The sequence below is a fragment of the Lampetra fluviatilis genome, chromosome 42, assembly GCF_964198595.1.
Source record: "Lampetra fluviatilis chromosome 42, kcLamFluv1.1, whole genome shotgun sequence".
In the NCBI taxonomy this organism is placed as follows: Eukaryota; Metazoa; Chordata; class Hyperoartia; order Petromyzontiformes; family Petromyzontidae; genus Lampetra; species Lampetra fluviatilis.
Window position 1 is genome coordinate 260091 of NC_136316.1, and position 116679 is coordinate 376769.

Below are 116679 nucleotides of genomic sequence, written 5' to 3' on the forward strand. Positions count from 1 at the left end.
ACCAGCACCACGACCACCACCAGCACCACGACCACCACCAGCACCACGACACCACCACCACCACGACCACCACGACCACCACCACGACCACCACCACGACCACCACCACTACGACCACCACCACCACGACCACCACCAACACCACGACCACCACCAGCACCACGACCACCAGCACCACGACCACCACCACCACGACCACCACGACTACCACCACCACGACCACCACCACCACGACCACCACCACCCACTGTGCTGATGATGTCGTTACCACGTCACTGGGGTACTCGGCTCAGGCGAGGCCTCGTCAGTGGCTCGCTCTGACCCCCCCGGAGTGGAGGGGGGGGACGACTGACAATGGAAGCGGTGCCGCAAACCCCGAAGCCTGCAGGTGACAAGGGGTGACCCAGGCCGTACGTGCTTGATGCCCGTGGCTAGAACGCTGAGTCAAGGCTGGCTACCAGCGCTGGTTAAAACCAAACTAACTTTTTTCGTACCAGGTAAGGCCCACTGCGCTATACTGTGAAGCACTTTGTTTTTCAGAAGCGACTTGGCTCTCACAAATGATAGCGGTTCAACGAAGTGGGCTTATCATCACGTGTCTAGCAGTCAAACACTTTAAACGCGTGGTGATGTCGATTCTAAATGTGGAGGGGAAAACCCGGAGGACCCGGAGAAAAATCCACGCAACCACGGGGAGAGAGACACGCAAACTCCAAATATACATCAGCAGGCGTCAGTATCGGGATCGACCCCATGACCTCCTGTATACCAGGCGAGGTAGTTAACATCTCGCCACCGCGGTTAAAGGCACAGCCCTGCAATGTCCTGCCCGCGTCACTGCTGGCGGAAGGACTTCCACTGTAGGGAGCGTTAGAGATGTTGGCCTACCGCTCGTCCACATTGACAAGACGCCCTGGAATAGTTTGATTGCCCACACTTTACCCGACCATACACGGCCTGCCAATCGCCTGGCCGTGGTGCACCAATTTCTACTCCTGGGCGGACAGAGAGAAGTGGGATGGGGGGAGGGGGAACACAACAAAAACAGATGCCCACTGTTCCAGCTGCGGGGCCGGGAGATTAAACTGGCGACCTGTGGCTGACCGGCCCGGTGCTCGCCATCGCAGCACGGCAGCGTCCACGAGCTAACCACGAGCCCTGGAGGGGACTGCTTGTCTCTCGGCCAACTCTGAATGGCCATGTCAGGGCAACTAAGGCAGCACTGATGGGTTGCCGCATGGGTTCAAGCCCTGGGTACCGCCTCTCTCAGGAGGCTCGTCGCGTGGCTGTGTCGGGGCTATGGGTCAGCGCCTCTCAGGTGCCTCACTCCGCTTGCTCTCGAATGCACGATTAGCGCAAGCGCTCGCCTAGGTCGACTCAGCCTCAAATTAGCTCCCTGGTGCGATGTTGGCCACCCACCGGCCTCGTGTGCCGTGCCGGCCTTCATTTCGGTGCCGGTCGCTCAACGGCGCTTGCCCCCAAGCAGTCTGCTTAATGCAATGCGGAGCATCTCTGTCTGTTGTTGGATTTGAACGTGTGTCTGTTGAAATTCTTTCGCACTGGACGTACCAACCCGTGCTAATCGGAGGTGCGGGGAAAGGACAACAAACTAAACACAAAAATCAGTTCCAAAGAAATGAGTTGGTCAATCGAGATGATGCGTTAAAATTGCACAGCTCTAGTGGCGTCCGAATATCGGAGGGAAGAACGTTCCAGACGGCCCTAGAAGCGCGTCTGTAATCGGTGCGCGACGCAGCGGTGACCGCCGTCTTTGTTCGACGGTTCACAGCCAAAAGCCGCCACCACCACCGCTGCCGCTGCTGCTGCTGCGAGGACAATGAGTTGAGTCCCGTGACTGGTGGCTTATGGCTCCTTGGCGGCGATCAGCAAAGCTACGGACGGTATCGTGGTTCATTTGCGGGCGAGCACTTTGTATGCGCGTGTGTTGTGTGTGTTCTGTGTAGTGTGTTGTATGTGTAGTGTGTGTTGTCTGTGTGTAGTGTGTGTTGTGTGTGTAGCGTGTGTTGTGTGTGTTCTGTGTAGTGTGTTGTATGTGTAGTGTGTGTTGTCTGTGTGTTGTGTGTGTTGTGTGTGTAGCGTGTGTTGTGTGTGTTCTGTGTAGTGTGTTGTATGTGTAGTGTGTGTTGTCTGTGTGTTGTGTGTGTTGTGTGTGTAGCGTGTGTTGTGTGTGTTCTGTGTAGTGTGTTGTATGTGTAGTGTGTGTTGTCTGTGTGTTGTGTGTGTTGTGTGTGTAGCGTGTGTTCTGTGTGTTCTGTGTAGTATGTTGTATGTGTAGTGTGTGTTGTCTGTGTGTTGTGTGTGTTGTGTGTGTAGCGTGTGTTGTGTGTGTTCTGTGTAGTGTGTTGTATGTGTAGTGTGTGTTGTCTGTGTGTAGTGTGTGTTGTGTGTGTAGCGTGTGTTGTGTGTGTTCTGTGTAGTGTGTTGTATGTGTAGTGTGTGTTGTCTGTGTGTAGTGTGTGTTGTGTGTGTAGCGTGTGTTGTGTGTGTTCTGTGTAGTGTGTTGTATGTGTAGTGTGTGTTGTCTGTGTGTAGTGTGTGTTGTGTGTGTAGCGTGTGTTGTGTGTGTTCTGTGTAGCGTGTTGTATGTGTAGGGTGTGTTGTATGTGTAGTGTGTGTTGTCTCTGTGTAGTGTGTGTTGTGTGTGTGTTGTGTGTGTAGCGTGTGTTGTGTGTGTTGCGTGTGTTGTGTGTGTTCTGTGTAGCGTGTTGTATGTGTAGTGTGTGTTGTCTGTGTGTAGTGTGTGTTGTGTGTGGTGTGTGTGGTGTGTGTTGTGTGTGTGTTGCGTGTGTTGTGTGTGTGTTGCGTGTGTTGTGTGTGTGTGTGGAGCCATGGTGTAGCGGTTAGCGCTGGGTTCGAGCATTGGGGCTGGGTGATCTCCAGCAGTGCTGGTTTAATGGGGGGGGGGGGGGGTGGATGGGACAAATGGAATATTTGTTCCCAAGGCCCAAAGCTCCAGAGGGGACCACGTGATAAATGTGCGATACGTGTGTGTGTGGGTAAGAGTGGTATAGTGTAGCGGTTAGCGCACTGCGCTACGAACCCGGCGACCCGAGTTCGATTTCCTAATTATCTGAACCGGTCCTGGGACCCCCCTAGGTCGACTCAGCCTCCAATGAGTACCTAGTGCGGTGTGTAAACATCAGCGCTGGGGAGACAAAGGCGGCCGGGCGCGGTGCTGGCCACCCTACAAAGTACGACTTGTGTTTTGATTTCGCGTGCTTATCTTAAAGGTGCATTGAAAAATTATAATACTCCGATTGATGCTCTTGCTGTTGTGGAGTGACTCATGCAGCCAGCTATGGCTGCAGAGTTTGGTAGTACATGTTGTTTATGGCATTTATTGTGAAAATTCCGTCACAGTTCCTATGATCACTGTTTCATTGCTTTCATGACTTTATTTTGGTGATTTCGAAAAGTGTATTGGTTTAGCCATGTTTGTTTGTTGTAGTACAGAGTTAGACTGATGGCCTTAATCTAAGTTATCTTGTGGTTGTTGTTGGTTGTTTGACTTGCATCCCACTGGGATTTTTGCACACAGCGTTGGTGTGTAACGGTGTTTTTTCTGCAATATTTTGCAGTTTTTTCTTGGATTTTCTGTTTGCACTCAGTCACATATTCACTTTAAGATGTTTTTTGTTTTTTGTTTGTTGCGGTATAGGCACCCGATTCAAGAGCCGAATGGCTCACAGGGCTATACCTAATAAATGAACTTGAACTTCTCGCCCACCGTAATGCCCTCCCTACTCTACGCTTGCGAAACGTGGATCCTCCTAATTGAACATCTTCGCCATTTAGAAACATTTAGGTTGGCCTGCCTACGATCCATCCTGGGTTTAACCAGGCTAGATTGTTTGAGGAGCTCACAAATCCTTGAAATATCTGGACAAAGTCCCGTCGGTGAGCTCCTCCGGCAGGCAAAGCTGCGTTGCCTGGGTCATGTAGCTCGCATGCCCAGCCACCGCATGCCTAAACAGCTTTTGTTCGTACTAATAGGGGTTTTCCCCCTTTTTCTGGCAACAAAACTGACACCTTTTGTTGCCAGAAAAAGGGGGAAAAACACTATTAGTATATTTTGGTACTGGCAAAGGAGGTCCCATGATGTAGCTTTTGTTCGGCCGGATAGAGGGGGATAAACGGGCACGGCACGGGCTAGAGAAGAGATGGAGTGATGTGGTACAAGAGGATGTGGAGCTGAGTGGACTTGCCGATGACTGTACCAGCGGTGTCAAGATAGGCCTCAGTGGAGGAGGCTCGTGAAGGACGTTACTGGGCAGTTGGAGGCAGTCGCCGTCCAACAACAACGGAGGGCAGAGGAGCGACGCTCACAACAACGAGCGGAGCGCCGAGTGGCTAAAGCACAGCAAGTTGGCACAGTAGGGGGCACAGGTGGTGCATTGGCCAGTCATCTCAGTCAGTCGACCCGTGGCACCTGGGTCTGCCCCGTGACCTTCTGCCGGCAGGCATTCGACACTTCACGTGGCCTCAACGTCCACATTGCCTGGCACAAGCCACGAGGTGACGTCACCGCCACGTAGTGACGAACGGCGGTTGTTGTTGTTGTTGTGGAGGTGTGTGTGTGTAGCGCGAGGTGGTTGTCAGTGCGCTCCGCACGTGCAGACGCTGCGCTCCCCGGGCCACGTCTTCACGCCCTGCTCCAACAGCCGGTTGACCTGCTCCCCGAAGCGGAGGAGGCACGCGCCCATGCCGCGATAGACGCCCTCGCAGCCCGCGGGGGGGTCCGGCCCCATCTCTCCCAGCGACGCCGCTCCTAGAGAGAGAGACGGCAAACAACACCGCAGCACGGGGAGAAAGAGAGGGAGCAACCGTTCGCCCTGCACACACCCGCCACCACGTGTCGCCTGTCCGGGGCAGGTGCTGTGAGCGAGAACCTATTGAGGAGGAGAGGACGACGGCTTGGAGTGTGGCCAACGCAATGCGATGGTCACACAGCGATCTTAAGTGGGAGGTTTCATTTGCCCACCGTGGATTGAAGTGTACGAGTGGTTTCCAGATCTGGGCTGGCCCTCCCCGAGGTTTGCTCAGCGTAAAACGAGAACCCGGTGAAGGTGTCCGGCTACGGGTTCCAGAGGTCAGAGCGCTGAGCCGTCGCCGTTGAGATGTCCTGGGTTTGAATCGAGGGCAGGCGCCCCGCGATTACACGGTGCGAGTTCCCATGGATCTCGTGTGGCAGCGCGGGCGGCAGAGTGCCGCCCAACTGATGTGTGGGGTAGAGGTCACTCTGAGGAGGCGCGTCTCGCAGGCAGCTCTGCGACATCCACTTCCGTGGAACCGTCCTCTGCACGAGGAAGGGTCGCGCCGCTCCGCGAGACTTCAGAGAGAATTCTTCGCCTCGTGACGCGACACCGATACCACGATCGAGGTCAAATTGTGAGGGGTTGGGGGGTGAGGGTGGTGGGGGGCAGATGGAGGGTGGAAACGACAACAAAACATTGATTTGTAAGTTACAAGACATGAATGATAGTGCGGTGCCGAGTGCGAATATCGGCCCACGAGAGGGAGGGAGCAAGAGAGAGAGAGAGAGAATCAAACAGCGGGCGGGGTGCGGGTGATGGTGACCCGCCGTCTCCCCCGGGGGCCTGCGCAGGCGTTAACAGGAGCTCCCCTACAACAGTCGCCCGACACTCTGCAGGCTAAAAGGGGAAGAGGCGTCCGCGTGTTTGGGGAGGTCTAATTACGTTCCGAAGCGAGCGGCCCCGGGGTGATAATGGGACTCTCCGTTCCATCCCCGTTTCCCTCGTCAGCGCAGTCGTCAAGACGGTTCCAGAATAGGTTCCGTCGAATAAGATTTGTGAAATGTTCTTCGCGTGCGAGGAGGTGGCTCGGCGTGCCTGGGTCATATGAACTAAAACTAAAAACTGAGCTGTATAGTTCTTTTGTCAGAAGCGACCTGGCCACAAATGATAGCCCGATGAAGTGGCTTCTCGTGTGGAAATTTATAGCGGCCCCATAGCCGAAACGCACGTTGATTCTAAACGTGAAGGGAAAAACCAAAGGACCCAGAGAAAAATCCACGTGACCACGGGGAGAGAGACACGAAAACTCCAAATATACATGCGTCAGGGTCGGGATTGAACCCACGACCTGTATACCAGGCGAAGTAGTTAACATCTCGCCACCATGGCACCTATGTATAATTAAGCCAGCACCTCCGAGTTAACGGGTTCCATACCACGACCTACATATACACCGTACGTAGCCAACCGTGCTAATCGGAGGTTCGGGGGAAGGGCACCAAACTAAACTCAAAAAGCAGTTCTAAATTAATGAGTTTTCAATCTAGAGTTAAAAGTGCATAGCTCCAGTGGCTTCCGAATATCCGAAGGAAGAGCGTTCCAGACGGCCGCAGAAGTGCATCTGAAAGCGCGCGATGCAGTGACTGTCTGTTCCCGATGAGCCTGGTTAGCGCTCGGATGGAAGCCTGCCTGTAAACACCGCGTGTTTATAGGCTTGGGTTAGGAGCTGGATTGCAGATCACACAGCAGTGCATTCTGGAATCTATTTTTCATGCCATCTCCCGGTCACCTCGTAGCTCCGCACAAACTCGCTGGGATGCAAAGGGGCATCTGTGCAGAGTTTTGAGTTAGCCCTCATAGCCAAGGACATACATACATGTGGGATTCCACCCACGTGTATGGTGGCGGCAGTGGCGGTGGTGGCGGTGGTGGCGGCGGCGGTGGCCGCGGTGGCGGTGAGGGTGGCGGTGGTGGTGGCGGTGATGGTGGCGGTGGTGGTGGTGGTGGCGGTGGTGGCGGTGGTGGCGGCAGTGGCGGTGGTGGTGGCGGCGGTGGCCGCGGTGGCGGTGGTGGTGGCGGTGAGGGTGGCGGTGGTGGTGGCGGTGGTGGCGGTGGTGGCGGTGGCGGCAGTGGCAGTGGCGGTGGTGGCGGTGGTGGCGGTGGCGGCAGGGGCGGCGGTGGTGGTGGTGAAGGCTCTGGGCCGTGCGCTGGGGCCGCTTAGGGGCAGGGAACTCCTCCGCGACCCCCATCCACCCCACCGCCTTTCTCCACCCAGGAACGCCACAGTCGTTTTACAGGTCGCGTGTGGTGGGGCACAAATGTGGGTACTCTCGAATTCCTTAAAGACGTCTGCACGGCACGGAAGAGGAGCTCACAAATTACACCTCTGGATGGGGCTCATCAAGCCAGCAGTGGGGCTCGCGGGCAGTTTCAGGGCTGCACCTTTCGCTTTACCACCCCCCCACCCCCTCTCTCTGAACTGAAACAGGAAAGTTTGCGAGGAGGAAGGGAAAGGACGTGGGAGTCAGGGACACGAATGTTTCCCCACCGAGAGAGAAGAGCGATGATTGTTTACGCCACCTGGACTCTCAAAATAGGTTTGACTCCATGAAGCCACGCGCACAGCTAATCACAGGGACACAGACAAAGAGGCCCCAGATAGCCGTTGACAGACTGTTGGGGCACGTGCTGTTAGCGGGCACCTGGCACAGCACTTGAGGGGGGGGGTTAGCACAAACGCCCGGCCGCCTTTGTCTCCCCAATGCTGATGTGCACACACCACACAGGCTACTCACTTGAGGCCGAGTCATTGAAAGGCCCAGGACCGGTTCTGTTTTTGGTCATGACCGGGAACCGATCTCGAGTCGCCGGGAGCGTTGCACGGTGCACTGACCACTAGCCGACCGCTGCTCACCTGGGCGACCGGAGCTCTGATTTTGTTTGTTGGCTTCTACTGGACCCATATGAAGAAAGCTTTATAGCTCATCGGATTCCTCCAGTATAAACACACGCTGTGGCCGAGCGTGGAGGCACAGAGGCGCTTCCATCCGCGATGCTACGATACGCCGCACGAGATGGCATCCACGATGATCGTATCGGCTGTTTTTTAATTATAAAATAGCGATTATTGTGGGTCAAGTCAACTCTGTAAACAATTTAATAATATGGATTGATATCGCTGCCAAAACATTAATGAAATAACAAACTCCACAATTACGTACACGTAGGCTTTCGTAACCAATAGCAAAACAATCAGCAGCGGGGGAGACAAAGGCGGCCGGCAGGAGGGGCGCGGTGCTGGCCACCCACCACCCCTCGTGGTGCCGTGGTGCGGCCTTCAGAGGTGCCCAGCGGTCTGTTTGTTGAGGGCTATCGCGGGGCGATCTTTGCCTTCGCGTCACGTGGGTCTCGTTGTGCCTTGGAGACGAAGCCGCGCTCGCCCACGCGCACTGCGCTTTCCGCGTGCTCAGCGCGCGGTATATTTAGCAAATATTTGTTGTTGTTGTTGTTGTTGCTAATTAATGTTCTAATTGCGCTGTCAGCAGTTAAAACAAACGCACATTTGTTCGTGTTTACTCCATGCCACGGACGGCGGAGACGCATTAATACGTCGTTCTAATTGCACACGCGCACAGACACGGGATGGCCATGCTTGCCTTCATAGAAGGGCCAAGAGGCACGGCTCCAGCCCCTTCCTCTCGAACGGGGCCGGGCAGCGGGACTGTTGTGTGGTATTGTAGCGCAGTGCGCTAACCACTGCGCCACCGCTCCCCACACACACAAATCACCGCTGGCGTTGTTACCACCGCATTATAAGAGAGAACAACGAAAACATCCAAAGAAATGTGATGGACGTGGAGGCACCAGGGTGGAGGTGGAGAGGCCAGGGGTGGGCAGAGGCGGGTCGGAGCCACGAGCCAGCAGGGTGAGGGGGACCGTGGAGTGGTGGTGGAGGTGGCCCAGGGCAGGAGGAGTGGTGGTGGAGGTGGTGGTGGAGGTGGCCCAGGGCAGGAGGAGTGAGCGGAGGGAGAGGTGAGAGGCAGGGAGGGGGCGGGGGGCGGGGGTGGGGTGGGGGATCGCCAGCAGGGAGAAGAAGATTTCAAAACAGGTTGATGATGACCCTTCAGAAGCGAGACTGAGAATTGTAAATTACTTGAGAATTAAGCAAGAGATTAAAAATGTTCAAATAGGTAACAAAATAAATAAGCAAACGAGTGTGTCTGTCACCACCAGAAAATGAAATGAATTAACATTCAGGAGCGTCAGCCAAGAGGCTTTCTAGCCATTGATTTCTAAATATGTGAAATCGGTTTGGATTTTCACAACAAAGACAATAGTCCCTCGTTTAGCCTCGCCAGGCTCTTGGGGCAAGTCGCTGTGAAAGACTGGCCCCATGAAGACGCGGGACGGCACACGAGGGGGTGGTGTGGCTAGCACCATACGCGGCCGCCTTTGTCTCCCGAGTGGCGATATTTACATCTCACCAGGTACTCATTTGAGGCTGAGGTGACCTAGGGGAGGCCCAGACCCGGTTCAGACAGTCGTCACTGGTGTTGGCCGTGAGCAACAATCTAACTCGGGCAGCCAGGTTCGTAGCGCAGCGTGCTAACCACTGCACCACCGCTCCCCTTGAGTACTCGCAAACACACACACACGCACGTGCAAACACACCCAAATAACACAAACTGACCAAACATCCACAAGAAGGACCCTCCTACAAAGTAGTCTTGAGCCTCAGTGAGGCTCACCTGGGTGAACAATGAAGACGACCACACTCGCTGCATCGCACCCCTGTGGTTAGAGAAGGGCGTGGAGAGCCCATACGTCGATCCACTGCTGGATGGGGGCCTCCCTACCCCGTGAGGATAGTGAGTTTAGAGTATTTGGTTCTTGTACATTTCCACGTGATGATAGGCCACTTCGTTGAGCTATCATTTGTGATAGCGATGTCGCTTGTGAAAAACAGCGATATATCTCGGTGGGCCTTACCTGGTAAAATTAAAAGTTTAGTTTATATGACGATACTTCATTCAGCACGTTAGTCAGGGCGGGCTTGGTGGGGGGGGGGGCGGCGCGGGGGGGGGCAAGGAGGGTACAAACCAACACTACCCCCTACTGTCCACGACACGTGTTGTATGCACGGTGTTAGTCACACATCTACAATCACTCTCCAGGCTCAACACCCGCTGAGCTTCCGAGATTCGCTGGGACGGGCTGCATTGTGGGTGATGTTGGCCTCAGCTAGGGCGAGACCCACGTGGCATGACTTCGGACGGCTGCGATGCTCATATCCCGGCTTGCTGCGAATTGACTCAATAAAATAGATACCACTTGCTTTGGGGAAGTTATCCGAGGTTGTCCTATGGAGAGACTGAGCCCGCCACAGTAATGTGGAATTTCCAACACTGGCTCAGGGCTTTAAACAAAAGATGAGCGCCGTCGTCACGCGTGCACCTTTGAGTCAGAAGCCACTTTGAGTTTACCCAGCGTAAACAAAACAAAAGACAGGTTTAATGTAAACATAAACGCACCGTAATGGCATCGGGTTTACAAACGCCGACCATCACCAAGACGAAGGTGCTGGGGTTATTTGGCTTCTCGTGGATTACACTGTGCAACATATTTGTTTTGTTCCTGGGTAGTAGGAAGTGTTATTTCCTAATTGCTTATGCATCAAAAGGACATAAAATGGCTATTATTCCCCACAAACTTTGCTTTTGTGACCAGGACAGTGATACTTTGAAATTTACCTATTTTCCAGAACATTCCAGATAGATTCAGTGCTGAGTAAACTTGGAGTAACTTCTAGAACATTCTAGAACTTTCCAGTAATATAAATAGTAGTATAAATACAGGGGCCTTAGTTCCAGATGCCTAAGTGGCTACAAATCTGCATTTTTCTGAGAGGGCATCAAGAGGCTGCAAGCATCCGGCAGACGCATTTTGCGATGTCTGCGGCCAATTTATCAAGACAAGAACAAAAAGTACTCTGTGGAAGCATCTGCTAAGATGTGTGAGGCCTACAAGGAATATTTCGGCATGCATGTCGGGGATAAAGACAAACCCTGGGCACCTTATTTCACCTGCGAGAAATGCAAACAAACTCTGCAAGGTAAGATGGACAATTGTTGCTCGGAATTTTATGTTATAAAATTTGTTTAAAAAATAAATTGTAAAAATGTTTTTCTTTTAAAATAGTTTACAATTTTCAATGTTATTGAAAAAACTATATCACGTATGAAACATGTTGCGATAATCTATTGCACATTAGTCATGGGTGAAATAAATGTATTTTTGTAGGATGGTACAGAGGAGAAAAGAGAGCCATGAAGTTCGCTATCCCAAGAATTTTGTGAGAACCCACTGACCACTCAAGCAACTGCTACTTCTGGTGGACCCTTACAAACGTCGGACTGGCAAGAATGCACCTGCTATCACGTATCCGGACCTTCCTTCATCCATCGCCCCGGTGCCACACTGCCATGAGCTCCCCGTACCCACTCCTCCAGAGAGAGAGCAGCCGTCTTTAGAAGAGAACAGCAAGTCAGAGAGCGAGGAAGACGTTGTAGATCCAGATGACAATTTCAGAGGTGGAGCTGAGGAGAGAAACCCATAGTACCCCAACCAAAAAGACCTCAACGATTTGATCAGAGATATTGGTCTCACCAAGTCCAATGCCGAACTTTTGAGGTCTAGTCTCAAGCAGTGGAACTTGTTGGATGAAAATGTGCAAGTCGCAGATCAGAGGAAGCGTCACCAACCTTTTTGCAGCTTCTTCACACGTCAAGATGGGCTCTGCTTCTGCCACAATGTGACCAGTCGGTTCGAGGCAATCGAAATCGCTTGTAACCAGAATGAGTGGCACCTCTTCATTGACAGCTCATCCAGGAGCCTCAAAGCCGTGCTGCTCCATAATGGTAACAAGTACCCGTCTCTTCCCCTGGCTCACTCGGTGCACCTCAAAGAGGATTACAACAGCATCAAGACCTTGCTGGACGCCTTGAAGTATGATGAGTACGGCTGGGAGGTCATCGGAGACTTCAAAATGGTGGCATTCCTGATGGGTCTCCAAGGTGGTTTTACCAATTTTCACTGCTGTCTTTGCCTTTGGGACAGCAGGGACACCAAGGCGCACTACCACAGGCAGGACTGGACACAGCGGATCGAGTTCTCTGTGGGGAGGAACAACGTCAAGTGGGAGCCACTGGTGGACCCCCGGAAGGTGCTGATGCCACCACTGCACATCAAATTGGGCCTAATGAAACAATTTGTCGGAGCTCAAGATAAGGAGTCGGCAGCCTTCAAGTACCTTCAAGACTTTTTCCTTAAGCTGTCGGAGGCAAAGGTCAAAGCCGGTGTCTTCGTCAGACCACAGATAAAGAAGATCCTGGAGTGCAATGCATTCCCGAAGAAGCTCACTAGCAAGGAGAAAGTGGCCTGGAACAGCTTTGTCGCAGTGGTTCGTGGCTTCCTGGGCAATCACGAGGTCGAAGACTACGTGGAGCTGGTTGAGACTCTGGTGAAGAACTACGGCACAATGGGCTGTAGGATGTCCCTCAAAGTCCATATCCTTGATGGTCATCTGGATAAATAAAGATTATGATTCATTACGAGCCACGTGAACGTTCCAGCCACACCGGCTCAGTGTGTCGTGACGAGCAGAATCAGAATCTGTATTTATTACTGGAGGAGGAATCCGATGCTCTATAAAGCTCTTTTTCACAGATGTACAGTAGGGGCGGATCAGAACGTTACCACAACAAGCATCACAGAAACACGATAGCAGTGAAAAGTCCAGGACATTTTTAACAAATCACTTACAAATATAGACAAATAAAACGAAACATTTGTTTTATCTCACCAGGTAAAGCTCACTGAGGTATTACAATATTTTCAGAAGTGACCTGGCAATCACAAATGATAGCTCAACAAATTGGCTTATCACGTGGAAATGTATTGCAGCAAAATAATCTAAATAATCTAAAATGTACGTTTCTATATGTGGAGGGAAAACCCACAGGACCCGGAGAAAAAAGTCCACACGACCACGGGGAGCGAGAGAGACACGCAAACTCGGAACATACAGCAGCAGCAGCAGGCGTCAAGGTCGGGATCGAACCCCCGACCTCTTGCGTACCAGGCGAGGTGGTGAACATCTCCACCACCGTGCCGCTGCGCCTCTGCGAGTAAGAAGTACAGCAGTCCCACTTGTAAAGGGTTAAAGCTGAATTTGAGCAGCCAGCTCATGTGTTTATCCAATTAAATTAGATTTACACAAACGTATGAATAATCACATTAGAGAATTATGTAAAATGCACACACAGACACGCGTTTTCATATCCGCACTCACTTGCACGCACACGCAGGCAAAGATCCCCCCGTGGAGCATGAACAGACTGTTCGGGAAAGTGCGATAAGCGAGCACCGATAAAGGCCAGCACACAAGGGGGTGGTTGGCCAGCACCACGCCCGACCACCTTTGTCTTCCCAGTGACGATGTTTACCCACCATGGCACCAGGTACTCGTTTGAGGCTGAGTCAACCTAGGGGTGGCCCAGAACTGTTTTAGATAATCGTCAGTGATGTTGACCGTGAGCATAAATCGACCTCGGGTCGCTAGGTTTGTAGTGCAGCCTGCTAACCACTGCACCACCGCTCCCCCGCAGACACACGCATACACACGCATACACACGTACACACACGTACACAGAGACAAAGATCCCCCGTATATCCTTAACATACTGTTGGGGCAAGTGCTCCCAGCGAGCACCTATGAAGGCCGGCACGACACACGAGGTGGCCAGCACCACGCCCGGCCGCCTTTGTCTCCCCAGTGGCGATGTTTACACACCGCACCAGGTACTCGTTTGAAGTTGAGTCGACCCACACACGCGCACACGCGTACCGCGTGCATACAAAGGGAATTGAATATATATTTGGCAAGCGATAAACTTTTGATTAATTCGCAAGTATGGGGGGGAGGGAATTCTAAAAACGGCCTTGCGTATTGCTCGTGACCATAGGTAGAGGTGGATCTCAAACGACGTCCACTCGTCCGCAATCCCCACGCACGTGCACGCGCGCACACACACGCGCGCGTGCACGTGCGTTCCAGTCCGTGGATCTGCAGGGGCGTTTTCCAGTGAAGGGCCAATCCGCGTCAGAGTGTGGTCATCGTTCATTTTCAATTCGCCGAGATCAGACAAATCTCGCGCACGCATAATTCACCACATTAACTTTGTTTCGTGCCAAATCCCAAACAACCGAATTTCATTTTGAAGTCCGAGAAATAGACTGAATCGATTCTGCAGACTAATCCTGTTCACACGACGGGCTGCGTTTCGTGGGCCAGAGCGGTCAGCGCGCTGGACTTGCAATCCAAACGTCGCCTGACCGATCTCCCTGCGCGGCAGCTGAAAGAATGGGCGATACAATTTCTTAAACACCCCCCCACTCCTCCGGCACACGAGGGGGTGGGTGCCCTGTGACCCCCACCCCCCCACCAGCAGTATGAGATGTTGACACCGCAGTGAGTCGATCTGCAGCAGATCGTGCGTGGCGGGGTAAGGTGCGTGGCGGGGTAAGGTGTGTGGTGGGGTAAGGTGTGTGGTGGGGTAAGGTGCGTGGTGGGGCAAGGTGCGTGGTGGGGTAAGGTGCGTGGTGGGGTAAGGTGTTTGGTGGGGCAAGGTGCGTGGTGGGGTAAGGTGCGTGGTGGGGCAAGGTGCGTGGTGGGGTAAGGTGTTTGGTGGGGCAAGGTGCGTGGTGGGGTAAGGTGCGTGGTGGGGCAAGGTGCGTGGCGGGGTAAGGTGTGTGGTGGGGTAAGGTGCGTGGTGGGGCAAGGTGCGTGGTGGGGTAAGGTGCGTGGTGGGGTAAGGTGTTTGGTGGGGCAAGGTGCGTGGTGGGGTAAGATGCGTGGTGGGGCAAGGTGCGTGGTGGGGTAAGGTGCGTGGTGGGGCAAGGTGCGTGGTGGGGTAAGGTGTGTGGTGGGGTAAGGTGCGTGGTGGGGTAAGGTGCGTGGTGGTGCAAGGTGCGTGGTGGGGTAAGGTGTGTGGTGGGGTAAGGTGTGTGGTGGGGTAAGGTGCGTGGTGGGGTAAGGTGTGTGGTGGGGTAAGGTGCGTGGTGGGGCAAGGTGCGTGGTGGGGTAAGGTGCGTGGTGGGGTAAGGTGTGTGGTGGAGTAAGGTGTGTGGTGGGGTAAGGTGTGTGGTGGGGTAAGGTGTGTGGTGGGGTAAGGTGCGTGGTGGGGTAAGGTGCGTGGTGGTGCAAGGTGCGTGGTGGGGTAAGGTGTGTGGTGGGGTAAGGTGTGTGGTGGGGTAAGGTGAGTGGTGGGGTAAGGTGTGTGGTGGGGTAAGGTGTTTGGTGAGGCAAGGTGCGTGGTGGGGTAAGGTGCGTGGTGGGGTAAGGTGTGTGGTGGGGCAAGGTGCGTGGTGGGGTAAGGTGCGTGGTGGGGTAAGGTGTTTGGTGGGGCAAGGTGCGTGGTGGGGTAAGGTGCGTGGTGGGGCAAGGTGCGTGGTGGGGTAAGGTGCGTGGTGGGGCAAGGTGCGTGGTGGGGTAAGGTGTGTGGTGGGGTAAGGTGCGTGGTGGGGTAAGGTGCGTGGTGGTGCAAGGTGCGTGGTGGGGTAAGGTGTGTGGTGGGGTAAGGTGTGTGGTGGGGTAAGGTGCGTGGTGGGGTAAGGTGTGTGGTGGGGTAAGGTGCGTGGTGGGGCAAGGTGCGTGGTGGGGTAAGGTGCGTGGTGGGGTAAGGTGTGTGGTGGGGTAAGGTGTGTGGTGGGGTAAGGTGTGTGGTGGGGTAAGGTGTGTGGTGGGGTAAGGTGCGTGGTGGGGTAAGGTGCGTGGTGGTGCAAGGTGCGTGGTGGGGTAAGGTGTGTGGTGGGGTAAGGTGTGTGGTGGGGTAAGGTGAGTGGTGGGGTAAGGTGTGTGGTGGGGTAAGGTGCGTGGTGGGGCAAGGTGCGTGGTGGGGTAAGGTGCGTGGTGGGGTAAGGTGTGTGGTGGGGTAAGGTGTGTGGTGGGGTAAGGTGCGTGGTGGGGCAAGGTGCGTGGTGGGGTAAGGTGCGTGGTGGGGCAAGGTGCGTGGTGGGGTAAGGTGCGTGGTGGGGTAAGGTGTGTGGTGGGGCAAGGTGTGTGGTGGGGCAAGGTGCGTGGTGGGGCAAGGTGCGTGGTGGGGTAAGGTTCGTGGTGGGGCAAGGTGTGTGGTGGGGCAAGGTGTGTGGTGGGGTAAGGTGCGTGGTGGGGTAAGGTTCGTGGTGGGGCAAGGTGTGTGGTGGGGCAAGGTGCGTGGTGGGGTAAGGTGTGTGGTGGGGTAAGGTTCGTGGTGGGGCAAGGTGCGTGGTGGGGTAAGGTTCGTGGTGGGGCAAGGTGCGTGGTGGGGTAAGGTGTGTGGTGGGGTAAGGTGCGTGGTGGGGTAAGGTTCGTGGTGGGGCAAGGTGCGTGGTGGGGCAAGGTGCGTGGTGGGGTAAGGTTCGTGGTGGGGCAAGGTGTGTGGTGGGGCAAGGTGCGTGGTGGGGTAAGGTGTGTGGTGGGGTAAGGTGCGTGGTGGGGTAAGGTGCGTGGTGGGGTAAGGTGCGTGGTGGGGCAAGGTGCGTGGTGGGGTAAGGTGCGTGGTGGGGTAAGGTGCGTGGTGGGGTAAGGTGCGTGGTGGGGTAAGGTGTGTGGTGGGGTAAGGTGCGTGGTGGGGTAAGGTGCGTGGTGGGGTAAGGTGCGTGGTGGGGTAAGGTGCGTGGTGGGGTAAGGTGTGTGGTGGGGTAAGGTGCGTGGTGGGGTAAGTTGCGTGGTGGGGTAAGGTGCGTGGTGGGGTAAGGTGCGTGGTGGGGTAAGGTGTGTGGTGGGGTAAGGTGTGTGGTGGGGTAAGGTGTGTGGTGGGGTAAGGTGCGTGGTGGGGTAAGGTGCGTGGTGGGGTAAGGTGCGTGGTGGGGTAAGGTGTGTGGTGGGGTAAGGTGCGTGGTGGGGTAAGGTGCGTGGTGGGGTAAGGTGCGTGGTGGGGTAAGGTGCGTGATGGGGTAAGGTGCGTGGTGGGGTAAGGTGCGTGGTGGGGTAAGGTGCGTGGTGGGGTAAGGTGTGTGGTGGGGTAAGGTGCGTGATGGGGTAAGGTGCGTGGTGGGGTAAGGTGCGTGGTGGGGTAAGGTGCGTGGTGGGGTAAGGTGCGTGGTGGGGTAAGGTGCGTGGTGGGGTAAGGTGTGTGGTGGGGTAAGGTGTGTGGTGGGGCAAGGTGTGTGGTGGGGCAAGGTGCGTGGTGGGTTAAGGTGCGTGGTGGGGTAAGGTGCGTGGTGGGGCAAGGGGCGTGGTGGGGTAAGGTGCGTGGTGGGGTAAGGTGCGTGGTGGGGTAAGGTGTGTGGTGGGGCAAGGTGTGTGGTGGGGCAAGGTGCGTGGTGGGGTAAGGTGCGTGGTGGGGTAAGGTGTGTGGTGGGGCAAGGTGTGTGGTGGGGCAAGGTGCGTGGTGGGGTAAGGTGCGTGGTGGGGTAAGGTGCGTGGTGGGGCAAGGGGCGTGGTGGGGTAAGGTGCGTGGTGGGGTAAGGTGCGTGGTGGGGTAAGGTGTGTGGTGGGGCAAGGTGTGTGGTGGGGCAAGGTGCGTGGTGGGGTAAGGTGCGTGGTGGGGTAAGGTGTGTGGTGGGGCAAGGTGTGTGGTGGGGCAAGGTGTGTGGTGGGGTAAGGTGCGTGGTGGGGTAAGGTGCGTGGTGGGGCAAGGGGCGTGGTGGGGTAAGGTGCGTGGTGGGGTAAGGTGTGTGGTGGGGTAAGGTGTGTGGTGGGGCAAGGTGTGTGGTGGGGCAAGGTGTGTGGTGGGGTAAGGTGCGTGGTGGGGCAAGGGGCGTGGTGGGGTAAGGTGCGTGGTGGGGTAAAGTGTGTGGTGGGGTAAGGTGTGTGGTGGGGCAAGGTGTGTGGTGGGGTAAGGTGTGTGGTGGGGTAAGGTGTGTAGTGGGGTAAGGTGCGTGGTGGGGTAAGGTGTGTGGTGGGGTAAGGTGTGTGGTGGGGTAAGGTGCGTGGTGGGGTAAGGTGCGTGGTGGGGTAAGGTGTGTGGTGGGGTAAGGTGCGTGGTGGGGTAAGGTGTGTGGTGGGGTAAGGTGCGTGGTGGGGTAAGGTGCGTGGTGGGGTAAGGTGTGTGGTGGGGTAAGGTGCGTGGTGGGGTAAGGTGTGTGGTGGGGTAAGGTGCGTGGTGGGGTAAGGTGTGTGGTGGGGTAAGGTGTGTGGTGGGGTAAGGTGTTGGGCACTTCCGCCTCTTACGAGACGCACTGAGCCAGCGTGACAGATTCGGCCAAAAGTAACCTCCAGGGAGCTCTCAAGAGCCCCCTGCAGGGGGCTCTCTGCAGGGAGCTCTCGAGAGGTCCCCTGCAGGGGGCTCTCAAGAGCTCCCTGCAGAGGGGATCTCGAGGGCTTCGTCTAGTGGAGTCCATTCTGCCAGCAGTGCCATAAGCAAGCTATTCACACTGCTGGGGAGACAGAGGCACGGGAGATTTAAGAAACTTACCCCCATTGTTCCAACCGCGTCTCCCCGTGGTTCGGCTCCATATGGATTCACAGAGACCACACGGAGTCGAACCGGCCAAGTCCGTGATGCCAGCCATTCCACCAGCACACACAACAACCCTCGTACACAAAGAGAAGACGATCCACACCGATGACAGCCTACTTGTTGTACTGCTTCCTCACACTGACAGAGTTAGAATCCCACACCAATATAATTGTATCACATACCGATAGACTTTGAATCCCACACCGACAGAGGTAGAATCCCACACTCGTCAATGCCAGGTGATTGCTGACGTTTCCCTACGCGTGCCTCCTAATTAATGCGCTAATTAATATGTCTAATTAATATGTCTAATTAATATCCTCATCGACTGGGCAAATCGATTGATGGACGCCTCCATCAGCTGAGCTCGCGTCCACGCGACGCCGCGATCATCGGGCGCCGTTACCTCCCACGTGGACCCTGCCACGTGGACCCTGCCACGTGCACCTGCCGCGTGAACCCTGTCACTAGAACCTGCCACGTGGACCCTGCCACGTGAACCCTGCCACGTGAACCCTGCAGTGTGAACCCTGCCACGTGGGCGACGTGAACCCTGCCACGTGAACCCTGTCACTAGAACCTGCCACGTGGACCCTGCCACGTGAACCCTGCCACGTGAACCCTGCAGTGTGAACCCTGCCACGTGGGCGACGTGAACCCTGCCACGTGAACCCTGTCACTAGAACCTGCCACGTGAACCCTGCCACGTGAACCCTGCCACGTGAACCCTGCAGTGTGAACCCTGCCACGTGGGCGACGTGAACCCTGCCACGTGAACCCTGTCACTAGAACCTGCCACGTGAACCCTGCGGCGTGAACCCTGCCGCGTGAACCCTGCCACGTGAACCCTGTCGCGTGGACGACGTGAACCCCCCCTCCCCCCCCCCACATCCGTTCATCGCGCAGCGACTTTGCACGCACTCGGCTCACGCGTGGGTGACGCGTGCATTGTGCCGCGCGAGCGATGACAGCCCACGGGACACGCAACGACTCAGTGCCCGATTCACACGCACGGAGGTGCAGCAGGCATCATCATCGTCATCATCACGGCAGCGATGACGATTCACCACCCCGCTCCTCCTGACGCAAATGATCTGTCTCGTCGACCACCTCGATGTAAAAGCACAGCCACTGCTCTCCATCGATATCAGCTACATACAGAGATCTACAGATTCACACATAGACCCATAGACTCACATAGAGACCCATCGACTCATACAGAGATCTACAGATTCACACATAGACCCATAGACTCACATAGAGACCCATCGACTCATACAGAGATCTACAGATTCACACATAGACCCATAGACTCACGTAGAGACCCATAAACTCACACAGAGATCAGTAGATTCACATACAGAACCATGGACGCACATAAAGACACATTAACTCACACAGAGATCTATATGAAGAAGGCATAATTACCAAAGCGATGCACTGCGCCTACGCGTAAAACACAAATTATCCTGACCCATTGACCAACTCCATGTGAAAGTATCGCCGCTGTTCTACATCAGCGTGGGCCATACGAACAGGATTACAGCCGTGTACGGGTCCGTGCGGGGGATGCTGGGAATGACGCGCACAGAGGATCGGCTCGGCAACTTGGAAGCTGGACTTTGTTATTGTGGAGCGTGGCAGGGAATTGTTGTGGGTTTCGTGTGGTGGAACGAGGTGGTCGGGATGGGGGTGCGGCAGATGCTCTGGACGGAGCAGCAGGAGTAGAAGGCCAGGGAAAGCAACGTGGAGGTGTGTGAGTTGGAACATGCCAGGATATTGTTGTAGATGGAACGGGGGGATACGAGTCGGTTGCTCTGGGTGGGGACACGCGTGAAGGATGGTGGATGGCGGTGAGTGCGCCGCGCTTTGAAGCCGGCCGCACGAGTTCCATTCCCGCCCACTGACCCCCCACCACCTCCGATTAGCACGTTTGACTACGTACGGTGCGAAAGAAGTTAAACATGCATACGGTCAACAACAATGACAGTGATCTGAACCGGTCCTGGGCCTCCCATAGGTCGACTCAGCCTCAAATTACCTAGTGCGATATGTGAACATCGCCACTGGGGAGACAAAGGCGGCCCGGCCTGATGATGGCCACCCACCCCCTCGTGTGCCATTCCGGCCTTCATAGGTACAACGCGCAAACAGCACTTTCCCCAACAGTCTGTTGAGGCTATATGGCGGGGGGGTCCTTTGTCTTTATCTTTGGAAGGAGTAGGGCACGTGCCTTGACAACGGCGTTGAGACCGTGGGAGCGCTCCTGGAAGCGCGTGGCGTCAGCGGTGTGAGTACAGCGAGGACAGCTCAGAGACAGTGGGGAGGTTCCGTGGGGGCATTGACAACGACTGCGAGTTCGGGCAGAAGGAAGGGAGCGATGGCGAGGTGCGGTGGAATCCACGACATTAACCACGATCCAATCTTGACCTTGTGTGTCTTTACCCCGAGGGCTGGACATGCTGAATCCAGTAGGGGGACGCGCTGGGATCACATAGCCCTTGTTGATTCAACCCCCATCAGTAGCGAAACTCCTATGGGTAGACCAGCCACCATCACAATAACGTGGAATGGCCACCACTGGCAAAAGGTTGCCAAGGGTTATACAAAGTGATCCACACTCTCGTACGCACGCGCATCTGATTTAAAAAAAAATCTATTTTACCAGGTAAGGTCCACTGAGCGATACAGCTCCTTATCAGAAGTGCCCTGACCACAACTGATAGCCCAACAAGGTGGCTTATTATCTGGAAAGTCAAAGCAGCCAAATGCTCGAAGCGCATGACGTTGATTCTAAATGTGGAGGGAAAACCCGGAGGACCCGAAGAGAAATCAACGCGAGCACTGGGAGAGAGACACTCCAAACTGCAAACTCCAAACATATTCAGCAGCCGTCAGGGTCAGGATCGAACCCACGACTTCTTGTATACTAGGCGACTGAGGCTGCACCCGGTCAGTCTATTGCCTCTCTTCATTAATCGTTTCCAAAAGTTGCCCAAACAACGGAGTGACCAAACAGTTGAAGGGATGTTTGGGCGGATTCATCACCGTGCGAAACGCCCAGACACCAACTTCCCTTGTGCTCGTAAAATGAAACAAACTTCTTGGCGATGCGGCACAGTCACGATCAACATCATCAACTCACACATTCGTCGAGAACAACACGTGTGTTTGTGTGTGTGGCCGTAAAATAAATATATACGTAACAGGCGACGTTTCGGGCAATGGGCCCTCTCCCCATAGCACACGTGCTATGCTCGCACAGCCAGAGGCGTGTGATGGGCGGCAGCAGCAGCTACAGCAGCAGCAGCTACAGCAGCAGCAGCTACAGCAGCAGCAGCTACAGCAGCAGCAGCTACAGCAGCAGCAGCTACAGCAGCAGCAGCTACAGCAGCAGCAGCTACAGCAGCAGCAGCTACAGCAGCAGCAGCTACAGCAGCAGCAGCTACAGCAGCAGCAGCTACAGCAGCAGCAGCTACAGCAGCAGCAGCTACAGCAGCAGCAGCTACAGCAGCAGCAGCTACAGCAGCAGCAGCTACAGCAGCAGCAGCTACAGCAGCAAGAGCAGCTACAGCAACAGGAGCAGCTACAGCAGCCTGTTCAGGAGCGAGATGCCCAAGTGTCGAGCGAGGTGCTGCTGCTGCTGGTGGCCACGGCGAGAGGGCTTCTTCAGCAGAGAGCTCGCGTCGTTGCAGCTGTCGACTCAGCCTCACACACTTCCCTTGTGCGATATGGTCAACGTCGCTACTAGAGAGACAAAGGCGGCCCGGTGTGGTGCTGCCCACCCACTCCCCTCGTGTGCCACAGTGCCGGTAGCCTTCACAGGTGCCGTTACTCGCTCACAGCACTCGCCCCAACAGTCTGTTCCAGGCGACACGGTGGGGGTCTTTGTAAGAGCGAAGTGTGTGGGAGTGTCAGTGTCGCGTCTCACCCACGCACTGCAGGATGAGAGGGATCCACATCAGCCACGAGCAGGTGCTGGGACCCATGGCGAGACGGCGAGAGACGGGGACAGACGAGGTGAGTCGGGAGCTGGAGGGAGACGGGGAGAGACGGGAAGGGGCGAGAGCCGGAGTGATCGTTGGTGAGGCGGGCTGGGGGAGACGCGGGGAGACGCGGGAGGCAGGGGGAGGCAGGGGGAGCGACGGGACCCCAGGGTGAGGCGGGGTGAGACGTGAGGTGAGACGAGATGACACGACGGCTGTGCAGGGGAGACGCTGGGAGGAGTCGCGCAACTTGGAGTGAGACGGAGCGAGGCGAGGTGAAGAGACAAGAGAGGTGGAAGAGACGGGACCAGGGGAAGGAACGGGACGGGAGATGGGTGACCAGGTGAGAGCGCTCTTCTCGGGCGCTTCTAAAGCCACGGGGATTCCTTTCATCGTTACCGCCTCGGGCTCCAAGGAGAACTCCGCCACCAATAGTGGCACCAGCAGCCGGACTCGATCGCTCCGGTACCACCACCGCCTCCTTCTCCTCCTCTCCCTGCGCCACCCGCGCAGATCCCACCCCCCACGCAACTCAGAGCGCGCAGCGCGCACGTGCGTATGGCGCGCGTGTGTGTAGCACGTGTGTGTGTGTAGCACGTGTGTGTGTGTAGCGTGTGCGTGTAGCGTGTGTGTGTGTGTGTATAGCGTGTGTGTAGTGTGTGTAGCGTGTGTGTGTGTGTAGTGTGTGTGTGTAGCACGTGTGTGTGTGTAGCGTGTGCGTGTAGCGTGTGTGTGTGTGTGTATAGCGTGTGTGTAGTGTGTGTAGCGTGTGTGTGTGTAGTGTGTGTGTGTAGCACGTGTGTGTGTGTAGCGTGTGCGTGTAGCGTGTGTGTGTGTGTGTATAGCGTGTGTGTAGTGTGTGTAGCGTGTGTGTGTAGCGTGTGTGTGTAGTGTGAGAGACAAAGGCGGTCGGGCGTGGTGCTCGCCACCCACCCCTCGTGTGCCGTGCCGGCGTTCATTGGTGCTCGCCAACAGGACTTGCCCCGACAGTCTGTCCCATGTTGCATGGGGGGGGAATCTTTGTGTTTGAGCGTGGTGTGTGGTGTGTGGGTGTGTGGCGTGTGTGGTGTGTAAGTGCAAGTCTCGTGTATGGGCGTGTTGTGTATGACGAGGCGTGTATTGTGTGCGCATGCGACGTGCGGTGTGTACTTGCTGTGACATTGGGTGTTAATGACACTTGCCCCAACGGTCTGTTAAGTCTATACAGGGGATCTTTGTCTTTGTCGTGGTACCAGTAACCATACGTGGATTGACTAAGATCGTCACGTTCGACCGATGTGCATCGGCGTGTTAGATTAAAATAGGTTCGCTTCATGCGCTGCTGTGTAACGGATGTGATTATTGGACACTAAAGTTATCGCCATGAATGCAATACTGCGATACATCGTGCAATATTATTTCCACAATCATCGTATCGTCCGTGTTTCAACATTTCGTTATATCGTGGCTCCCGTTGCTCATGCTGTTTCTTAAGTATTGCATTGTGTTTTACTTGCTCTACTGACAATCATAATAACGAACAAGAAACTCACTCGTCAAGAGCACAACGGAATTTTATATTGTGCTATCAAGAAGGGCCATTGCCCGAAACGTCGCCTATATTTTTTTACAGGCCACAATATTGTTGAAGAAGATTTTGAGTTGAATTTTGTGCGTGTGCACCACTGCCAGCGCAGCAGCAGCGGCGGCATCACCAAATAATTCATCGCAATAATACAAGTTGTGCAGACACAAACGTTACCCATGAAATCGGCGCTTCGCACAAGTGTAAGTGATGACACGGCGAGTAAACAACATTCGTGCTTCAACGACCCGTTCGATGAGCATCGCCTGTAACCGGCAGCACCGTGCGAGGCTGTCGCCACGTGCGGCAGGTTGGTGTTGAAGCCACCGCGCCTCCTGAACGAGAGGTACTGCACAGCACAGCGCAATACCACGCGACATACTCCGACAAGGGGAACTGATATCGCGGTGATTGCCATATCGCGATATGCAATATCGTGTCGCATTGTGAAAACATATAAATATCGTGCGCGACCCCTGGGATAATTCATCTAATCGTGAAGTCGCTGGTTCAGGGTGCCCAACGAGGCCCATGTGTGCATGGCTGTTGTCTGTGTTCATGGCTGCTATCTGTGTGCATGGCTGTTGTCTGTGTTCATGGCTGCCAAGTGGAAGCCCAGACTTACTTTGCAAGACGTTCAGTCAAACGTGGGGAGCGGGAGTGCAGCGTTGAGCGCGCTGCGCTACGAACCCGCGATTCACGCTCACGGCCCAACACCACTGACAATTATCTGAACCGGTCTTGGGCCTCCCCTAGGTCAACTCCGCGTCAAATGAGTAACTGGTGCGGTGTGTAATCATCGCCACTGGGGAGACAAAGGCGGCCGGGCGTGGTGCTGGCCACCCACGCCCTCGTGCGCCGTGCCGGCCTTCATAGGTGCCACTCGCTAGCAGCCCCTTCCCCCAACTCTCTGCTCGGGCTTCGTGTCACCGAAATTGTGTCTGGGTCGCCAGTGGACTGTCGTACAAAGTAAACTTCGTAGCCACGGGGGGAGAGGCGCGTGCTGGGTGTGCTGTGCCAGGTGCCGCACACCATTCACTGCGCCAAGCAGGAGCGGATTAAGCTTGTCGGGGCCGTAACTCTAAAATCATTCCAATGGAGGGACCCCTCTGTTTGCCAGAGACGAGCTGTGCTAAGTGACAGCCGAGACTTACTTTGCAAGGCGTGTTCAGTGGAAACTCAGTGGAACAACTTTTAAACATTCTATTCGTAGTAACGCTGCAGCAAAGCGCAACAAAAAGACAACAACGCTGTGAAATACGGAATCAGAATCCTGATTAGAATCTGTAGACTGGAGGAATCCGATGCGCTCTATGAAGCTTTTTCACAGATGTCCAGACAGCAAATTTACGGGAAACTGATATCGTGATCATCTTTGTATTGTGAAACAGGATGACCATATTGTCGCGTGAAGATTGCCAGACGGGGATTGGGCCCCGTGCGCTCCCGCCCTCTGCCGCCCTCTGCCGCCCTCTGCCGCCCTCTGCCGCCCTCTGCCGCCCTCTGCCGCCCTCTGCCGCCCTCTGCCGCCCTCTGCCGCCCTCTGCCGCCCTCTGCCGCCCTCTGCCGCCCTCTGCCGCCCTCTGCCGCCCTCTGCCGCCCTCTGCCGCCCTCTGCCGCCCTCTGCCGCCCTCTGCCGCCCTCTGCTGGTGGACGTGGGGAGAGGCGCGAGTCTCGTAGCCAACGCGGGACGGGGCCCCACGGGGAGGGGGGGGGAGACCATCACAACAAATGCATTCGTCGAATACGCGGCAGAAAAAGGGACATTTCCTGAAACGTCACCCCCCCCCCATCACGCGTGTCTGTTATTTGTGCTCGTGCACCACTGCCATCGCAGAAGTATCTATACACAGAAAGACCTTCATCTGCATTTCTCAAACACCTCTGTGGTACTTTCCGACAAGGTAGCAAGGTGAAATTGAGTGCATACGGTGGCGTTATGGACACAAACAACTGATAATCCGACATTTTTCATTTCAAAGCCCCCAAATCTCGATTTTAAGTGCTCCATAAACATATTTTTGCGTGTCGTTCATACACCGTGCACAATATGATTGTGGGTGTTTTCGTTTGATAAGCGTAAAACTGGAAATAAAATGTAAGCGATAACCATTGTTCTATCCTTAATGTTTTTTAGATGTTTCGGATTCAAGCGGTTTTGAACGAAAAAAATACGAATTTTATGTTCATATCTGAATAATTATAAAACGGTTAAAGATAGGAGCTTCCCTCAGAATATTACGTTAATTATGTTTTATTTTTTCGAATAAAAAAGAACGGAATCTTAAAATAGGGCGGTTTCTGATGGGTACGTCTTTAAATAGAAGTTAAATCAAGTGAAGTTTTCTTTGTGGAAAAAAATACTTTTTTGGAGTAGTTAGTGACTGATCATAGATTTAAAAAAAATCTTATCCGGTTAATTCTAAAATGTATTTAAACCTTTTGCGAAGACAGCCTTGATGAGCTCGTCACAAAACGAATGTGTATCCATGCTGTGAATGAGAAATGTCTCACGCCGTGGCACCAACGCCCACTCCTGGTCGCCCACGGCATCGCACGCGGAGAACTGAGATGGTACGAACGCGGGTGGCGACGTTTCGCAGCACCCCCCTTCCCCGTGATTGCCACACTTCGTTTTGATGCTCGTGGTGGCTCAGCAGCTGCTCGTACACGCATTCGTGGGTTCGTGTACCGGTCTGTTTTAACATGAGTGTTATTCCCTCCTCCGCATGATGGGGTTGTCTCCGGGTACAAATATTTCCTCCCAACCGCAAAAAAACACCTTTAAAAGATTGTTGTTTGTTCAAACATGCAACTGCAGCACTCGGATGGAAAGTCTTGAGATTCAGCGAGGCTTTCCTGGGGTAAAGGCTCGCAGTTATTATTACTCCACACTGATAACTAACCTGTATATATCATGAATCGCAACACACAGCGCCCTCTGCTGATCATCGGTGGCAAGTCCGCTTTTCCTACTCACCAAGAACTTTCAAACGCACCGCAACAACCAGAGAATGAAACATCAACTTGAGAGATTTACCACCTTGTCAACACCAATAGCACACTGGCATAACGACTGGATAACACAACACTATTTCACATCACAATATTCAATACTGGTCAGCGACCAAGTGAATGTCGAGATCGAGACAGCGATAAGCTAAGAACAAGTTGCAGAATCTCAGCACTCGTCCATTATTTGGCATGTGTACAGCCCTCCTGTCAATACACTGCTGGATGAGGCCATCCCCGCGCTGTGCGGGGCAAGGTGATGATTTGCTCACTTCACCACGCTGGCCCGTGCGGGTTGAAGGCAAGGGACCAGGCGCGTGGTAGCAGACGGAGATCGTGCACTGCCCTCTGGTGCAGCCCACAATGCAGCCCCGAGCTCTTCATGGCAAGGCCCGCGGGCCACTGGAGGCCCTTTGGTGGCCTTCAGTGGGGACCCCGACAATACACAAATAGTGAGAACACCTCCCCAGCATCGTGCTGTTAAGCCCCAATGGTTTCGGTTCCAAATGTGCGGAGGCCCTCACAGCGATATCTTATTGGCGAAACTGACCCCCCCCCCCCTTCTGAAAATCAGTGAAGAATACCTGGTGACATACGAGAATCGTCCACTTGCATCTGGTGCCCACAATGCAGCCCCATCGCAAAACTGAAGACATATGGGATAAAAAAAAATGAATGCATGACAATCTAGTTTACGTTACTGCAACTTTATTCAATAATTTCGCTGTTTTAAGCGAGAAGCACTGCGAACACTTTTCATCTAAAAAAAGAAAATTTTTGATCTACTAGTCTATTATAATATACTGTACATAAGGTGGGAATTAGGGGTGGAGTATGGAGGTGGGGTGTAAGGGACGAGAGGAATCAGATATAGGTCACCAACGTTCGTCCACCAACTGTTGAGATTAGCAAAATAGCGTGGGCATGAGCGACTGCTTTGTCTCTATATCATTGTGCTTCACACACGTCGGGGGTATCGGGTGAGGCGACAACAGTGGCTAACACAACATTATACCAGCTTCACTGAATGTCCTGTCATGCGCCGTCTTCATATAAGACTCCATACACGCACGAGTCCGCTTGCATAAAACACCTTCAGTTCCGTGTTTTCTTCTTCTTAATGTATCCACTGCTGCATGTGACGATCAATCTCAACAAAGATATGCTGACAGCTGTTCTGGAGGTTGGCAGCACAGCGAACCCAACTTGACCCGTCTCGGGTTACCTGTCCTTTTTCTCGGCATTTATTCCTCCCCGCAAATACCCACCCATCCATCTAGAGTTGTAGGTCAATAGGATTATGGGCTTAAGTAAACGTCAACTTTTTCGCACCAACTGTATTAAAGTTGTTTTGTCATCACTGCACCCACATACGATTTAAAAATCGTCTGCACATCAGACTTCTCGGCAGTTTGCGGCAGTTGGCGCTGTAGGAGCCATATATGGATACGCTGACTGCAAATAATGGGATCGATGCCGGCACCGACAAACATGAAGGCAATAAGTAGTGTTTTAATAAGGTGTTTTATGCAACTGGCCATATACTACTTGGAACGAGACTGTCCCATCTCTTACAGGTCGATTCACATGGAGCCAGTTCTTCCACCACTTGTGACCAATTTCCCACCTCACACCCGGCCAAACATTGGTCTGAGGGGCTCTGTAAGCATGCACGGGGACATCCTTGGTCCTGCCACCTTGCGAGTTCACCCTTGCACAACTTTACATTCTCCTTACCAAACCTACATTTGCACCAAGCTCAATGCTTGACATTCAGAAAGTCAAAATTCCCGTTAAACCAAGAGGCAGGATGGATTGCCGGGAAATAATTTAGGCATTTTTTTGTTAAAAGACCCTAACAATTTTTTAAATACCAAATTTGATGTAAACTGCTTTTTTGGCAATGCATAAATCATGCTCCATATTTTCCTTGCTCAAGAGACTTTTGTGAATGGGTTCTCACGTGGTGAACAAAGTAAACTAATGACAAACGTAACAGTATCAATTTAGCTGCTATGTAAATCCATGGTTCAACATTGTGCCATATCCAATTCAGTCAAAAAATGTAGGCACAATGCACGAATTCAGGCGCTTGTCCAACTGTGAAAGCGAGCGGCGTATGAGAGGCGGTCTTGAGGACTGAAGCCTGCAAGACCCCGGAAACAATCTGCTCCTCACAGGCCGCTGCTTAGATGCAATGCGACAACTGGCAACGTCCGCACGCACTCACAAACGCATCGGGTCCTGCATTACATCGATCCGCCTTGGGTACTCCCAGCACATGGGGCACTTGGGTCGCAAGGATTTCACTGCTCTTTTCACACAACAGTTCTTGACTCGGGAGAGGCGTAAAAAGTACAATGTCATGAACAGCACGCAAGGTGACGTCTTGCTTCAGGTATGGCCACTACAACTATGAAGGGGGGTTTATCTACGTATATGCATCTGTGGGGGTACTCTTAAAATAATTCAAGAGTTCCCAACCAGTGTTTTGGGTGTTCTCTGAAAACGCCAGAGACCCTCCATTAGTGAGCAGTGTTATTTGCGGAAGAGTGGCCAGCATAGATGTTAAGCGACGCGTGCACTATGACGTGCCGTGTACAGCGGACTCCAGGTGGCTGTTCTACTCGGCCACCTGGCATTCCATGAGCCTGACAGGTCGGCGACAACTTGTTATAGAACGCTTGGTGCCATTTACACCTCAATCGTCATCGTCGTCGTCGTCTCCAAGCCTGGGAGGGTGCAGAATGTTGTTTACAGATAAACATTTTTTTAGTTTTGGCACGAGAGAATATTATTATCAAGTTCTTGTAAATTGTGTAAATGTCAAAAAGAGTTAAGTCAAAGACAAGCTCGGATAATTGAGAGAAACAAAAATAAAGACAAAAATGTCGTAAAAAACATCAAAACATTAAAAGATTGAGACACGTTCAAATACCGATATCATATGAAAGTACACGTACTAAAATATGCTTAATCTTAGAATATCCACTATTGTCATAAAAAAAGATAAAACAATGAAATTACTTTATAAATTAAATATGTTCTTTCAATGCTGGTCCAGCCAATCTTTTTGCTTTGGAACTCAATTGTTAATTTGTTTTAGTTTGTTTCAGACTTTTTTTTAAACAAACCTACAAACAACATGAACTAAGCATTAAAATTGAAAACTACCAAAAAACAGCTCGACTCTACTATGCACCAAAATATTTGTACACGTGTGTAACATCCGAGGCGGTTGAAAGTTTTATAAGTGTAAACCATTGCCCTACTGAGTCTTCATCGCACAACACAGTTCACTGCCTTCTAACAGCGTTACTTACGAGGTCAATGATAGCAACTGCTCTTCAACATGCTGGGTATTACATCAAGTATCTCTGTTTGAATATAGAAAATTATTTTGTTTTAGAGGGAAGCATGTGAATCTAATTACAGTATTCTGAAATCAAACAAGATAATATTTCCACTCCCCTTTTGAATCTCAGTTGAGTGTAATGGTAGGAGGCAAGGGTTGGGTTGTCGCAAATGAATTTGCCAGTGGGGTACACAAAATAATTGTTCACCAGCCAGGTGGTGTCGTGCCAATGCCCGGCTCGCATCTGAAAATCTGAAAATTCAACAACAAATCGGGCGGTCAAGTTAGCCCATCATGCGCCTGGGGGTCAATAAAATTAATACCACTTTGTGGAAGTGCAAGCAATGTAAGGTTTTCACCACCACCAACACAGGTTTGCCTCAATGCTCATTTAAATATGGAGACACTTTGACAGCGCATGACAAGGAGCAGTAATTTCACGGTAAACAGATTGGTTTCCATTGTAAAAATATATTTTCAAAACCTGCAGGACCACGCTCAGGTTTAAAAAGTAAACATCATCATGCCCACGATGGTAGTAGGCTCCTGTGCAGAGGCACTCGTTTTGAATTTCAGGGAAAAAATACACCTCATGGGGCACATTTAGATTTGTTTTTCTTTGGAGATGTTTCGTCTTTGACAATTGTTATGAAACTTGCAGCTATACTGGGCTGATTTTCTCATGAATCGGTGTTGAGGCCTGGCATCAAGTAATCACTGGTCTACACTGAACACGGGCGTGGTTACACTCATGGAGGAGTGACATCAGACGCCCACGTGCGGTGGCGTCGTTTTTTTTTCTGCAGGGCTGCTTGAATGTGATTCTGAGCAACCAATAACGACTTGATATTGGCAAAACGGCATCTGTGGCATTGGGTGTGGGAGGGTTGAATCACCATTTAGCTTAACCTGTCGCTTTCTCACTGTCAGAGCTCACTGTTCGCGCGTAAACTGCGGAATGCACGTATAAACGCTGTTATAGTATTTTGATTGGTAAACAAGAAAAACCTGCAACTGACTTCTGGTCACAGTTAGAGTCAATATATAATTAGTTATCTTTAATAAAAACAAAAGCTGAACCTGACAAGCTGCTCAAGTACATAAATGTCTATCCGTGACAAAATCACCCACTAATGCTCACAACATTTGACTTGTTGGTAACTGCACCGTGCGGGCTGAAAGGCCTTCTCTCTACGTGACCACCGACAACATACACGTTCAGATCTCCAGGAGACACATCAGCTGACTTTGGGGCCTCAGGTACGCTTCATTTCCTACACGATGAACCAGAGGAGTTCATTTTAGTCTTGCTTGGAATAAAGCCGTTGCAGTCATATAGTTCAAATGATTATATTCAAAACATCCGTGAAAATATCCCTTCAGATGCAATTCTTTTGCCGTTACAAATTTGTGATCCTCTCAAACCAAATGGGCTTAACAGTGGCCAGGAGATGGTCGAGTTTTATTAACGAGTTTTATTGTCCTTGGAGACTTATCCCCCCCTCGTGCGTGGGGGATTCTTTGGGTACTCCAGTGTCCCCCCCTCACAGCCACAGTCATTAAAATGATCGGATAAATATTCCAATTCGGGACCCAAATGAAGAAGAGTACAGACTTGGTGAGCCTTTCCAGAATAATTGATCTTTCACAGAAGAGCGAATGCCCCTTTTTATTGGCCTAGTTCAGTGCAATATTCGCAGCCCATTCTGTTTGGGCTCGTGCGTATACACAAACTCCGCAATTACAGCTCGCGTGAATCGTAATGCTCTGAAGCCTCTAGAATGCAACTACGGTATATGCTGTTTTCGATGACCCCCCCCAGCGCCCCCCAAAGGGAGCTGTCATTTCCAGTTAGGAAGCAAGAATGTCAGGTTACTTGTAAATGATGTTGATTAAAGAGAACGAGCATTTGACCGTTAAAGCCTTAGGTAAACATGCCGCAGGAAAATCCGTGAGTGCAATTAAAAGCACCGGGAGGCTTACGATGTGACCTACTTAGTGGACCAACTGTGTAACTTGTTGTAAAAAACATTGCCAGGCGAGAAACAGCTGTGATATGGGCATGACTGAACAATAACAGTGAGGCTGGATTGGGAGTGACCTTTGTCGCGAAGGAAGAAAACCTCATGAAAGCGCTTCAGAACATAGCCACTGGGAAAGCCCGTCGCTTGCAGCGATGTCTGAAAAGCATCATATTGTTGTTATTGACCACGGCTGCATAATCACATCGTGAGCCCGGGGGCTTTGGTTGAAAAGCAAATATAAAGGAACCGGAAAATAACCCCACGTATACAAACAGGACGTTGTGAAACTTGCACACACCGTGTCAGTTTCGTTTGTGCACTAATTAACTAAAAATGCACTCAACGGCAACTTCAAGAATTTTTGAATTGGTGTAAGGCTTATATTTGCCACTGGACTGGTTTGTGCTCAGCACCTGGGGAGGCTCGCTCAGAGAGAACGAGTGCAATTCATTAACAGTCACATCAATGCTGCGCGAGCGATGCTCATTGCAGCATCTCCACCACGGTAAAAGTACAGAATAAGGTGGCAGCGCTCCATCTGGAGTTTGGGAGAGGGCGTTTTGACCAAGCGGTGGTTGAAATTAAATCCGGAATTCAATCGAAGCCTGCACATTAGCACCACCGCGGTGCGCACACTGTGCGACTTTCACGCATGTTTACGGTAGGTGAACATGCATAGCGTGCACTGTGCTCCAAATATCTCCAAAATGGGGGACAAATCTTTCAAAGCATCAGCCACCCCTCGGCTCCGGGCTCCTCCCATTCTCCTAGATCCAGGCTGGAGTGTGATTGAACAGACAAGTCAGCTGAACGTGGCACATTTTGAACAGCAGTAAGCCTCAGTGAATACACAGACCCAGCCTCTCCCGTCTTTCCCAAATAAGCTGCTATTAAGAGGCCTGGAATTGCCGACACAAAAAACACGTGTACTTGAATGGGAAATGAAAATCATTACACTCGCTTGAAATCTGCCCTTCGACTGGCAACGCCTTGCTCGGTGCTGCACAGTACCGTGCCTCACCTTGGCCCACCTCTGCCAGGTACCATACAAGTTAAGGCAGTGTGAAATGGCAAAGCAATAGCAGCAGCAGCAAGCGCCAGGGGCTTTCGTGCTGTGACCGTTGACCACATTCTAAACGCGCAATGCGCTCTGCACTTGTGAACGAGCAAATTTGTGTTGTCTTCCAAAACGCCCAGCGCAAACGTAGAGAAAGGAACCATTATACATGATGCAACTACTTAAAGTTAGTCGATATTACAGTATTAATTATACACACGTCCTCTATGCTATGAACAAAAACATGCAAGCATTACTCAACGCGAAAAAACCCCAAAACAAATGAACAAGCAAAGAAACTGACGTAAATATGAAGCAACGTTGTTTTACCCCACCCGTACATACATGCGCGCACGTGTAAGTGCTTATAATTCATGTTTTGGTGCTCAGCACAGTCAGTAGAGACATCGACAAACACACTGGGATGTGTCGACCGTCGGCTCCAAGAAAATCACAAAACACGAGGACAGGCGCCGCGTCGAGTGGTTGCAACAAGTTGCTTGCTCTAGTTTCTGACGGCTATTTGTTGCCATCACTATCAATGTATATATTTTTTCCCTTAATCCGAAGCCGGTCGGACAGTGGTGGAAAATAAATCAGCTAAAGAACAGAACGGAATGGGATCGGGGTCGGGGGGGTGGAGGGCGGTGATCCACGCTCAAAACCTCGGAGCCGAGCGGTCATTGGTTGAGGTTTTGCGCAGACGCACGCCTCGCCGGATTGCCGTCAGCATGTCCTGTGCCTGCGCCGGGTAGTGCGGCGTGGTCTGCTTGCGTGCGTCCTCGTGCGCGCCGACAGCGACCGTGACGGCGCCGCTGCCCGCTGTTGACGTCGTTGCCGAGACGGCCCCGGCACCGGTGGCGTTGGCGTTGGTGTTGGCGAACGGGGAGAAGGGCGAGTGCGACTGGGCGTGCGCGTGCGCCGCCACCACCACGGCGCCCAGCCGCTCCGTCATGCTGCGCCGCGTCGCCGCTATATGCAGCCGCTCCTCGGGAGACACGAGCTCGGGGGGCGCCATGCGGTGGGGCGACGCCTCGTCAGCCATGACCAGGACACCCGGACAGCTCACGTCCACCCTGCCCACGCCATGGGGAGGATAGACGAAGGCGGAGGGGACAGGAGTGGGCCAAGGGGAATTGAGGGACAAAGGAAACATTGAGATTGTCACGACGTGACGCGGGCCGTAAAGTTGGATTGAATTAGGGTAACGCAGTGTGCGTGAGGTGCCGAGTTATTATACGGATGTATCCGAGTGTAGTTAAGGCAGCTGTGTATAACGGTGGTAATGTATTGGGACATTGAAGTGCTTCTGTTATCAAGTTGTGTTAGTGAAGTGTCTGTGTTGTTACACGACAGAATCTATGTTAAGCCAAGGTGCCATCGTAAAACTGAAAAACATCATGACTGTCAATCGCAATTGGTTTTGGAGCTCACAGAGCACTGTGAAGGGAATATTAATTTGCAAGCATACCCATGCATGGGAATGAATGACAGGGTTCAGGGGCTCCCGATTCACTGCAGCAACTATTATTTCACAGCATCGGTATTTTGCACCGCGGTACCACACACGTTCGCCATCCTCAAAGGGCCTCGTACCTTAGAGCCGTGCGTCGCACGGGCACGCTGGGCGGGCGGATGGGCCGCGGGCCGCCCGTGGGCCTCGGCGCCGTTTTAGCGGACGGCACGCGGCGGATCGTGGCCACGCCGTGCGAAGAGGGCGGCGACGACGGCGAGGGCCCCGTGCCGCTGGCGCACGGCAGCCCGGCCGTCGAAACGGGCCTCTTCACCTGCAACATTCGGCGGTACGACTGCGCCAACTCGCTTCCTCGTGGAACCGTGCAGCACTTGTCCGCATCCGATTGCTGCTGATGGTGCTGCTGCTGGTGGTGGTGCAGGTGCTGTGGCGGCGGGGGCAGAAGGTGCTGCTGGCCGCAAGCGTCGGCCTCGTCTGCATCGCCGTTCACCGAGAAATAGTCTTGGTCTGAAGCTGCAACACCGGCAGTGTTAACGCCAGCTAGCTGGCCACGGGGCCGCTACAGGTTTAGGGCCTCGGAACACTGGGCTGCGTTCGAGTCAGGGGGGCATTCATTACCTTCTTGCACGGTGTTGCTAAGATTGTATCGTCACTAAAGCCATGTTTTTATTTTCTGTTTTTATAGCAAGAAACACACTTTTAGGTGCAAAGCAGCCAAATGTTCTGAGGCCTTCACAGATGTGTATAATTCTGGTGGTTGGTGGACATCGAACCAAGCACTATCCAGACTCCAGCCTGCTTAGCTTCCATATCGGGTGCATTCTAGTTGATGTGGTCATGGGTCAGGCATGTATCAAGATGAGAGATATTTATGGATTGCATCTTCACTGCTGAAGCATACAACCCGCTATGTCTGTGCGAGTCTTGGTTGGAGTATGGAAGGTTACAGACGGTGTTAATTCCGTTAAGACATTAGTGATGACAATATTCACCAGGTTTTTTTTGTATTTAATGATGACTATGAGTGTATGAAATCATCAAGTGTGATAATGACGATGATTGCCTACCAAAGAATGGCCATGGCATAACAAAGTTAACGAGCCTGAACGAAGACACAGACTGATATAATTTAGTCACGATATCAGAGACTGCAGTGCAAACCAAAATGGTAATTGTCGATGTATCTTACCTATAAACGTATTTTTTTGTCTTTCTCTCTGTCCGTCTCTCTGTCTGTCCGTCTCTCTGTCTGTCCATCTCTGTCTGTCCGTCTCTCTGTCTGTCCGTCTCTCTGTCTGTCCGTCTCTCTGTCTGTCCGTCTCTCTGTCTGTCTGTCTCTCTGTCTGTCTCTCTGTCTGTCTCTCTGTCTGTCTGTCTCTGTCTATTCATGCCTTGAAATACTTTTCACTGACAAACTGTTCGGTTTACGTTACAACAAAGTACACATACAACGCGCTAAAGCCCCCAGACGAAAAGCGTTATTTGTTTTTCCCCTCGTCAAATGTAAACTAATTGAAGCAAACATTATAACAATCTATTATTATGCTGATCGACGTGAGGGAGCTTCTCCTTCGCGTTAATAAAGCAAAAATAAACACAGAAGCACAACACTGAGGTAATCCTGAACAGTGTGACGTCCTCTTCTCTCCCCCACCCCAATGTGTGCAGTTATGACTATAGAGTTAGTAGATACTCCTGTAGAGTCAGTAAATAATACTGTAGAGTCGGTAGATGCTACTGTAGAATCAGTAGTTACTATTAAAGAGTCGGTAGATACTACTGTAGAGTCGGTAGATACTACTGTAGAGTCGGTAGATACTACTGTAGAGTCGGTAGATACCACTGTAGAGTCAGGAGTTACTACTACAGAGTCGTAAGATACTATTAGAGTCAGTAGATACTACTAGAGTCAGAAGTTACTACTATAGAGTCGTAAGATACTACTACTAGTCAGTAGATTCTACTAGAGTCAGTAGATACTACTAGAGTCAGTAGATACTACTAGAGTCAGTAGATACAACTAGTCAGTAGATACAAATGGAGAGCACCACACCTGGCCACCTTGTCTCCCCTGTGGCGAAGTTTACAACACACCGGACCAGGTACTCATTTTAGGCCGAGTTGACCTCGGTGAGGCCCGGGACCGGTTCAGATATTCGTCACTGGTGTTGGTCGTGAGTGGAAATCGAACTCGGGTAGCCAAGTTCGTAGCACAGCGCTAACCGCTAAACTACCACTCCCCAAAACATACCTACATATACTCTTTGGGTCTTTCGGTAAAGTCACGTAGGTAGAAAAATAATAGATCACGACATTTCGGACGCAACACAAGAGTCTGTCATCAGGCGAAAAATGATGAGAAAGCTGCTACAAGCAAGGGGTTATATAAGTAAATGTAAGGCTAGCAAAGAGAAGGCTAGCAAGCGTCAGCTAATCCGAGGGGGGGAGGGGCTGCCATAACGAGCGAGTGGGTGGAGATGCAATTTACAGAGGGATCGGCGGCAGGAGGAGAGAGAGGGGGTGGGGGGCAGAGCAAGACAGGGGGCGTGAGGTAATAGGGAGAGAGGAGGGGGGGGCAGAGATAGGGAACAGAGCTGCGCGAGCGCTAGGGGGAGAGAGAGGGTATGGGGCATATATAGAGAGAAGCTGTGTTAGTGAATGTGACTCAGAGAGCCGAGAGAAGCTGCTAACATAGCCAGGCACGAAGGGGACATCACAGCCAGTGATGACCTAAACTGGTTAATAATGTCCTTCCAATGATTGCTCGGTTTGTACCCATCTTCTCGGTTGAAATTGTGTCTGTGTTTATATATCTGGATGGCTTCATGGACAAATTTTTGATGGTAGCCCGAAAGGTTTGCAGAGTACATTGGACTCAGAAAAAACAATATCATGTGAGCCCACCGCGTTAAAACAGTCATTAGCCACGGCAGAGAGAGTATGGATTCCTGCAGTCACAAAAGCTTCAAATCAAGATGCATACATATACACACGTAGATCACAGGCTGCAGCACTTGGAGTGCCAGGCGATCGTCACCTTGAGAGGAGATGGTGTCTTCGGAGCAGGTGGGCGTCGTGGTCTGCGTGCTGTAGCCGCTGGAGCACTGCAGCGAGTCGCGGCTGCTCTTCTGGCTCTCCAGCTGCAGCCCCTGCACCAGCGCCTTGCTCAGCTCCCCTGGCACCAGCACGTCCACCTGCCATCGCCGCCGCCACACGGGGAATGCGTCGCCACCTCGTTAGCAACGCGTGCATGGCCTGTGCCTGCTGCTGCTGCTTGAGATATTGAGCTGTAATTCGCGTAGATAAACTTAAGTTGTTTTAATATTATTTTTGTGTGCGTTTTGTGAAAAACTGTAGTTGAAATGGTAGTTGAAATGGTATTACCACGAATTACAAAAATTACTAGAAGGGAACTTGTCCCCATGTAGGGTCCCCTCTTTCTCTACTGGGCTTTGTACGCTGTATCCTTGTGCTTTGATTTCCACAGATGTCCCTCTTCAAACACCTGCAGCTTGATTCACGCATTTGCTATAAACTTCTACAATGAGCCACTTTGCTGAGCTATTATTTGTGGCCAGATCACTTCTGAAGAATAAGTTAATACCTCAGTGGGCTTTGTCTGGTAGGATGGAGAGATGGTTTAGGGTTTTATTTGTTTGTGTTTGGGTGACTTGTTTACCTTGCTTGTACTTTGCACTCCTATCGTGTTTGTGTATTGTTTGATTGTCGTAAAGTTTTTACCCAGTGCCCCTACTGGACATCTGTAAAACAAGAGCTTTATAGCTCATCGATTCCTCCAGGAAAAATAAATATTCCGATTCTGATTCAATGGCCACACACTCCAAAAGTAAATGCTATTAAGCCATTTCACCACCACGCACGTTGGCAAAACAAACCGCACATTTTCTGCCACGAGACAGTTCAGACGGCGAAGTGTGTATGCCGTGCTGAGAGAGCACCTTGCCGCCGTGTAGGAAGGCGACGCTCTGTGGCCGCGGCGTGTCGGGGCCCTGCCGTCCGGGCTGCGGCACCGTGGGTGGCGCCGGCATCACCGCGCAGCGCAAATCCGTCTCGGTCTCCGCAATCGTTCGTGGCAGCGTGGCAGAGGACGACGGCTGCTCGTAGGGGCTCGGCTGTTTGCTCCACTCCTGGGGCGACGACGGCGACACAAACCCACGAGCGAGATGAGAACAAAGCAAGCATCAAAATAATAAAGGTGTGGTTAGGCCACATCGCTCAGAACGCGCCACATGGAGGAGACAAACGTGACGGGAAGATGGTAGGGTTGTAATGATTCACCCCCCCACCAGGAATCGACAAATTATTTTGATTCGAGGTCGCGAATCAAATCACAAACTTATTATTTAATGGTCATTTTGGTGTGAAAAAAATCTCTAGTCCATGCAGGATTTTCTTTTTTCATGAACCAATCCCATGAAGGACTAGAGATTTCAAATAATCAAATTGTTTATAGTCAAATTAATGCACATATGTTGAGTCTAAGAATTACAATTAATATACACATGATGTATTATTACATACCTAGTAGATGGATGGTAAAGGCAGACAATTGAATAGTTATACTGAAAGGACAACAGACTTGCAAAGCAGACGAGACAAACATGAAAGGGAGGCGGATGGTGAGTACAGGCGAAACGAGTGAAACAGTAAAGACAAGACGTGATTTCAGCGGGACAAGAGATGTGTCAAGTACAGAGCAGAGGGGCACATGGGCAACACAGGTAAATGAACAAGCTCAGGTTCATGGAGTAGGGAGATGGGAAAGCAAGAATGACATAACTGTAAAAGTCAGTCATGCCAAGTGCCTGCTACGGTTTCTGCCATCGTGTGTAAATTATGAGTGTAACTCTACGGCTCATGAAACGCACAATAAATAAATGAGCAACTCTCTTTTAAAGATAACTTTTAGACAGGATGCAGAGATGTAACATGCACTGCACGCGGACGGCACGGCTCCACCTCATTTCACCTCAGCCTCTTAGACAGAAACAATAACCAATGTTCTTTGGAGTAAAATTGGAACATGTGCCACAGCATAGACACTGCTTCACTGAGGTCCTTACAACACTGTCTTCTAACCAGGCCCAAAGACTCAGAACCCATAGCTGCCAACAATTCCTCAACAAGTTGTGTGCTTTCACTTGCTGTAAATTTCGTCAGAGCAAATTTGGATGTTTTTGTAAGAAAAAGGGAGCAAAACACCAAAAGTTTAGGGTTTAACTACAAACCCTAATAATCCAAATGATACCTTCGTCTGGCTGAAAGAGCCTTGAAAATGTATATGAAACATAACAATCCTAAGGCTGCCTTAAGCTCTGAATTGAGCTTGCACATGAAGATTGAATATGGTGTATTATAGGTTTCAAAGCCACTATTACAGTTTTTCTCCTCGATAGAGCACAGTAAAAATTATTGGCGCTCACAGCGTTTATCTAAAACACGAAGGCGGCCCCACTAATTAAAAACAATTGTCGGCTATGTGAAGCAAGACTTGCTTAGCAAGAACAGACTGAGGCGTCACAAGGTGCAGTTGCTCTCCTGCTGGTAGAGTGTAGTTTCTCCCCACGCTTGATGACTTTCGGTGAGAAAGATCGCATTGTGTGGACGCGAAATGTATGCATGCTGAACTTCTTTCGCACCGTACGTAGCCAAGCGTGCTAATCGAAGGTGCGGAAATGCCACGCGACGGCGATGGCCAGAGGAAGCGGTGTCTGCCAAGTGCTAATGAAGTGGTGCTCTTCACCACGGTCAAGCCAATCAGCAGCCAATCAGCAGCCACATTTAACAATTTGGGGTTTGACGATTTTCTCGGAAAATATATCGTAGGTAGAATATATTAAAAAGGGCCATTGTCCAAACTGTAACCTATATTTTTCTTCTTTTAGGGGATGAAAAGGCTCCCACACTCACTTGATTAAAGGCACCAAGTTTTGACTTCGACTTATTTATACTTTGGGCATAAGTCAATAAAAATACATAATTCTAATGAAAAAAAATATAATAATCAAGAACTGCGTTGGTGCCAATGCTCTGGAAAAGAACAACATCTCACCACCTTTGTCATAATATATGCCTTACGATAGAAAAATATATAGGAGTCTAACATTTTGATCAACGACTGATCCTGCAAAAGGGGTCATTGCCCAAAACCGCTAGCCTGTCATTTTTCTGTCGCAAGGCAGTGTTGACGTAGAATATGGTGAGTCGTTGGCATTTGTTAATATTTATGTACTTAACATTCTATTCAGCCGTCCCAACGCAGTGTTGCAGTGTTTTCTGGCTGTAGTGCCGTCACGTTGCGTCTCATCTTGCTCGTCGCACATCGCGCCGCCACGACGCGGGGGGGGTATCCAAACCTTGCACGCAATGCGCTGGTGGTATGAGGCACGTGGGCTGCGGGCGGCGTGCTGGTGATGGTAGGGAGGGAAGGCGAGCGAGGCGGGCCGGTGGGCAAGCGAGCGGGGGTGGTGGAGCATGGGCATGATGGATGGCGCGGGCTCCGCGGGAGGCGGAGGTACCGCGGGCTCAAACTCACGGCCACGGTCACAGCCACACAGCGACTGTCGGTGGGGAGGGGGCGACAACGTCAGCGTCACCATCACGTCGCTAACATCGCCGCTGCGGTGTGCCCAACGCTGCGGTTGAAAGGGGCCATTGGAAATCTGCACTTAACCTCACGTTTTAAATGTTTCACGTTGTCATGATGATAATAATAGTCATCCTGTGGGTTGCTGCTGTGTCAGAGTGCTTACAACTAACACTGCACACTTTTAATGTGAATTGCTCCACTGCAGTTAATTAAATTGTTCTAGATGTAACTCAGATCACTCTTGAAAAAGAGGCAATGTTTCATGGATGTATTTCATCTCCCTGTTAAATAAATAATACAAATAATATAAGAAGGCTCTCACATCTTGTGATCGCTCGTGTCTCTTTTTTGTTATTTTAAATTCAGATTAATTCAAGAAGCGTATTAATTATTGTCTATTACACCTTTAAAAGTGCTTTGTGTTGCTGGCTACTTGGTGTTTTGGGCTTTTGCACATTATACCAGAAGCTGAGGAACAAGCAGACGATGATGCCGCAATAATATTTTCCACACGGACAGCACTTCGATTAGACTGTGAAAGTCAAATGCATAAGTCTTGACTTAAAACTTTCGTGACTGCAGGAATTCATATTCTTTGGGCCTTTCGGTAAAGTCACGTAGATTGGTTCAAACTAATAAAATAAACAATAACTACGACGTTTCGATCGCAACGCAAGCGGTCGTCATCAGGAGGAAAAAAGAGAGGAAAGCTGCTGAGGCAGACTGTTTTAAAGGTTTGAAATCGGCGTAGCCCAAGGGTCATAAACGAAGTGGGCGGGGCTATTGATGTTAATGTAAGAAATCAAATGTATGAGGTTGCGCATTGAATTCTCACCTATGATAATCTCAAGGGCTTCTCGGTGCGGGCTCAATGAAACGAGTAGCACTTTGTGGGAAGTCAACAGTGGCTGTACAATTGAGACTGGCCCCCATAAGAGCAACGTGAAAATGCGGGAACGAGCTATGAATGGAAATGAACACCACCTCATGCTCATTTGAGCATGGGGAAACTGACTTTATTTGACAATACTCTTTGTAATGCATGGCAAAATCTTTAATTCTGAATAAAGCCTCCTTGCCCCTATTTGCTCTACTACCTCATAGAGATACCTCATTCCCTTTCAGGTAAGTGAACATAATGGTTTAGTCTCCGAGAGCCACACCACCACTGCTTCCAAAACACTGGATTATCGGTAAGTGTCCACACCATTGTTGGTGTGTGGAATGCAATGTGTGTAGTAATCGGAATGAGAATTAAGTGAGATGATGGTAATTGAATTAATGTGTGCATCAGGGTTCATGTGCAGATTTACAAGACTCCATTAACCATGTTTCAAACACAGAGCACGGGGCTTGTGGGCGAGTTGTTCACGAGTGCTTTATCACCTTCACACGAGATAGCGCTGTCAAGCTTACGTAGCTTTCTTACAAATTAGCCCTCGAGTTTGTTTTAAACCAATAATTCATCCCTATATCCTGATAAGTGTTGAGTCTAAAGGCTCTTTGGCTATTGACTCAATTCTTTCTCGAGTTTATTTTGCACGATTTCCCAGAAGCAACCCACACATTTGAGGAATCGTGCTCGCACTGTGCCCATGGCACAGCCTATTATACGTATGTTCCTGCCCCCAGTCTCATTGCAAACTGCAAACCTCTCGTGCAAGTTGCTGGATTACAGGCGTGCGCCACCAGACCCAGCTTTTATTTCAGGGAACGGCACGAGAAAAAACAGGACCTACGACACGCACGAGTGCAATTTAGAAAACACTCCACGGCGCTATTAACTAACCTGTAAGTTGTTAAAAACCAATTCAGTGTTGTATTTCAGATTGAACACTATAAAAAAAATGATCAAATATTTCTTACATATATAATTAAACAAATGGGAATTAGTCATTCACTGTACTAACTTTCATGTAACATTATAGCTCGCAGCTTGACAGCACTTCCCGTAAAACAAAGCAAATTAAATCGATAAACAAACCACCCTGGCACTCGGCTCAGCTTTCACAACAACAACAACATCAATGGCCAGAACTGATAGACAAACATGGTATGGACAGGCAAAATGGGTGCCATAATGGCACAAGGTAGCACCCCAGGGAGAGCAGAGTGCTTTTGCCATGCTACAGGTGGCAGGAGGTCTGTGGTGTAAAAAGCCTCGATTGTGACGGCCCGTGGTGTCTCTGCCGCAGAACCGCCACAACTTGTGTGCCTCATGGAGCTTTGCTTATGGCACAAAACACACCACCACCACCGACCCCCTTCTGCTACCTGTGGCACACTGAAAACACCCACAGTGCCTGGGGAGGTAACGTTGAGCGCCACTGTGGATCTGTGTTGCCGGCAGAACAGATGACATGTCAATGGCCCGATGCATGCAGCCGTGCTGATGGTGACCACACCCCCGAGCGCATCCAGGGCTCTGTCTCGATGTAAATGCTCACCACACCTGGGCTCCTCCACGTGCCCGGAATTCCTTTTTAATTTACATTGGCCGATAGTGTTACACAGAGAGGGCATCTGAGCACCCAAATGCAGTCTGAATTGTTCTGCACAACAGTTTTATCTTTTTAGACTTAATTTAGCTGGTGTAAGACAGTGAATTAGAATGAAAAAAAATCAAAGCAGAGACTGAAAATAAATGTCGGCTTTTTTAAATTTGGAGTATGTTCTGTTTGTAATATTTAACCACAAAAATTAGCTAAGCCTGCTAATTTCTCAAGCAACCCCCTCATTTACTGCAAATTAGCAGAAGATTGTGCCGCTAATTACCGTAAAAAAAATGTTCTTGTCCAATTTTCTTGCAATCCTGCAGCTACGTTCTCTGCCGCTGATTTTTCCCGCGGTGGCGTTTATGCACTTGAGTGACAGGAGCATCCCACGATGCCAAGGAAGTGAATGGAGCGAGTGATGCCAGAATGGGAAGCCCTGGCAGGCCCGGATCGGCCTGCGGCAGCCGCCACCATTCACCGCCCCCCCCGTTCCCTCTTGTTGTTCTTTCCGATGCCGACACGGAGCGCACACCTTGTCTGCCTTGAGTGCGGCGCCCTGCGTGGAGCCAGTGCTAGTGGAGGATGGCGAGCTACAGTCGCTGGTGGAGAGGCAAGCCTCCGAGGTGTCGGACGACGCCGGGCTAGGCACTTTTGTCTGCGTCGCGTCGCACAGGCGTTTGCGTGGGACAGGCGGAGAAGAGTGTGGGCATCAGTGGGTGCGTATCGGCTCTTCGTAATGTTGGGCAATTATCTTTGATCGGAGTGGAGGCTTAGAGATGTAAGGGCAGGGATGGGGAACCTTTTTCTTCGCGAGGGCAGATTAGTAATTTCAAAAAGCTGTGGCGGGCCACACATTGACACACACATACACAACTCGGTAACTTCTGTGAATGCATGAGGACCTTGCAGAGACAGAAGTGACTGAGTGGGTTATAATTACAACACAGTGTTGTTAAAAGTTAAAAAGATATTATCCTCTAGTACCAAATTAGTATGGCGAAGATGATTGCAGCGATGGATTGATATTGTTTGCAGGTCATTTGAAAGTGGTAGGCCGAGTAGAACAAATGCAATGAAGAAGAGTGCCGAATAGAACCTGTGGATCATAGGTTACCCACCCCTGACAAAGGGGGGAACAGATAAGCAGACAATATCTCCTTCATATATCTGGATCTCCATTCCAAACATTTAAAGTATCTTTTACACAACCCATCAGTCCCGTGGGCTTTCTGGAAGTGCACAATTCCTGCAGCATTGACTCAGTACATGCAAATTCTGGACCAGTTTTGACATACAGTGTCTCATAAGCAGAGTCAGACTTGCCAGATTCTAGAAGCAAAGACCTTTTATTTAATATATGGGTCCTAGTTTGAAGCAAAATTATATAACATTTACACAAAATAATAATTTGTGTCATTGAAGATATAAATAACCAAATAGATGACCAATTTCTCCTTCATATTTCTATAGCGCGACATAAAAAATTAAGTATTTCTTACACAACCCATCTGCCCCACAGCCTTCTGGGAGTGCATACTTTGGACATGGGGGAATTTACTGTAAAAAGGAAAGTGCCTAAGTAGAACCACAGGTGGCGACTGCTACTAATAGTCAAGCCACCATTCACTGGAGTGGAGCTCAATATGAACTCGGGTTTACATGTCTCAGAAAATATCCAATTTTCCTTTTTATATATATGTAGAGACATTCAATGTTTGTTCCCAATTATATTCCAACTGTGCTACCACAATTATATAATGGGATGAAGATATTTCCATTTGAAATGCACACGATGAGCCGTGTAACATCACATTGTGTCAAGGAACAGTCACAGCATTATTATCCAATTTGAATTACTTCTAAAATGACACGATTAGACCTCTTCTCTACTCTACAGGTACAATTGTTTAATAGACGTGGTAAAGGTTATTTGTCACATAGCACTGAAACAAAAACCTGGAATATATCAAACTGACAAAATGACACTTGCCAGGTGTGTGCATTCATAGCCCACCAGGCTGAGACCATTGACTCGTTTCACTCGCAAACCTAGTTTAATTCACAGCAAGCTTTTTGGATCCAACCTCAGAATCTCAGCATTGCTGGCTGAGCGGTACTAAGATGGTCATTATGAGCACCCTCAGCCAGCCTGCCGTAGTGGTGAGATGTTAACTACCTCGCCTGGTATTCAGGAAGGCGTGATTTCCATCCCAACCCTGATGCCTGTATATTTGGAGTTTGCGTGTCTCTCTCCCCGTGGTCACGTCGATTTTCCTTTGGATCCTCCAGTTTTTCCCTCCACAATTAGAAACATGTGTTTAAGAGTACTTGGCTGCTATACATTTCCATATGATAAACCACTTCATTGAGCTATCATTTTTGGCCAGGTTGCTTCTGAAAAAGCTATATAGCTCAGTGGGCCTTACCTGGTAAAAACAAGTTCAGTTTATAGTTTAGTTCATATGTGGAAGCAAATATTTAAAACAAATAAGTGTTTGGATTACTTGCAGAAGTACCACCCAGGTGCTTTTCATAATTTGATGGCAAGCAGTTGTCCTGAAACCCCAAGAGCTGCTACGTTGTGTACCTGGGTAACACAAGTATTGGTGCCTGTGCCACCAGGTCAGTTTGTAAGTGCTGCTGCCTGGTAATATCTTCTGGGAATTACAGTCTGCAGCAAAGTAAATTCTAAGATAGGTTAAGGTGCAACCCTTAACGTGGCTTGCTCACACGGTACAGTAGAGAGAGCACTCAGGAGTTCTTCTAAAATATATTTGGCGTACTCTTCCACTCTGGCCAGACTTTCAGTATTGTGGGAATAAACACATTTCACGCTATGTACCTATTTATACTGCTGGGTTGACAAGAGGGATTTAAGAAACCTGTCGACTGTTTCAACTGCTGCGTAGAGAGATAGAACAGAGTTGATGACCTTTGGATTGCAAGTCCAGTGTGCCAATTATTAACACCACAGCAGCATCCTGGCAAAACAGTATTTGTAAAAGATGTGCTGCTGCCTGAAGTATGTTACACATTTATTAAATCAGTGTTATTACAGTGGTGTTACAATATTTTTTTGGTAATATGCTATGTTAGAAAATTACTGGCAGTAAAAAAATGTAAGAATAGCTGCCAATATACAATTATGGTCTCCAAGATTTTTGCAATAACAAAGGAAATAGAGAAACCAAGACGGCTACCATCTGTTTAGGTAAAGAATACATAGCACTCCATTATACAGGACAAGTGACATGCTTCCTACACACTGTCATTAGCAAGTACAGCTGTGAATTTATGAATTTACACCAACTCAGGGTTTTATGACTCGTAAGAGGCCAATTATCCACATCAGTGGGAGTCAACTGCATTAATATGCAGCGTAAGTAAGCACTACTCTACATTGCATCGGATAATTCACAGCCTGATTGTTTGACATTTTCTCTACTTTTTAAAGCCATATTTTGTTTCACAATCACATAGTGGACTAGGCCTGCCCTCGATAACTTCTCAGCCAATAATGTGTTGCTGCTGTACGAAACTTCAAAGGGTACTACATTTATAGTACAAGCTTCGACTAAATGTAATGTTGGGATAGATATACGTTGCGAACCATTGCAGTCAATATATTTCCAGGCACTGTTAAATTTAAATGCCCAAATTGCACTGAACATTTAGAGTTCAACTCTAAAGCAGTAAAATTCTGTCTGCAATCATCCACTAGGTTGTGCTGTACCAGCTGTACCAGCTGTGATTCATTCAGTACGTAGCTGCTATATATCCTGGACCAAATTGTGAACTATTTTTTCCAAAGTAATATTTTCTAAGGGCAAAACCAGAGAAAGATGCAAACATATAAACACACTTTCAAACAAATTGTGTCAGTCTAATTATAAGATATAAATGGAGATTGCGTGTACAAAGTTCGATTTAAGAGTCATAATAATAATACCTTTGTATATTTTTGAGTCACTTTTGGCTGTGATAAAATAATCAGACTCCCGACATTTAAGTGGCGCACTTCCCCCTTCGTTGATCCCTTCCACCAGGTTTTGGCACGAGAGGAGGCTAAGGAGTTGGCCACCAGCACTGTGGCTGCATCAGACTGACCGTTACTGTTGAGACTTGGTGATAGGAAAGGGAACTCGCTGGGAACTTGGCCAGGAGGAACCTCTCTCAGTATTTGGTACAACACCTTGACTTATCTGCTCTTAAGAAATTGTTCCTTTCAGTGGCGACTCAGCACTGGCTCCGTTCCCTGGCATGGACACAAGTCAGCTAAGAGAGAGGCAGCCCTCTTGCTTAAACCCCTGAAACTTAGCGGTACTGGCTCAATACGGCGACACACATAACAGCCTCCCCTCAGAGAAACAAACCCCTCAGGGCTTGAATCCAGACTCTCAAAAGGTGCTCAAGGGCTCTTTCACAGACAATGAATGACCTCCTGAGAGACATTGAACCTCAAGGCTTTGGACTTAAGATCTTGGTCATACACTGCCCTTCTCAATCTGCGGAATCCCCAAATCTGTGGGTTCCGTTAAGCGACACACATATGCGTGTGCGTGCCTACCTGAGTGTCGGGGGGCGTGAGGGAGGCGGCGTCAGCGGCTGGGAATCCAGAGTCACGGGACGACACGCTGTAGAAACGGCTGCTCAGGTGCGTTGGAGGGGCCACACTGCAGAACACGCCCACACAACAGCTGCATGTCATTTGATCGTTTAATTCTTCTTCTTTTTTTTAATCTTTTCCCCATTTTTTTCCCTATTGTACCATCAGCGTCAAATCATGAAACAAATTAGCCATTTACACCTCTTACAGAGCAGGGTAACCGGTCAAGGAAACAGATATCAGAGAACCACTTCTGAGACCCCTTCAACTAGCCTCTGATCCACACAGCATGGAGCAGCCCTTTCCCACAACGCTGTAACAGAGAGTAATTTTCATTGCATGCAAATCAAACTGATATATTAAAATTCCCAGAGCTGATTTTAGCCAAATTAAATGCCAAACCCAACGTAATGCAAGTAAAATCTTGACTTAACGCTTTCGTGACTGCAGGAATTCATATTCTTTGGGTCTTTTGGTAAAGTCACATAGATCTGTTCAAAGAAAATAACAAAAAACTACGACGTTTCGATCGCAACACAAGCGGTCGTCATCAGGAAAAGTTTAAACCACATGCAGTTGCCCAGATTTGAACCCAGGATTCACAGCGGTGCAAAAGCTCAGCGTTTTTAACTTCTGAATCACCTGGGCACCTCTTTGTGACTTGTACACACGGGGCTGCCACTGCCGCGGGTGGCGTTCTTCTTACCTGCTGACGCTAGAGCGGCGGGAGGAAGCTGTGAGGCTCGGCGAGGCGGGCGGGGTGTGGATTTTCCAGCTGAAATCCGAGCCCTTCAAGTCTAAAATTACCTGCAATAAAAATCCAAGCAACACAACACAAAACCAACTGTTAACCCCTGCTGCCAGCTGCTCGCTCCCTGTACTTGGCTTTGGGGGCACGAAGCAATAAAAGCATGCAGCCTCATGCCCAAGTGTCTTCATGAAAAATATGTAATTTGGCACTTACACTTTAAAGCTGTCTCGCATACACGAGAAGAACTGAATCACTTGTGAGAAAAGGCAACTGATATATTGATATCAGTGTGTTGTAAGAATGGTACGGATACCGATTGTACTAAATAATAGTTTTTACAGTCACATATCCGAACATTACATATCCACCCTGACTAAATATTTGTGCACGGTCTAAGTTTCATTTTCTATTGGTGTTCACAAATCTGACTTTTACACTTTTTTTACAGATATTTACATGGCCCACTTTTTCACATCTGCCTATACCTCAGTCCCCATTGAATTGGATACGCAGCAACACACTGTATTATAATTAAAAGCATGCACAGCCCTGCGTGCATTTCTCATGCCGGTCATCCTTCAATGCAGTCAACTCGACGTCGTACTTTACTAACAAATGTAAAGTTGAGAGTTTAAATTTCTGGTCGAGATTCAACTCAATTAATCATCCGTCCAGGGTTGATAAAATTAGGTCTATTTTTGAGAAGTCAACAGTGGTTGCCCTATAGAAACTAGACCATGTAATGGGAATGTGGAGTGTCCACCACTGGCTCAAAGCTGACAATGGACCTCACCAGTGCTTGTTTTAAGCAAGATGTAATACAACAGCTAGTTTCTCATATACATGTAATTATGATTGCCAAATATAAGTTGGAAGCTTTGTATATATGAGAAAAAAAACACGTCAGGCATGTCATTTTAGCAGTGTGGTGAAGCCACTTCTATATATTTTAATAGCAACATCACTAGAGTACTAGGACATTGTGCTCAACTGGGATTTCTGAATATTTCTCCCCCTCATAAACGATGCTGCAAGCTTGTGTCAAACAGCCTGGAACACCCAGTCTGGGTACATATCTACAAAACGATATCTTTTTTTGGGATGCATCTTCCTTTGCTATATGGGCACTGACTTTACTCCGCACATCAGTGCACCTATACTACAACTAGTACATCAATGCAGGGGTTTTAAATCAAACTAATTTAATGTTGGTGCTACTTTCATCTGGGTGATTGTTTCTCAATATTGTTTTATCAACCTTGTATGTAAAAACACTGCACAATCGTCATGTGTACACAAGTGAAACACATTATGAATACATTGTCGGCAGAAGTCAGTGCAGAAAAATATATTCTTGTATTGTACTGCGCACCGTCATTGCTCCCTGCCTACACCAACCCGCACTGATCAGCGTAGTGAATGGTGATCAAATAACTCCCACAACCTACATGGCATGGTGAGACCTTCACCCATCAGTGGCTTTACAAAAGGGCGATGGAAGTAGATTGTCCATATGGAATTTATGTCTCCACATTTGATTTGTTTCAGTGTACAATTCCCCCCCCTGCAGATTGTGACCTATACGTATTAACTATAAACTGCTGAGGCAAGCCGCTTTCAGAAAAAAGCCATGATGACCAGCATGGCACGAAAGGGAATTGTACGACGAGCACCACACATGCCCAGCCACCTTTGTCTCTGCAATGCCAAGGTCCTCCACCTGAAATACTCATTGTCATGAGTGTTGCACATGGCCAGCAATCAAAGCAAGCCGATAGCACTTTGCAGTAAGTACCACACTGCAGTTCTTATTTACAGACCCGCGATAAACACTGTTGTGACTTTGGCAGGATTTTTTTTTTAAAATACTACAAATAGACCTAATGTGTTCATGCATCCATGCCATTTAATTTCACTCAATGTATTCATGTATTTACTTGGTTTCTTTGTGAATTTACGTCATGACTCTTTTTCTATTACATTCATCTAGCTGACTAAAACAAAACAAATATTTTCTACACAGGCAACCTCTTTATTCTTCTAAGGCTAAAACGTGACCACAAAATGCCCACGTAATTCTGCAAATGCTGTTGCCAAAGAGAAGTGTTTTATATGAACATAATTAACATTCGTGCGGAAGGTAGTGGAACGGAGGAAACGATACATTTTCTGAGTGCCATGGTTAATTTATCACTTGTCCCATACTACGAGTGCACACGGCTACACACACACATGCATGCGTTGACAGTATAATGTTTTATAAAGGTCTAAAAAACTCAAAGACACAAGAAGAGGTAAATGCAAGAGGGCCCCCCTACCAGGCTGTGCCTATGTTTTTCTTTTGACTTTGCACATCGCTTCATAAAGCTGTGACACCCCTGATCACAACACAAATAAAAAGGAGTAGCCAGGACACTGCCTTTCACGGATATAAAATCATGGTGCTTAAGTGGGGAGTGAAGCACGAAGACATGGGCAGCTTTACACACAAATGCATGATTGCATACAGAATTAAACAAAAACAGAGGTATGTAGACTAACGCAAGGTTTAAATGAATTATTCATATGGGGATAGGCAACGAATGGCTCTTCAGCCTACATTTGAAACGTGCAAGGAGTTACGAGGTCAGGTAATGAGCAGAATGTTTGTAGAGGTCAAAAGCAGGGATACAGAACCAGCCTCATGAACTATTGGTGCGCTGATGCAATGAGACACAAGATTCAGTCTGAAGTACAGCTGCAATAATTAGTTGATTAGTCATCAACGGAAGTATTTTAAAAACTTGATTATTAATGATAGCTAAGCACTGTGTTAGCAGATTGAAGGTATTCAATTAAACATGCAAGATATCTGTATTGTGTCTAGGATCATGTGTAAGTAAAGAAAACACGTGACCAGTTTCAAATTCGAGTCTCATATGCAGCAAACGGACAACCATTGTCAACTTCCCACAAAGTAGTATTAATTTTAGTAACCTTGACTGGACAGAATGCCGAGTTGACCCCTTTCCTTCGCCCGCACCTCCGATTTTCATTCCCCCGCACCTCCAATTTTTTTTTCCGCGCCTCCAACTAGCACGGTTGGCTATGTACGGTGGCAAAAGAAATTCAACATACATATGCCCAGGCTTTGTCCTTCTGAGTGTGCAGTGGACATTCTGCCAGTCGTACCTGTTGTTGATTGTAATTTGAAGCAATAATGTCGAGCTACAGCCACAAGAGCAAATTCTGTGCAGTTAAATCACAGCAACGCATTCATGCTATGCTGCACCAGCGGTGTAAAGACCTTGACAGTATTACCTGCTCACTGGCTGGGGGCAGCCTGTGAGGATCGGAGGTCATGTTGGTCAGGTCCTGCACTATGGTCTGCAGATGAGTGACTTCCTCCAACATGGAAATCTCCTGGTCCTGAAAATATACGAGGAAAGCAACAATGAATGATGAACAACACAGAAAGGTACCAATACATGCAAACAAACCATTACTTTTCTACACACAGTTTTATCCCTATAGAGCTATCAGTGTCTTGTTATGATATGAAGTATTGCTTCAGATATCATGCAGAGCAGTGGAACCCTTTATGTTGGACAATTGCCCATGAGAACATATATCACTGAAATATTTATGAGATCCATTCAAATGACCTCGAGTCCACACAGTTATGGTCAGTACTTTTCCACCCCTCTCAGAATAATGCTCGGTGAATGACTGTCAAACCAAAATGTGTAATGATCAAAGCTGGAATATGACCAAATTAAGTGCAGAATCACATTTAATGTCATGGCTTTTTGTAGTCAGTGGTGACCAGGCTGAGAACCATTAAATCACTACACAGAACTCAGTTTAATCAGAGGCAGCTGCCTTGGATTGGAAACCAGAATTCCAGCAGTGTCAACTCGGCACTTTGACCTTTGAGCGAGATGGCCTCCTTGCCTCAGATTTTATTGAGAAAACGATGCATCACATTTAGTTTTTTTCGGTATTAATTATCTTTGTTCCAAGTGTTATGCAGCAGCAGAATAGCAAATGGGGAATATTTATAGCACAGCAGAGTTGTTTCATGCCCCGGCAAGACAACTATCAATAAAATTCACTTCTAACTGGAGTAGGGTTCGAATGGGCAAAAACTATGTTTTTAAAGAGTACAAAGGCATGCTCTTGCAACATTTTTCACTGATAATGTTCACATTAGAGACTTTACTGGGACAAAACTAATTTAAAATGCCAAGTTGCAATGTTGTTGAAGGGAGCTAAACCATGCAACATGATTTGATAAGGATAAAAAAGCAGATCGATGGGGAAATATTTATAAATAATTCCCTGAAATATCTGCAGCGCATAGGTTGTTAAACTATTTCCAAATCCTAGAAATATTTTCTGTAAACACATTTTGTTACAGCAGATTATGTTTCATCCAATAAAACCTCTTTTCTAATTTCTGATGAAAATACGTTGTAAACAATACAAGTACATCTATATTTTCTTTGCCTATTGTTAAATGAACACAACAATAAACTGACAACCATCCTACCTCCTGTATTTTCTAACAATAACAAATGTGCTCAAACAATTTCAGCACAAAGCAAGTGTTGTTTGTATAATTAATTTAAACAATTAACATATTTTCCAATGCAAGCTTCAGAGTCTGAACATATGCTTTCAGATGGGCCCTGCTTTGGCATTTTGCCCATTTGCTGTCATACTTTTTTTTGTACAAGGGATGAAACCCCACAAATGAGAAGAGATGCTCAAATTGGCAGAGGTATTCCACCTATAATCTATAGTTGATCATCGATTATCCGGGGTGAGATTATCAGGCTTCTAACATTATCCGGTGGTCCCAAACCGATCCAGCAAAACTGGCAAAACTACTCCAAAGGCTGTACCAGTCCAGAGATCGGCACCATGTCCGTGACAAAAAAAGTAGCTATGCTTGATTTCAGTGTCAAATATTATAAACAGTACACTATACACTACATACAACTTAAACAATGACAATACTGCACGTATATATACATCCACCCAGGCAGTCTTCGAGATTGGAGTGGTAAGTACGGTACAGTAAATACGGTAACTTTTAAAGTAGGATGTTTATTTTGTCTATTTGTATGTTTATTTATGCCAATTCCACGTAAACAAATTTTAAACACTCAAAAATATACCGAAGAGCTAAAAACACGATGTCACACAAGAATGTGCAAAAATAAGCTATTCTAAATAATAACTTAGAGATTACCTGGCATTTTAGAAATTCCTGCACCTCCTCACCCCCCTGGAGCTGCCAGATAAACGATGATCTACTGTACACCACAAACTGCCTCTTACAAGGGGTTCACCTCTGCCCTGCCAAGGGGGTGTTTCACGCAGGCTCCCATCTCTGCATGATCCACCAACCAGGTTTCCACGATCACTGCTACATGCACTCATCACTGCCACAGAAATAACTCATTGCTACATGCACACAATGCCAAAGAGTGCATCTTTACAACAGTCACACATCACCACCAGAGGCACTCATCACTGCCACAAGCATACCTCACTGCCACAGGTGCGAACCAGTAATTTACGCCTCTGCGATGCGTGTCCATTGTTGCCACGGATCTCTTGCATTCTTTGAGCATCAGCATCACAACTGTTGCCGGCATGGCCGCCAAAAGTTGTTGGTGGCAAAATGCCAGACAAGGCCCCCTCTGAGCACTTCCCTCAGATCTGAGCCCCGCGACAGACAGCCCCACCTGATCACCCCACTTCTAACTCCCTGGTTACCAGCACGGGCCGCAGGTGGTACACGAAGGTGCAGAAGCGGCCACGCTCCTCGATAAGCGCACGGCGCACGGCGCCTTTCTCTGTCTCCTCCAACAACAGATACGAGTCGTTGACGTCCTGCAGAGCCAGCTCCAGTTGGGGTTGCACATCCACACCTTTGCCTGCGCACGCACGCAGGCACCGACGGCACGCAAGCGCACACGTGCATGTCGAGTTGCGGGCCAGTGCACAGCAAAAGTGCGTCGCGCGATGAGGAAACCGTGTTAACGTGGATTAACGCAACAAAACCTCTCGTGACTATGCAGCACATGGGAAAAGTTATAATTCACTGGATGAATGTCAAGGCGTGGTACTGTACGTGAAAAGTAATGGAATTAACGTTCATATACATAAAAGTACAATAATTAATAAAAGTGTGAAAATTAATGTCAATGAGCAATCGATAGTCATGGTGTAGTACATGCCATGTAATGGGATTCATGTCTGTAAAGAAGTACATAAAAGTAAGAAAATTAATGTGAATATGTGTTTTATGATGAGCACTAATATCAGTGTCAATGTGCAGTACATGGTAACCAATGCAAAATGTATTTCAGGGTGTAGTACATGCCGAAGGACTGGAATCAATGTTGATGTTCAGGACTTCACAAGCACCGAAAGATGGGCATTGGAGTCGTACATGACAAGGCATAGAATACATGTCAAAGTGAAATGCACCACAAACACCCGAAGGTACATCAAGGTATAGTACATTACAAGCACGGAAGAACGCAGGTCAGGATACAAACGCCATTCATCACAAGCACTGGATAATTTGTAACAACGTGCTGTACATCACATGGACTAGAATGAATGACGTGTGGTGCATGACAAGCCCTGGTTAATGCATGCCACTGTGCAGTACATGACAAGCAATGATAGTGTGCACATCACTGCACGGCACAGGCATCACCAACGCTGCAGGACTCATGCCAGTTGTGTAGCATCACAAGTAGGCATGTTATTACAATTCACCGTTCCACCAAGATTGGACTGTCATTATTCTAGGTTACAACTAAATTGAAGAATGAGTTCAGTTTTAGCTTGTTGGTCTTGTCTCTGCCATCTTAGTTGTTTAGTTCATTCCAAAACATTACCCTGAATTTGCATACAATTATAGGAATATGAAATAAACTATTCTTATTTCATCTATTTGATGCATGCATTGAGTGTGAAATCCATTTGAATCGATAGTTACGTGACAAATCACAACCAGTGAAGAATGCACATCAGCATCTCATTTACCGCAGTTAAGAGTTTCCCTATGCGTGTAATGAACTGTAATATATCGTTGCTTGCTGTGTACTGTGCAGTGCCTGTCAAATGATGCACATCATTGCAGTGTACATCACAAGCTCCAGAATGCATGACAAGTGCAGTGCATGTCAATAACTGGGAATTTATGAGAGAATGCAGCACCTAGGGATTCAAACATAGGTCCCAGCATAGATGATGCACTAAGGAATGTAAGAAACAACACAAGAGTATACACTGCAGTGTTTTGTAAGCATTCCACAAAGTAAATGATAAGCAAATCACCATAACACTGGGGAAAGACACGTCAATAAATGAGTATGCATCCGTGTGCTATAAAGTACATGAAAACCACATCAAAATGCAGTACAAGCACTCAGAACAAATACTTGTGCAAAACATGCCAAAGACAAACACACTAATCAGTGTGTACAACACAGCAACAAGAGCACACAAATTGGTATGCAAAACACGACACACACTAGTGTACACAAGTCAGCGTGCGGTGTAAACATTACAGGCACTTGTGAACGGAGGCAAGCCACGCCTCGGGCAATGTTGCACATTCGGCAGTGTACATCGCATACACGCCAGGATGCGCACGTCAATGTGCATCACCTCGATGGGCATTGCGTGGAGCGTGCTCCCGCACGTCCGTCGATGTACATCACATCTCGTGTGCAAGCCAGCGTGCCTCACGGCAAATGCCAGCGTGCCCACGTATGTGAATATACACTGCTAAGTCAGTGCGTATAAATTGGTACGTGCAAATTGCATGCTGCACGAAGCGGTACATGCCATGGCAGCGCACACTACACAGTGGCGCATGCGGATTATCGTACCCCACATAATAAGCACTCGCAAGTCCATGTGGAAAATAACGGTCCGATTTAATTACGCTTACCAAAATCTCAAATCGGCTTTCACCTGGATAAGAGTTTTTCACTTAACCAAGACAGGCCATTGAATAAAGGCACTCTCCGACAAGGAACATCTGGGAGAGAAGCAAAACTTTTGGACCAGCTATTATTATCTGGTCTACATTTCATTTGATCTTTGAGCCGAGGATGGACACACTAAGTGCACACGCCAATTATTATTCAAAATCTTTTTCCTTTCCGTTATTATTTTGTGCAGTCATCTGCGAAGGGATGAAAAGCTTCGAGTTTTCTGTTCGCGAGAAGCCATCTAGTCAGGGGAGGCAATGTTTGTTTTTCGCTTGCCTGCTCCAGTAATTGAATCCAAAACTTCAAAAGCCGCTGGCTCTCTACACAGGACGCGACAATTCTTCTTTAATACTCAAATGTAATGGTTTCTTCAATCGTGATATCCGTTCAGTCTCGTGAAAGACCACAGGGTTTTGTGTTGTTACCATTGTTGCAGGGTAGCTGCACGTTAAAGTCTGACCTTACCAGACCTCACAAGAAAGGAGGAGTGGACCCAGTCAGTGGTTGGAAAGGGTGACCTCTGTTGATAACAAAAACCTGTTGCTGTATAACGTGACATTCATGGACCAAATGGCAGCAATCCCCCCCCCGCCCCCAAAATGTGGAGTACATGCTATGACCAGCAAAGTGCTGGGATGTGTACTATGTTGTTGGAAGTAACCATTTTCTAGAAGATACTTCAAACTAAGTTCCTGTACATGTTGTGGCCATAACAAGACTACCATAGCCTTCCAAAATAACGGAAAAGATGACAATCTCTCTACCTTTCCACTCAACGGAGCGGATCAAAGAGAAAACTTTGATTAATGAATAAATGGGTGCAAATTTAATTTTAAAAGCTCTCATGACTGATTAAATGAAATTGAGGTAAGACGTAACAGGGGCTTGGTAATTCACCTACTGCAGGGTGTGGTGGCAAAAGGCTGCAATTTTGAGTTGGAGTCAATGGATCATGCAGAGATCAAGATGTGTGCAAGCCATCTTCTTGAAGTATTACAAAGTAACATATGATAGCAGCAGAGCAAGTAGGTTCCAAAATCTACGTCTAATTTTGACTAATTATCTGAATTATGGATATTTTTCTGAGTACTCTGGTGTCCTCCCACACATAAATAACAAAGTACAATAAAATACTGAAGAGTATAACCCTCTTGAAAAGTGTTGAGAACCAGCCAGTTGTAGCTCTCCTGAGTGAATCGGGGGTAATGGTAATTATGGCTGTGCTTAATCTGTCACTCTAACCTTAGACTCGAGTTTAGCTTCTCTTAGAACTGATCAATCAGTCTTACACTGGGCTTGGTTTACTTGTAGGTAATTGCTTCATCGCAGAGACATGGGAGAATGTGCCTCATGGTGAAACAGAACTCTTGCGCTGAAAGGTGTTATATATTGAGTACATTTGTTGCTATTTTTTGTACAAGCCCAATGACTGCCAAGGTATGGCGCAGTGGAATTAATATAGAAACTGCAATATTTATTGTGTTACAGCCGAGTACTTAAGCCCTGTGGCACTGCCTCCCAGCTTATCTAAGCATGGGTGTTAGGAGGAAGAGAATGACTCAGCCCCCTAACAGATCACATCACCTCTCCCCCACCACCCTCATCAGACACCTCCTTGTGTGAAAGTTACACCGCATTACAAAACCCAGTGGCTCCACTTGCAAGTGCTCAGGAATGCAACGATGCATGAAGCAGACTCCCGCTGCAGAGACTTTAATGATGCCGGTTCATTTAGGGAGCTTGCGGCATTAAAAGGAAACAATCAAAGAACACAAATCGATTTTGCTGCCGGTGAAGGTTGATGGTCCTTGAGAATAGAATTTGAATGCATGTATCGCTACTCTTGGCAGTGGGAAGGCATCATCGTGGGAGTAAGCATCAATGTGAAGTCGACAGCGATGGTATGTTAAAGGCAAAGTTATATTTGAACCACATAATCAGATTCTCCTTTTCTTATCCAGGGAAGCATCAGCCAAGTGTCAAGGCTATTTTTGCAAGATAAATCTGTACTGGGACGTTTCAACAGTTCCTTAATCAGGAATACAAAATGAGGAAAGTACGTTTTTTTTGCTATTTTTTATTTTACCAGCTAAGACCCACTGAGCTATATTGCTCTATTTTTTCAGAAGACACCTGGCCACAAATGATTGCTCAACGAAGTAGCTTATCACGTGGAAATATATAGCAGCTAAATACTCTAAATGAAACAGAGTACTCCAGAAAAATCCACAGACAAGAAGGTGAATGTATATTTTACAAAAATTCTACTAATAGGTCAGCAGTCCACTTGTTTAACTGCAAGCAATATATCTAAAGATATTGCCAAAGAAGGTTGCTATATATGTGACCGAGCTCCCATGTCCCCAATAGTGGCAAGGTCACAAGCTTAAGCAGACTGAGAAGAGGAATTTAAAATATTTAAGATACTGTCTGCTCCTTGTTGCTTTATATTACATCCAAATTGTACAAGTTTCCCTTGTAAAACAGATACTGGATATTATCAAGTTTCAGCCTGATTTTAAATCACCTTAGGTGCTATATATGCAAGTTCTCAATAAATTAACATAATGTTATGGGGGGGGGGAAATATGCCTTTAAGATAACCTGATTATAATGAAATGAGTTAGGCAACATTAATGTATAAAACATGCAGATCAGTAAATATTAACATTTTATAAATGTTATTCCCTCTGCCAGCAGACAAATTACCTGTGAAGCGTAAGGTGAACTACTGAAATTCCTCTGCACAAATTGTCCAAGGTTGTATTTGTAGTCCATGGAAACTTTTTCATATAGAATAGAAGTTGTATTTTGATAAAGAATTGTAAGCATACATGGAGATAGGTAGCTCATTGGTTAAAATGCACACTATTGCACCCTAATGCAAATCTATTTGCGACAATTAAATGACAATAACCATTGAAGCTGATAACCATGACAGTGTTAATTTGAACACTGTAACATAATTAATTAAATATTTTTCATTCGTCATTCTTATTCTTTGGGTCTTTCGGTAAAGCCACGTAGATAAAAAAAATTATTTAGAAAAATAATTGATTATTTTTCTATCTACGTGGCTTTACCGAAAGACCCAAAGAATATGAATTCCTGCAGTCATGAAACCATTAGCATGTGGGTGCCATGGTCTCAGGTATACATTTGACCCAATTATGTCTGTCACTTCTCCTTTGTGGATTGTATGCTTCCTTTGCCTTCTCTTCTGTACTGTTACAAGTTGTCTTCAGCATGTCATCTCTTTTCTAGTCCCAGTTGATGTTTTTGTAACAATTCATACATCTTCTGCTTTTGTTGTTTTGTAGTTCTGCTCCACATGGGCGTTCCCCTATGTCTTCAAGTGATCGTGAGTTCACATTTGCCCTCACTGCTTTGTGCGGACAAGATATTGTTTAACTATACGACTGCCATGTGGTACCATGGAAGAGCGCTTGATTTTCACTCGTCAAAGTCAAGAATTCCAATACTATTGGTCTGCTAGATCAATCATCCTTATAAGACAGAGCTCGTCCCATGAAGAGAAAACCCCACAACAGGAATGTAAAATATCTGCCACTAGCTCAAGACCTCCAATGCAGATGAATACAAACACAGCTAATTTAAGGATGGTACTTCAGTTTTCAAACTGACAATTGTAGAGGAGGTGATGGTGCAGCCCAGTGTGAGATTTTACCTCAGCAGCTGGATCTATAACCCTGCCCTGTACTCATTTTCTGTTTCACTTTTTTTACTTGGAGTGCTCCTCGTCACGATCAGCAGACATTCCCTGTCGCAGAAACAAGATGTAGTATTTTGTGGACTCTTCCTTCCTGGCTGGAAGTTCAAAAACATGATAATAACCTAACAGATGGCAGAATTATTTGACAACATCCCCACGGTGATAATGAGTGGAGGATGCAGTGAGGGGTGGGGGAAGACGGGCGTCCACAGAGACTGCGCTCCCGCTCACATACGCACGCCCTTCTCGGGGGGACGGGCGCCAATTCATTCATCCAGCACTGCTCACCGGGGAATATGAGCAAACGCAGGCCTGGGGCCAAGGGGGACTGCATGCATCATGTAGAGCCCACTCAACCTCCTGAACCCGTGAATTATGCAGCTCCTGCTGGCAACAGCTGCTACCTCTTTTCTGCCGTTATTTCTGAAAACCACTGCTGCGATTTCGAGTGTTTGGGTGACGGCGTTTCAAGAACAAGTGCAATAACAAAAATTATTCTCTTTAGGAATTGTCTGGGCAGGGTGGGTGTTTCAACACCATCAGATAAAACCGCCCCTCTTCTTATAAAGCAGGGGTCGGCAACCAAAATAACAAGAAGAGCCATTTCTTTCCAATTCGGTACAAAATTCAGTATTTCAAGAGCCGCAATGCATCTATGTACATACGTACATATCGTCAAGAAGCAGCCCGTAAAGAGCCGCATGCGGCTCCGGAGCCGTAGGTTGCCGACCCCTGTTATAAAGCCACCGTAAACAATTTTCCAAATACCATCGGTGGACACCTGAATAGTCTACGGGCGAGGCTGCCGGAGCAGAGTTCACTCAAGATGTGACGTCACAAGGGGGGCAGTGCTCTAGGTGTGTGGGTTTTAGCCTCATTATTTGATGGCAAAAGTTCACTGGACAGGGTTAGAGGTCGTCAAGCCTGGTGACAGCTGAAGAACCGATAGTGAAATAAATAACTTTCCCATTGTTGGCGATTGCACAGCTCTGCTGCAACCACAATGACTTCTGTTCTTCTTAATATTATTATGGTGATGTCTTCTGGCACTTTGGCCCACAGGGGGGGCTTGTGGCAGCTCAACATAAATGTATTTATCCCTGCCAAGTGATGTTAATGACATCACTGCATCGACTGAGATCCATGTTCCTGTACGTCATCACTCCACAGCAGCATATCTATGATAATGCTGCGATACTGCAGCAATGACACTGATAAACATTACTGTGAAAATAAGCACGTTTTAGTGTTCAGATTGTTGAATTGTGTCTCAGAGCATCTGCTTTGGAGTGGTTTAAACAACCAACAAACTAAGATACAAAGGCATTCCTCCGAAAAGCAGTGAAGATCTCCACATCTCGTGATGAGGATCGTGAACCTCGACCTTAACGTTCCTTTGCAGAGGCCTGTCTGCATTTGTGTTTCCACATGCAGCAGTTGCTTTGTGCAAAAAAATACATGCAGTGTGTGTGAATACTAAATGTGAATGCTGAAACTGGTGTGCAAAAGTAGAAGAGATACAGTTTAACACCGAGTCTTTCGTGACAAATAACATCCATAAAACAGGTTGTTTTTTTGGGTTAGATCGCGTATTATGGATAGATACACACATACTTACTTTATTGCGCATTTAACACAACAATAAACCTCTAGGGATTCATCTTAAACAGAATGTTTATAACACAGCACACCAGTGCATACACAAAACACATGTAAACCGACAATCATCTACCAACTCAATTAGGTATGGCCTTTAGCAAGGGTCCCTGTATCAACATGAGATACAATTTAAGAAAGATATTGATTAATTTCAGATTTTAATTATTTTTTCGAACATTAATTAGTTGAGATTATTGACTGAAATTAAATAATGAATCATGGTCAAATTAACATTTCATAACGTTGGATGTAAAGACAATCCAGCAAAATGTTGGTATATTTCTGCATGTGTTTGCAAATGCTTCATTTAGAAGTTACATATTTTTAAATGCAACATCACTTTTTTTATCACAATGACATGACACAAGAAGGCGTGATGGTTCGAAAGTAGAAATGCATTACGCCCACATTAAAACAGAAACAATTAAAAAAAACCTTTCAAACAACAAGCACCAAGCACGCAGCTTCATGGGATCGCACATCCACGACGCATCAGCAACTGTGACACCGAGAGCACCGTGGAGGCGGCGGACACGGTGATGAGTGAGAGATGAGCGGGTTCCACTGGCTCAATGCGTGGCATGCAGTGTTGTGAGCTCACGACACTGGGGTAGGCGCCAGCAAGGGGGTACACAGGGGAGGGGGCACGTGCCATGATGAGCAATGGAGTCGGTGAATTGGCGTGACACAGTAATTGGACTTACCCTGAGCGTCTACTTGGACGCAGATTAAAGGAAAGAGCAGAATACAGAAGAGAGCTAAAAAAAATGCACACTGCTTTCAAACAGGGTTCAATCGATGGCGGACTTAACCTCCTGCAGTAGTTGGAGTGATAGCGAGGGAATACACAGTCTCGTCTTGTTAGTGGCATGCCGCTGATATTTCTGAATACAGCAGCAATGTTTAATACAAAACGTTTTTTGTTCATCTTGCAAAGACTACTCTGGGAATAAGGCTGTTAGTGTTTTGTCACCACACGTGGCCATGTACGTGTGCACCCGTCCACGTTTTAATCCAACTGTGGCACCACAATTACCATGTGTGTTCACGTGTACACACACACACAATTGCGAAAAATAGATATCATAAATAGTCTTCTTCATATGGCAGGAGGTAAAAACAAGTTTTGAAACGTGTTAAAGTTTAATGCTAATTTTTTTCTCAACCAATCCAAGAAGGCTGCAGTGAACCCCACGCTGGCTGGATGTCGCAGTTAGCCCAACTAGGTGGGTTAAACAATGAATGAATTCAGCACTGCCTGCGATACTCTCGTTAGAGCATTCGTTGAAGTAGTCCCTGCCCCGAACACATGTTTTCGCTCCCTTAACAGCTCCGTGTTATTGATGGGGTGAGAATTAAAAACTTGTTTTTATTTCCCTCACGAACTACTGTGTAGCATTTTCTAACATTAGTGTTGTTGTTTTTCTTGCTACGTTTTGTGGGGGTTTTAAAATCTATTTTCCCCCACTGTCTTCAGCCTTGTTTTAATTTTCCTCCCTGTGTTTATGAAGGCCGGGCGGTGCACGAGGGGGTGGTATCGCTAATACTCTACCTGGCTGCCCTTGGTCTCACTAGTGCTGTTTATACACCGCATCACGTACCCATTTAAGGCTGAATGAACCTAGGGAAGGGCCCAGGACCGATTCAGATATTTGGCATTGATGCTGGTCGAAGTGGGAATTGAACTCGGCTCACCAGGTTCATAGTGCAATGCGCTAACCACTACACACACAAGGGTACAGTCCTGCACACCCACGCCTGTATATTTATATACTTAAACACACCGTTGCACAACGTGAAGACAAGGATAACGAAGGAGGACAGCAGAACACACTTTGATCTGCTTCCTAAGCAAAGCATTAAGTGGCCCTGACCAGTCACAGTTTCTTAATTCATCAGACCCCAACTCTTGAGCACAGTGGCTGTTGCCTGGCGACGTGATGTCATGCAGCACGTGCCAATAAAGCAGGCACCCCCTGAGCGCACTAACAGGAACAGCCAGCTGGCGCGGCAAGGCCTTTGTCTGAGGACTTTCTGTATCCAACAGCTACGGACGCCACAAACCCACTGCACTTTGACCTCCTGAAAAGAGACTCGCGATTTCCATTAAAGCACCCACTGGCAATTACTGCGACTGCTGGTGGTGCTAAGCGCTTTATTTGATAAGAATAAGAAATAATAATGTATGCATGGAACTTACGTTTTGGGTAAAGGGCCATTGCTAGAATTCACAGTCAATGTGAAAAATATCAATGTCTTAAATACGTGTTATTTAATAATGCAGTGTTTGACCACAGTTTATAAGATAAAGGAAGCTCAGGATTCATGCTGTAAATAAATGTGAAGTTACATATGTCATTTGGATAAGTAATATTTTACAAAAGAATGAATAGATTCATATGTAGTGCTAAAAGGGAAAAGTACTGTGTTTATGGGAAGAGTTTTGTGAAAGTTCTTCTTTTAAAAAGGATACCTATCCGATTTACAGGCACCCTCTGTTGACTTTTTAGGCCATTTGCAGAAAGGGCATTAAAGAAGACAAAAGTAAACTCTGCCGTACAATGGCCAACGACTAGTGCTGCAATAAACAAGTTTATTGAGATTACAAAAAGAATGGAGAATAATGAGCTGCTGTAACCCCCACTGATCTTATCAGCCGAGTTATGAAATGTACCTATTATGTTTAAAGCGCTCAAGGTTGGGTAGTAGTGAGCACAAAATTTAGCGACCGAGCTGATCGCAGCTGTGCTCACTGTGCTCACTGTGATGAAAGATTGTGAAGCGGGAGGAGAGATGAACAGAGTGCGATTGCTGGTGTCATCAGGAGCAATGCGCCGATTATGTCCCAATTCAAAACACTGTCACTGCTCGCTTAGGCCTGCATACAATTCCGCAGGGTTTATATTTGTGCACATTTATTGTGAAATAAGTGTGGGGTTCAAGGGATTATTAAACAAACACTCACTGGAGGGAGAAACACAACTCCATACCTGGGACGGGAAAGTGGATGTAATGGCATATCAAGGATTAATTAAACTGGGGTGGGTGGGGGCACTAATGGGGATGCTAAGCTGATTGTCGGAGGCACCTGAGGGGGCATTCAAGGGCTCTTCAACAGAAAAGCAGAGCGCGTACTGCAATTCCTCATGAGAGAGTGAGGGTATACCTATAGATGGACACAGGGATTTATTCGTGTTATGCACCCAGAGCTAATTAAACAAGAGAGGGGCACAACAGCAGTCAAGCAGCTCCTAGGGGTAGGTGTGATGGCACCAATAACAATGCTCGAGATTGCTTAAGAAGGGGCAGGCGAGGGGTGACCCGTCACTGGGGGGAGAGCTGGCAAGGGAGTATAAGGTGCGGGCATGCACTGCAAACCGTGCGTGTACACATCTAGCGGGCGTCATAGGGATCACTGCGTGAAAGATTAAGTTTTATATGCACCAGCATACTGCAGTGGCTCACATGTACACTTTGTTATCAGTGGCTTTATATGCCGTAACATACTGCAGTACAGTACCTTCTACGTTGGCATCACTGTAGGCAATACGGATTGTTCGTCATCAAGTCAGGTGACCATTTTTATTTTAAATTCGTTCCACGTATTTGTGCTGTATAAGAAGATTTGCTCGAAAGAATTGTATAAAGGCCATACATAAGGAGCATGCTCAATGTAATCTCTAATGGTAAAAGGATGACACCAGCACACAAGGGCGTGCTTTGTATATTATGTCAAAAGGGTGCATGTCGGTTTTCAGTAGGTTAGAAAGTCTGCGTTTGGGAGGTGAATAATCAGTGCTCTAGAACAAGAAAATTTGGTTAATAATTACTTTCGTTTAGACTTAATTTCTATCCCATTATAACTCAATGTTACACAAGAAAATGCAAATGAAGCTTGGCCCTCCTGTGCAAATGTGCACAATATAGTTGGCTCGTATCAAGACAGATGGCATGAGGGTTCCCTCCAAGTGTACAAAAAAAAGTCCTACAACAAATTTAGAAAATAACCTGCTCCTCCTAAAATTGATTAGGAGCACACACAAGTTGTAAACGAGCTGTGTAAACAGAGTTTAGCCGTAGGGCATATCACACGAGGAAGGCGCAGTGCTTTTGCCGAGCACAGGGAAGAGAAGGAGCTTGAAAAAATGCACCTCCTCCCCCACAGGCTCCTAGCACCCCTCCCCCATCCTGCCACATGTGCTCAGACAGATGGGCCCAGAGCTCCCCATTGATCGCACTGCGTTAACGTCACATGGTCGGCACATGCACGCATCCACACACACACAGCCCGGCTGCCGGCCGGCCCCGTAGAATTTGCATCGCCATTATTTGAGCATGGGCCATTTTTTTGACAGCCCATTCAAGCAGCTGCATGTCCGACACTTAGGGGACACGCTTTTGCCAGGTTCGAACAAAGGGCCCGGGGAGCCAAGAGCCCGTTAGCATTACAACGCCTCGCGCACCATTTTGGCTTCGCTGCACAGACAAATACAAGGAGGCAGTGACAGTTACAAGTGGACTTTCTCTCCCCTTTTGATGAAAATGTTTTTTGTATGATATTAAGTATTGCCCTTATCCATGTCCCCTGTTCGATGTTGTAGATGTGTGTGTACCAGCTGGTAAAGTGCATGAACTTGAGGGGTCGAGTGATATATATTTTTTAAAGCCAGAGCAGCGGCAACATTTCTGCAGCTACTGTATCCTGCGCCTGTGGTGTGATTCGCTGGTCAACAGAAAGGCATTTTCCACGAGTTGGCAAATAAGAGCAAAATACATAGAAAACAGCAGTTTGAACATTTCTCCACTAAATATTGGCGGAAACCGCCTGTCTGCCGATATATGAATCAGACCCTCTATCTGTCCGCATAATCAAATTACAGAGTACATTATTTCAGTCCACAAGATATTAGCACACTAATCATCTATGAATATAAAACATTAAGCACACACACTCGACAGCAGGCCAAAAGAAAGCATTAGCGACTTCACAATATAAGCCATTGGCATTACCAACTAACCTAAATCGGTCTGACAAGACACTGCTGACCCAAAATTCAATTAGAATTGGGGTATATTGGAACGACCTTAAAATAATCTGCCTTAATTCTCACTGCCAGAAACAAATTAATAGGAAAAGGTAATAACCAATTTGTAGGGCAAGGAATTCATCTTACAATATTTTCTGTATCCCTTTATAATCCCTTGACTCAACGATCCAGGATTCTTTCCTTGGTTGTGATAAAATATGAGCTTGTTGCTTGCTAACGCACGTTACTGTTAACATGAATCAGCTGAGAAAAATTAACCCCGCAGGCACAACAAATGCCAATGTGCAACGGTAATACTAATAGAGCTTAAATACAAGACATATTTACTTACTAATAACTAGCAAAAATCTGCTTTTTTATTAAATGTTTTCTACAAGTTTAGCTGGGTGTGGTGGTATATGTCTGTAATCCACCAACATTGAGCAGGGCGGAAGATTAACGCAGGGATGGTGCAGGACCACACGCAGCAGGGAAATGAGGGCCTGCATGAGGCAGCAGGTGTTTGACAAGCTATCCTCACGCAGTTGATTTCTCCCACACATTAGTCTCCCTGAAGAACCTCAAAGCAGATACTCCACTCTACTGATTGAAAGATATTGTTTACAAAGCTCGTGTAACTTCATGGCTGTTAAGATGACGAACTTTGATGAATATTAATCGTAGTGATCTTAATATTTATTTCTATTAATGTCCATGTTTCATTGAATGATTGAGATTATGAACGTTATTTTTCCGACTTCTTGAGTGCATTCGTGAGCACTTAAATTGTTGGCCTTTCTGTAGTTTTTCATTTTCTTAATTGTTTGAACTGTGCCAATTCATGTACCCTATAAAAGATCACCATCATATGTATTACCAAAGTTTATAATGCATTGTTATGGTGGATTTTGAATAAATTAAGACAAGAGGTCTGCCTTACCACGTAAAACGAAGTCACATTTCAGTCGCCACCCTATGGGCCTTATGGACATAATCTATACTCAAAGTCAAAGCAGGTGCACAGTTGCCAGCTCAAACCAAATATTATGCTGGGAAATATTTATCCAGTATCCATTAGCAGAGGAACCAAAATGTTATTGATTTTTACATGCTAAAACAAATCCACGTGTGTTTATTTATTATAGTTATGGTAATTACATACTTTTCTCAACCTGCAAGTAATCATGGTTACTCAAGACAATTAACCCTTTCTTTTTCCAGACACTGGCTGTAATGTCAGCTGCACATGCCAATGCCATCGGCTCGGCTCCTCCTGTGGCCCTCCCAAGCAGACGGCCCCACACGTGTACAAGCATGAACAGCAGGACCGAGACATCCCTCTGGGTGTTTAACCATTACAACGCATCTTACAGAAAAACAACTGTTTACATGGGATTAATTTGTGCACTGTGGGAGGCTAAAAGGTGCTGTTAACTGCATTTGTGAAGAAGCCTGGGCTTGTAATCTTGCTCAATGGAACCTATGGACCATGAACCCCATTGGTCCCTTAGCATTTATTATTACTTCAGTCACCTCCAGGGTGGTCAGAGCACCTCTTCAAGCAATGTTTAATGACTCCTTTTGTAGCACGTTATAAACATTAAAATGAGCTCTAAAACTCGCAAATCTCATTGACACAACAGAAAAACCTCAACCTTCATCAGTAACATTGCCTTCTAACAGTGCTAGATAAAATAGGGTAACCTTTAAGGCAAAAGTCCTTCTTTGGTTAATAAATAATATGGAAAGTTTGACTGACGAATACTTGCAGATTGCAATTACACATTATGGTGCCTTGAGGAAATAAGACATTTTCATAAAGTTGGCGAATTAACAGTTTTCCTTCATAATTCAAGTGGAGTGCTCTGCTCAGCTTAGCAACCTTCACTTGGTTAAAGTAAATAACATCCAGTTTGAAATCTTATCGGCTCATTTCACAAAAGCCTGTTATGAAACAATGCCTTAGTGTGTCTGGAAGGGCAATGCTGGAGTGTGACGGAAAAATGCTAAAGATTTTAAATTCAAGGTAGGGGTAAACTCAGCCCTTCAATTCTCCAGGGTTTATAAAACCATGTTGTGGGCAGTCAATCAAACAAAATCATAAGTTAATATGGTATTCGTGCCATTCTTATCATGTAAGGCTATCAGGAAAAAAAAGTCTGCAGTAGTTTCTCCCAATTTCAACAATTGTGGGTAATTTTTCTAATTTGGAAAGTTTGGACTATGACACCAGCATAAATGGTCTACTATTTTTTTGTAACAAATAGGCATCTTTAATGTTAGCTGTGAAACATAAGGCACTTCTGTATGCATAATACATCCACACTATCATAAATACACCCGCAGTATTAATCATGGCAGCAATGGGGCTCGAACCATGAATCTCTGCAAACAGGGGTAAATTCCGCCATGTCACTTATGGAGATGATGTCGCCAACTTTGGGAATGTGGAATTTATATCAATGGCTCAGAGCTGCCATCAGAGATAATTGCTCCCCCATTGCTCATTTGAGGGGAAACGTTGTGTGAATGTGTAAACGTAGCTGACACGTGCCACCTGAATTTCACACTTCTCGCACCACGCCCTGGGCACTCCTACCTCTCACTTCTCCCCGTTTCACAACTTCCTGGCTCGATGTGACCACATAAAATCAAAACTAATTAATTATCAGAGCCCCCCCCTAATTATATCCACACTGTAGCATATTTGGCAATTTCAGGGCAAGGAATGCTTTTTATGACACTTTATAACTGTGGCTCAGGACATTTTATTTTAGGAGTACAGATGCTTTAAGCTTTCGAAGAGGAGCCCAATAAACCTGTACTCCTACGAAATAGTCTTTTGCAGATCGTGTACCTGCAACGCCAAACCGGTTATTTCACAAAACGGCAGTGTCTGCTGTCAATGCCAATGTTATAACAACACAGGTGCCGGTCGTTTGGCTGAGCAGAAGAAAACGCCAGTGATAATTGCAAGGAGGTGCTTTACAGGAGCCTGGGTATAGGAGGGGTTAATGTTCTGTGTAGTTATTCTCCCTTTGGTCTTTGAAAAGTTTTCCTACACAACAGGACAGTCATAAATTAAGAGTCAACATTGTACAACGTGTATACATTTGTGTCTTGTAGTGGCGTTACAATCAATTGCTGTTATTTATTGGCTGTGGCAAATTCCATATTTATTTGCAGGGCTAATATTTGTGGCCATTTTATCTCATCCACCTCCTCCTTCCAGTGTCACACAGCTTGTTTCTATTACTTGAAAGGCATCTCATCTCCTTCCGACTGAAGTCACGCACCCATATGTTGTTTTCAAGCAACAGTCGTGGCTTAAATAAGTAAACCAGCGAAATGCAACTTAAAAATCCAGTGCCGCCCATGTACCATACACGTTTAAAAAGTAGCAAACTGTGCTCAGTGTACAGTTACTCTGATTTCAACCTCACATTTGTCCCTGCATGTCCTTTTTTTGGAAGGATGACACCACAAATCTTTTAAGACAGATTGATGAGTGAATTTTGACTGTAAACTCTCTCAAGCCATTCTCTGTAATGTTTAGTAGCGCTGCAATGATGGCAGTAATGATAACAGGAATTCAGTGATAGTGCAGGAAGTTTAAAAATACACTGCATACTCCAGTATTGGAATTAACAAGTTACTGTAGTGGATAATATTTAGATTTTTTAGGTTCATATGCTCCTCATTAACAACTCTTTAAAGTGAATTTCACCCATGATCAATTCACTGAAGCATGAAGGCTTCCCAAAGCTGTTGCCATCCTGCGATGCAACAATCCACCGTTGTCTGCGCACGGGCTGATTTGTCACTACAACTCCTCAGTGGACATCCTCAGGCACATTTTATCCCTTGGTTGTCACTCCATCGTTACGCTTCATTGTCAATGTAACCCTAAAAGTATTACCTTTTTAAAAGTTAGTTCTTTCCTGCTCAAATGTGAACAAATAAGTTATCTCTTGACTTAAAGCTTTCGTGACTGCAGGAATTCACATTCGTTGGGTCTTTCGGTAAAGTCACGTAGATAGATTGAAAGAAAACAACAAAAAACTACGACGTTTCGATCACAACACAAGCGATCGTCATCAGGAGAAAAGAAAACGATCGCTTGTGTTGTGATCGAAACGTCGTAGTTTTTGGTATTTTCTTTCAACCTATCTATGCGACTTTATCGAAAGACCCAAAGAATATAAATAAGTTATCCTTTTATTCTTAAAGCATTAGCCAGTGATGTAAATAACATGATCAGCACCAGAAGAATGAAGCACTAATTAAACTGCCAACCAGAATATAAACTCGCCACCATTCAATTTGTATGCTATAACCACGGTGCCAAAATGCTGAAATAGGTATCCATGAAGCTATTATAAAACATCATTAAACCATGGCAATTATCATGGCAATACATACTTCGTATTCATTGATGATTTATAGACTAGACAAAACACTGCCCACAGGGAATTGAGAAAACATACAACATACCTGTGATAATAGGGTTGCACAGTGCAAGCTTGTCAGCCTTGCAACAATACACCCTTCTACAGACAATGCCTCGCAGCTCTCCAAAACAAGTCATGCAGAGCACACCTAAACGTGATGTTATCAGGTTTTGTAAAGGTGGGGAGTGCTCCTATGTGTCTAAGCTTTAGAAAGGTTGGTCTGGAGAATGAATAAAGAAAAAAAAACAGGAATTACCATTCTCACCTTTCCTCACTTTCTTTTGCAGCTTAAGAGTGTCTGAAGACTTCTTCTTAATCTCTTGTCGTACGCGCTTGTACTCTGATCAGGGATAAAACGTAAAAGTCAAGGGAGGCACGATTTATTTGTTATCATCAATTAAAAATGTCCAAACTTAATTTAAAGATAGAATAACACATTAATGTTCAATAATGCAAGTGCATTGCAGATAGTTAATGCAAACAACTCATACGGACTTTCTCAAGTTGTTCCGATGGTGAGGCTGTAAATGGACTTTTTTAATGAAGCCGAGTAAGGCGGTGATGCCATGGATGGTTCTGCAGTTGACCCATACACAGTGGACTTGCATTCTCACCCAACCTTGTGGGCTCTGCAGTTTCCAGTCATTCTATGAAGCGATGGTCTATGAAGCGATGGTCTATGAAGCGATGGGCTTTCTCTAAAAATTGTGGGACCACGCAGGCCCAGAAAAAGCTCAAACACAATATGGGTCCAGACTACGTTAAATGGTTGAGTCATGAGCAAGCTCACCGCTGGGACATGTGTATTGTTATCACAACTAAATTGGCCTCTCATATTAACAATGGTTTATAAGCAGATTCAGTCGAGTTCCGAGTTCCGTGTATCCTCTTGGATTACGAGTTGCAAGCTGCTCAGACTATCCCATTTCTAAACAAGCTGGAAAGTAAGCTGAGTAAAGAAACCTCCACATTGTTAAGAAATTTAAATGTGAAAAAACCTTTCCCATATACGAACACTCACTAATCACATTGGTACACAACATAACACACTTGTGGTAGCAAGTTGGGGCATGCCAGCCATTTTATTTAACAAGTGAAACATGTCGAATTGAGCACATTTCTGTATTCGTTAAGTCTCGCTTGCTGAATTGAAAGGCTGGTGTGCCCCAATTTGTTATCACAAGTGTTCACATAAAGTGATATAAGCTTCATATATATAAAAAATCTCTTAAGAAAGTATTTCATTGTCCATCTTCACAAAAACAATAAAGATCTGGTCATTCGTATTTGTAAGCCGAGTGGTAAACTTTATTTCAATTAGTTTATCGTTTTGTGGTTTTCGTGCATATGTGAAATGCTATTGAAAGCATTGATGTACACATAAGACATATTTCTGGGCTCCCTTAAAAAATTCTAAAATAATAACTGAATGATTCCTATAATAATGTTCTGCATATATAATGGCAATGACTGTGGTTGGGCCTGAAAGAGCTCATTCTCCATGCACCCCTTGAGCACACAGCAATCACGCAATTAAGGAATTAAATGAGCACACTGCACGCTCACGTGCCACATCAAAGCTAAAGCCCAAATAAAATACTGAAAGCGCTGCACCAAGATGAGATTTGATTCCCTGTGGCACTGGGCTGCGAAATATGTGAGCTGCCAATGCAGAGGACGTCAGTAAATCTCCAGCTCTTGGGGATGGGCAGGACCATTCCACAGATCAGTGGAAAGACGTTAACTCCTTCGTCTAGTATGCAGGAGGTTGTGGGTTCGATCCCGATCCTGACACCAATATATTTGGAGATGTTCTTCCCATTGTTGCGTGGATTTTTCTGCGGGCCCTCTGGTTTGTATTTCCACATTGAGAAACATGCGTTTAGAGTATTTGGCTGCTATACATTTCCACGTGATAAGCCACTTTGTAGAGCTATAAATTGTGGCCAGGTGGCTTCGTAAAAATAGCTATATAGCTCAGTGGGCCTTACCTGGTAAAATAAAAAATATTATTTGGTTCTTTCGGTAAAGTCACGTAGATAGAAAATAATACAAAATAAAGTGAATAAAAATAATAAAATTTAAATAATAAAAACACTGATGTAGACTGTAGCCTGGTTATTAATCGTAGTGAGTGTACTGGCAGTCTATAATGTAGACTGTAGCCTGGTTCTTAAGCTGGTGAGCGTATTGGCAGTCTATGATGTAGACTTATTCTGGTTCTTTCAGTAATAAAAATACAATTTCTAATAAAAATGAAAACAAAAACCACATGTTTTTTTTTACGGGAATTTACCGAAAGAACCAAAGAATAAGAATTCCTGCAGTCACGAAAGTTTTAAGTAAAAAAATTAAAATAGTTTAGTTTATAGTTTTTACAACCACATGCTCTCCTCTCTGAACAACGCGTCGCACAAGGACACCGATTATAACGCAGCTGCATTCATGAATGGAGGCCGTGACCACTTCCAGCTACCATCTGGGACCCCCCCTCTGACAACCACGCCCAGTGGCAGCACCATCAAATAAAGTCCACTGGCCTACGAGAGCGTATGTTGAACCATCGGATGAAGAGTAGAAGTAAAAGCACCTGTGTTATTTCTACCGAGTCGGCCAGTGCGTGTTGACGCAAGGCAAAGTTATCTGGAAAATATTTTCACAAAATGAAAAATCTGTCACTTTAATATATGCCGGGCAAGTATCAACCGATTTGGAGGTGGGCTTGGTGTGAAACACCCACCTGCAGAGCTATTAGATGGCTAGTATATGACAGTGCATAAAATATGTGGTTGACCTATTTCTACAAATTGAGCGTCACCCATAACACCGAGTTGTTGTTTTTTTGTCTGGTGTCTTCCAAAACTCGAAAAGGGATTCGATCAACCACCAAAGCCTGACCCTGTAGCACTCGGTTGAGACTTTAAAGGACTCTTACCAGAACAACAAAATAGGCATATAATTCATAAGCAAACGGTGTCAACGAGAGGAGGGTATTCACCTTTGGCATGGTCCTTATCCAGCTGGTTAGCACTCCTCTTCCAATCCTCAATTTTGTCTTGTAGCGGAGAGACCAGACTTTCCATTAGGGCTCTGAAAATGACAGCACAACAATGTCATGGCTTTCTGTGTAGGCAAATGCTCGACAGCAGCAATAGCCACTACCAACCAATATGCAGCAGTTATGTCACCACAGGGCCAAAGCCAGGATAGGTACACTTTGAAGCTACCCATATGTATGTAAAACGTCTTTCGCACAGCACATAGCTAACCATGCTAAATGAAGTTGTGGGTAATAAAGTATTAAAAGCTCACTAGCAGGCCATTATAGGATGAACCCATATGTAAAGGATTTGACAAATAGAATAGTGATACTCTAACACAGTCATCACAAACTCCAAATGCTACTCAGTGTAGTTAAGAGTTAGCCAAGATTTAGCAGTGTTGCTTTCAGCATTATACTTGACAGTACACCAACCAATCCTCTAACACAGTTGGGTGGCCAATTTAGAGTACATCAAACAGGATCAAATCAGTGCTTGTGAAGCACATGTACATATGAAGCACTTGAAACACTCACACCGAATAAACTCGCATGACTGACTACGAGGCATGTGACGATTCACAAATTCAGCTATTTTTTAATTATCTTTATGCTCAAGGTACACGCATTGAAGTGTGTTTAAGAATATTTAAATTATAATCAATCCAAATTGTGTATTAATGTTAAATTACTCTAATGTAACTAAAAGACAGGCATAACAAGAGACTGACATTGCACATCAAAAAAAATATGAGAAAAATAATAGATTAATGAATCAAATATTGACCAAGAATCATGACAATCCATTGAATTAAGCGGGGATGAATCATGATGTGCCTATTAGCTATGAACTCCTTGCCTGCGTCAACAGATATTGAGACACAACCTAAACAAACTCGACGCTCATCTCAACAACATTTTCTAAGGGCGTATGTGAGGAATACATGCAACTATTCCAAGCATAACACAGACCCTAGCCTTTTATTTTACAATAGCTCATCCCACCACTATGACTCAACCGAGTGCAAAAGGGTTCTCCTGTTTAAGGATTGCGTGACGACACTTTGAAGTAGGACACGGCACCATGTCACCTTAAGTGACACAATGCTTTTTTATATTTAATGTGTACATTATTGTTCATTTTATGAACAATAATGTTCGTCCTTTATAATGTTAATAAGGTTATGGAAGGCATCAGAAGGATGTCTAAGAGCTTCTGGAGCACACGGTTGCACCAATTGTGTAGTGTAGCCTTCTTTCCCACCACACACTCAGATAACCCCAGTGCCAACCCCCCACTTAAACACCCAGCACTCCCTGTGCAGAAGCGACATGAATATGGTTCATGGATGATTATTACTTATTGGATTAATGTCATTATGATTATGTTTTACAAGCACTTGTAGAGAACCCGTTGCTCGGCAACAGAAATTAAGACGCCTGTCATTTTCACTCTTCTCACAATCCTGTAGTCTGAAAAATAAGTATTGTGAAGATGTTTTATTATATTTTTTAGGAGTTAAAGTATATTCTCCCAAACTAATTCAATTAATATCACAAATATAACGTTTAGAGCAATTTTAAATGAACCGTGTCAGTATTCTGTATTCGTCACTCCCACCTATCCGATGTCACTATATATCGTCGTCTTCAGCTGTTTTAGCTGAATTCAATGTTTATTTGTGACACGGACATCCCGTTTAGCCAGTTACCCAGCTAGTTTTGGTGGCAACGGCTCACAGACACCAATAAGAGCCATTATTGAGGTGGAGAAGAGCCCAGCCAGCAGCCAGCCAAGAGACTGGAGGCATAGATTATTTTAATGGTATAATGTGAGGCAGCACTCAATAAAATTCGGGTGATTTTAGACAGCTTTAAATAAGTATAACCCGTAAAAACTAAGTTTTTCACTATAATACCTTTATATGCGTGGCAGCGAACTTAATATAAAGGATTTAAAAATATATTCGCCTGTGGAGGACGCGGGGATCGATCCCGCGACCTTTGGCATGGGAAGCGAGGGCGCTACCAACTGCGCTACTCCACCACGGCCTGTGGAGGGGTTACGCTCTAGGCTCTTACACTGTGACGTTCAGCCAAAGCCATGAATGAGTTCTATTTGAATATATGTAAAATAAAAAAATTTTGCCTAAAAAGTGTAAAATTTTGGGAATTTTTTTTCACGAACATTAATTGACTCGCACAAAGAGTCTGTGTGGAAAATGTCAGCTCGATTGGATCACGGGAAGTGGGTTAAAAAACGACCGAAAGATTTGCATGGTCGTAAGCAAACAAGCAAGCACGCAAGCAAGCATGCAAGCAAGCAAGCAAGCGAACTTAATATAAAGAATTTAAAAAAGGGTAAATTAACAAAGAAACGTTTTGTTTAAATGCATATATAATTATAACACGAATTCCATTAAACAATGTCTTCCTGATGAAATCAGCAGTTGCTTTCACAAGGAAAATACTGAACTGGTTTCAACTTTACCGAATCTCATAAGTAGGGTGTGGTCTACTCAGTAAATATTATTTATTAACCTGATTTTATGGGATAGAGCCACCCACAAATACTGTGGGACCTTAAATATAGCTACAGCCAACAGCAAAAAAACACTCTTAAAACAACTCTCTCTCTCTCTCTGAGGCAAGACTCAATAACAAGAAGGACAAATATTGGGAAGGGATGGGTGCAGAACAGCTGGAGAGCTGCTCCACTCCTCCACGCTTCAAGTCTCCTCCGAGAAGGGTCCGTGTTTACCGCCAGCCACTCGTTGCGCAATATTCTCGGGGGTCTCCGTGACCCAGTTTCATGGCCCAGTTTTATCCTAGCCGGTTAAACCATCACCAGCAGTGGCGATGACCACCACCCCCAACCCCCCTCCAGGTTGCAGGCGAAAGCAGCACAGAGTACGGCTTACACTAGGGAACGCGCGCGTGGTGCTTTGTGCGTACGTACGTTGACACTTGTCTGAGCTTCGACTCGATGCTACGGTGTCTGATGCACACCCTGGTGAGGGCCGAGCCGATCTCTCGCGTCGAGCCTGCAGACAAACAGAGAGCAGCACACGTGTTAACGAGAGAACACGTGTCCCTGTTTGTAATGTTAACATCAACATTGGTGGGATAAATGCGGCCCGGCACAGTGCAGACCACACCACCCCACTGTGTACTCTGCTGACATTAGGTGCTTTGCTCTTTGGTTCTTTTGGTAAAGTCACGTGGGTATAAAATAAAATTAATCACGACCTTTCGGGCGCAACACAAGCGTCCATCATCAGGTGGGAAAACATGGTCTGCTGCTGAGGCAGACTGTTTTAAAAGGTTTGAAATGGGTGTAGCTCAAGGGTCATAAAGAAGTGGCCGGGACTAGTGATGTTAATGTGAGAAATAAGCATGTAAATGTAAGATAGGAGAGCGGCCTCCTCGACGAGGGAGTGCAACCCAACGGGTGCAATCCAAAGGGCCTGCAGCATGAGAGTGCAATCCAAAGGCATGAGAGTGCAATGCAACGGACATGTGAGCATGAGAGATATAAGAGAGAGGCATAGAGAGAGACACAGAGTCGAAATAACAGCTGACATAGGCAGGTAGGATGGAAACATCACAGTCAGTTAAGACTTTACCTGGTTAATAACGTCCTTCCAATGATTGCTCAGCTCAGGTGCTTTACCATGAGCTCTTATCCCTACGGTCAGTAAAGCTAACCGTGTATGTTTGGTATATTTTTTTACATGATATATGGGAGTGGTGGCAAAGTGGTGAGTGCAATGCACTTGGATCCCGGTGGCCTCAGATTCCTGGCCATTTCCACCATCAGGAGCATAATATGCAAATGTAGCACACGCACACACAAACATATACGTTACTTGAAAGGGCTCCATTTATCAGCCATGAACTATTAGTTTCCGACATCAGGAAAAACTATTTGTTGCAGCCCAATAATCAGTACTGGGAAACAATAAAATGTCAAACGGTATAATTTACATCCATTGCTTCATTAGCAACATGCCATGATAAACAAATGTGCAATTAACCCGCCAAATAAATGCATGGAGGCTAATGTGTTTAATATTCCCCCTTTGCCAGCCAGGAAAAGGAATGTTATCACTATGGCAAAATTAACCTTATGGCGGTACCCCGGGGTACCATAGTACCCCAGGTCTCGCATAATGTCCATGATGTAGTCATTTTAGTCTGTTGATGGTCGGCGATGCGGCAATCGACTCATCTCGACGAACTGTACACGATGCACTATGGTGCATACGAGCGTTCAGGGTTTCAGCGCTATCGTCCTCGCTGCGTTTCAACATCATGGAGTAGCACTGATTTCGGATTGATTGGTACCCCAGTCGTGGAGTTAAGCACACCCCTGGAAAACAGTGTCCCAGAAATAAAATATTTAATTGCCTCGGCCATTTTGCTATTTGGTACCCCGGGGTACCGCCATAAGGATCAAATATCTAGCCAGGAGAGTGGAATGTGATGATACCATTATAATTATATAAATGGCAAACATCGCTTTGAAATTTAAATAAAACATCGAGCTACATCTAACACTCAAGTATTTGCTGAACATCTGTGAACAAAAACTTCATAGCTCATCGGATTCTTCCAGGATAAATAAAGATTCTGTTTTGAAATTTTTACCTCTTAAATGAATGGCCAAGACATAATCAAGTGAGCACATTTGTGTTGCCATTTATTTTTCATTGTGCCTAGGCTTTTAGCTAATTAGTGATTGCCCTGGCCTAAATTTAACCTCTCTTGAGCTAGCACAGTGCATGCTTCTTCTTACACTGATAACCTTACTCAATTATTCATCCTCCACAAACTAACCTTTCGGCCATGTTTTTTTGTATTTAACCTAAATGGTTGAAAACCTAAATTAAGCAGTGCTTGGTGAAGTCTTCATACAGCAGTGGATTGACGAAGCAATCCACTGCTGTTTTCTTATTTTAACACATGTTACATAGAAAAGTGGTTAACCACATGGCATCATAGGACAGCTTTAATACTAACCAAATAATCTACATAAAGATACACACACGATAAGAATATAACTGAGCACTCAACTAAAAATTGGAAGGCTGCAAGTTGAAATCCCGGTTTAGGATCAGTTCAGGCCATCATCCCTCAAGTAGTCATTAAAATACATATTTTAGGGATGTTAATCGTGGTCGTGCTCCAGAAAAAATGTGTTCCTCCACAGGAATGCAGCATTTACACCACTGGATACAGTTTAAAGATGGGCATGCCTAACGTGACGTCTCCTAGTACAAGCACAAACATATACAATTACAACTGATAATAATAGGGGTTTTCCCCTTTTTTTCTGGCAACAAAACTGAAACCTTTTTACAAGGATTCATGTCTGCATTAATCACAATACTTGCAGTCAAAATGCAAACAAAAACACACTATTATTATATTTTGGTACTGGCAAAGGAGGTCTAATGATACAACTAACTGGTTCAGTTTTGGGTTACAAATGTATAACAATTCCTCTTTTCCACGTTACAACTGAAACACACTGGAGAGATGTGCCGAGCCAACCCGGCGTGGCACAGGAGATGCCAGGTTGTTTTTCAAGCGCTCGGATCGGAAATCGGCCTGTAGACCCGCACTGATGCAGCTCGGACGTGTCAGTGGGAAAAAAGGGTAAAAAAAACTCTGTGGCTGGAGGCCAGTCTCAGCCTTTTGTCGATGGGGGAACTATGGGAAGACATTGAGTACGACCCTATGAATGAACTGTTAAATGCGGATCTTCATTGATCGACCGGTGGGGATGAGCCACATGCCAGGTCGCCAACACAAAAGATCCCACCAGAGAGCAGGCCATTGTGTGTTATGGCAATGACCAAATCTGTCTAAGACACAAGCCACCATTATTTAATATCCACAAAAATAAAAAATAAATCTTCACCTTCACCATTAATACTACCTTATAAAAGAAAATTACATATTTATAGTTATCTGGTGAATGGTTTTTAATCATGGTAGTATTACAATATAAAAAAATATTTTTTTCTGTTATAAGGCAGTGTTAATGACAAACATGGTGAGTTTTTTTTATTCATGCTTGTGCACCACTGCCTCAACTACGAAAGAATTAAAACGGTTAATGGTTTACTTGATTCCAAATTTGAGCGACCATTTTGTGTGCTTATATGTGGGCAGTTCCAACAATTGGGCAGCCGAATAGTAACAAACAATTGATGTTCGCCTCATCATACGTGTGGGGCATCGTTTTGAAGGTAATTATCTCGGAAGACAATAATTTGACAGATACACATATATTCATCATCACCATCGCAGCATAGATGAAAACTTCAGTTCTGACACCTTTGTATTGTGTAGACATTTCTCGCTTACCAAAATCAGTGGACATACTATTTAAATTTGACTTGCAGGGGTAATTGGTTGATATACTACACTGAAGTAAAAAGCCCCTTCATGATTATACCCAGGATTACCCACATCTTTAAAATGTCTAAAATGTACGCACAAATAGTGGAACAGCCCATACAAGGAGCTATCACCATCTGGTGATCATTCATTCAGCAAGCATGCAGTTCACTCAGTTCATTTAGCGAGCACCATGTGGCAAGATTCAAACCCGTAACCTACTCATGCCAAGAAAATGAATCCGCTCATATGAAAGAATCGAAAGTAAAATGAGTGCATGAACATTGATTTAAAAAACAAGAGTCCACAAAATTGTTTAATTGAAAAATGTTCAAAATTGAAACGAGAAGTGGTTACAAATGTTGGTTGGGAAAGACTGGGTGTGGCAGCAACCGACCGTTATCCTCCCTTCCTCCTGATCACGCCTCAAAACGTACAAACGAGGAACTTGACTTGACTCACTTCCCTAGCAATTGCAAATGTTTTCTAATACACACCCCCCTCTTCCAAGAATAAGCATGTGGCTTTTCAAATACTGCACGGTTTGTACTTTTCCAAAAGTACGTGGTTCTGGTCTGCTCTAACTGTGCCCACCAGTCCTACAAACGCTTCACCGAGTCTGCCACGTCGCAGGTGATTTTAAATTCTTCCATGACAAACGGCTATTGCGGCTCTGAAAGCTTAAGTTCACGTTACAGGCGTAACCCAATGAGCATGGTGATGTGGCCTCTATGGCTTGTGTAAACACCGTATGTGGATGCCCTAGCTGGAAATTAAATGCAGAGTATTATTTTACGAAGCCGATCGTGGTCTCTTTAATGGTAACACAGCAACCCTGTAAACTCAAAATATAATGCCAGTTTAAATGTACCCATAGTGGTGAGATGTTAACTCGCTCTCCTGGAATACAGGAAGCTGTCGGTTTGATCCCAACCCTGACGCCTGTATACTTGGAGTTTCTTACTGTGGTCGTGTTTTTCCCTCCACATTTAGAAACATGCATTTAAAGTATGTGGCTACTATACATTTTCACATGATAAGCCACTTCGCTGAGCTGTCATTTTTGACCAGGTCGCTTCTAAAAAAGAGCTATATAGTTCAGTGAGCCTTACCTAGTAAAATTAAAATAAATGTTTTACATGTGCAAAGCACACATATAATGCAAGTGGATCATAATGGAGCCCGTTAATACGAATTTAAATACTAGCATGACGAAATACGGTAGCTGATTAATTATACGAGCTAAAAATGTAAGTCTCTTTTGAATATAATCAACGATTTTTGGGTTTAGATCGGGCAATTCGCCACCATTCTGGCGAATTGCCCGATGATGCTGGATGCAATTACCAGCGAAACGTCGTACTCAAATTGTAAATGTTGTGGTTTCACGCTTCAACACACCGGTGGGCTAAAGCAGTGAACTATTTGTCTTTTGTCAACGTGACACTTTTTTTACTGATTGGCCGTGTCGGGTGGTGGAGGGTTACGACACATTTATAAATAACGCGATCTAAACCCAAAAATCGTTGATTATGAACAATATTGGTCGCGAAAGCCTACGTGTTAAACTCTTTTGAATAATATAAAATTCCTCACTGATTTTATAATTGTATAACAATCTCAATGTTGATGCAGTATTCTAACAATGACTACACTCATTTATTGACCTATAAATCAATATATCCTGAAATGGGAACTTTTTGTGATTATAATACATTTTCAGCTTAACGAGTAGACTTATTATGACTAAGACATTTTACAGAAAAACAAATATTGAGCAGTACCAAAAAATATATTTAAATTGCACTCAACCAGTTTTCCTGATATGAGTTCTATCGTAATTTTCCTTACACAGGGCCAGTTCCAATGAGCTGCATGAATTTGTATTAACCTATGTGGCCAATACAACAAGAATGATCAATGTTATGACTAGTACACGGTACAGTTCAGGCACAAACACACAGGTCAAACAGGTGCACTGCTGTGAGGCAGGTAGGCGGGCAGGGATGCAAAGGTTCTGGGGTGTTTACTTTTGTGTGTTCCACTGGGGCACTGGGTGACGCACACTTAAATGCACCTCTGTAGAAAGAACTGTAATGTGTAAACAAGCACACGATTTTTATTTTAACGCCTGGGTAATCTTTGTAGAGTCATGTACTTTGACACCAAAGCATGTCATGTGAGTATGGAGGCCCTGGCCGCATTAACTGCATTTTAACAGGCAAGATCTAAGTCTTGACAAAATGGCTGAAACATCACCGGAGCAGTTTACCCTACTGCTGATAATGAAGGCTTCGGCATATTTTTACTGCAAAACACAGTTGTAAGAAAATATTTGGAGTCAAGAATTTATGAAACGTGGTCACAGACAAAAAAAAGCAACTGGCATTCATCTACTATGCAGCAATTATCAACAGTAGACTTTCTAACTGATGGGTCACGTAGCAATGCCTAAAAGGAATGCCACCACAAAAAAGGCTTAGAAGCAATTGTGCAAGATGGTCAGGTGCGTCCTTGCAAGTGTCAACCTGACTGTGCGCTGTGTAGTTCTGCATGTGTGTTCATTTACCAAGCAAATCCCAGGCTCCGCCCCATTGTAAAGTGAAATTCTACACCATGGTGACATTGGAATGATTCAATAGCTACTGAATCATTAAATAAGGTAAACTGATAATATGCACAGATCCCTCTTTTGCCCAAGGGTTTAAACTCCCATTTAATTTTAGGTTTTTTCATTTTTACATTGTTTTTTTTTTAAATACCCGATTGCTTTCAGTGCAAGAGCACCAAGGCATTTTTTCTTATACAAACATGGCCCTGCTGTATGTGTGGGAGGCTCAACATTACAAACATCTCTTGAAACAAAGCTTAAATTCCCACAGCAAGGAATATCATTTGCAGTCCCACGGCAAGCCAGTTTGCGCTTCTACTGTAGCTATGTTACTGACTTCCTGTAAGTCACATCTGCCGAAAGCATCATGGTCTCGTTGTGAAAAAAGACCACCCACAGATCACACCCAAATCCAATAAATGACCCTCCATCCATTCAGGTACCTTGGAAAAAGCTATAATTTATTTCCATAAGCTTTCACCTCATTAAGGAGAGCATTGATTGAATTTGAAGACCAGGCTTGTTGAACAAGCATTTAACACAGCCCACCGGAGTAATTCTTGCCTCTAGCAAGATAACAAAATAAGGGTTGCTTGGCAACCTGTATGTTGGTCATGGGAACACATCTGGGAGGAAGATGCTCAGTCATAGGATACACTTTAAAAAAATGGAGAACTCACTTTTCTCAGTGGGAAGACATCATCATCATCTACAATAATTGTATATTAATCTCTGAATGAAGACCTCACAAACCATTACATTCCTCATTGTTCTTAGATGCCACAATTTAGCTAATTTCTGCATATGAAAGTATGTTATTGTGCCATCTCTGGTAGATATACTTCAATGGATATACACAATTCCCAAACATGCACACACCAGGCAGAAGCGCCTTAATGTAAGAGATACTTAAAAGTATATGGAAAACGGGTTAACTTTTTCTTCACTGACAAACATGCATAGCTTCTTTGCAAACTCCCAGTGGGACCCATTATGACACTGCTGACACAACATTCTACTTTAAGGCTGCAATTAGCCATGCCTGTCACCACAGCAGCACAGAAGTCTTTAAAGTCTTGGCATTGCCACCATGTCTGGACTGCACGTCTGGACTACATGTCTGGCCTGTCTGGGAACCATTAGCTTCTCGTGCGATCCACGGGCACTCAAAATGTAGGTGAGGCTTGCACTTTGGCGCAATCCAATACGGATACCGCCTAGATTATGGTGGAAATATAAAAAAAACAATAAATGTTTAAGCGCAACACTGCAACAGAATACACGTCAGTACATTAGGGAATTGGTTACATTGACATGAGCAGGTGACTCGGTTCCTTGCTTCAGGACGGACCGATGACTTTCAAGAACATTTCTGACCAATCACGTGCTCCTGCACTGTGTTCTGCCACAAGGTCAATGAAGGTACATGGTTGGTTTGCACGAGGAATTTAACAGATTTGTCACCCAGACAGATTTTTTTAATTGTTCTTATGGTTGTCCAAATTAAGCATGACTTGTACAAGCGGTAGCTGCACAGCAGCAGTCAGGACAGAGATTATTCGAAGGAAATTTTTCAAGTGCTTGAGGAACAAAAAAGTATTAAAATAGCTTTAAACGACCCTGGTGATGGCCCAAGACAGCTGTTCATTCTCATACCCAGCATTTCAGCCGAGCTTGACATGCCAAAAAGAGGTTGGGCATTTAACCTGTCTTTTTACAGGGACCTTTTATATTTACATGTCTATTGAAATATTTGACTATTCAAATAAAGCAATGCAATTAAGCACCACACATATAAGAAATAATCCATAGAGTCAGGCACACACATGCACTCACACACCTAAGGGTAAATACATTCATATAAATTAATTAATCTGATAAAAAGTATAATTTTTTTTTATATCAAACAAGGTACTGTCAAACAAACTGTAATTAGTAGCCGAATTAAAAACCATTACTTAAAAAGGCTATACGTTTCAGCATAAGCATTGCACCAATTTAATTTCACTCTTATGAGGACTTCAAGAGTTAATGATTTAGCCGAGTCTGTACTCCCAGCAGGGACACAATAACATCGACTCGTGTGTTATACATCGCTGTGATTGCATCTGCCAAGTCCAAGCACCTGAAACAAAGTGGCTCGATGCCAAATGAGATCACGGCTGATGCGTGTGGATGCCAGTGAGATCCTGAGCTGCCACCGGCGACCCCCCCCCCTCATACCGTGACGCCTTGCGACTATCAAAAATGTCACAATGCAGTGGTGGGCGGCAAGAGCCATTTCCCGACCCACCGATTTGGTTTTCCGGAGTAATGATTGGTCCCGGTGAATTGTGGTTGGTGAGGGGCTCGAACGCTAAAATAAATCGCAGCAACACGTCGGCGGTAGGAGGGCACTCGCCTTCGGCCAGCTTTCTTGACCCAACAGGCTACACAATTCAACTAAGACACCGAGGTAAAGGGCTATTACATATGGCAACATAAGTCATGTACCTGTGACATGCTGAGTAAAAAAAAAAGTCAGTTTTCCCATGTTGCATTTAGCATTTTATATGCAATTCATGAGAATTCCATTCAGATTCAGCAGTATACATTTACTTCGAGTTTGTTTTCTCACACAGATTTTATTAATTATATTCGTTGATAATGATGTAATAAAATGTCATAATAAAACAATATAATCTTAAGTGTTATAATAAAAACACAATATGTTGCACAATGACGTTTAAAATAAGGTTCGTGAGGAAATTTAAAGTTTTAAGAGATACACACAAACAACTCCACCTATCCCTTGTAGGATTATGAAATGGATCTGGCACAATATTGGGTATTTTAAAATGATTAAGTGGATAAGCAGCAGTGGAGGCAATAAGATAAATTACCAGGCCAAATGATTTTTTGTTACCACGTTCACATAAACTACATATTGTAATATTTCAAATGGCATGTTATTTGTTGAAATTGGGGCACCGTTTTTAGAAGTTCTTTAGACAAAACACATACAAATTATCCACGTATTATAGAGGCATAGTTTAGACATCACTACTTGGAACTACACAATACACAAAACAGGGGTGAGTTTAAATGACCTTTAATACATTGATCAGTGCGATTTGCATATCAACGTATCCCAGTAGCGTGTTTGAACAAAGCAAACATTGTACCAGGTTACATGAGCAGGGTGTGGCCTGTTAAACTAATGTGACCGAGTACGCCAATAGCTCTACAAAAATTGGTTGAAGACTGCAGCGGCTTGGGCTTTTCAGGATGACAGCTAAAGTGTGGTCATGTGAAGGCCTTGTCACATGGTCATGTGCAAATATGCTCAATGGCACACCAACAATTAACCATACGTGGCGACACCACCACTGACTAACTCTTATAAATGCAGCGAGCTGGGACCGGGTACTCATTTACATATTGTGGCCTCTAAAACTACTGTGTATTTTCTAAATAGTAGATTCATGAATTTACTAATTGTTCGAATTAATTTGTAGGGTTACATATGAAGTAACATATACATTTCCCTCTGTGTGTTATTTAGTTACTCTGACACTTTATTGTGCCAGGACACAATATAATACCAACATAAAACACCATCTTCTTGGTTGTTTCGGTAAAGTCACGTAGAAGGGAAGTAATAAAATAATAAAAATAAAACATAATATTTTTTATTATTTTATTACTTTCCTTCTACGTGACTTTACCGAAAGAACCAAGAAGATGAATCCCTGCAGTCACGAAAGCTTTAAATCGAAAAATAAAACACCATGCAAGACAATACATGAAGATAACAGCATGTAGCACAAAGAATATTTTAGCACATATGATGCAGCTCTTGGGAAAGCGTGGGTGGTGCAAACACAAGGCTGTGCTTCATTATATGTACAGAAAAAGGTGTGTATGTTATGCTACACACAAGAATGCGTATGCACCATTTTACAAGTGCAATCAATATTAACAACACATGGCCAACAGGCCATAACTGGGCACTATAAGATCCACCTATGTAAATCAAAGAAATCTAAAGCATGGTGTAGCATGCACACATGATTTTCAAAGCTTTATAGAGGCAGAGCATGGTGGCTAGCAAACATGATCATGATCATGGCTGCCAGGTATAGGAGGCACCACTGCAAATAGAATTCTGGCCTTTCTGCAGATGTTTTGTGTTATCCCCTCTTAGGAGTGTGTGTGGGTTTCCCTAGGCTTATTTCCACATTATAAAGAAAATACTCATGGAAGAGGATTCAAACTAGGTCAAAACCTTCCTGGTTAAACATAAGACTACGAGTAATAAAAAAACTCTAAAAAATCCATATGAAGGACAAACGTAATGACAAGAATACAGACAAAGAGATTCAAACACAGGAGTTAGTTTTATTCAAGTGTGCAAATTTCTACATTTGTGCTCTCCAAATATGGATGACTCAAAGCACACTTACATTTCCATGCTGAACAAGAAAAATATTACTCTCGGTAACTATGCACCAACGGACAAATTCAAAATACGGTTAATGATGGTTTATTTGTTTCCCCTCTCCATGGCAGCTTAAACAACACTTCATATGTTTCTGCAAGTGGGAGTGTTGAGACCACATGCCAGCTATACCATAACAGGAAAACCACACGAGAACCAAAAAGGTTTAGTCATCCATCACGACCACATTGCATATCTTACACAAGGCCCACAGACACCATCTTTATGGACACGTCATGCCATGTAGTGCTGATTGCACAATTTGAAATAAAATAAAAGTCGGAGGGTTAAATCAAATGTTTGCCATGCAGTGTGAATAAGAGGCCTGAAACGAAGCAACTACCAAAAGTGCATGTAGTTCTGTAACACCATTATAGAGCCGTTGTCTGACACTTATGTGATGTTACCACTCATTGTGATTGTATCCATAAGGGGAAATCTTTATCTCATCGCATGCTATCGATATTCCAAACAGAATACAATTAGAATGTTATGTATAGAATATAAATTGCAAAGATGGTTAAAATATGTTCTTAAAATAAAAAAAACGATATTTAAATAAAGCAGTTATACATTATTAACGAAGGATTACTTTTATTTAGGAAACGAACCACGCTTGCCTCAATGACAAGCCATTTTAAGAACATGTTTTATAGCACATAGCGCTTAATTGCAACATAATAAGAAACATTCCTATTTTTGCACCAGACGTCCTATATTAAACGTGCAAACCCTCTTCAGTGCTTTCGCGTGCATTTGTATACGTTTATATACTGTATGTACAGGTTCCAGACATTCCAGTAGACTCTGGATATGCAATGTTGCCAAAGCATGCAATGTGATGTGAACACCTGTTTCACTGCGGGTTTTTTTTAGCTTAATTCCTTAATATGAATGTGCAATGTTTAGAAACAAAGCACTTTTGTCGTGTGTACCAGGATTATTTCCTCGACAGACCGAAGACAAATGAATTAATCGATGGCTTCATATCAACACGTGACCTGACATTATAATCTTCTATAAAAAGTGGGAAAAAAGTTTACCATAAACACAAATAGAGAATGATTAGTTTGGCCCATGTCCATATACAATCATCTCATTCTATTTATATCGTATTCATAAGAAAATAACCCTTAATTTAAAAGTCAATTAACAAGCCAAGTCCAATGAAAAGTAGAAATAATTGCCAGAACAAGGAATAACAGTTTTTGGCAATAATGGTGTAGGTAAGTGGGCTTTTAGAGTACAATAACTGCCAGCACTTACCCATATCATCATAGGGTATTTTACATCCACTTTACAAAAAATTCACTTTTCTAATTTGACAAAGCAGATGTGGGAACTGAATCTCACTCTGGACATACTGACTCAGTCGTTAACACACGAATGGACAATGTGGTAAGAAATCAATGAGAGATCGACTACCTGAAAGGAACAACAAACTCTCATTTGAAAATTAATACTTGTCCAAGAGTGAGTCTAGACCAGTTGCACCATTGCCATATGGGTAGGCAGCCAGAGGCAGAAGCAACAGCAACAAAGCTGTGGCGCATTCCATTCCGTGAGAGGGGTGTGCGCACAAGAAATCACGCTTCCAGCGGAAGGGGTAACCCTAGAAAGCCCAATGGAAAAACCCGCACGGTTTTCCTGGGCAAGCTGCCTACCGGAACTGCCACACCCAGGCATGTCTGGCTTGCTCATAACACAGCACCCAAAGCAAGTCGGCAGCCGCGCTCACTGGGGGCTCTTGCCAATGGGAGGGGAGGGGGATAAAGTACGGCCATATAATGTGCTTCTGTGTCATCAGAATTATGTTTTGCGGCCGGCACATACGTTTCACGATGTTTACTTTAAAATAATCACGATAACTGGTTAATGCTGTGTGTGCATACAATGCAAGCCAAGAAATATAGAAGAGTGTGGACCCCAACATGACATCACGTTTGCTCGTGTAGTTTGCATGCTTAGCTTTGATGTAGCTCAAAGGGGGATAAGCTTCTGGATTGCTGTAAATTTATCCTGGAAAATGTAAAAGATTTTGCCCAATGACTTTGAGTTCAGCTATAGAATAAGTGGGTAGTCGACCGATCCCATCTTAATTAAACCCCTGAGCTAAACACCAAAATAAAGGAGAGATATATTGTAAAGTCATTCCTGTGGATGGACAGCAGTTGTTATAAAAGGCTTCTAGGCTTTTATTATTTAAAGAGTAGAACAATATATAATAATCAATGTATGAATGTTACAGATATAAGGTTTTCAAGTGTTTGCTCTCAATTATATAAAAAACAAGAATGAGCAATTGGATATGGGCCAAAATTAGCAGTGAGAGTCTTTTCAATAACGGGGTCATGGAGTGGTCAAGGAATTCAAGTCTGGAATCAATTGTTACAAACTTATGAACTACAACAAATCATTTTTTACGTGTCAAATGCTTGCAGATGCGAGGGCAATCCAACTCCAAAAATGTTTTCCACAGAAACACTGCAATTTGTGTGTTTAAGGCTATCCTTAAAATTCCAATTTCAGTATTTAACAGCATTGCAGCCATTTTTACAACCGTGAAAAATCTATATAAACCATTTGGATAAGCAGCAGACGTTAACAGCCCATTTTACAGAAACAAAAAGTTGACAGGAATTATCGCTACTAGTTCTGAAAGGATAAACATCGAACTGAAAAGCTACCCAGGCAAAAAGTCATGAGACTCAAGCACCATTTGTTGTGAGCATGCAACTCTTGTTAGAAACAATTCACATTTACATTCAATTCTACCCACCACCGTGGGAGATTAATGAAGTTAAGGAGTCTTAGGAAAACTTGGTAGAAATCTCAAAGAGAGCCTGCTGTAAGGGAAGGTATATAATTTGTGGTTAATTGTACACATCTGTAGAGTGCTGCAATCTATGCTGCAGCTGGCGCAAAGTTTGAATTAATTTTAGAAAACAAGGGTTTGCATGCCTTTGGAGCAGAGAAGGTTAAACCTCTTCAATTAACGTCTACTTACTAAGCAAGCAGAGGGACCTGCATTTGTGAGCCGTGTCTATTTGTGCTGTGGGGGAAGGGAAATCGCACATTTGAATCAATCACGGTGCGCAAACAGCGCCCTACTCGCTCCACAGGCTCACACAATTCAACGTGGTTTGGAGAAGAGTGTTGTAAGCCCGGAGCCATACAGCTTCGGCTGTAAAATGTCCTTTGCCTCCATTTTCCGAGAAGCAGGCACGACACCCAATGCTCTATAACTTGTGAATCATGTGCACTTCACATTCAGAAAAAAAAAAATTCTGAGGCTGCTGCTGATGATCATTGGCCACGCAGCTCTGCCAATTGCCAATTGTGAGAAAAGCTGTTGTTGGTGCAAACAGACACTCCACTGATACAATATTTTGCAGGCCTCTACACACATGACCATTAACCAAAGCCTCTCACCCTGGCAGCTCCCACACAATCATGCAGTGAGAAGGAACTGTTACTAATTAAGCACTGTGTCCTTGATGGGACTTTCTATCCGCTAAAGTGTGCACGTAAATAACCAAATGTCGTTATTCACACTGTCATGTGCCAGCGCTGGAGCTAAATTTGTCTGCAAACTCACGGACAATTACCCTGTTTTCTGGGGAGAAAGGGCATCGGCCATTCATGTGAGAGGGACACAGCTCGAATGAATCATGAGGCTCCACAAAAGAATGCAACCAACACAGAAGTTGCTATTTTACATTGCACTCCCAGGTTCCCAGTAGAATATGGGGCTCGCTGCGGTGCTTAAATTGAAGCAGGATGTACAGTGCTTGCAGTATCCAGTGGCTGTAAAAAGTAATTTTCACCACTCACAGCAGCCATGAAGGATATTCGTCCCCCCCCCCCCAAAAATAACTAATTAAGAAATCTGTGTGGTAGCTCTTCCTTTTTGATACAAAAAAGCTAAAGTAAAAAGTCGTAACTCATCAAAGATTAGACATCACAGATGACAAAACTGGATTTATTTTATTCAGAGGAGATGTGCCTTCAAAAGCTGGCCAATGGTTACTATAGCGACGTAAGGTCTTGTTTGCGGACATATAGCTGTATCGCAGCCTACTTCTGTACAACAATCTGCCACTGTTTTCCTCAACAAATGCCTTATTTATTTTACGTTTAAAAAATTATTTAAAAAAATATCAAGCTAGAAGGTAGCATTGTAGAGCACTTATCCAACATTCAGACTGGTGAGTTTATACCCAGTCTACGGTTGACTCAGCCCATCATCCATATAGGGCAATTAATTGGGCACTGCTATTTGAAAGTTAATATTAGTCGTCTTTGTAGAGAGACTGGTGCCAAAGTAACATGGAATTTCAGCAAATGGTTTGTGACCAGCAATGGAGGTAATTATCATTCATTGCTCATTTTCATTCATTTCACTGGTTCTTGTTATTAGAGTTTTCCAATTTATTGCAATCAGTAAGGCATCCATTCTGAATGACCATTACTGTACTGTTTTTCTTCCGTTTGGCCAATAGAAACGATGATGGCCCCGCAAAGAGCATGCCATACTCTCATGGTCATAGATGTAATCACATGGAGATCACTCGAATTTAAGGTGCTCTAAACAAGGTGCTCAAGAGAGTCTTGTTATCATCTTGTGCTTTGATTAAGCGCCACAACGTGCCATCAACCCATGCCACGCTACATTCCCCCCTGCGGACTCAACATCAGTACGCAGTTTAGAGATTAAATCTCAAGAGCACAGCGGAAATTATGAAAACGAAAATGTCCATCACTCAATTACCCGTAATGGGCACGCCTGACATCAGAGTGAGGTTCCGTAACCGTCAGCTCAAGAGCACTTCCATAATTTGAGGGCGTTAGAAACAAGGGCTTCTGCTCCCACATGAGCTGATCTGCAATCTGCTTTTCATAGAGCAACAGTCTTGTACCAATGTAAATTATATTTTCAAAACAAAGAACTCATATTTTCCATTAACACTGCCTAAAGAATAATACAAAACAGACTAACATTTCAGAAAATTACCATATTTCAAGATAGATGGCAGGAATATTGACAGACAATTGGAGATGACACTTTATACTGCGGTTCCTTAAAAATCTTTAAGAAACCTGACGTATAAACACTCTTTATGTACTGTCGTGGAGGATTATGGGTGCTAAAATAAATGCATTTTAACCATGACGCAGGTATACAATGGCCTACTTTTGGGAATTACTTCATAGGAACTTTTAACGTCCACTGTGAAGTCCACCATCTTGGCCGCTACTTCCTCATGCAAAATGTGAGGAAGCGCCATATTACTCAGCACCGGCAGCCAAGGTAGTCGAATGGGTCGTAGCTACATCCCTGTGATGGTGCGCAAAGTTGACGTTGGATGTCAACCAGCTTTGTGTGTGAAAGGCAGAAGGTGACAGCAGCTGTGCGAAGCGTCATATAATATAATCAATGCGAATAAATAATGGCGTATTCTTACAATGACAATTTATGTTTAAAAAAATACTCCTAAACAAATGTACACGTGCTGTCAATGTTAATTGAATTTCTACTTTCCCGTTACCTAATGGCTGGTTGTTTTGCTTTAGTTATCCACTTTGTCAGGTTTTAAGCCTCCCGATTAAAAAGCAGCATCTCATTCTGTGATTGCTCACACTGCACTCAGTAATAACATGGTAAAATACGGACAAAGCTGGATTCGTGTGAGGTCACACAATGTAAAGTCGAAACTTTAACAAATTAAAACTCCTCACGCCACCCAAAGGATCAACCTTCATTCTGCAATGGTCAACAAAAAGTGATCTCACCGTTTTTTTACAGAGTACGGACATCAGAAGTTTCCAGTGAGGTAAGTGAAAACATAAAGGTTGTTCCATACACCATAGAAGTCAAATTCACTGTATTATAAATCCTGTTGATGTGAAGGTCTCAAAATCTGGAACAGATCATTTTTGCCTTTCACAAGGACTGAAAGATTGAACCCAGAACATGTGCTGTTAACTATTAAATTAGAACAAGGGCCAAGTCTCTTCACTGCTCGATCATTTTGCATTTCTACATGTTTTGTAAACTAAACAAATGTTCAATTGGATACAATACTTAATAATTACATTGTCTCTACATTAGCGTTTTTCACAAGTTGTACCTGTGTTTTAAACTGTCAGTCTTGTCTATATGGTATGCAGCGTATACATTTCACAAACATATTTCATGATTCACCACTGCCATATGACTGTAGGATTTCCATCTGCACAGGGTCTGCACCTAAATGAGCAATGATCCACATTTGGCTCAGTAGAGATTTTCACTAAACTTATATTTACAAAATGAGTAACATTCATTTAGAGTATTTGACTGCTATTAATCTCCAAATAAGCCAGTTCATTGAGCTGTGTGGCCAAGTCGCTGCTGAAAAAGATCTATACAGCTCAGTGGGCCTCACCTAGTAAAATAAAAAGTAAAATAAAAAGTTTATTTTAGTAATTTATGGTGCAGCGGCGGCACAGCGATTAGCACATTGCACGATGATGACAGTAACCTGAGTTTGATTCCTGGCCATGGCGAACATTAGTGGGGAGTGATATCTAAACCTGGCTTGACCCCACTTTCACCAAACTACGACTAAAGTAATGTGGGGAGGCCTTCATCACGCAGTGAACTGTTAAAGTGCTGTACACATTATATTAAATTTTTTGGTGACATTCATACAATGTTATTTGTACCAGATCTCACTGCAATATAAACCCTTTCTCCATGGGCCCTCACCTACTCTTAAAGGGTTGATTGAATGAACACACATGGTGGCAGTGGGCAAGTGGTGCCTAACTGCAGACTCACTATTTCCATAGCTAACATCAAATTAAAATTTTTATTAACTGGGCGGGTCGGTTTATACTCTGACCGCTAACACAAACCCAATGGAAATATCACATTTCAAGAAATTGATTGGGCTTACATCCAACACTGAATGCGTCTCACTTTAAGTTGTTTTTTACAAGGCAGCATTTATAGTCTCATCAGCCATTGCAAAGTCCCACTATTTGAGTGCACACAACATAGACATATACTTGTGCGTGTACACAGTTTATGATATAATTCTACTGACAGAATATACTTTACATTGAGTTAAAGCTTCCAGAAAAGTATTCTGGTTTTCCAGTTTGTTAAACATTTAATATGTATACATTAATGAAAGCAAAATATGCTGTTTACACGAAGGAAAATATTTTTTTCTGGGGCATTCAAGTATTGGCTTAGAAAAATAATTAACCTTACACACACTTGGTTGCGATGGTTACAATTACAAAAGCCAAAATAGCTTTTTTAAACAAGGTGAGAGTCCATCAAAATGTAATATTTATTTTTTATGATGTAAATAGAGGTTTATTTTCCTATTTTATTTCATTTAACAAATAAAAGGTAGCACACGAGTACAGAAAGGAGCCAGTCTTTAACTTTCTCCTTCTCCTCTGCCGGAATGGGGTTTTCTCTGTACCATAATTCAGTCATAACTCCTGAACCTTTTCTCCACATTGACATTTAAAATTCCCTCCCATTCCTGAGCAACCCCATTCTCACATAGTAACAAATGCAAAACGATCTCAATACAAGGTGCTTTGAGCCATGGTGATATTTAAACAAATTCTAAACCCTAACAGTACTGTACTGTGCTCTTACAAATTATTTAACTAACCTCCATTATCTACTCAACCCTCTCAGCACCAGTTCTCCCTCATAAAACAAGACTTGTAAAAGAGAATCATGGCCTGAATGAGGACCTAACTTTGTTATAAATAAAGGTGATCGATCTACCTATCTCAACATTACAAGGCAACTGCAGGAGTAAAAACGTAGAGACTCTAAACAAAGCAGTTCAGTGATGCGCATGTCAACTGCAAGCACTACTGCACCAATGACGGATAAACTAGCCTTGTGAACGCAGGATCAAGCACAGTGTGGGGAAGACCCCAATCTGCAAGCTTGTGCCATGGCTAGCCATTAAAGCTGAATAATTACAGACATGGGGATAATGGGATGTGTTGGGCTTTCCCTGATCTATATATGTTTTTGTGCCCCTTTCAAAGTAACCAGCCTAAATACGATTGCAGCAATTTTTTTGTAATACCACGATTACGTAGAATGATTATGCCCCTTTAGAGGGATAAGAATACTCCACAAGCATTTGCCAAATGCTCAATTACAAGAAGGCAAAAAGCCAGCCCTGTCAAAAGCAAAGTCCATCATAGCAACTTATCAGGTTCATGCCCTCTCTATTATCACAAAAGCTGCCACTTTCAATCTATGCACCACATACATGTTGGATTTGCTATCAGTACTGTAGACCAGACAGAGATCTCTGATGACATTTAAAAAAAAACGAGACATCAATTACTGCATGGGTGTACTAATGAATGTGTCAAAGTTAACAAAGGTTTATCATTTTTGAGTGTAGACATATTATAAACATTTCGGTTAGCTTTGCGAATTAACAAATCACCTGGAATATGCCTGATCCTGTCAGACCAAAGAAGCTAAGCAGATGTGTTTAAGCTGCACATTGCTTGGATGAGTGACCACCATGCCCAAAAAGTAGGTGTAGTAGGCGGTGTGCAAAAGACAGCAGTGCATAATAAACCATTGTTGTTCTCTACTCCTCCCACCAACCCAAAGACTCGCATGGAGATAAAATAATAACAATAAAAGAATAAAAATGAAAAGAAAGTGAATAAAAAATAATCTCCTCATGACGATTGCTTTTGTTGCGATCGAAACGTCGTGATATTTTTTTTATTTTTTATTCACTTTATTTTCATTTTTATTCTTTTGTTATTATTTTTTCTATCTACGTAACTTTACCGAAATAACCATAGAATATGAATTCCTGCAGTCATGAAAGTTTTAAGTCAAAATTCGCATGGAAAAGTATGATCAATTAACCCCACTGCCCACATGGCATGGGGTAGCCCTCATCCAGCAATGGATTCACAGACTGTCCATGTACACATAGTTAGCTTTACACTGCTGAATCCACCACCCTGATATTGATCCAACACCGACATATTAAAGAACAGGTTACACTTGTGATGTCTGCTGATATTCGACTACCAAATACACGTCCTTCGTCTCAGTTTAATACCCCTGTCACGGTCTGAAGTAGCCCTTTGACTACGCCAACCCCAAGGCACGCACTTGCAGCGTCGGCAACACAGCAGGGTGGCGCGAAGGCCATGTCCGCGTCGTACAAACGCGCCTCACCTCGGGTGTTGGTCGCCATGTCTGCCACCTTTTGAAACGCATCAAGAAACGCCACCACTGCCACCGTCGTCGTCCTAAATCACAGCAACAACCGCGATAAAAAGGAAGGTTCTCTTTCTGCCACTCACAAATTTTGCATGAAGGTAGTGCACCCACTGCCCAATCAAAGTCCTAAACGTAGTATCAAGCATAGTCCAACATCAGAGAAAAACTTCACACGTGAAGGATTTTAGCAACAAAAAAGAGTCTACAGGAAATGTGCATTGCAAAGTTTTACATGTGACCAAAAAACGCATAGGGTGCACAACGCATGGCAACACAAAGAATGCACCAAAGTAACACAGTGCTGCATAAAAATAATTATTTCTTTATCAGTGGCATTGCACTGAACTAACCGATCAGCCAGCACTGGAAAGGATGGTCAAAAGAAGCCAAGGTTGTGGAGTCATCAACCATTGGTTGATGACTCCACAACCTTGGCTTTGTGTATTAGGGGAGTGAACTGATGCGCGCTGAGAGAACCGGAACCCTTTATATAGGGACACGTGATCCTTATGGCGGTACCCCGGGGTACCAAATAAGACAAAATGGCCGAGGCAATTAAATCATTTCTTTCTGGGACACTATTTTTTTCAGGGGTGTACTTAACTCCTGGACTGGGGTACCAATCAATGCGAAATCAGTGCTACTCCATGATGTCCAAACGCAGCGAGGACGATTGCGCTGAAATCCTGAATGCTCTAATGCACCATAGTGCATCGTGTACAGCTCGTCGAGATGAGTCGATTGCCACATTGCCGACCATCAACAAGTAAAAATGATTACATCACGGATATTATGCGAGAGCCGGGGTACTGTGGTACCCTAGGGTACAGCCATAAGGTTCATAAATGTAACAATGAAAAAGTACAACGTTGTGCCCACTTTATTGTTTGCTGTTCTCTGTTTGTCTACTGAACTGCCACACACATCCTTGTCCGATTGCACAACTGCCAGGATATGCCTGCATAGCACGCATAGCATGCAAGCAGAAAGCTTTATAAAAGTGATGCATTGAGTTAACATGGTATTAACTGTAAGAATTATTCAAGCTAAAAAGTTACACATGTGATATGGCATTTACAGATGTCAACGCTGCACTTTCTACAGGCTCAAAAGAAATATCTGTCTCTGGTGTGGACCAATCAGTTTCTAGGACAATGCATATATTATCAGAGTATGTTTTTTTTGTTTGCATTCTGACCACAAGCATTGTGGTTAATGTAGACATGATTCCTTGTAAAAGGTTTCAGTTTGGTGTTTTAACATCTTAACACCTGTTTTGTTGCCAGATGAGAGGGGAAAACCCTATTATCATATTTTGGTACTGGCAAAGGAGGTCCCATGATGTTTATACATCATCGATTTACACCAACCCACCACACTTACCACGTGTGAGATTTGTCAATAATCTCTGCCATTAGCATGATGACTATCATTTAACCCTGGGCTGGAACCTAACTCAGGGCTGATGCAATGTGGATGATTATACACCCTGAGCATCTGTTTGCTCTCTACAAAGGCGCTGACCAAATAAACTGAAAAGGTCAGGGCTAAAAATGTCTGATAGGGCACTTTGTACCGTGTAATGTCAATGCATTTCTGACAGACCAAATGTTATGCGATAAGTTGGGTTGTAAAACCTCTCATGCGATTTGTGCTGCATTATGTTATGCAATTTAGCATACTTGGGAATCGATGAAGGGACAGCCACTTAATATAACATGAATCACCACAGTCCACTCTACTTCAGACTTCAACACAGATGACACGACCACACACAGCCTTCTCTCGCACATGTTTGTTCACAGGCACATGGGCACGCTACAGTGTGCCAAAGTAATATGAGCTTGGAAAGCGAGGGACATAACAAAGCCACGATGTTCAAAAGCCACTCTTCACATCGATGGCAGGGTACTCAATAGGCATGGCAGGGCTCGGGTTTCAGTGATGCAAGTGCCCCAGTGGCTGAGGGCCTCACTTGCTACTGGGCTGGGAAACTTGTCAAAAGAAAACCACTTGCCTTTCTGGGTCCAATGTGAGAGGTGCCTCAAAGACTTAATTTTTCAAGGACACTTAACTATTGCCCCAGCTGTACAGAAGCTGCCACTGCAATGGCACCCATCAGTTCAACTACATTTTTACAAGGCATTCCAGGGTGTTTCCATGAAGTAAAACTTAAATATTGTTTCTAACCAATGCAGTTTAATTGAAGCAATAACTTATTAGGTATAGTAGTGTATTTGAAAAGCCTACAGAGGCTAAGTCATAGTTTAATACTGTGGCCGATACAGTAATTTACTTCACTACACTTCACATTAAGTTCTACTAAATTTGCTGCCATGCATCACTTGGCAGATTTCTTTCCCATTTGGCACTCATAAGCGCAGCTAAATGTTAAAGGGTGCATATGCGCTCTCACTCACCTCAACTGTGAGTTCAGCTTTGTGGCTTTGTTGACGAAATCTTCCCAAACTGGGTAGCTGCCCTGTTTTGAACAAAACATACAGAACAATAAAAAAATTGTTTGGCATATGGATAACGGTTTGAAGGGCACAGCACTGCAACTATTTCGCAACGATCTGCGGTTTTGCTGACAGATCTGGTTTCACCGGAAGGCACCTGGAGTTCACACAGAGCTACCTCGACACACCCACGTATTGTAAGAACACCTTTGTGAAGAATATGACAATGGTCTTTTGCCAGTAGTTGTGCAATATAGCAGTCAGTTGCATAGTGTAATCTATAAACCTCTTTTATTGAAACTACTGTGAATTTGCCTATGAATAAATCACCTGGAATGTGCCCGACGTGGTCACATCTTAAGTCAAGCAGGGTGATCACCATATATAGGTGTTAAAGGCACATTGTCGGCAGCATAGGGCAGTACAGCAGAATTTTGTACAAGTGTATACTGCCTAAGATGTCTGATTAATATTTGTTTTTCCATCAAGTAAAATGCATACCCATAAAATGTAAGGCCATAAATATTCAGTTCAGCATAAAAAAGTAAAACAGTTCCTTATAACTTCCTTGAATGTGTTTTTTATCAAGGCTCTAGAAAATGGCCAGAACATTTAACCGTTCATGTTTCCATAACCTCCAATGGGTAAAGAAAGTGGAGGGGGGGCTACATGGTGAGCCCTGGAAACTTGCAACCAGGAAAACACCCACGGGGTTTACCCAACAATAAATTACTCGTACAATGAAGTATTCTTGGTCATGTTTCCAACAACGTATGGCCTCAGAGGCACTGCCGTGGTGCTAACAGATTTATTTATCAGTAGCGGAGCCCTGAATTTATAAAAAATGTGAATCTATATAAGGAAGACGCAACCCAAAAACCAAACAGCTATCACTTTGCAGATACACACCTAGGCTGTGTCTCAGACTGTCTGGCATTAGTTGGAAGCTGTATTCATAGTAAAAAACTATAAAATCAGTCTGGGGCACTCCAGTGATGTCACTGCGATTCACTCCTGCATTGTTATAAATCATTGCATTGACAACAAAGCTTGGTGACCAATATTTTAAAGTCTCTGTTCGTAAATTATTCCAACTAAAGTAGGACGGCTCAGAATAGACACCGCTTTAAAGAACACGTCTAATGCCACAGCATATACACGCAGGCTATTAAGAAGCATGATTATATTCTGTTCATAAACTAAGGATATGTGTATCTTCAACATGGGAGAGGCAGCTAATTTGTTAGTCATGACAGAATCAGCCAAACCACCAGACTTTGGCATTTAGGAATCAGTCGAAGAGCCCCCAAACATTACTTAGTCCAGAATGGAATACACAAGTGAATCAAGCCTTCATAATTAGAGGCAGGAAACATGATTTTGTGATCGTCAGCCAATTAAAATTAGAAATGTGGGACACAGCTAATTACACTTCAACATGTGCTTCAGCTTATTGATTTGTTATGCGTTGTGCAAAAACATTGCACAGTCGACCAAATTTCTAATATTTGGAAGTGGGAATGCAAGCACACCTGAATTAAAAACAATATTGTGCAATTGTAATTTAGATCACCATGGTTATGTCCTGAGATGAATGACATATGCCTGCAATTGCATGCCACTCTAGCCTTAGCCGCTCTATTGTTAACAGACAACACGATATGAGACGTAGGCTTTCGCGACCAATATTATCCATGACTTCTGTAAGTAAAAATGTATGTGTCGTTAAACCCGCCACCACCCAACACATCCAATTAGTACGGTTTGTCACGTAAACCTTACTAATTGGCTGCATCGGGTGGTGGCGCGGGTTTAACGACACATTTATATTTATGCGCTCTAAACCAAAAAAACTCTATTAAGGGCACAACACTATAAAGAATGCAATCCCTTAATCCCATACGAGTCTAAAGAGCCGAATGTAAAAGATATTCAGCCAATCCCAGCTGCTAATAGTAGCGGGGACAGACCAATCAATGTTGCCACTTCCGGAAGGCTTTAACGATAAGCAATGAAAATGGCTCAGTGTCAGGGTTAGTGCCCTTACTGGTAGCAGCCACATAATGCTGATTTCGTGTCAATAAATCATACTAGCAGATGTAGTAGTATTAGCTATGAATAGACCCCTTTATTTAAACCCAGGGGAACGTGGGTTTAATAAGGTGGACTGTGAAGACAAGGCAAATGTCTTAAATCGGTACGTACGTGCTTTGTGACTCGTTTAAGCGGTGTAAAGAGCATTATAAAACAATGCAAATTAATATGGTTTGTATATTTATATGGAATATGGAGAGTAATTGCATGGGGGATCAGTCTGCAGCACTATGATGCTGGTAATACTAAAAGAACACGAGTGGCCACTGATATCTTAATCTGGCCAGCATTCCGTCCAGGTAGTTTTCAGGTAAAATAAGTATCCAGTGTAGGTTGTAGGTAAAGCACCGTGGCGACAAAGGTGGCATTGTGTGGTGCCGGCCCCACCAATAACTCCACTCCCCTTGAGTATTATACTGCACTTTAAAGCTATTTTAATATAGAATTTTAACCAAAAGTCTACCTTGACCGGCCAGGCATTCCTTATCTTTATGTATTTTACCAAATAAGTGGATTGATCATGGCTGATGGCAAAGATCATAAAGGTGGGCTTGCTTATATAATATATTGTTAAGCATGACCACATCAATACTCCATTGAACCACACCAGTATATTATATCGATATCCAAACCGATATCCACTACCCGTATACATTCCACAATGTGGGCACAGCTGGGAGTGGACACCATTTTAAAGTAAAAACAAATCAAACTGGTTGTAAATGTCAACAACATATTATGGCCAAACCATCAATAACTGCTTACGTTGTGATCACCTGTGGCCTCATAAAACAACACCGACCGTCAGTTCTGGAACAAACTAACCCTGAATGTTTTTCCCCCTAACGAGCACAACTCCAGGGCAATATCTGGGGACTTACGCAAGTGTTAATATTACACGAAGGATACAGTGAACTTTAATTAAGCAAATTGGACCAAATTATTCTTCATTAAAGTGGTCTTTGGATAAAAAGGTCCTCGGAGGGACACCACAGACTATTATTACATTTGCTCCCAAAATTAAACAAAGTTAACTCTAAAGCCAAAAAACCTTAACATACAAAATCCGAACAAAGGCTGTTGTTACCTTTGAATATATTATATAATATTTAAGCTAAGTGTTGAAAAGGAGCCCTCTTAAATGTAGCCTGGGGGCAAGATGTCCTTAGCACGAACATTGTCAACATATCCACTCCCAAAAACCGCCAATGTTATACAGCCTATCCATTTAAATCGGCGAACAATACGACAGTATATTTAATCCGAGGGCTGTCAAGTCAATAAAACAACACCGTGTTTAAATACAATAACATTTGGGTACATTTTAATACAAAAACATTTTCTTTTACAAGAAATGGCCATATACATTTGGCCTAAAGCAAGTGACAAAACCTTAGACCTTACAATCTGATTCACCGTTGCCTCGAATAGGGTGGTATACAAGCTACTCAGGAGGAATCAAAGCTTCAAATACAACGTAGAATTGATAAAGCATAATTAAAGCATAAAAGTTATTTGATTCTAGTGGCCAAAGCAGGCCCGAATTCTTGGTCTCAGGCTGTATAATCCAAGGCAGGACCATATACTACCATCTTTACTATTGCATTGTAACAGTCGTAAAAACCCCCATGGCATTTAAGCAAATTGCCATCCCATCGTTCACGGTTATAAAATAAACTTTAATTAACAAAGTGGTCAAGATTTGGGCCTGAAACTGTGGCCGATGGCCAATGTGCCCAAAATGTAAACTATTTTTTCTATTGCTTCTAGTCAAGCCAGACATTCCATTTAAATTAAAAACCAAGCCATACGTTTAGATTACTCGCCGTGACCTTTATATCAAATCCAAACAGCCCAAAAATTAGCCATAATCAATTAAACTGTGCCAAAATGATCGCTCTAGATGTGGCCTGAGGCCGAGATGAACAACTAAAAACAAGAACCCTGATCTGTCTGTCTGCTCCGTCACCTTTGCTTCAGGCGCAGCGACGGTCCATTTACATTTAAAACTAGACTTTTACAATATGCACCGCGACGTCCACATGAAATGTAAACGCAAATAGAATAAACCTTGATTCGTGAAGTGTTCTTTAAAAGAAGGAGCCTTGAAAAAAATGTGGCGAGGAGCCAAACGCGAGCCCTCACGACGACTACCGCCACTTTCGGATCCATCAAAACATTTGCACTGTACCCATTCTAAAGCAGCAACAACAACAAATAACGCCTTGAATTAAACATAAGCGTGGGTGTTCCTTGCGAATATTTCGTTGAGTGTGAAGCTGTTGAAATGTCAGGAACCGACCTTCATGTCGTTGATGACGGCTTGGAAGAGACCCTCGAGCGCGCCGCACTGCTTCTCGATCAGTGTCTCCATCGCCCCTGAGCTCAGCTCCGTTTAATATTCAAGTAATGAGGAATCAGGAGAACGAAAATCCCCACAAAACGTCTTCCTTCGCCAGTTGTATCGTGCTCCTGCGGCTTAATAGCTGCGGTTTTATTTGAGACGTTTTTGTTGTTTTCGCGATTGAAGCCGCGCGGCAACTTGAGGGTGGCCGCTGTGGCCGCTCGACGGCCAACACTGAACCCCCCCCCCAACCTCTCAATCCTCTCACAAAAATAAATAAAGAAAATGCGTCGGTTTAATTGTAAACACCGGCGACGTTCCTAATGGAACGCCAGCATGCCTGTTGTGTGTTTTTGTTCTCCCTAGGTCAATGTTGAGGTAATGAATCCGTCCGTGTGGAAACGCGGTGACGAACGCGTCGCTGTGCGGAGAAACCGCGCGCTTTCTAACGCCCCCCCCTCCTCGTCTAACGCGAGCCGGGGTCACGTGGTGCGCCCTGGGCTTAGACTGCCCCCCCCTCCACCTGCGCACCCCACCCCTTTGGGTTAGCCCACGCCCCCTCAATCGCCTCGATTCACCAATCGGATGCTACGCTCACGAGTCACGTGCTCATAAAACCCAACCCCCCCTACCCCACCTTTCTCCCCCTTCTTTACGCTGCAATATAATCCACGCCTTTTGCTATAACCTCACTCCACCAATCGTACGCTGTACGTTTGGATCACGTGGCTCATATAAACCACGCCTTGCCACCCCGCCCTCCTCCTTCGCTCCGCCCATCAACATTTAAGCCACGCCTACTAATCCGTCGTTCCACCAATCGAACGCCAGAATATAGGATTACGTGAGTCACGTGTCCCAAGCCTCTTCCCACCCCCAGCAACGTGCTCCTGGGTCCCGTGACCCGCGGACCGGGTCCCGCATTTTAAACTCAATGCGGGGGGGGCTTTTAAATCACGTGGTCTGGAAGCCCCCACCCCTTCGACCCAACCCCCACCGCAACTTCGCCCGCAACCCCCCGCCCACTTTGTGTCACGTGGTCCATAAAAGGCGGAATCGCAAGAGACTCCACCCCCTGCGTCACACCTCCACTCCCCTGTGAAGTGACGTCATTGCTCCATACGTCATCCTTAAGGCGTGGGGTTCTTAGGTTTCTCTAGCACGTGTGTGCAAGTGTATACGGGGTTGGTCCCGTGGCTTGTAATGGGAATAAGACTAATTAAACATTATTAGAGGAAGTGTTAGTTTTTGTTACATAACACTGCTGGGAGTACATTATTTTGTTATATTGCGTCAGCAGTGATGCAGAAACAACCAAAATCTCAACACATGCGTCAATCCCACTGCCCGAGAAGGAAACAATAGGCGACGTTTCGGGCAATGAGCCTGCTCCACATAACCCTTCATGGCACATAAATGTAATGTGCAAATTACGTTTTTAATTACAGTCATACATTTACTAGTGGACTGCTACCTGTCCATTGCCTACATTGTATCCATTGATGGAATGGGGCATCTGAAACAAAATGACTGCAATGCAGTTCTTCTGAATTAGTTTCGCCTAATGCACAAGGCTAGCATCTTTTGTACGTGCAAGGCATATCTGTGTGTTAAATATACAGAAATTGGTCTGCACCCATTGTTCTGTTGTGATGGGTTTTCTCAGTTTAGAGATATGTATTCCATTCTGAAAGGCACGCAAAGAGAACCAACTCCAGCCTCAACTTGCGATTCTGAATCGTGACAATCGAATCGTTACCTAGAAAATCGGCAGCCTTTGTTTTATGGGCGGCACGGTGGCGAGATTTGAACGACCTCGCATGCTATACAGGAGGTTGTGGGTTCGATCCCGATTTTGACGCCTGCTGTATATTAAAGAGTTTGCGTGTCTCTCTCCCCGTGGTCGCGTGGATTTTTCTCTGGGTCCTCCGGTTTTTCCCTCCACGTTTAGAATCAAGCCTTTCCAATATTTGGCTGTTATAAATTTCCACATCGGCCACTTAGTTCAGCTATCAATTGTGGCGAGGTCGCTTCTAAAAAAGAGCCAAAGAGCTCAGTGGGCCTTGGTGAAATAAAATACAAAATAGTAAAGATATTATTTAAAATATATTTTCTGTTACGGTTGAGTAACGCTCAGTGTAAAAGACTCGCAGGGGAATTGGTGAGTGACCACATACACCCTCGTGCAGGGAGAATTAAATGCGCATTAGTGAAGACTGCCCGGACACAAATCACAAACCGCAACTCCCATCGTGAACATCATAAATCCACAGACAGGGTCACATAAAGCACTCGACGCCCGTCTCAAAGCCCATGTCACGTGCAGTAAATGTATATTGTTGTGTCATTGTCTAAAATGTTCACATTTTATGTTGAGTATCAATTTTATGGCGCTTTGAGTGGTCAGAAAGGAGCCACCGAGTACGTAATCAAAAATAAAATTGTCTTGACTTTAAAAAGGGGGGATTGTAAGATGCACACTCTTCCAATTATCTTGAGCGCAATTTGAAGTGTGCGTTTTATAATCCGTTGCGTTTAAAAAAAAAATCCAGAACAAATGGTAATTGTCCAGTACCCACATCCAAGTTCTTGTAAAAAAAACATATTCTGTATAAAATCAGAAATTACTGGAAAAGACGAGTACAATACCGTAATGAACTTTGAATACAGGTGCATGCAGTGAAAATGTAATAGAGTGTAACGATCGGTGATGCAACCCGGAGATTCGGAGTAAGGCATTGGCAATTCGTCATTGTAGATATAATCAGGAGACACTAGGCCGTAGGTAGTTTTTCAGTAATAATGCCCATTTCATCGTTCCAGACGCCTCTCATAGGGTGTGGGTATAAAAGTCATGGTAACTACAACTAAGCTGCCACTCCGCAAAGGTTACCATATGTCCCACACACATGGAGGATTACAAAAACCATGACTCGACTTTGCCACCTCACGTGGTACCAATAAGTGATTCTTTTGGTCTGGGCCCATGCACAATCGGCGCCACGGTGGCGAGATCTTCAATTCCTCGCTTGGTATGCAGGAGGTTTATGGGTTCGATCCCAACCCTGACGCCTGTATATTTGGAGTTTGCATCTTCTCCCCATGGTCGCGTAGATTTCTCTCCCGGTCCTCCGGATTTTCCCTCCGCATTTCTAAACGTGAGTGTGGAGTATTTGGCTGCTATAGATTTCCACGTGATAAGCCACTTCATTGTGATATCATTTGTGGTCAGGTCGCTTCTGAAAAAGAGCTGTTTAGCTGCGTGGGCTTGACCTACGTGTTGGTTCTAGGTTTCACTTTAAAGGTACTGCATGTTCATCGCAATGGGCGGTCATCAATCAATCCACTGCTGGATGAGGGCCTCCCCAAGCTTCCGCCATCTCTGGCGCTCCTGCGATGAATGAAAACCACTGAGCGCCTGGAAAAGAACTGATATCATTGCTCCGTCTCCATTGTGGATGTGTCCTGAGACGCGTTCCTTTCTTAGGCTGCCATGAATCCGGCCCCCAATGTTATCAATAAACAGCAAAGGCAGTGATGAGTCTCCTCCGCGAGGTCAAGAATCGTCGCAGGGTTGACTCTTCGTGACCACGTGGCTTCTGGGAAAACAAAAGCATCTGCATGGAAAGCTCCGGAGGCCGGTGGATTAGACGTGATTTCCTTTTTGGCGATTTACGCCAACCTTCTGTCGCTAAATCCAGGCTGCACCGGGTGGCAGGCAGGCAGATAGGGCGCCACGGTGCCGAGATGTTAACTACCTCGCCTGGTATGCAGCAGGTTGTGGGTTCGATCCCGACCCTGACGCCTCTATATTTGGAGTTTGCATCTTCTCCCCGTGATCGCGTGGATTTTCTCCGGGTCCTCCGGTTTTTCCCTCCACAATTCGAATCAACATCACGCGTTTAGAGTATTTGGCTGCTAAATGTTTCCACACGACGATAAGCCACTTCGTTAAGCTCTCATTTGTGACAGCCAGCTCGCTTCTGGAAAAGAGCTACAAAGCGCAGTGGACCTTACCTGGTAAAAATAAATATTTAATAAATAATGTAGTTGTATAGTTTAGATGTAACTGTGTTTCAGCAGGAGAACCCAGCGGGTCATGGTTGAAAATGGGCATCGTGCGAGGGACAGCCGACGAGAAACCCAAGACAGAGATGTCGGCCAGGGCTGGGGTCAGGCTTCGGGTCAGGGTTAGGGTCGGCCTGGGAATGGGGAGCACTCACAACAACTTAATTGGGGCACAGCGCGGGCTACACGAGACACGTGAATGTCGGGTGAAGTGGGGGTGCAGCCACTGTGGACGCTGTGGGGGCCGGAACCCCCCCCCCCCCACCCCCCAGTATGTTTAGAGACGGCTGAGAAAGGTGCCCACAACATTTTGGACAACAATTTTACGGGGGGGTTTTTGTCGCCCGAATTTTTCTCCATTCACAAGGTGACAAAGATGTTGCATTGACGTCCACGGATGAAATGCGCCTTACAAATGTAAATGATTATTGTTACATATCGGGCGGCAGGGTGGTGACGCTGGTGCCTGGCGGAAAGAAGGGGCCTGTGTTCGATTCCCGACCTGAGCGCCTCTTTGTGTGCCTCTCTGTGTGCAGAGCTTGTATGTTTGTCCACTTGTTCTGCAGAGTGCGAGTGAGTGTGAGTGAGTGAATGAGTGGGAGTGAGTGGGGCTTGTGTGTTATTTCTCTGCCCTAGTTTTGCATGGGTTTCCTCCCTGGGTAAAGCAAGCAGAATGATAGAGTGAATAAAATACTGATTATGCCGATGAGCAGGGTGTAATCTGATCAGAGGATGGGGGAATTTCCCTGGAAATTTAGTTTTTGTCATCTCGGGGACTCACTTTCAGTTCTCATCCCTGGGGGGAAGAGGGGACGGGGTGTGGGGCACGCAGGACATGCGTCCTCCTAGAAAGAGAATGTTGGGTGTACCATTTGTGCCATGCCAGGGTCGGGCCTGGTTCGTATTGGAACTGGAGACTGCTTGGGATTGCCCGGTTTGTGTCGGATGGTGGCTGCGAGGTGGCCATGAGATGGAAGTACAGCGGACGAGTCCTGCGTCTGTCTGTGTGGAGCTGGGACCTGCATCCGGAACTGCAGAGAAGCTGTGAACACGCGGAGTGAAACGTCGGATACAATTCCGAACCACGCTCGGCACAACCCGAAAACACATCGCAAAGCCAGACAGGGCAACCGTGAAAGCCAAACCTGCAATAGTACACTGAGCACACAGTGACGCGGGGAAGCAGCCGTCGGTCTGACTGGGCCACGCATGCGATTACATCTCACGTCGTCTCATGAAGTCAACACGAAAGACCGTAATCTCATTTGAATCCGCGGCTTCGGCTCTGGAACGCGTTGTTCCCCGGTTTCCGGGAACCTGGTTTTCACACAGCTGGACGGAACAACAGCACAAGACGGAAAAACATGTGGCGCAGTGGCAACAACAAAAACCCGTGACCAGAATAAATAAAAACACTCACCGGGTTTACACTTGACGTTGATTTTTCATCTATTGCTGTTTCGTTCAGGGACATCTATTCGATTTGAAACCGTTTGGGAAAATGAAAGCGCAGATAGACATTCACTATGATCAGTTTAACACGTAGACGCCTTTCGCGACAAATATTATCCACAATAAAGGTTTTTTTTAGGTTAGATCGCGTGAATATAATTGTGTCGTTAAACCCGCCACCACCAACATAGCCAAATAGTAATGTTTGTCACTTAAACTAAACGTGCCAATAAGTTACAACTTCATCACACCGCTTGTGTGTTGGAGAGTCAACACACAACATTTACAATTTGAGTACGACGCACTGGTGTGCTGCATTAGTAACTAACTGGCAAGTTTTGTTAACGTGTCAAACCTTCTTAATTAGCTGAGTCGAGTGGTTGCGGGTTTAAGGACACATTTATATTTAGACGAACTAACCCAATAAACCTTGATGGATTCACGATGATCATCATCGTCATCAGTCATGGTGCTGTCGGAATCTCCAAGCCGTCGCCATCTCTGATCGCCCTGCGATGCATGAGTCCAAGCGGCACTCGCACCGCTTGGGGACGTTTGTCTCGACCACCATCCCCTTCTTGGCACGAGTCCTGCCCAAACTCGACCTTCTCGAGCCGTGAACATGAGGTCTCTAATTTGCACATCTTCTCGTATCCAGCTACAGTACAGCTTTATTCTCTTCCTGTCTACCGGTATAATTCCATGCCTCTCCATGCTTGTGTGCACGTTTCAGATTTAGTTCCCGTTTTCATTGGCCATCGCCCGTGTTTTTGTTCCGTACATCACAGCGGGTAATCAATAATTCCTTTGGGGGGTGATTTAACATGAGGTCCATCTGTCCGGCTGGATAAAGATGATTATTGTTGTTGATATAAACACACTTCAATGACTGTCATCAGGCACAACCAGTATGGGGCATTTTACGACTCGTGACCGATCGCTAGTGGGCTGGGTCTAAATGCAGCCTCAGCATCGGACCGAGCGTCTGGCTCTTGAGCCTCGGGCATTCCCACGAAGTGTTTGGAACGATCGGAATTCCAAGTGTCCCGCCTGGTGGATGCTCCAAGCAGCTGCCAGGCGGGGTCAGGGGTCGTGAGCTTGGATATCGGTGAGGCGGGTCTCACTCCAAGCCGCTTTCTAACCCTGCTCATAGCCACGTGGTGATGTAATATAACCACCTGTTCCATTCGGTTATGGGATTATTGGGAGTTAGGGTGGTGCAGTGGCTACACTCGTGCCTCGCAGGGAAAAGGGCCTGGAAACAATTCCCGACTCGGGTGACTTTTTTTCGTGGAGTTTCTTCTCCCCGTACTGCGTGGGTTTTCTCCTATCGCAAAAAAAAAACCTTGCTATGTAACTGGTAGTGATCCAAACATCCCAATGCTGAAAAATAACATTGCAAATTACTCAATTGGTATTACAGGTAACAGCATTGTTCCACAACACAAACGTGACATGAGCCTCCTGAAAAAGCGTCTTGAGACTCGGCGAGGCTTTGCTGGGGTAAAGCAAGCGCTACGATAACAACAACAACAACAAATCCCGTGTGCGTTGAAAATACATTTCCATAAAAACGCGTCGGCGTTAAACGCTCAACCGTAATGCAAAAAACTCGGGATGATCATCGCACTGAATGATGACCATCCAGTCGACTTTGCCCCCATCACATTTTGTACATTTGATCGATTGGTCTCCTGGCTTGAGTGAAAAGTTGGGATTGTGCTCTGGGATGTTGAGACGTCGTGAACGAATTTCTCTGCTGTGATAACGTTTGTTGTTGTTGGTGTTTGTGCTGCTTTTGTTTTGGTGCTATTTTTTGGTTTATTAATTTAGAATTTTCTGAGAGTTTTCATTTGCTTGGTAGTTGCTATCAATATAATTCGGTCCTTTATATATATAATTAAAACACAGCGTTGTGGGATGAAATGATCATGAATGATGCCACGTAAAATACAATAATTGTAAACGTGTTCAGCACAGCGCTCGTTCAATCCACTGCTGGATGAGGACCTCTCCACGCCGTGTTTTTCCGTGGGGAGTTATCTGACCATACTTCACCACGCTGGTAAAACTGGGTTGGTGGAGGGGAGGGGGCATACACGTGGAAGCATAGAAGTTCGGTAGAATAATAATTTTAGAATGTCTGCATTGCCCTCTGCTGTCCAAATCGTAGTCCAGCGACGGAAGCCTATAACACCTGTTTTTATGCATGGCAAAGGGACAAAGATCCCCCGTATAGCTTTAACAGGCTGCTGGGGCAAGTGCTGTTAGCGAGTAGCACCTATGAAGGCTGACACGGCACACGAGGGGTTCAGTGGCCAGCACCACGCACGGCCCCCTTTGTCTCCCCAGTGACGATGTTTACACACCGCATAAGGTACTCATTTGAGGCTAAGCCGATCTAGGGGAGGCCCAGGACCGGTTCATATAATCGTCACTTGTTGGTTGCCGTGAGCAGGAATGGAACTCGGGTGAACCGGGTTCATAGCGCAGTGCGCCAGCCACTCGATCTCCGCTCCCACCTTCTGCATGGCGGCCACCCAAACTCAACTTGTTTATTTCACCAGGTAAGGCCCACTGAGCTATATAGCTCTTCTTTCAGAAGCGACCTGGCCACAAATTATAGCTCAACGATGTGGCTTGTGTAGAAATGCATAGCAGCCAAATACTCTCAAAGCATGTTTCTAAGTGTGGAGGGGAAAATCGGAGGACCCGGAGGAAAATCCACACGACCACAGGGAGAGAGACACGCAAACTCCAAATATACAGCAGCAGGCGTCAGGGTCGGGATCGAACCCACGACCTCCTGCATACCAGGCGAGGCAGTTAACATCTCACCACCGTGGCACCGTATACAAGCACGATCAAGGCTCAAACCCCCATCAGCTTCCGAAATCCGACGAGATTCCGTGTGACTGGATCCCTGGGCACCGCGCTCCAACTGCGGAGTCATTCGCCGCCACGCGCGCGGCTAACGGAGCGCGGCAGGTGACGAGGCGGGGAGGGAGTGGAGGCGGCCGCCGCCTTGGGGTCGCGCTCGGCCGCGTCGGTGGCACGGCGGCCCCCTAAACATGGAAAGGAATTCATGGGCAGTGGTTGACGGACTCCGCTCGGGGCAGGGGCGAGGCAGATGTCGCGGCGGATCGCGGTGCCGCCGGAGCACAAGGAACTCGCCGCATTCCCAGCAGCAGCTCCTGCGGAGGCGCGCGACTGTCGTGGATTGAGACTGGCCGCTCGCACGCGGGATCCAAGAGCCGTGCTCACTGTTTCATCATTCATCGACTCTCTCGTGATTGTTTTACGAGTACTGCAGTTCCGTTTCGCGGAACGGTAATTCAAAGTCGTGTAATGCCGTATCCTCTGGATTATAATACGCGCCCCCTCAAACTTGTGCCCGGTGTCAATAAAGTTCTCCAACTCTGTTTCCACACACAAGCATACGCAGAGACGGGCACCACTCACAACGACGTTTCTCTCCGCAGCAGATTCAGCGTTGACGTTGTCCCTTCACAGTCGGGCTAAAGTGATCGGTGTGTGAACAACAAACCAACACAAAGAAACGTTTTAGCCATCGTGTTGGACGAAGCTCGGACCATGAACTTGCTCCTCTTAAAACACCAAAATAACCGGCAGACGGCCAAGGCCAAAGAATCCCAAATGACAACTCGGCATCTCAGCAAGCGGCGTCCGCTTTGCGGTGCGGCGAATCCCCACGGCGATGCCCCCCCCCCCCACGTGAGCTGGCAACGACATCCACCATCATCGGGACGTCATTACCAGCGAAACGTCACGGTACTCAAAGTGTAAATGTTGCGGATTTACTCTGCAACACACCGGTGGGCTGAAGCAGTAACGGATTGGCCACGTGTTGTTGCCGTGACAAACCTTCCTGCTTGGCTGTGTCGGGTGGTGGTGGGGTAACGACGCGTTTATACTGAACACGATATAGTCCACACATTAAAAACACATTATTATGAATAGTATACGTCTCAATTACGATTTGAACTCTGCTCCGCAAGTTTGTTTTTTACTCGCTGCACAACAGCATCTTTGAACAAACGGCACAAGCCAGACGCGAGGGCAGGTCATGGGGTCAATGAAACCCCGCAATTCGATTTCTCACGCACCTGGACATTTACGCCGGGGTAGTTGGGGGGGGGTACCAGATGTGTCCAAAGAAACAGGCGCACTTCCAAAACCCGCGGGGAAAACAACTTCACTTAATCGACCACGTCTGGGCTCCATTACAGACGCAATCGGCGCTCATCAAGCTGAACGGATTCACGCTATTTGAGAAACTGGAGCGGCGGAATTGAATTAGCGCCGGTAAGAGAAGAGTGGAACATTGTGAAATCAAGTTGCGCTTTTGTGGGGGTGGTCGGGGAGGTTTTTGTAACGTGGCCAAACAGGGAAGACGTTGTGGGACCTTTTGCCAGTATCAACGTATGAAAATATAGGAATAGGTTTTAACCTTTCTTGGAAATAAAACAGGTGGTAAGCTATTCACACACCAAATAGAAACCTTTGGCAATGAAGTCAGCAGTAACCACGCGTACTTGTGGTGAGCATGCAAACAAACATGCTCCGACGCCTTTTGGCGTTCTCTGGTGTGACGCTGGACAGACCCAGCATCGACACAAGAAGTGTCCCCGGAGGATGACCTCGTCAAGACGCATGCAGGTTACAGTGGATCGTCGATGGCAAGAGACTAACTTGAAGATCAGGTTGGGAAATTCAATCTAAACCTGCACCTCTACCAGTAGAGGTGGAGCGAGAGGAGCTACTGCCCGCCTTTTGGCGTTCTCTGGTCTGACATTGGTGAGACTAGGCCCTAAAGAAGACTATCTTTGGTGGAGACCAGTTTCAAAGACAATGCCATATATTATCAGAGCCACGTGTTGTTTGCATGTTCACCGCATGTACCGTGTGTGCTTCATGCAGCATTTGATTCCTTGCAAAAGGTTTCTATTTGGTGTTCTATTGCCAGAAAGGGTAAAACATTATTTTTTTCAAACAGGGATGACGTTATTTCCTTTAAACGCTGCGCACATTTGGTTTAAAGCCCACCTGTTCGATCATCATCGGTCTCCAGTGATTTACGGACGCGGCATGAAGAGCTCTCCCACGTGTTTCGCTGTTGCGCCCAGTGTTGTTCGGCGTGCTGGGAGCGTCTTCTCGAAACGGCACAAATTCAACGTGATCTCCCGTGGGAACCCGTCCGTCAGTCCGTCACTCAGCGGTGCTTCCCATCGTGTCAACAAAAACAAAAACGGCCCCACAAGATATCGGATAACTACTTTTGAAGTCCCTTCGATAATCCGGTCTCACCCATTACTGTGACTTTGTAGCAAAACACACAGCGCATTGGTGCATCAGACGGGACGTTAATCCGACAGCACAGCGATGGACCAGCACAGCGATGGACGCGGGGCGCTTGGTATTCCACTCAAAGCAAGGAAACTATTTTTGGGCGTTAGGTGAGGAGGCCTCCGATCCGAAGCTTAAGTCGAAGGTCCAGATGAGAGAGAGCGCAATGTTTACAGGGTGGCAGACCTGGCCTGAGGGGAAGCTCATCAGGGAGATCAGCTGTCGGGAACATTGAAACATCGCGCACGGGGCAAGACACACAAAGAGACACGTGTTCTGCTTCGCACACAGATTTTTGTATCCACTACAATGACCCACATTTGTTTTTAGGTTTGGCACATGGCTAGTTGTCTGCCAACGTTCCTGTCGTTATCCCTTCACCACCGACGAGACTGTCACGTTTACAAATACATCATTTAGTTTATCACGTAAGGTTTTCGCGACCAATGTTATCCATAAGAGGTTTTTTTGGGTAAGATCGTGGAAATGTTGTGGGTTTACTCTCCAACACACCGGTGTGCTGAACTAATTGACACAATTTTGCGTACGTGACCATCTTTACTTATTGGCTGTGTTGGGTGGTGGCGGGTTTAACGACACATTTATATTCACGCGATCCAACCCAAAAAAACCCTCTATAATGGAAAGATAGTATTTATACGTGGCCAACTCTCCTCCTAACTGGTGGCTTTAAGACTCTTCACGACCGAATTCAACGTCAAACACATTTGTTCGTCAAGTGTGCAACGTACACCATGGCTGGCCCTGCAGGGAATTGTGGGGGCCATGCGGATAATTGTGCCCAAGAGTTGCAGTCCATTCGAACCGGCAAGTTAATCCGATTGTCACCCAGTGCATCGTGGCGAGCTTGGAGAAACAACACAAACGGCATCGCTTCCTATGCTGTCATCCAACAGAAGGCGCGTGTATTTTTTGCCAGCTCGGGATTTGGCATTGGCTCCAGCGAGCCGGCTCAAAGCCAA

At 45.8% G+C, this 116679-nt stretch overlaps 1 protein-coding gene across 7 annotated transcripts; it reads right to left on the reverse strand.

The window, feature by feature from the left end:
• Positions 1-27536: 27536 nt before the first annotated feature.
• On the reverse strand, positions 27537-105279 carry LOC144946760 (protein MTSS 2-like). 7 transcript variants are annotated; one of them, XM_078875915.1, is made up of 16 exons: positions 104768-105279; positions 100333-100394; positions 97868-97941; positions 78087-78171; positions 75086-75177; positions 72353-72427; positions 54978-55138; positions 52512-52619; positions 49167-49267; positions 48422-48527; positions 44387-44509; positions 41127-41330; positions 38709-38897; positions 37787-37943; positions 34872-35262; positions 27537-34351 (listed from the first exon to the last, which is right to left on the reverse strand). In XM_078875915.1, exons 1-16 carry the CDS (start codon positions 104837-104839, stop codon positions 33934-33936), a joined length of 2418 nt encoding a protein of 805 aa, XP_078732041.1. In that variant the 5' UTR covers positions 104840-105279; the 3' UTR covers positions 27537-33933. The 7 variants fall into 7 exon arrangements, with proteins under 7 accessions (XP_078732041.1, XP_078732042.1, XP_078732040.1 ...); XM_078875916.1 differs by having other exon boundaries at positions 34872-35223; positions 72344-72427; XM_078875914.1 differs by having other exon boundaries at positions 72344-72427.
• Positions 105280-116679: the final 11400 nt, after the last annotated feature.

Coding starts and splice junctions, on each gene's coding strand:
- LOC144946760 (XM_078875914.1), bottom strand. CDS start 104,839: ATGGAGACACTGATCGAGAAGCAGTGCGGCGCGCTCGAGGGTCTCTTC. Junction 97,942..100,332: donor AAGCTGAACTCACAGTTGAG/GTGAGTGAGAGC, acceptor GCTGTGATTTAG/GACGACGACGGTGGCAGTGG. Junction 34,352..34,871: donor GTGCGACGCACGGCTCTAAG/GTACGAGGCCCT, acceptor TGGCGTGGGCAG/GGTGGACGTGAGCTGTCCGG.